This window comes from Lethenteron reissneri, chromosome 56, assembly GCF_015708825.2.
Source record: "Lethenteron reissneri isolate LAM-NWPU_2019-01 chromosome 56, ASM1570882v1, whole genome shotgun sequence".
Classification (NCBI taxonomy): domain Eukaryota; kingdom Metazoa; phylum Chordata; class Hyperoartia; order Petromyzontiformes; family Petromyzontidae; genus Lethenteron; species Lethenteron reissneri.
Genome location: NC_083834.1, coordinates 1,013,362 through 1,157,540, shown reverse-complemented (window position 1 = coordinate 1,157,540; position 144,179 = coordinate 1,013,362). Strand labels below are relative to the sequence as shown.

At 56.1% G+C, this 144,179-nt stretch overlaps 2 protein-coding genes across 5 annotated transcripts; both read right to left on the bottom strand.

The window, feature by feature from the left end:
• Positions 1-43,496: 43,496 nt before the first annotated feature.
• On the bottom strand, positions 43,497-85,944 carry INPP5B (inositol polyphosphate-5-phosphatase B). Its single transcript, XM_061574590.1, has 18 exons — positions 85,807-85,944; positions 78,639-78,709; positions 77,170-77,358; positions 76,711-76,812; positions 72,073-72,187; positions 70,500-70,616; positions 69,285-69,472; positions 67,288-67,399; positions 66,755-66,864; positions 65,807-65,942; positions 64,984-65,094; positions 63,779-63,944; positions 63,310-63,545; positions 49,034-49,156; positions 48,601-48,685; positions 47,329-47,456; positions 46,237-46,348; positions 43,497-44,843 (listed from the first exon to the last, which is right to left on the bottom strand). Exons 2-18 carry the CDS (start codon positions 78,689-78,691, stop codon positions 44,725-44,727), a joined length of 2,202 nt encoding a protein of 733 aa, XP_061430574.1. The 5' UTR covers positions 78,692-78,709; positions 85,807-85,944; the 3' UTR covers positions 43,497-44,724.
• A 21,115-nt stretch (positions 85,945-107,059) lies between these two features.
• LOC133356909 (four and a half LIM domains protein 2-like) lies at positions 107,060-131,937 on the bottom strand. 4 transcript variants are annotated; one of them, XM_061574597.1, is made up of 6 exons: positions 131,805-131,937; positions 115,582-115,819; positions 113,929-114,103; positions 113,524-113,693; positions 113,058-113,227; positions 107,060-111,466 (listed from the first exon to the last, which is right to left on the bottom strand). In XM_061574597.1, exons 2-6 carry the CDS (start codon positions 115,762-115,764, stop codon positions 111,289-111,291), a joined length of 876 nt encoding a protein of 291 aa, XP_061430581.1. In that variant the 5' UTR covers positions 115,765-115,819; positions 131,805-131,937; the 3' UTR covers positions 107,060-111,288. The 4 variants fall into 4 exon arrangements, with proteins under 4 accessions (XP_061430581.1, XP_061430577.1, XP_061430578.1 ...); XM_061574593.1 differs by having other exon boundaries at positions 113,029-113,227; positions 131,805-131,932; XM_061574594.1 differs by lacking the exon at positions 131,805-131,937 and adding an exon at positions 131,312-131,434 and having other exon boundaries at positions 113,029-113,227.
• Between the last annotated feature and the right edge of the window lie 12,242 nt (positions 131,938-144,179).

The following is a 144,179-nucleotide window of genomic DNA, read 5'->3' as shown; positions in this document are numbered from 1 at the left end:
GGGTGCTAAGAATCTCCGAGCTTGTGTCAAAGAACCCTTTCAAAGTAGCAACTTGGAACGTTAGAAGTTTACTTCAAGCAGGAAAACTAGCCAATGTCATACAAGAAATGGATCGACTTAAAATCAACATAATCGGTCTAAGCGAAACTAAATGGCCTGGAACAAAATAGTTTATATCGAGCGAACACCACATCTTCTGCTCCGGAGGAGAAGAAAACACCAAACAAACATACGGTGTCGCCTTTATAGTACACAAGAAATTAGCGAATAAAGTCAACAACTTGACCCCAGTATCAGAACGAATAGCACTCCTACAATTAGCAGGCAACAAAGTCAACGTGAACATTCTACAGGTTTATGCCCCAACAGCAGATAAACAAGATCATGAAATCGAATCGTTCTATGAGCAACTAACCAACACGCTGAAGCCGCTGAAGAAGCAAGACATCACTATAATCCTCGGCGATTTCAATGCCAAGGTTGGTCACGGTCGAATGCAGAACATTGTCGGAGAACACGGACTAGGAACAAGGAATGAACGAGGCGACAGACTGGTTCAATTCTGCCAAGAAGAACGTTTCAGTATTGCTAACACGTGGTTCCAATTACCACCTCGACGACTGTACACGTGGACCTCGCCGCAAGACTCCGACAACAACATCGTCAGGAACCAAATCGATTATATCCTAATTAACATCAGGTTTAAGTCCAGTGTGATTACAGCAAAAACCTACCCTGGAGCCGATATATCGTCAGATCATAACCCAGTAACAGCTACAATAAGACTCAAATTGCGATCAATACAATGTACAAAGACGAGACGAGCAGACCTGGAGAAACTGAAGAACAGCGCCGATAAAAGACAAGTACAGCAACATCTCAACGATAGCATCCGCTCAATAACAACAGAAACAGCAGATGTTCAGGAGTACTGGCGCTCGTTCAAACAATGCATCACAGAAACAACAGAAGTCATGCTGGGACATCAGCCACCGAAAAAGAAACAACGATGGATGACATATTGTATTCTCGATCTAATGAGCCAACGAAGAATATACAAAAACAACAACTTGGAGAAGTACAAACAAATGCAACAGAAGATCAGAGAAGCAATCCGACAGGCAAAAGAAAAGTGGATGGAAGAACAATGCGCCGAGATGGAAGAACTAATTAAAAAACATGACAATTTTACTCTGCACAATAAGCTCAAAGAAGCTGGTAACATCTACAGACCAGCCCCAACAGCTACCTTGTATGCGGACAACAACCAACCAATCCTAAATAAACAAGAAAAAATGGACACCTGGACAAACTATATACACAAGCTCTATGGCGCCACGAGAACACCTGCAGAAAAAGACCAACAGATGTCGAAAGACGCTCTACACATTTTAACATCAGAAGTAGAACATGCAATCAAAACAGCTAAGTCAGGCAAAGCGTGCGGGCCCGACACAATCCATGTAGAATTGCTCAAACTATTAGACAGTAACAACATACGACAACTGACTAATTGGTACAATCAAATATACATTGGCAATAAAATTCCATCCGACTGGCTACAATCCATCTTTGTGGCCATACCAAAGAAAGCAACAAGCCGGAAATGCGAAGACTACAGACTGATAAGCTTGATGAGCCACGTGCTGAAAGTCTTCCTGAAGGTGATCCAACAGCGCATACGCTCCACATGCGAAAATGCATTGAAGAACACACAGTTTGGCTTCTGCAAAGGACTAGGCACAAGAGAAGCAATCTTCTGTCTACAGATACTACTACAGCGATGCTACGAACATCAGAAAGAAGTGTACATCTGCTTCATAGATTACGAGAAAGCCTTTGACTCAGTCGACCACGACCGACTAGCAGCTCTATTAAAACAACTGGGACTAGATAAAAACGACATCAACTTCATCATTGCTCTTTATTGGAAGCAAACAGCCCAACTCCGATATGACAACGAATTGACAGACCCAACACCAATACAAAAAGGTGTACGACAAGGCTGCCCACTTTCACCCAGTCTTTTCAACATCTACTCGGAGCAGATTTTTGATCGAACACTAGCAGATAAAAACATTGGTATTAAAGTCAATGGACAATACATCAACAACATCAGGTATGCCGACGACACTGCACTGCTGGCCGATTCGGAACAAGACCTACAACAAATCTTGGACGAGGTTGCCACAGAGAGTCAAATATGGGGCTTACGAATTAATAAAAGAAAACAAAGGTTATGAAGGTCAGCCGAACTACAAGCAAAATAACAATCAAGCTTGGCAGCGAAAAATTGGAACAAGTACACCGATTTAAATACCTTGGTGTAATCATTGACGATCAGTTGAACCATGAAGTCGAAATCAAGAGCAGAATTGAACAAGCAAGGCAAGCATTTATTAAATGGAAAACACTCCTTGCAGACCGCAACTTGAGTACATCACTGAAACTGCGCACACTGAAATGCTACATCTGGTCAATTTTGCTGTACGGAGTAGAGACGTGGACATTGACAACAACAGCAACAAAAAGGCTCGAAGCTTTCGAGATGTGGCTGTATCGAAGAATGCTGAAAATCCCATGGACAGCCAAAACCACCAATACACAAGTTCTGCAAGATATGGGCACTGACAGGCAACTGCTGAAGACCATCATTAGCAGGAAGTGTTACTACCTAGGCCACATTGCCCGAAACGACCACAAATACCAGCTATTAAAGCAAATCCTGGAAGGAAAAATCGAAGGGAAAAAACGACCAGGACGGCCAAAAACGACATGGCTCAGTAACATCAAAACATGGCTACAATTAACAACAGCACAAACTCTACACGCCGTGCTAGACCGGGACCAATATCATCGTGAAGTCGCACACGCCGTTAGGCAGCACTAAAGAAGAAGAAGGAAGAATTACCCGGTAGGGTAAAGGTAGCGCAAAGTATTACCCGGTAAATACGGTGCCTTGTTTACCGCTAGAAGCTCCGTGGCGCAGTCCGTGGCCTCCATTTAATAAGTAAAAACTGTTTTTTAAACACGCTTTTATGAAATGTACTAGTAATGGCAGAACTCCAAAACTCCAGGAAGTGGCCCCGAAGTTTGCCATCATGTAAGGGACCGTGGCCAAATACAGCCAACGTCAGTTGAGCGTGGACAATTAGACCCAAGCCGAAACATAACATATAAAAAAGAATGTTTAAAAATATATCTTTTTTTTATAGAATATAGTATTGTCATCAGTATGACGTAAGTATACCAAGTTTGCAGTCGATACCACATTAGGAAGTGGGTTAAAATTGAGTTATAAGATTTGAGGATACGACAACGACGACGACAACAACGACAACAATGACAACAACGACAAGAACAAGCGTGTAAAATTGGAATCGAGAGTATTCTATATGAAGAATGCGATCAACCTCACAGCATTTACCGTTATAAACCTTGTTCATGTGTAGTAGTACCCCAGTAATTACCCTGTAATCGGGTAATTTGCATGGGGTAAGGGTAAAAGGTGGGGTCAAGGTAGGCTCGTCGTTTTTACCTCTTAACTTTGACCTTACCTTGCCGAGGCCTACACACCGGGTAACGCGATCCCGCTGTAGGCCGCTCGCCGCGGCGGTCTCGCGGTTGGTGCTCGGCAGGCCGCCCCTGGTAAACGCTGCCGTCTCGCGTGCACGCAGTGACCACGACACGGGTACCACGGCCATTTGGTGCGCCGGCGTCATGGTCAAACATTTATTAAAATTATTCGAAGGGCTAAGAACCACGCAGCGGCGGCGGCGGTGGTGGCGGTTGTGGTGGCGGCGGTGGTGGCGGCGGTGGCGGCGGTTGTGGTTGCGGTGGTGGCAGCGGTGGTGGCGGTTGTGGTGGCGGTTGTGGTGGCGGCGGTGGTGGCAGTGGTGGTGGTGGTGGTGGCAGCGGTGGTGGCAGCGGTGGTGGTGGTGGCGCCTCCCAGCGTGGCACGACGAGCGCCCTGCAGCGCCATGACAACCGTAGCAGTCAACTCTGAGAGAGAGAGAGAGAGGGTGAGTGAGTGAGGGAGAAGTGGGTGGGTGGGTTGGTGAGCGGGTGGGTAAGTGGGTTGGTGAGCGGGTGGGTGAGTGGTTTGCTGAGACCCTAGCACGGCACGGTCTCCACGCACGGCGTTGGGGTCGAGGTGGAGTCGTCACGCTAGGGGTCGGGGTCGAGCTGGAGTCGTCCCGGGAGGGGGACCGGCGGAGGGGACAGCGCCAGGGGGGAGACCGGTGGATGGGGTCGCCCCTCGCCGTGGGGGGCTCCGTCGGGAGAGGCGACGGGGAGCGACGGCGCGGGGAGCGGCGCTGCGAACGGCAGAAGCACAGAGAGTGGGGGGTCAGCATCTGCTTGGCGAGATTCACGCTTCACGTTGAGATTTTGTGTAGCGAGGCGAGGGCCCGAGAGAGCGCCAGAGGAGATTCTCATTGGCGAGAGGGAGGCCGGGGCCTGCCACAATGACCACAGCAATCGCTGACAACAACCAGACAGCAAAGACGCAGAGAGAAGTCAGAGCAGAGACAGACAGATAGAGACCAGAGCAGAGACAGACAAACAGAGATCAGAGCAGAGACAGTCAGAGATCAGAGTAGAGACAGACAGACAGAGATCAGAGTAGAGACAGACAGATAGAGATCAGAACAGAGACAGACAGAGATCAGAGCAGAGACAGACAAATAGAGATCAGAGCAGAGACAGTCAGAGATCAGAGCAGAGACAGACAGATAGAGATCAGAGCAGAGACAGACAGACAGACAGAGATCAGAGCAGAGACAGACAGACAGAGATCAGAGCAAAGACAGACAGACAGAGATCAGAGCAGAGACAGACAGATAGAGATCAGAGCAGAGACAGACAGAGATCAGAGCAGAGACAGACAGATAGAGATCAGAGCAGAGACAGACAGACAGAGATCAGAGCAGAGACAGACAGACAGAGATCAGAGCAAAGACAGACAGACAGAGATCAGAGCAGAGACAGACAGATAGAGATCAGAGCAGAGACAGACAGAAAGAGAACAGAGTAGAGACAGACAGACAGAGATCAGAGTAGAGACAGACAGAGATCAGAGCAGAGACAGAGAGACAGAGATCAGAGACAGACAGAGAGAGAACAGAGCAGAGACAGACAGAGATCAGAGCAGAGACAGACAAACAGAGATCAGAGCAGAGACAACAGACAGAGACCAGAGCAGAGACATTCAGAGATCAGAACAGAGACAGACAGACAGAGATCAGAGCAGAGACAGACAGAGACCAGAGTAGAGACAGACAGACAGAGATCAGAGTAGAGACAGACAGATAGAGATCAGAACAGAGAAAGACAGAGATCAGGGTAGAGACAGTCAGATATCAGAGCAGAGATAGACAGACAGAGATCAGAGCAGAGACAGACAGATAGAGATCAGAGCAGAGACAGACAGAGATCAGAGCAGAGACAGACAGACAGAGATCAGAGCAGAGACAGACAGACAGAGATCAGAGCAGAGACAGACAGATAGAGATCAGAGCAGAGACAGACAGACAGAGATCAGAGTAGAGACAGACAGACAGAGATCAGAGTAGAGACAACCAGATAGAGATCAGAACAGAGACAGACAGAGATCAGAGCAGAGACAGACAGACAGAGATCATAGTAGAGACAGACAGACAGAGATCAGAGCAGAGACAGACAGACAGAGATCAGAGTAGAGACAACCAGATAGAGATCAGATCAGAGACAGACAGACAGAGACCAGAGCAGAGACAGACAGACAGAGATCAGAGCAGAGACAGACAGAGATTAGAGCAGAAATAGACAGACAGAGATCAAAGTAGAGACAGACAGAGATCAGAGCAGAGACAGAGAGACAGAGATCAGAGCAGAGACAGACAGATAGAGATCAGAGCAGAGACAGACAGAGACCAGATCAGCGACAGACAGACAGAGATCAGAGCAGAGACAGACAGACAGAGATCAGAGCAGAGACAGACAGACAGAGATCAGAGTAGAGACAGACAGACAGAGATCAGAGCAGAGCCAGACAGACAGAGATCAGAGCAGAGACAGACAGACAGAGATCAGAGCAGAGACAGACAGACAGAGATCAGAGCAGAGACAGACAGACAGAGATCAGAGCAGAGACAGACAGACAGAGACCAGAGCAGAGACAGACAGACAGAGATCAGAGTAGAGACAGGACAGACAGAGATCAGAGCAGAGCCAGACAGACAGAGATCAGAGCAAAGACAGACAGAGATCAGAGCAGAGACAGACAGACAGAGATCAGAGCAGAGACAGACAGATAGAGACCAGAGCAGAGACAGACAAACAGAGATCAGAGCAGAGACAGTCAGAGATCAGAGTAGAGACAGACAGACAGAGATCAGAGTAGAGACAGACAGATAGAGATCAGAACAGAGACAGACAGAGATCAGAGCAGAGACAGACAAATAGAGATCAGAGCAGAGACAGTCAGAGATCAGAGCAGAGACAGACAGATAGAGATCAGAGCAGAGACAGACAGAGATCAGAGCAGAGACAGACAGACAGAGATCAGAGCAAAGACAGACAGACAGAGATCAGAGCAGAGACAGACAGATAGAGATCAGAGCAGAGACAGACAGAGATCAGAGCAGAGACAGACAGATAGAGATCAGAGCAGAGACAGACAGACAGAGATCAGAGCAGAGACAGACAGACAGAGATCAGAGCAAAGACAGACAGACAGAGATCAGAGCAGAGACAGACAGATAGAGATCAGAGCAGAGACAGACAGACAGAGATCAGAGTAGAGACAGACAGACAGAGATCAGAGTAGAGACAGACAGAGATCAGAGCAGAGACAGAGAGACAGAGATCAGAGACAGACAGACAGAGATCAGAGCAGAGACAGACAGAGATCAGAGCAGAGACAGACAGACAGAGATCAGAGCAGAGACAACAGACAGAGACCAGAGCAGAGACAGACAGACAGAGATCAGAGCAGAGACAGACAGATAGAGATCAGAGCAGAGACAGACAGAGATCAGAGCAGAGACAGACAGACAGAGATCAGAGCAGAGCAGACAGACAGATCAGAGCAGAGACAGACAGATAGAGATCAGAGCAGAGACAGACAGACAGAGATCAGAGCAGAGACAGACAGATAGAGATCAGAACAGAGACAGACAGACAGAGATCAGAGTAGAGACAGACAGACAGAGATCAGAGCAGAGACAGACAGACAGAGATCAGAGCAGAGACAGACAGATAGAGATCAGAGCAGAGACAGACAGACAGAGATCAGAGCAGAGACAGACAGACAGAGATCAGAGTAGAGACAGACAGACAGAGATCAGAGTAGAGACAACCAGAGAGAGATCAGAACAGAGACAACCAGATAGAGATCAGAACAGAGACAGACAGAGATCAGAGCAGAGACAGACAGACAGAGATCAGAGTAGAGACAACCAGATAGAGATCAGAACAGAGACAGACAGATAGAGATCAGAACAGAGACAGACAGAGATCAGAGCAGAGACAACCAGATAGAGATCAGATCAGAGACAGACAGACAGAGATCAGAGTAGAGACAGACAGAGATCAGAGCAGAGACAGAGAGACAGAGATCAGAGCAGAGACAGACAGATAGAGATCAGAGCAGAGACAGACAGACAGAGATCAGAGTAGAGACAGACAGAGATCAGAGCAGAGACAGAGAGACAGAGACCAGAGCAGAGACAGACAGACAGAGATCAGAGCAGAGACAGACAGACAGACAGAGACCAGAGCAGAGACAGACAGACAGAGATCAGAGCAGAGACAGACAGACAGACAGAGATCAGAGCAGAGACAGGCAGACAGAGACCAGAGCAGAGACAGACAGAGATCAGAGCAGAGACAGACAGACAGAGATCAGAGCAGAGACAGACAGACAGAGATCAGAGCAGAGACAGACAGACAGAAACCAGAGCAGAGACAGACAGACAGAGATCAGAGTAGAGACAGACAGAGATCAGAGCAGAGACAGACAGAGATCAGAGCAGAGACAGAGAGACAGAGACCAGAGCAGAGACAGACAGACAGAGATCAGAGCAGAGACAGACAGACAGACAGAGACCAGAGCAGAGACAGACAGAGATCAGAGCAGAGACAGACAGACAGAGATCAGAGCAGAGACAGACAGACAGAGATCAGAGCAGAGACAGACAGACAGAGATCAGAGCAGAGACAGACAGACAGAGATCAGAGCAGAGACAGACAGACAAATATCAGAGCAGAGACAGACAGACAGAGATCAGAGCAGAGACAGACAGACAGAGATCAGAGCAGAGACAGACAGAGATCAGAGCAGAGACAGCCACGATACTGAAGAAATCTAAATTACTTCACTCACGGACAAAATGTCACTTTAAATACATTTCCGGAAAAAAATGATCTCTGTTACGGCCAAAGTGACCCCCTCTCACCCCCTGTGCCCCCCGCCGCACCCCCCGTTACCTGGCAGGCCCCCCACGAGGGGGATCCTGCACTCTGAGTACACCTCGGGGTCCCGGCTCGAGGCCCAGGCCATCCCGGCCCACCCGGGGTCCGCGATGGGGGGGGGCCGGAACCCCCGGGACGACGCGGGGGAGCGCGAGGGGGGGCGGCGGGGGGCGACCGCGGCTCAGGAAGGTCCCCTTGGCCGGGGTCCCCTTGGCCGGGGTCCCCTTCGCCGGGGCCCTGGAGCCCGGCCTCGCAGTCCGGGCCGCCCTGGTCCAGCACCAGTCGGGCGGCACCCCCGGGGGAGGCGCCGCCGCCGCTGCTGCTGCCGCGGTGCCAGCGCCGCCGCTCGTGGCTCAGCTCGCACCCCGCACCTCGCAGCGCGCTGGGGGGGGGGGGGGGTGAGACAGGGGCAGGGGGAGAGACAGGGGCAGGGGGAGAGACAGGGGCAGGGTGAGAGACAGGGGCAGGATGAGAGACAGGGGCAGGGTGAGAGACAGGGGCAGGGTGAGAGACAGGGGCAGGGTGAGAGACAGGGGCAGGGGGAGAGACGGGGGCAGAGGGAGAGACAGGGGCAGGGTGAGAGACAGGGGCAGGGGGAGAGACAGGGGCAGGGGAAGGAGAGACAGGGGCAGGGGGAGAGACAGGGGCAGGGTGAGAGACAGGGGCAGGGGGAGAGACAGAGGCAGGGGAAGGAGAGACAGGGGCAGGGGGAGAGACAGGGGCAGGGGGAGAGACATGGGCAGGGGGAGAGACAGGCGCAGGGTGAGAGACAGGGGCAGGGGGAGAGACAGGGGCAGGGAAGGAGAGACAGGGGCAGGAGGAGAGACAGGGGCAGGGGGAGAGACAGTGGCAGGGTTAGAGACAGGGGCAGAGGGAGAGACAGGGGCAGGGGGAGAGACAGGGGCAGGGGGAGAGACAGGGGCAGGGGGAGAGACAGTGGCAGGGGTAGAGACAGGGGCAGGGGGAGAGACAGGGGCAGGGTTAGAGACAGGGGCAGGGGGAGAGACAGGGGCAGGGTGAGAGACAGGGGCAGGGTTAGAGACAGGGGCAGGGGGAGCGACAGGGGCAGGGTTAGAGACAGGGGCAGGGGGAGAGACAGGGGCAGGGGGAGAGACAGTGGCAGGGGGAGAGACAGGGGCAGGGGGAGAGACAGGGGCAGGGGGAGAGACAGGGGCAGGGTGAGAGACAGGGGCAGTGTGAGAGACGGGGGCAGGGTTAGAGACAGGGGCAGGGGGAGAGACAGGGGCAGGGGGAGAGACAGTGGCAGGGGGAGAGACAGGGGCAGGGGGAGAGACAGGGGCAGGGGGATAGACAGGGGCAGGTGGGAGAGACAGGGGCAGGGGGAGAGACAGGGGCAGGGGGAGAGACAGGGGCAGGGTGAGAGACAGGGGCAGGGGGAGAGACAGGGGCAGGGGGAGAGACAGGGGCAGGGTGAGAGACAGGGGCAGGGGGAGAGACAGGGGCAGGGTGAGAGACAGGGGCAGGGGGAGAGACAGGGGCAGGGTGAGAGACAGGGGCAGGGTGAGAGACGGGGGCAGGGGGAAAGACAGGGGCAGGGTGAGAGACAGGGGCAGGGTGAGAGACAGGGGCAGGATGAGAGACAGGGGCAGGGGGAAAGACAGGGGCAGGGGGAGAGACAGGAGCAGGGGGAGAGACAGGGGCAGAAGGAGAGAGAGGGGCAGGGTGAGAGTGGAGAGACGCGGCCAGGAATAGAGACGTCAGCCATTATTCGTGTCTAATGCCGTGCCGTTTTTCTTTGCTTGGCTTGTTTCTCAAAACAGTCACCAAGGTTTCATGTTTCCGCAGCAGCCGTCACTTTCACGTTTAACGACTGCGCGCGTGATCCTACAGTCTGTTAAGGATACTATTGCCTTTACACACGGAGCTGGCGCTATATTTTATTGGGTGGGTCTTCTTTTTCTTATAACCAGAACTGCAGCATTTTTTATTTTCCCAGGTAAGGCCTACTGAGCTATACAGCTCACATTCAGAAGCGACCTGGCCATCAAACGTTATAGCTCAACCAAAGTGGATTATCACCATCATAAGGGAATGTATTAGCAGTAGGCGAATAATCTCTAAACGCGTGAAGTTGATTCTAAACGTGGAGGGGAAAAAACGGAGGACTCGGAGAAAAATCCACGCGACCACGGGGAGAGAGACACTCAAACTCCAAATATACAGCAGCAGGCGTCAGGGTCGGGATCGAACCCACGACCTCCTGTAGACCACGCGAGGTAGTTAACATCTCCTAGCCACCGTGATGATGAGAGAGAGAGAGAGACCGCAACCTCCAAATATACAGCAGCAGGCGTCAGGGTCGGGATCGAATCCACGACATCCTGCATACCAGGCGAGGTAGTTAACATCTCCTAGCCACCGTGATGATGATGAGAGAGATACACGCAGACTCCAAATATACAGCAGCAGCAGGCGTCAGGGTCGGGATCGAACCCACGACCTGTATACCAGGCGAGGAAGTTAACATCTCCTAGCCACTGTGATGATGATGAAAGAGAGACACGCAAACTCCAAATATACAGCAGCAGGCGTCAGGGTTCGAACGGGGTCGAACTGGTACTCTAGGAGGGGAAACAGGAAGTCACGGGAGGTCACGGGGTCATCGGAAATCGTGAGTAATCTTGGGAACTCGTGAGGGGTCACGCGGGGTCACGGGGGGGGGGGGGGAGTCACCTCCTGTTGGTCATGTTGACCATGAGCGCCAGCGCGGTGAAGAGGAAGACGATGAACGCGGCCAGGCCGATCCAGAAGCCAATCACGATGGAGTCTTGGGCAGGGGGGGGGGGGGGGCACGAGAGGTCATGGGGTCACACTCCCCCACCTGTGTACTCCATTTCAATCGCCTCTTACTCCCTTCTCATCCCTCTCAGACTTTTACGCCGCTCTCCACCCTCTCTCGACTCCCCCCTCTCTCCATCCTCTCTACACGCTCTAGTCTCTCCAAGCGCCCCCACTCTCCACCCTCCCCCCGCTCTACACTCTCCCCCCCTCTCTCTCTCCCCTCTTGTGCCGCCGATTCACACCTCCGCACTCACAGACATTTTAATTTACGGGGGGGGGGGGGGGGGTGTGTGGAAGGGGCGGGGGGTGACAGGTTGGGGGGGGGCTGGGACCCTCTGGGGATCGTGCGAGGGTCGTGGGTCGAGCCCCCCCCTCCCCGCACACTGATTGGGGTCCCGTCCCCGTCTCTACTGTGCTAGTGACCTCCGACCCCGAGTTCTGAGCCGTCAATTCACTCGGGCGGTTGTCACTGTTAGTGTGACCGCCTCCTGACCCCGTACACTCACTTACGCCCGCTCGGGTCCCCTACACACAAGTCGCACCGCCGCAGTGGAGGAATGGCGGGCGCGTCACACAGACGATGGTCAGCGGGCAGATCAGCTCCGCCGTCGAGGACATGGGCCGGCATTCGGTGAATCGGTCACTCTGCCGATGTTCTCGCTTGGACCCGGCGTACTGGTCATCATGGGCGGCCGGCGGGTCACACAGAAGTCTGGCAGCCTGGGACCACTACTGTTGGGTTACAATGGGGCCGGCGCGCTCCAATCACTGCGGCTCTCTGTCTCTGTCTCTCTCTCTGTCTCTCTCTCTCTCTCTCTGTGTCTCTCGTTGGGTGCGGCCGCACACACCTGTTGCTCCCGCTCCAACGTGGGTGTGAATGGAGGCCTGGGCTCAGGTGAAAGCCTGAGCCCGGCCTAAAGAGAGTTTTCCTAGGGAGAAACGCTAGGTTATTTCTGCGTTTCTCCCCGTGTATCGGCCTGCTGTAGTTAGTTTTTTATTACTACTGTCGTTTGTGGGTTGTCTGTGTTGTGCGTTTGTCTGTGTGTGTGTTTTGTTTGTTTGTCTGCTTGGTTGGTCGTTCGTGTGTTTGCCTGGTGGTTTTTACCTGGCCTACCACCGCGTGTGTTTGGCCTGGTTGTTCGTTTGGTGAGTGTCTGGTCGTGTGTTTGTGTGTTTGTGTGTCTGCTTGTGCGCGTGTTTGTTCGTTTGTTTGTCGTTTTGTTCGCGTGTTTGTTTTATTTGTTCGGTTTTTCGTTGTCTGCTTGTGGGTTTGGTGGTGCGTGTGTTTGTTTGTGTGGTGGTCTGTGCACGTGTGTGTGTTTGGCTGTCTGTCTGGCGGTTGGGGTTTGTTGTGTGTTGTGTGTTTGTGTGGTGGTTTATTATTTTGTTATTTTGGTTTTTATTTTGTTAGTTTAGGTTATTTTATTTTATTTTTTTGGCGAATATTTTTGTTGCTGCTGATGCTGCCATGCGGGCGATGTGGTTCAGCCCAGCAGCATGGAGGCTCTCACCGACGATCACGGCTTCCGCTGTTTCCCATCGCCGGGGACAACAGCTGAGGAAGTCGCCACAGCAGTGGCAATGCACACCCGGCTGCCTGCTGTCCGGGTGGTGCAGCGGGAAAACCGTGGCTATGACGTGTACGTAGCCACGGTGGAGGCGGCGGCACGGGTGGTGGAGAAAGGACTCGCAGTCGGAGGTGAGGGGGGGCAGCTGGTGCAGTGCACCCCGCTCACAGCACCGACGGCGAGGATTACCATCACGGGCGCTCCACCATATATGATTGACGCAGAGCTGATCGGAGAGCTGCAACGCTTCGGCACGGTGGCCTCAAACATCAGCCTGCTGCCTATAAGGACGCGGAACCCTGCCATGCGACACATTTTGTCTGGGCAACGGCAGGTGCTCCTCATCCTGAAAGGTGGACGCACCGTGTTGGACGTGGCCATCAAGCGCACCACTGGTGGCCGCGTCCACACGGTGTACCTGGCTCTGACCGCACCGCGCTGCTACGGATGTGGCGGCGTGGGGCACGTGAGAAAGAACTGCTCCACCAAGGTGGGGTCGGGTGGAGCCGTGACAGAGACGACGCCGACGCTGCAGCCGCAACGGCGGCAGCAGCGGGAGCATCGTGAGCGGCAGCAGCAGCAGCTGCTGAACCAGCAGCAGCAACAGCCGCAGCAGCAGCAGCAGCGGGTGAGGGAGCACCCCCCGCCGCCGCAGCAGGATGTGCAGCAGCAGCCGCCGCATCAACACCGGCAGCAGCAACAGCCGCGGCAAGATGGTGCCGGTTCCGTGCCGGAGCGCGGAGAGCCGGCACCGGAGGAGGAACCCGCTGACGATGACGGTGGAGCGTTCACCGTCGTCGGAGGGGCACGGAAGAGGAGGAAGATGGGCAGGCGCGGGAGCGCCCAGCCCATGGTAACAGCCAAACAGCTGGCGACGGTACCCAGCCAGCTGACCGCCCTGCGGGGGGGGGGGGGGGGGGGGGGGCGTGGGCGAAGCGCCCCGGGAGGAGACGACCGAGCCGGGAGCGCGACCTCCGGGCCCGACCTCACCCCCCTCCAATGCAGGGAGAGGAACGACTGACGACCGCCACCGGCGCCGTGGCTGCGCCGGGTGGCGTCGAAGCTCCGGGAAGCACCCCTTCGCCTGTCTCGGGGGAGGGGGAGGAGATGGGAATGGACCCGGGGGGGAGTGGGCTGCCTGCGAGCGGGACTGTGCCCAGCGCGGGCCCGGCCCCAGATGCGGCGGCGGGGATGGAAGAGGAGGCCTGCGCCGACGTGGGAGGTGGCGTTACCCTCACCGACATCGGGGGGTGGCCCGACACCGATGATAACGGCGTGCCGGGGGGTTTCGTGCCGGTGAAGGGCGACCCTCCGCCCACCCCAAGGTGGCACGACGAAGGAGCGAAAGAGGGAATGAGGAGGAAAAAAAGGCCAAAATTGGGCTCGAGCCTGGGGAGGCCCCCATCCCGGGAACGTCGGTGGGCACCGGAGGGTGGGCTCGTGCCGTCCGGAAAGCTGTAGCTGTAGCTAATAGTGATGACTCGGAAGACGATCTGGACAAGGAGGAGTACCCCCAGAAGCTTGGAGGTTGGAGGAATGAGGCTAGGCCGGGGGAGTGCACGCCCAGAGCCCTCCTCTTGTGGTTGAAGGAGATGGAAAGGAAGAAAAAGGGGAATGCGGTGAAGGAGCTGATGAAGGCTTTCCCCGATAAGCGCTCCCTTGCGGATGTGGTAATGGACGTGCACTGGGATCCACACATTTACGGTTTCAGTGCTTGGGAGGCCAACCGGGTGTTGGATTTATTGGCCGAAACGGGGCCGATCCTGCCGGAGGACGAGCAGCCAGACCCAGCCTCGCCCAGCCCGTCGTCGCAAGGGAGCAGGGTGGGCGGCGTCAGCGGCGGCACCCCAAAGGGACAGGCGGAAAGGCCGATGAGCTGGCCTCCGATGCCCGAGATGGAGTGCTCCCCCGAATACCTCCTTGGTTTCCTGAAATGGTCGTATGGGAAACGAAACATCCGCGTGCAGGACAGTTTCCCCAACAGGGGGAACTTTATGAGCACAGCCCGGCGTGTGGTCCAGGACCCGAGCACGTTCGGATATAGTCGCCAGGAAATCTTCCGGGTAAAGGCCTTGATGAACAAGGTCCGAAAACAGCCACCATCCCCCCCCATCACCCCCTTTTCCCCCGAGGCGTTGAAGAGGACACCACTACCGCCGCCGCCAGCCGGGGAGGAGGGTGAGGAGGTGGGAGCGGAAGAGCTACTCTGCTAGGCAAAGGGGTGTGAGAGCCCGGATGACGAGCACACCGGACACTGGCTGTGAGCGGTGGCGACGTGGTGTGTGATGACGATCAGTGTTTATTGCCATAAAGGCAGGTACACTGAATGCTTTGAAAAGCAAAAGCACACCAGACACTGGCTGTGGGGCGGTGGCGATGTGGTGCGGGATGATGTTGCAAAATTATTGTTGCCATAAAGGCAGGTATACTGAATGAACCGGAATATTCCAGCGCAATTTGCGCTGGTGAAATAAAATTATAAAAAGTCAAAAGTCTCTCTCTCTGTCTCTCTCTCTGTCTCTCTCTCTGTCTCTCTCTCTGTCTCTCTCTGTCTCTGTCTCTCTCTGTCTCTCTCTCTGTCTCTTTCTCTCTGTCTCTCTCTCTCTCTGTCTCTCTCTCTCTCTCGGCCGCAGTGCTCTTGTCGTGGCCAGCAGCAGACCCCGACATCGGCGTCGAGCTCCTGGAACTCATGGCTGCTGCTGCTGCTGCTGCCGGCATCATCACGGCAGCAAGAGTAGAACAACTGTGGCCCAAGAGGTCGCGTCGAGACCAACGGTGAGCGTCGGGACCCCCCCCCCCCAGCTGAGCCACGTTAATTTGGGGGGGGGGGTGGGGGAGTACCACGTGCTCCTCTCCATGGAGGTGGAGGGGGTACTCACATTTGTTAGCGGAGAGTCCCTCGAAGGAGACATTGTACTCGTACTCGTACTCCTCGTACAGCTCGGCGTGGGGGGAGTTCGGGGACCCCTCCTGGGGCCCTGGGGTCTGCGGCCCCCCCACCGCACTGTCATTGCCGCGCCCCTCCGACATCCCTACCACCACCACAGCAACAACAACAACAGCAGCAACAACAGCTACAGCAGCAACAACATAAACATCAGCAGCAACAACGCAGCCTTGCCTGCCGGAGGAGCTCACTGATGGGACTGTGTCCAGATCTTTCAAGGATTTGTGAGGTCCTCACACTGCGATTCAGTCTGCAGGTTAAACCCAGGATGGATCGTAGGCAGGCCAGCATGAATGTTTTTAACCGGCGCAGAAGTTCCGTTAGTGGGGGGGTCAACATTTCGCATCCAAAGAGAATAAAGGGCATGACTGCAGCCAAGAAGACTGGACAATTCGTGTGGACAGACACAACAGGTAACTTCCACACAGCAGCGTTATTCAGCCGATGAAAAAATGAAATTCTCACTTGCAACCTTCATCAGCTAGCTGAGACCAGGCCACTGTAGGTTTGGATGGGGTCCTAGATGGACACTCACCACAGGAGTGGAAGAATGGCAGGCGCATCTTACAGATGGCAAGCTGATGGTCAGTGGGCACATCAGCTCCACAGTAGGTGCTGGTGTCAAGGATATGGGCTGTTCCATCACTATATCATCCAGCAGATGTTTTTGCTTGTACCCGGCATGCATTCATGATGTTGTGTGGATGCACCGATGCCGGAACAGCGTATTGGTAATTTCAACCCATGGGATGCACAGAAGTCTAGCAGTCTCCTACCGTTGTTGTTGAGCTGATCTGGCCCATGCCTTCCAATCACTCCAGTCCCACTCGGGCATTCAAGTCACCCAAAAGGATGACTCTATCCTGAGGGGCCACTTTAGCTAGCACCTCTGACAGGAAGTCATAGGAGGCATCTGACTCATCGGCCTTGCCTCCATCCATCCACCGATGTTCATCTTCAGTAAACAACCACCACCAATTCTTGCCTCCCGTTGGTGGAGAGGTGAACCCACAGTAGCCTGGGGATAACAGCTTCCCACACCTCCCATGCCCCCTTTTGTCTCAGAGGAAGAGCCACTCTCTGCTGTGTGGAGGACTGTCTATCTCTCATGGTGACTGGACCAAGAGCCAGTCCACCGGACCTCCTGAATGCCAGAGATCCAGGCGGTTCTGGTCCAGCTTCCGACAGAGAAGTGACAGCCTCTCCTCGTCAGTGAGCATTTGAACATTTCACGTGGTCACTCGCAGTGGCTTTTTACCATTTCTGGAGGAACCCCGAGGGTGGCGGTTCAGCTTCGCGGATCCGCCAGATGGGGTTTGGCCAGGAGACCGTTGATAGACGCCTATTTAACATGCAGTTTTGTGATCATTTTAAATGAAAATAATGGGGCAATCAGCCCCTCACACTCGCCCAGAGCCCCAGTTAGCCGCAATGGGGGCTAAAATGCCATGAAGGGAAAGAGTCGATTGGGTTCAGCCATGACAACATTTCATAGAGGTGGGGGTTGTTTTTGGTGGACCACACAATGACAAAGATTCCGCGTATAGCCTTGAACAGACTGTTGGGGCAAGTTATGTTATCGAGCAAACACCTATGAAGGCTGGCACGGCACAGAAGGGGGTTTGTGGCGAACACGACGCCCGGCCACCTTTGTCTCCATAGTGGTGATGTTTGCACACCGCACCGGGTACCCATTAGAGGCTCAGTCGACCTAGAGGAGGCCCAGGACCGGGTCAGATAATCGTAACCGGTGTTGGCCACGAGCGGGAATGGAACTCGGGTCGCCGGGTTCGTAGCGCGGCGCGTTAAACGCTACACCCACACAGACAGACACACCAATATACGCACAAACACCCACCCAGACACACAAACACCCACCCAGACACACACCAACATACGCACAAACACCCCCCCACATACAGACACACCAACATACGCACAAACACCCACACATACAGACACACCAACATATGCACAAACACCCACACATAGAGACACGCCAACATACGCACAAACACCCACCCAGACAGACACACCAACATACGCACAAACACCCACACATACAGACACACCAACATACGCACAAACACCCACACATACAGACACACCAACATACGCACAAACACCCACACATACAGACACACCAACATATGCACAAACACCCACACAGACAGACACACCAACATATACAAAAACACCCACACATACAGACACACCAACATCCGCACAAACACTCACACATACAGACACACCAACATATGCACAAACACCCACACAGACAGACACACCAACATACGCACAAACACCCACACAGACAGACACACCAACATACGCACAAACACTCACACATACAGACACAACAACATATGCACAAACACCTACACAGACAGACACACCAACATACGCACAAACACCGACACAGACAGACACACCAACATACGCACAAACACTCACACATACAGACACACCAACATATACAAAAACACCCACACATACAGACACACCAACATCCGCACAAACACTCACACATACAGACACACCAACATATGCACAAACACCCACACAGACAGACACACCAACATACGCACAAACACCCACACAGACAGACACACCAACATACGCACAAACACTCACACATACAGACACAACAACATATGCACAAACACCCACACAGACAGACACACCAACATACGCACAAACGCCCACACAGACAGACACACCAACATACGCACAAACACCCACACATACAGACACACCAACATACGCACAAACACCCACACATACAGACACACCAACATACGCACAAACACCGACACAGACAGACACACCAACATACGCACAAACACTCACACATACAGACACACCAACATATACAAAAACACCCACACATACAGACACACCAACATCCGCACAAACACTCACACATACAGACACACCAACATCCGCACAAACACTCACACATACAGACACAACAACATATGCACAAACACCCACACAGACAGACACACCAACATATACAAAAACACTCACACAGACAGACACACCAACATCCGCACAAACACTCACACATACAGACACACACCAACATACGCACAAACACCCACACAGACAGACACACCAACATACGCACAAACACCCACACAGACAGACACACCAACATACGCACAAACACCCACACATACAGACACGCCAACATACGCACAAACACTCACACACACAAGTGCACCCCTTAATAACCGCACCAACTCCCTACCCCCGCCTCGCTGCTCCCACGCAGCCCCCTCGCCCCCCTGCCAGACCCCTGCCCCGTGTCCCGCGACGTCCCGGCCTTCATCGGCGTTCACTAACAGCACTTACTCCCAACAGCCTGTACAGGGCTACACGCGGGGGGGGGGGGGGGGCATTTGCCCGTATCATGCACACAAGAGGTTGTGGGGCGAGGGAGAGACGTGGGACAAGGATTGAGAGAGATGCAGGAGGGAGATCTGGCAGGGAGATACAGGAGGGAGCAGGAGGAGGGGGAGGAAGAGGAGGGGGAGTAGGAGTGGGGGAGGAGGCGATGTCTCCGTGGCTGGACGCGCGCGATACGAACCGTGAGCGATCACGGTGCCAGGCGCGTGCACAACAACAACAAGAATCATTTACATTTATTTGTGAAGCGCCTTCCACTAACGTCTCAAGGCGTCTTCCACGAACGTCTCAAGGCGCCTCATACAAATAAGCAAATGCCAAGAGAGAAGCAAGAGCTACATAGACTAAACGGACTGAAGAAGATGTGTTTTTTAAAGAAGATACTTAAATGTGTCCACATTATCGGATAAACGAATTTCCAACGGGAGGGAATTCCACAACCGAGGCGCAGACGCAGCGAGTGGTCGCTCACCCCCCGGGATTGAGAAACGCAGAGAAGGGCGGAGCCTGCAGATCTTCACGGCCTTGAGGGGATGAATGGATGAATTAACTCATATTGTGGTGGTGCCAGCCCATGCAAGGCTTTAAAAAACTAGTCGAAGGCTCTTAAACTCTACTCGTGTCAAGACCGGTAGCCAGTTTAATGAGAAAAGCAAAGAACAATTGCCACGTAATGGGGTTCGGGTTAGCACCCTAGCGGCCGCATTCTAAACAATTTGTCGTCTACCAAGGAGCTTGTTTGAAGCAGCAACCAGCGAGGCATTGCAGTCATCGATTAGCGAGGGAACGAGTGAATGGACCGGCCTCTCAGAATCAGCCAGCGTAATGGTGTTGTGCAGTCAAGCAATGTTTGGGAGGTGGAAAAAACGAGATTTTCACGACCTTATTAACTTGAGCTTCGAAGGAAAGGGAACGCATCAAATATCACCCCAAGATTAATAACCTCACGCTCCCAGTTTTTCCAACTGTTGGGGAGAGGCGACTGAGAGGACTTCGGTCCTATTTCCATTTAGACGGAGAAAATTGTTCTGTATCCATGATTTTACAGCCGTTGAAGACGATGAAAGCAAAGACATTGCCGACGTAGCATCTGGTGCTAGCTGGAGGTGGATGTCCGTGTCGTCTGCAGTGGTAGCGCAGCCCGAGAAATTGCAGCAGTCCTCCAAATTGGGCCATGTTAAATGCTAAACAGAATGGGACCAAGCACCGATACTTGAGGAACTCCAGACGACACAGAGCATGACCGAAGACTTAACGCCGCCCATACAAACACACTGCTTGCGGTTTTGCAGGTAAGACGGAACGACTCCAGAGCAAAACCTGTTACCAGCCCATAATATTTTCAAGTCGTTCAATTAAAATGTCACGGCCGATTGTATCGAAAGCTGCGGTCTAGAAGAACCAGAGCACTCGTCGTCCCGTGCTCTGCAGCGATTAACAGATCATTTACCATCCTGACCAGAGCCGCCTCCGTGCCGTGTTGTGCTCTAAACCCCGATTGAAATCGGTCGAGCAATTCATTTAAAGACAGATGCTGCCAGAGACGATTTGCCACAGCACGCGCAAGGGCCTTGGAAATGAAAGGAAGATTGGAAATATGCCGGTAATTAATGAAGCACCGCGGATCTAGGCCAGGCGTAATAAGCAGATGCGTGACAGCGACCACCTTGACGGCGGAAGGAACAATCACCTCGTTAAGAGACCTATTGAATAGATCCCATGCAAATGGTTCCAATGGGGCAAAGCTTTCTTCCACGTACGAAAGGGGTCCAGTGGACAACGGCACGGAGGGGCGGGGGGGGGGGGGAATTCGCGATCAGGGCAGAAAGCTCAGTGGAAGGAATGACACGGAGCAGAGCGAGAGCTGTACCATGGAAACGAGGCTGGAAATGCGGAGCAAAAGTTAGCTGGAGATGAACGCATCTAGGAGCGAACGGCAGTTATTTTAATCAGTGAAATGATTTGCCAAACATTGACACCCGTCAGTGTGTCTTGAGTAGTTAATTGGTGGTGGCATGAAGAGTCCCGGTTTTATTTTTATTTTGGCTGCAAAAAACCGCCAGCGAGACATTCTGATGTTTAAGGGCCCAAAAGCGCCGCGTGGCTGATATTACCGGGACATAAGAGGAGCCATGGCACCGAGAACATCAGAGAGTCGATTATGTTCACACAGCAGCACAGCCTCATCCACAGGGAGTAGACTGATACAACGGAGAGAGATAAAGGATCAGTAAGTGAATTGGGACGATGGGATTTCAAATTACAAAAAAGGAGATCCGACTACACGAGCGAGCAGCGCGAAATAAGGACGTGTCAAAGAACACTGTCCACGTCAAGCGGACAGTGTCCACGTCAAGCGGACACTGTCCACGTCAAGCGGACACTGTCCACGTCAAGCGGACAGTGTCCACGTCAAGCGGACAGTGTCCACGTCAAGCGGACACTGTCCACGTCAAGCGGACACTGTCCACGTCAAGCGGACACTGTCCACGTCAAGCGGACAGTGTCCACGTCAAGCGGACAGTGTCCACGTCAAGCGGACAGTGTCCACGTCAAGCGGACACTGTCCACGTCAAGCGGACAGTGTCCACGTCTAGCGGACAGTGTCCACGTCAAGCGGACAGTGTCCACGTCAAGCGGACACTGTCCACGTCAAGCGGACAGTGTCCACGTCTAGCGGACAGTGTCCACGTCTAGCGGACAGTGTCCACGTCAAGCGGACACTGTCCACGTCAAGCGGACAGTGTCCACGTCAAGCGGACAGTGTCCACGTCAAGCGGACACTGTCCACGTCAAGCGGACACTGTCCACGTCAAGCGGACAGTGTCCACGTCAAGCGGACAGTGTCCACGTCAAGCGGACAGTGTCCACGTCAAGCGGACACTGTCCACGTCAAGCGGACACTGTCAACGTCAAGCGGACACTGTCCACGTCAAGCGGACAGTGTCCACGTCAAGCGGACAGTGTCCACGTCAAGCGGACAGTGTCCACGTCAAGCGGACAGTGTCCACGTCAAGCGGACACTGTCCACGTCAAGCGGACAGTGTCCACGTCAAGCGGACAGTGTCCACGTCAAGCGGACAGTGTCTACGACAAGCGGACATGAAGACAAAGATCCCCCGTGTAGCCCACATCTCAGATTCGCACAGTTGGCTACGTACGATGCGAAAGAAGCTCCATATATACCGACTGTTGCGGGGGGGGGGGGGTGTTAGCGAGCCTCTATGAAGGCCGGCACGGTGCACGATGGTTTGGGTGGCCAGCGCCGATCCCGACCACCTTTGTCTCCCCAATGCTGATGTTTAATACACCCCGCAGCATGTACCCCTTTGAGGCTGAGCCAATCTGGAGGAGGCCTAGGACGGGTTCGGATAACCGCCACTGATGTTGGTTGTGATCGGGAATGAAACTTGGATGGCCGGGTTCACTCACTCACCCAGACACACACAAAACGAAGACAAAGATCCCCCATATAGCATGCACAGACTGTTGGGGCAAGTGCTGAATGCCAGCACGGCACACGAGGGGTGGGTGGCCAGTACCACGCCCGTCCACCTTTGTCTCCCTAGTGGCGACCTTTACACACCGCACCAGGTACTCATTTGAGGCTGAGTCGACCTAGGGGGGACCCAGGACCGGTTCAGATAATCGTCACTGGTGTTGGCCACAAGCGGGAATTGAACTCGGGCCGCCGGATTTGTAGCGCAGCGTAGCGCTAACCGCTCCCCTCAGACTCACACTCACACCCATACACTCACACCCATACACTCACACCCATACACTCACACCCATACACTCACACCCATACACTCACACACACTCACACCCATACACTCACACCCATACACTCACACCCATACACTCACACCCATACACTCAGACACACTCACACACACACTCACACCCATACACTCACACACACACTCACACCCATACACTCACACCCATACACTCACACACACACACTCACACCCATACACTCACACACACACACTCACACACACACTCACACCCACTCACACCCATACACTCACACCCATACACTCACACACACACTCACACCCATACACTCACACACACACTCACACCCATACACTCACACACACACTCACACCCATACACTCTCACACACACTCACACCCATACACTCACACCCATACACTCACACCCATACACTCACAGACACACTCACACCCATACACTCACACCCATACACTCAGACACACTCACACCCATACACTCACACACACACTCACACCCATACACGCAGTCACACACTCACACCCATACACTCATTTACACACACACTCACATCCATACACTCAGACACACCCTCACACCCACACTCAGACACACACTCACACACTAAGACACACACTCACACCCATACACTCAGACACACACTCACACACACTCACACCTATACACTCACACACACACACTCAGACACACTCACACGCACACACTCAGACACACACACTCAGATACACACTCACACGCACACACTCATACACAGACTCACACCCATACACAATGACACACACCCACGCACTCAGACACACACTCACCCCCACACACTCAGACACTCACTCACACACCCATACACTCAGACACACACTCACACCCACACACTCAGACACACACTCACACACACACTCACACCCATACACTCAGACACACACTCACACACACTTACACCCACACTTACACCCACACAGTCAGACACACACTCACACCCACACACTCAGACACACACTCACACCCACACACTCAGACACACACACACACACTCAGACATACACTCACACGCACACACTCAGACACACACACTCAGACACTCACACACTCATACACAGACTCACACCCATACACTCAGACACACACCCACGCACTCAGACACACACTCACCCCCACACACTCAGACACACACTCACACCCACACACTCAGACACACACTTACACCCACACACTCAGACACACACTCACACCCACACACTCAGACACACACTCACACCCACACACTCAGTCATACACCCACCACACTCAGACACACACTCACACCCACCACACTCAGACACACACTCACACCCATACACTCAGACACACACTCACACCCATACACTCAGACACACACTCACACACACACTTACACCCACACAGTCAGACACACACTCACACCCACACACTCAGACACACACTCACACCCACACACTCAGACACACACTCACACACACACACACTCAGACACACACTCAGACACACACACTCAGACACTCACACACTCATACACAGACTCACACCCATTCACTCAGACACACACCCACGCACTCAGACACACACTCACCCCCACACACTCAGACACACACTCACACCCACACACTCAGTCATACACCCATACACTCAGACACACACTCACACCCACCACACTCAGACACACACTCACACCCATACACTCAAACACACACTCACACCCATACACTCAGACACACACTCACACACACACTTACACCCACACAGTCAGACACACACTCAGACACACACTCACACCCACACTCAGACACACACTCACACACACACTTACACCCACACTTACACCCACACAGTCAGACACACACTCACACCCACACACTCAGACACACACTCACACCCACACACTCAGACACACACTCACACACACACACTCAGACACACACACTCAGACACTCACACACCCATACACTCAGACACACACCCACGCACTCAGACACACACTAACCCCCACACACTCAGACACACACTCACCCCCACACACTCAGACACACACTCACCCCCACACACTCAGACACACACTCACACACACACACTCAGACACACACTCAGACACACACACTCAGACACTCACACACTCATACACAGACTCGCACCCATACACTCAGACTCACACCCATACACTCAGACTCACACCCATACACTCAGACACACCCCCACGCACTCAGACACACACTCACACCCACACACTCAGACACACACTCACCCCCACACACTCAGACACACACTCACACACACACACTCAGACACACACTCAGACACACACACACTCATACACAGACTCACACCCATACACTCAGACACACACTCACCCCCACACACTCAGACACACACTCACACCCACACACTCAGTCATACACCCATACACTGAGACACACACTCACACCCACCACACTCAGACACACACTCACACCCATACACTCAGACACACACTCACACCCACACACTCAGACACACACTCACACGCAATACCAATACTCGGCATTCGCCACTAAGTGACGGTGACGTCACCACGGTGCCTGTGCCAGGCCAGGTCCACTTTGAGGCCACGTGCGTCGAAGGCTCGCTGACAGCAGGTGTCGGGACAGACCCAGCAGGTGCCAGTGGTTGGCTGACTAAGATTACCGGGAGATGCACACCAGCCGTACCCCCTCATGTACCAACTTGCTCCATTGTATCTGCCCGGTGCTCAGCTCGTTGTTGTGAGCGTTGCTCCTCTGCCCTCCATTGTTTCTGGAGGGCGACTGCCTGCAACCGCCCAGTAGTAGCGTCCTTCACGAGCCTCCTCCACTGAGACCGATCTTGACACCGCTGATACAGGTCTTCGGCAAGTCCATTCAGCTCCATATCCGCTCCTACCGCATCAGTTAATCTCTTCTCCAGCCCGTGTCGTGCCCTTTTAGCCCCCTCTGTGCGACCAACAGAAGCTGCTTGGGAATGCGGTGGCTGGGCATGCGGCCTACATGGCATTGCCAACGTAGCCTTGCCTTGAAGAAGGAGCTCACCGATGGGAATGTGTCCAGATCTTTCAAGGATTTGTGCTCCTCACAATCCAGCCTGGTTAAAGCCAGGATGGATCACAGACATGCCAGTCTGAATGTTTCTAAGCGGCGCAGATGTTCCATTACAGAGGTCCACGTTTCACAAGCATAGAGAAGACCGGACACTTCGTGCGGAGCGACAGACCAGGTAGCTTCCACACAGCGTTGCGCAGCCGATGAAAAGATAATGAGACCCTCTGCTGTCAAACCGGAGCTGATCATCAGCACACCCGTACACACACACACCCTCACACCCACGCACACACACTCAGGCCCATACACACACACCCAATCACACCCACACACACTAACACCCATACAAACTCATACACACAATCACACCCACAGACACTCACACCCACACGCACTCACACCACACCGTCAACTCACGTAAGCCGACCACGGCTGAAAGTGATGTAAACTCTCACGATGTACTAGACGCGCGAGAGAGCTGAATGTGGCACACAGGCAGCGTCATTACAATGATCATTATGTATCCGGTATATCAATCAATATTATTTTATCAATTACTGACTTCCTCAAGAAACTCTTTGAGCACGGGCGCTCCAAGCCTCGCGCGAATCCCATCATCACCACCATCACCACCTGCGAACCGAGTACTTCGCCCCCTTCGGCAGACCCCAGAACCCTGGGGATTCGGGATAAGGGGGTACCCCCCCCCCCCTCTCTCCCAGCCTCCCACCCCCCCAGCGGTGCCTCTCACCTCCGAGTGCTCGCCCCGGGGCGCCGCGTTCACTCGCCCCCCCTGCAGCCCCTCCCCCTTCCCCCAGCCGGGACCCCTGCAGCAGGAGATGGACCCCCCCCCCGCCACCACCAGGGGCTGGGTCCCCTCGATGGAGCCCCCCCCCTCCCGCCCACTGCCCTGTAGAGGACCCCGGTGCTGAGAGGCGCCGATGTCGCTGCTGCCACCCCGTGAATCCGGCACCCACGCGCCACGAGGCGATTTTATGAACGGGGCACGAGGGGGGCGGGGCGAGGAGCAGGGGGGGTCGCAGGGGGGCGGGGCGGGGGGGTGCAGGGGGGGGCGAGGGGAGGAGCAGGGGGGGCGAGGCCCCCCCCGCCCGCGTGGCTGTTATCTCGGGGCGGCGTCGCTGATTGTCGTGTTGTATTTATCTCTCCCGTGGCATTTCAAGAGCGCCGGGGAAAGACATTTTTAGGGGGGGGGGGGGGGTGCGGCATCGTTTGGTGTGGGGGGAGGGCCGGGGGCGTCGTGAGGTGACGGACAGCAGAGTCCACGTGGGACACACACACACACACAGGCACACACACACACACAGGCACACACACACACACAGGCACACACACACACACAGGCACACACACACACACAGGCACACACACACACACAGGCACACACACACACACAGGCACACACACACACAGGCACACAGGCACACACACACACAGGCACACACACACACAGGCACACACACACACAGGCACATACACACATAGGCACACACACACACAGACACACACAGGCACATACACACACAGGCACACACACACACACAGGCACATACACACACAGGCACACACACACACAGGCACACACACTCGCACTCGCACGTCGTCCATAATAAAGTGGTGGTGGTGTGTTAACCACGAATTTATATAAACGCGATCCAACCCAACGACCTTCGTTGTGAATATTGGGCGCGATATCCTACCACGTGTTCAACTCGTAATAGCATCGCCCCACAGTCTCCACGGCGTCGTGGATCAGCCAGCAGCGGGCATTCGGTTCAACACGAGCAAAAACTCCGGGCCGGTTTCGACATTCACCGTCTCATCAACAGCAGCAGCAGAGCCAGGCTCGCCTGAGCCAATGGCGGCGACGTGCCACGTGTCGACAGGCAAGGGTCCTCCTCCTCCTCAATCTCGCCGTCTCTCGAAGACGCGGGTCCCAGTTCGACACAAAACCTCCACCACACGGGGCGGAACGATCACTCCCGTGGGCGTGGGGGACACCACAGAAATAGTCGAGCGGTCGAATCGCCCCCCCTCCTCCTCCCCCCTCCCCCTCCTGAACACAGGTGGGCGCGGGGGGGGTCAGCGTGCACCTCGTCATGAGGCCGAGTGCCACTCCACTGCTGGATGGAGCCCCATTGTCCACAGGCCACTGGCGTGGCGCTCACGGCGCCAGGCTGTCGGACCGCACTCCGCCACCGCCGGCTGTCTTGTTGTTGTTTGTGTCGTTGTTGTGTTGTTGTTGCTGTCTTGTTGTTGTGGTGGTGGTGGTTTTGGCGGTGGTGTTTACGATCCACGTCTCCCCCTCTGTATCTCTCTCGCGTGGAGGCGACTCGAGCTAATGGAATGGAGCTGCTGATAATTCATCTCGGGCGGAAGCAATTAAGGGAGCGGATTCCCCCTCCCCTCTGGGGATTCCCCCAGGAGATGAGGGGGGCGGGGCGGGTGGGGTGGGGTGAGCTAATTAGGATCCATATCTCAGGAGGTCGCCTCTCACCACTCCCCAGCGCCCCGCACTTTCACGCCTCCCAGTTGCCGCCCCGAGCCAGCCTGCTGCCGCTGCTGCTCGTGGAGAGTGGGGTGGGGGGAGCGTGGGGTGGGGGGTGGGTTGGGGTGGGGGGGTCCTGGCCATTAGGGAGGCGTTAATTGGAGAGCGAAGCGAGCGAGCCGCGGGTCTCGTGACCCCCCCCGCCCGCCGCCTCCACCCCGGGCCGACGGGCCGACGGGAAATGAATTTGCGGGCCACGCGCCACGCGGCCTCGGCCATTTAATAATGGAGCGATTAACGTTCCCTAACGAGACAATCACCCACGCCGACCCCCCCCCCCCCCCCCGTGGCTCGAGCCGTCTTGGCGCCGTGATGGATGGGGAGGCTTTCCGCGCCGCACGTGTCGATCGCTCGGCTTGGGGCTGCGAGGTAGCAAGCACAGCAATGGACCACCGTAGCATCCGTCTGTGCGGATCTCGGAGAGTCACCCCCCTCCCCACTCCTCACCGCTGCCGTGAGGAGCCTTTGAGCCTCGCGCGCGCGACTCTGAATTCGAACCCTGCCCCGAACCCGGGACGAAGTCCCCCCCCGTGGGGGCTGGTGAGAGACCGTGTGACGTGGCGGCTCACTGAATACCATCACGGGCAGCGAGTGACGCGATCTCCATATGAATTATGCACAATGAGAATATTCATATCGGCCGTGCGCGATTACATGAATAAGGCATCATGTTTGTGGTGTGTGTATAATGTTAGAGTGCGGTTACTACATCCCGTACATATGCAGGGCTCCGCGAGACCACGAAATCACGTAACAAACGCCGTTCGCCACTTCGTGGTAGTGTCACCACGGTGCTTGTACCAGGCTATGTACCCCAAGAGGCTATCAATTGAGCACACTGCCCAGGTATGTTCCATTGGGGAAGAGGGGGGAGGGAGTCCCCGTTTCGCAAGCATAGAGAAGGGACGGCGTGGCCGCGGCAGATTCATATGGAGCGACAGACCAGGAAGCTTCCACACAGAAGCGTTACGCAGCCGATGAAACGATAATGTCGCTCGACTGATTCGGAGCGAGACCTCTGCTATCAAACCGGAGCTGGTCATAAACACACTGCCCAGGTATGGAAACGTTTCCACTCTCTCCACAGCTACCCCCACCAATGGAAGGAGAGGAGTGGAGGGAGAGCGTCATTTGAGGACATTAAATACCCAGGCAGGTGCATTGTTTTCTGGGGCTGATGGTAAGGCCCCACCTCAGCACGTTCCAGGTTCAGCAGCAGTCTACAAATCCTTCTCAGTGGGCAGCAATTAACAGATCATCTGCATACATATCATGGTTGGCTAAGCGGGAACCATCCCTTGACTGCACCCGGGCATCGTTCAGCCTCTCATTGTAACCGTACCAGATGGAAATTCCACTGGTACATCCGTGGAAAGCTTATTGAGCTTCGTGGTCAAAGATTATGTTCAATAGTGTGCGGGGGGGGGGGGGCAAAGAATATCCCTGTCGCACTCCAGGGTAAACAGAAAATGGATCCGACTCCCGGCCACGCAGCTTTGCCCAGGCCTGCCCACCATCGTGAGGGTCCTTAATGATTATGAGCAGAAGGTCAGGGACTAGAAAAGCACAAAGACGAACCCACAGCCCTGGCCTAGTTATGGTATTGTAGGACTCGATCAGGCCAATAAATCCAAAATGAAGTAGATCCAGTAAATGGTTTGTACGTGAAGGATAAACAAAAATAATCGGGACCACCAGGGCATGCTTACAATCCTGCGGAACCCATCCTGTGGTCCGAATGGTTGTTATGGTCACCTAGGCAGTCTGCACAAAAAATGCCACTCTCCCTCAGCTGTTCGCTTGAGGTCATGTCACGTCGATGGTTATTTTACCTGATCTCGGGGCCTCTGGATCACCCTTTACACTTCCAAAAATGGTTGACACATTCGCGAACCGCTCACAGAGTGGCTACTTTCTCCAATATTTGAGGCATGGCGGCACCGGCGAGGTCAACCCCCACAATGCCTCGCGATATTTGAACTGAGGGGGTTTCCCCTCCTCCAAGATCTCACAGAGATGCTCAACAAAACCAGCGAGCCAGTTCTTGGGGGTTGGATGGTGATGGGTGTGGCACTGCAAGTTACCTCCCAGCGCAGGCTGCGGTATAGGCCTCCTCAATCTTGGACGTGAGATGTTGTAGACGGTGGGAGGGGGCCTGCTGCATTCTTTCATCGAGCTGGAACGCCTCCTCCATCAGCGAGGGTCTTTGTTGAAGGCTGCACCATGTAACCAATGCAGCCAACCCCAGCTGCAAGTGATGATGAACCATCTCACTTGTAACCTTCGTCAGCGATACCAGGCTACTGTGTTCAAGCGGGTCTCTAGATGAACGCTTACCACCAGTGAAATAGTGGTAGGCACAACTTACACATGACACACCGATGGTCAGTGGGCAGATCAGCTCCATGGTAGGCCCTGGTGCGAAGTACATGGGCCTACATTTGCTCTGCCATCACGTGGTCCAGCAGATGTTCTTGCTTGGACTTGGCATGCATCCATGATGTTGTGTGTGTAGAGATGTAAATAGCTTCTATGGCATCTAGGTTCACGACTGCTTAGGTCACGTGCTTCTCTCTGGCACCGGCGAAAATATGGCAGGGAAGCGGGCCCTAGAGGGCATGGTCCTGTTGAACGGAGAGAGGGCACGTGAACGACACGGGGTAGCAAGGGGGTCCGAAAAGGGGGCTTGAGGGACACGTGACGCTGGCCCCGGTTCCTTCGGGAGAGATCGAGTAGGGGGCGTGGCTGGAGACGAAGCGAGGTGACGCTCGAGAGGAGAAGAGGGATGGGAGCGGAGCGACCGTGGTTGTTTGGAAGAGTGGACTCACCGTGTTACGTCTCTCCGCTCTTTGGTCGCCGGTTTAGATTGTAGTTCAGGTTACGTGGGTCAGGAAGAGTTACCGTCCTGACCCAGTTACGTAGTGACCCGGTTGGGGTCTAGTTAAACTGCTGTAACGTTAAAGTAGTAGCCCCGCTGGGCTGTATAATAAATGTGGTGCCTCCAGATTACAGTATGCGTCTCCGTGGGACCCACTACATATGGATGCGCCAATGCCAGAACAGCATGTTGGTAATTACAAACCCATGGGCTGCACACAAGTCTAGCAGCCTCCTACTGTTGTTATTGAGCTGATCTGGCCTTTGCCTTCCAATCCCTCTGGCCCAGGTTCCTGCATCATGACTCACTCGGGTTTTAAAAGTCACCGACAAGATAACTATCCCATAGGGCCACTTTAGCAAACATCTGGGACAGGTCATAGAAGACATCCGGACTCATCAGCCTTGTCTGCATCCCTCCACCGATGTTCAGCTCCTGTTGGTGCGTAAGCCACCACCACCATTCCTGGCATCCCGTTGATGAGGAAGCAAGCCCACAACAGCCTGGGCCTTACAGCTTCCCACATCTTGCCTCAATCTTGTTATGTTTGTTCAGAAGACGTGCCACTGTTGTTTAGCAATTTCCTATCCCGAGTGGAGAATTGCCCACCCCTCATCATAGTAATTGGAACCAAACCAGTCCACCGGGCCTCTTGTATGCCACAGAGGGGTCCAAGTGGTACCGGTCCAGCTCCCAACAGAGGAATGGCAGCCTCTCCTCTGCAGTGAGCATTTGGACATCCCACGTGGCCAACCTCAGTAATTTCCTGCTTCAATTCTAGATTAATCCACCTTTACGGAGAGGTTGTCCTTACAATTGTCCAAAACATATTTCCCTGTGTTGCCTTCTCTATGTATCTCTGCTTGTTGTCATTTTGCTTCGTTTTCGTTTACCGTGATTGGTGTCTCAGTTTTCGTTTTGCCAGTTTCCCACGATTTGTTGCCTGTGTAGGGGTGTCAGGGGAAGGATCCCCACCAATAGGTGGGTTAGTGGGAGGGGTGATCGAGGAGATATAAGGAGAGAACGGGCGGGAAGAGGGGGCCTTTGGCGGGAACGATATTGGGACGGCTGGGGACAGGTGTGGATGGAAGAAAAGGAATAAAGGACAAGACCCCTGCAATCTGGTGTCGGCCCCCCCTTTACATCTGGTGGCAGCGGTGGGATTACAATGGCTACAAAAAAGAATCCCCGCGGAAAAGAGCCAAGGGAAGAGGAAGCAGGGGCCGGGGATCCTTCCCATCCCGGGCAACAAGGGGGCCTGCTATCAGAAGCAGCAGCAGGGGGCCCGGATCGCCTGGAGGACCCCATGGAGGACCGCATGGCCCGCGTGGAGAGGGCACTCCAGGAGCTACTGCAGAGGCTCCCTATAGGGGGCCCGCCAGCACCGGGACCCCCACGCGTACTACGGGAGGAGAGGCCACGGGACCCGGAGGCCGACCAGCCGGCCAGGCAGGAGCCGCAACCAACCTCGTCACGCCAGCCGCCGCCGCTCCCGCCAAAACCCCCAGGGCTAAACACCCAACACGGAGAGCAGGTGGCCGGACGGCCGCGTCGGCTGGGGCCCGTCGACAAGTTCGTGGCTGAGGAAGAAGACTGGGAGGAGTTTGTCCGCCGATTCGAGGCTGCCTTCCACGCTCTCGAGTGGACAGACGAAGAGGCACTACGAGCGCTGCCATCCGTTCTGGGCAAGGAAGCACTCTCCTCTTACACCTCCCTTCCCTCGCTTAGCAAGTCCATGCTACAGGCGGCCTACGAGGCTTTGGGGGAGCCTTTAAACGGTTCCAGGATCGCCAGCGAGGGGCTAAAGAATCCCCTTTAGCCTACAGGGGTGCGCTGCTCGTGTTGGCGAGGAGAGCTTTCCCTTGCCTGGCGGAAGAAGCGCTCGAGGACCTCGTGGTCGAGCACCTCATCGCCTACGCTTGCCGCGCCGGCGTTGTAATGCCCGTGGTGACGCCGGGGGAACACACCTCGCTGTGGGCTGCCCGGACCATCCAAGCCCACGAGCAGGTCATGGACCGGGCGCCACCCGTGGGCCCGGTGGCTGGCGCGGCGGGGGGGAACAGCCGAGCCGTTGTCGCGGCGCTACTGGGTCCAGCGACACCAACCGCCGAACTTGCACCGTCACCACAGGCTGCCTGTGGGGCAGCTGGGAACGGACCCCCGACGTCTGAGATGGAGCCATCGCTGCGGGAGGTGTACGCGGCGATCCGGGGACTGGCGGAGCAGAGGGACCATGGGCGCGACCAGCCGCCGCGTCGCTGGCAGCCGCCTCTACAACATCGCGCTGAGCCCCCCGACGGAACGCCCCGTGGGTCTGCCACCGTTGTGGTCGAGAGGGGGAGCCGGAGGCCGCCAACGTCACCTGGAACCCGCCGGGGCCGAACGCCGACAGGATCCAGGCGAGTGATGCCGTCCCGCCCGGCCTCTCGGTCGGGTCGAGCAATTACAATTCCGACGCCGCGAACTTACCGGGAGTCTCCTCGGAGTGGGCGCCGTCGGTGTCGTTCCCCGGTCCCCATTGTCCGGGTTGGGGGAAGGGGATCGCGCCGGGGATAGCACCGGGGCCTGTGATTGCGTCGCGACCCGGAGTGGCGTCGCGAACGGACGTGACGTTGCATCCGGAAGTGACGTCACGGCCGAAAGTGGTGTCGCGGATCACGCCGGGAATTGCGCCGGGGCCGGGGACCGCGTCGGGGATTGCGCCGAGGCCGGGGACCGTGCCGGGAGTCGCGCCGAGGCCGGGAGTCGCGCCGAGGCCGGGAGGGACGTCGCGGGGGGAGGTGACGTCGCGGGCGGACGTGACGTCGCGGGCGGACGTGACGTCGCGGCCGGGGGTGGCGTCGATACCGGGCGTGGTTTCGCGGGCGGGCGTGACTTCGCGGGCGGGCGTGACGTCACCAGTTTACCGCGACGCCGGCGAGTTGCCAGGGGCAACGGCCCGTGTGCTGAGACGGCACACAAAATTGACATTGCGCCCTGGAGCAGTTCCACGGCCCGCCTCACCACCGCTTTGCGGCGGAGCGAGACGGAACCAGGGGGACCACGCCCCCGTGACAAAGGAAAGGGAGGGTAGAAGGGAGGGGCTCACGGGAAGGCCCACCCCCCAGTCCCCACCGCCCCCTACAATGGCCCCCCCCCCCCCCACACCACAAGGGGGGCCCACCCTACGTCACCAAGGGGGGGCAATTTGCACCACATAGAGAGCCTAGCCCGCAACCCAGGGGGAAGCCCACACTATGTAACAAGGGCGCGCTCACCCTGCTGCGACGCACTCCAAAGGGAGGAACCCCATCTTCGGTCCATTCACATCCATCCCCCATCATCTCACCATGCACCACAGGATAACGAGACGCCGCCTGGTCAGTGGCCGGACTCAGCCACACAATGGAGGAAGCTGGCAAGGCCGGTGGTAGCGGCCACGTCAGGAACCTCGGTCCTGGTTGGTGAAATCGCGGGAGTGTCGGCACGTATCTTGGTGGATACGGGGGCATCAGCCACGATCATCTCGAGCACCATGCATGAGATGCTGCCGGATAAAATCCGACCTTTAGTCCCCATCAAGACAACGTTCATTGCAGCAAATGGAGGCAGCATGGGCTTCCTGGGCCAGGTTGAAGCCCCGATATAGATTGGGCAGCTTTCGGTAGCAGGACCCATCCTTGTCTCCGCAACGTTGCCCGTACCCTGCCTGTTAGGGACGGACTTTTTAAAGCGGATGCCAATGAAAATCGATCTGGCCAATGGGCGGGTCGAAGTCCAGGGAACGCATCTCCATTTCCTAAAGGCTGAGGGGGCCAGCCGGGGTGTACCCTATGTGCAGGCTCTGGTTAGTAAGTCTGTCTCCATTCCCCCGGCTGCCCAGATGCTGATTCCGCTGCAATATCGGTCCCCCCTCGTGACAGCCCGACCAGACTCACCCATCCTGGTGTCTCCGGCGTCAGCTGCCATGGATCGCCATGCGCTGGTGGGAGCCGAAACTATTGTACAGAGGAACCAGCATCTGTTCATTCAGGTGCTGAACACCTCCGATAGAACAGCGATGGTGCAGGAGGGAACAGTTCTGGCCCACGTTAGTCCCTTGTCACTAGGAGCCCCAGGGACAAAGCCCGAGCTCGTAGGCAGCATTAGCCAGTCCGAGGACAGAGGGGCCGAATCGTGGATGGACCAGCTGGCGGGGCCTGAGCCGGGATTGCCGCCCGACCAGAAACAGCAGCCGCACTCGTTATTGCATGAGTTCTCGGACGTGTTCAGCCGGGGACTGTTTGACCTAGGGCGCACAAATGTGTCGCAGCACCACATTAACACGGGAGATGCCGCACCCCTGCGCCAAAACACATATAGAATGAGCCCAATGGAAAAAGAGCACATTCAACAAGCAGTGCAGGAGATGCTGCGGGCCGACATAATTTCTCCATCCTCGAGTCCCTGGGGGGCACCGGTGGTCCTAGTCAAGAAGTCAGACGGGTCACTGAGATTCTGTGTGGACTTCCGACGCCTCAATGACTCATTGGATGCACTGGCGGGAGCAAAATTTTTCAGTACGCTGGATTTATTGTCCGGGTTCTGGCAGGTCCCACTAGACGCAGACTCCCGGCCTAAAACAGCGTTCCGGACACCACAGGGCCTGTTCGAGTTCAACTGCCTGCCTATGGGCCTCCAGACTGCGCCGGCGACGTTCCAACGCATAATGGAGTTGGCCTTAGCAGGCCTCCAATGGGAAACGTGCCTCATCTACCTGGATGACGTCATTGTTTTCAGCCGATCATTCGAGGAACACATTGACCGATTACGTCAGGTATTCCTGCGGTTCCGGAACGTGAACTTGAAGCTCAAGCCGTCGAAGTGCCACCTTATGCAGTCGTCGGTACGCTACTTGGGCCACGTCGTGAGTCTGGAGTGGCTACAGACCCGGAAAAGACGGCCTGCGTGAGGGCCTGGGCTGTTCCCACAACGGTTCCAGAGGTACGCCGGTTTGTGGGTTTCGTTTCTTACTACCGCCGCTTTGTGCCCAACTTCGCAACCATTGCCAAGCCCTTGCACGTGTTGACGGCGAAGAACCAGAGGTTTTATTGGGGCCCTCTGGAGGAAGAGGCATTCCAGCAGCTGCGCTCACGTCTGACAGATGCACGACCATTGGCCTTTCCGGATTTTGGCCTCCCCTTTATCCTGTACACGGACGCCAGCGATGTGGGCATCGGCAGTGTTTTGTCACAAGTCCAGCAGGGTCGGGAGGTGGTTATCGTCTATCGTAGTCGCGTGCTTTCATCAGCGGAGCAGTGCTACTGCATCACACGTAGGGAACTCCTGGCAGTCGTTCACTTCGTGCCGCAATTCCGACCCTACCTGTATGGTCGCAAATTTATGGTCCGCACTGACCACGCGGCCTTGCAGTATTCGCTCCGCATCGACCAGCCTTCGGGCCAGCTGGCCAGATGGATAGAGCGCCTGCAGGAGTACAGGTACCAAGTAGTGCATCGCAAAGGGACCAGACATGCCAACGCAGACGCATTGTCCCAACTGGCGCCCCAGGGCCCTTGTGCATGCACCACAGGCGGGGCACGCTGCAAGGAGGCGAGGCCGGAGGGGACGGTCATCGCTCCCGTATGCACGGCGGAGGGCGCACAGGGTGAGGTCCAGCTGACCGACCACGACCTGGGGCTGACCTTGGACGATTGGAGATGGCTACAGCTGGAGGAAGCCCCACTGCGAACGCTACGCGCCTCAGCAGAGGCAGGGGGGGAGGAGTACATCGCATGGGAGGACCTCCTCATGCGATGGGACCCGACAGGGCGCCGGCGATGCCTGGTAGTTCCGGAGTCGCTGCGTCAACAATTGGTTATGGACGTACACGGCCGCCAGCTGCTGCACCTGGCGGGGCGAAAAACACTGTACACATTACAGGGTCGGTACTTTTGGCCAGGTATGACCGCTGACGTGCATCGATGGGTCGCTACCTGCGTCGAATGTGCGCGGCGAAAGCCGCCACCCCGGGTAAGCCGGGCGCCCCTACAGCCCATCACGGTGACCAGGGTCAACGAATTGGTTGCGTTGGACATCCTGGGACCACTGCCGGTCACGCCACGGGGGAATAAATACCTGTTGGTCGGAGTCGAGTACTGCACGAGGTGGCAGATGGCGTGGGCCCTCCCGGACCAAACGGCACAGACCATCGCCGATGCCTTCGTGGGAGGCTATGTCCTTGATAAGGGGGCACCAGAGCAGTTGCTCACGGATCAGGGCAGGAATTTCTCCTCACAGCTATTGAAGGACGTCTGCTCTATCCTGGGCACTAAAAGGTCTGAACATCTCCGTATCATCCCCAGACCGATGAGATGGTAGAGCGGCTTAACCGCACCATAGCGGCCATGCTGTCCCAAGTGGTGGACGAAAACCATTCCGACTGGGACCTCCACATTCCATCGGTCTTAGCGGCGTACAGGGTGGCCCCACACGCGGCGACGGGGTTCTCGCCGTTTTTCCTGATGTACGGACGGGATCCCGTTCCGCCTATTGAGGTGCAGCTGACGGACATTCCCGCAAGAGCCGACGCATGGCCGAAGGCACTAAAGACCTCCCTCATTTATTTGAGAGGCCCGCCAAGCAGCCGAGGCCGCATCGGCCACGAGCCAAGAGAGTAATGTACGGATACGGGAGAGGACAGTGACAGCCAAGCCCTTTAAAGTCGGGGACCAGGCATGGCTACACTGTCCTCAGGTGCCGGTTGGCCTCTCACCAAAGCTGCACCGACCCTGGAAAGGGCCGGTCGAGGTCATTAAAGCACTCCGACCGCAGTGCGTCCAGGTCCAACTGGGTAAGCGACAATTGTTTGTACACCCCACCCGCCTTAAGCCATACATCTCTCCACCATCATCTTCACCAACATCACCACCAACATCACTGCCAACATCATCATCATCCCTACTCAGGCCAAGGTCTCCGACCACCACGCGCCGACCGGCAGGGGGTTCGGTGCCCTGTGTTCCCTTGTCACCTACAGCACCCCATGTGAGGCCTGACGGAGCGGCGGCACGAGCGGGGGCCGGAGAGACAGCGGCGCCAGGCAAGGCGACACCGGCACCACCGAACCAGGGACCGCGACGAGAGGGCCTTTGAAGGAGGGGGCCGCCACGGTCATCTGCTGCCTGTGGATGTCCGGGCTGTTACGGGATGCTGGCTGGAGACCTGGGCAGGCCGTGCAATTGATTTCGTTGTGTTATATTGCATTGCATGGTTGTGGGGGGGGGGGGGGTAAGGGTTGTTGTCACTGTCAGTGGTGGGAGGCATGGGGAGACTTAAATGGTCCATGGGGGAGGCAGAACCGAGGACGGTTATTTTTTCTCCGGGGGGGGGGGGGGGGGGGTGATGTAGGGGTGTCTGGGGAAGGATTCCCACCAATAGGTGGGTTAGTGGGAGGGGTGATCGAGGAGATATAAGGAGAGAACGGGCGGGAAGAGGGGGCCTTTGGCGGGAACAATATTGGGACGGCTGGGGACAGGTGTGGATGGAAGAAAAGGAATAAAGGACGAGACCCCTGCAATCTGGTGTCGGCTCCCCCTTTACACCTGTGTAGGGGTTATTACGGGAGAAACGGCGGACAACAAACACAGGGCTGTCGGCACTCACATACACGGGGGGTCACACCGACGTCCGCATCAGTTATTGCCCACGCCCCCAGCCCTCGGAGGCGATCCCTATAAAAGGTGGAACCCAAAGAGCTCGAGGCAGTTCGACACGAAGCTGACCAGTGAAGATCCAAGACTCGGAGATTAGGCCCTGGGACTCCCCGGTCTCGCCGTCCTTATAAGGGCCGAGCCGGGTAAGCCAGTGGCGCGGCCCAAGAGCTTCCAGACCGCTGCCCTTATCAGGGCAAGGCTGGTTAGCTGGTGCCGAGATCTGTGCTTGCCAGGGCCAGATCAGTCAGCCTCCCGTAGCCCAGTAGAGGAGGACTGGGGGACAGGACAGAGGGCTTAGTACTAGGGTGGGTTGCCCATAGTACGGGTGAAGGGGCCGATACCCCTTCAACTATTGTATCTGTCCCGGAGTTAATAAACAGTGTGTCTCAACTTCCTCATCGTCTCCTCATCAACTTACTACACCTGCATTGGTCCTTCTCTCCGCCCCTTCCCCCGCCTCTACAGCCGAAATAAGTCCCTGTACGTTATCCTTCCGGACGTCTTTCTATGTGCCTCTCCATGCGTATCCGTCTCTTGTTGTGGTGTTCTGGTTGTTCCTCTGTGCTGCCCAAAACATCTTTCGCCGTGTCTTCTCTGTGTATCTCTGCTATCTTGTACCTCGTGTCTGTTCACGAGTCCTTGTCCATCCGTTTACGTTGGTGTGTTCAGCCCAGAAGATGAACACAAAATTTAGCAGTCTTTTGATATACGTGGTTAACCAAGTTAGTGTCTAACTGTGCTGTTGGCCAACTGGTTTGCATCGCATTGTTTCTAAGGTTTGTTGAGTTCGTGTCTCTCCATCTTCTTGCTGTATTTGCCTCCGTGCAGTTTGCCGTTCTGTGTGCTGTGTGTGAGATGTCCCTCTGTGTGCTCCATCGCTGTGTTTTGCCCCATTTTCACCTGATGATGAGCGCTTGTGTTTCTTTCGAAACGTCGTGATTTATTTCATATTTAAATTATATTTTATTTCTACATCCGTGACTTTACCGAAAGAACCAATGAGTAGAGTGGTACAGTCTGGATCTGCAAATTGTGGTAGGCCAGCAAACGGTCATGAACACAACTGTACCCCCGGTGAGCCTCTAGCGCAAGCTGAGTTAGTTGGTTATTTCCACCATGGAACTTGGTTTAGAAAAAGAGGTGTGCGAAGGTTGAGGGGTTACCAGCCCCCCACTAATCTAACTACACACACAAGCAGGCTTGCACACCCCCTACTCACTCACGTCAGCCTCAACAACAACCACCATTCCCCACTAAGTGGCGGTGACGTCACCACGGTGCTTGTGCCAGGCTATGTGCACGTTGAGGCCATGTGAAGTGTCGGACGCCCGCTGGCAGGTCACGGGACAGACCGAGGTGCCATGGGTTGACCGGCTGAGATGACTGAGATGACTGGCTAATGTACCACCTGTGCCCCCTACTGTGCTCACTTGCTGCGTTTAGCCACCCGGCGCTCCGCTCGTTGTTGTGAGCGTCGCTCCTCTGCCCTCCGTTGTTGTTGGAAGGCGACTGCCTCCAACTGCCCAGAAGCGTCCTTCACGAGCCTCCTCCACAAAGGCCGATCTTGACACAGCTGGTACCAGTCATTGGCAAGTTCACTCAGCTCAACAACCTCTTGTACCATTTCACTCAGCCTCAACATACACCCCTACTCACACACACATTAAACCTCACATCCACCCTCGCACCACACCTTACACACTATCCTCACGACGTTACACCATGAAGCACAATAGTTCGCACAACACAATCACACATTAAACGCGGAGACACACACACACATACGTGCGGCATCGGCAGGTTGGATGGATAGACACGTATGAGACCTTTATCATAGAGTGACACACACACACACGTACACACATATAATATAATATAGACTGACTTCATTTCGGGCTAGGCCATAATCATTAAAACAACACCGCTGTCATTGTTATTATTGCAGTGTGCACGGGGAAGGGGGGGGTTACAGCCCAGTCCACACAAACCCGTCGCATGCAACTGCATCCCTTCCACGTGGTCGTCTTCGCAAACAGGTTGCTCACAGCAGAGACGTGGACTCGAATGAGCCTCGATCCTCGGTCTCTCGAGTTCTCGCCTGGTTACACAAACACAACTCCGACACGTGGTTCGCTCAGCCACACGGCTGTGACCGCTCGCCTGTGGTGGGACCCCCAACCTGTCCACGTGAACGTCTCCACAACCAGTTTCAACCCAGTTGAACAGTCGGTTGCAGGCAACCGACTGTTCAGGACAGACTCGACTTTCACGCAGCGGTCGATCTGCCCGGCGGTTTCGAGCGGGTCGCACGCTACACGCGGCACACGATTGACGAGCTGCGATCGGCCGTTACGATCCCGAACGTGCCGTGCAAGAATGTCCTCGCGCACGCAACTGGTTGTTCGGATGCGGACAAAGCGGTCGCGAGCCGGCAATGACGATGAAAGCCACGGCGCGATTAGCGCCACTGCGGGGCGGCTCGCGACGCACGGCCGGAGCTCCACCACCACCACCACCTCGCCTCTCTCGCTTTCTTTGGTGACGACGACCAACGGCTCTCGCCGCGGAGCTGTAGCCGGCAAAATAGGACAACGGGCGATAGACACGAGTTACGGCCGACAGGAGAGGAGGCTTCGTCTCTCCATGCGGAGGAGCTGTGGGTCACGGGGTAGGACGGGAGGACGTCTAGTTTATCCGCGTGAAGCTCTAGCCGAGAGGAAGGGACGGGAGCTGTAGCCGAGGCGGTAGGGACCTTAGTTGAAGTGCGTGGAAGAGCTGTGGCCGAGGGGAGGGGGTTATAATCCTCGCCCCAGCTCACAGGGGGTCACAACGTGCTTTTCAATCACCCCCTCGGATATATCGTCCATCCAACGAGCCGCGTCGTCTCAAACGCACCCCCGTGTCTTGCTCCGAGAGCCTCCCGCAGGACTACGCTGCTGAACGATCGGCGCCGGTGACGCCGGGTCCATGATTACGAATCATTCTCCTCGAGGATCGCCCTGGAAAATACCCAAACGCGCGAGACCGCGGCGGCGACGGTGGCGGCGTGGGAATCACCGTGACCCCAACCATAACCCTAGCCACCCCCCAACCCCAAACCCCATTAGTTTATGCAGCTGGATAAAAACCACGTCCATGTTAAAAACACGCGGAGGCACGGGGAGAAGTGGAGAGATGCGCGGAGACACGGGCGGATAAACAGAGAAACGCAGCGAGACGCGCGGGGGGAGACGGGGAGGAGTGAGGACACACGTGGGAGATGTGGTGTGGTGCAGGGAGATGTGGCGATGTGCACCGAGACACGGGGAGACGCAGGAAAACACGGAGAGACGCTGGAAGATACGTGGAGACGTGGATAGAGAAGGAGAGACATGGGGAGACATTTGGAGACATTTGGAGACATGGGAAGACGCCGGAAGACGCGCGGAGACACGTGGTGATAAGTGGACATGGTGGGGGGGGGGGGAGACACAGGAAACACGCGGAGATGCAACCGCCCACTGAACTGTCACTCCTGCAGCCCTCCTCGCACGACCCATGGAGACCCCATCAACTCCGCAGTGAGGCGAAATGTGAGCAACGAACAGAGTAACGAGCGCAGGTGATTGACGGCCACCACGTCCCACCGAGAGCACGTCACTCAGACGCCCCCCAGTCCATTCGTGCGATCAACTAGAAGCTCACCCGACTCGCCATTCTCGAGACACTCCATGGACCTGCACCTTCCACAACCCCCTCCTCCCTCCTCCACACTCTCTCTCTCTCCCCTTTCATCTCGCTCCCCTCCTCCTCCACACTCTCTCTCTCTCCAACCTCTCTCCCCTTTCATCTCGCTCCCCTCCTCCTCCACACTCTCTCTCTCTCCAACCTCTCTCCCCTTTCATCTCGCTCCCCTCCTCCTCCACACTCTCTCTCTCTCCAACCTCTCTCCCCTTTCATCTCGCTCCCCTCCTCCTCCACACTCTCTCTCTCTCCAACCTCTCTCCCCTTTCATCTCGCTCCCCTCCTCCTCCACACTCTCTCTCTCTCCAACCTCTCTCCCCTTTCATCTCGCTCCCCTCCTCCTCCACACTCTCTCTCTCTCCAACCTCTCTCCCCTTTCATCTCGCTCCCCTCCTCCTCCACACTCTCTCTCTCTCCAACCTCTCTCCCCTTTCATCTCGCTCCCCTCCTCCTCCACACTCTCTCTCTCTCCAACCTCTCTCCCCTTTCATCTCGCTCCCCTCCTCCTCCACACTCTCTCTCTCTCCAACCTCTCTCCCCTTTCATCTCGCTCCCCTCCTCCTCCACACTCTCTCTCTCTCCAACCTCTCTCCCCTTTCATCTCGCTCCCCTCCTCCTCCACACTCTCTCTCTCTCCAACCTCTCTCCCCTTTCATCTCGCTCCCCTCCTCCTCCACACTCTCTCTATCTCCAACCTCTCTCCCCTTTCATCTCGCTCCCCTTCCCGGCCCTAACCCACACATCGGCCCTTTCCCTTTATCCTATAACAGTGGCTGGTACGAGTGTGTGTCCTCAAAACACCGGGTTCACTCGAGGGTGGCGCTGCCCTGCTTTGTTCGTTATTTACCAAAACCCCGCTACCCCCATGAAGGTTAAATGAATGTTACTGACACTGATTTTAACATCACCGCTGTGGATGCTCCATCCACTGCTACACTAGCTACCGTGATAATCCACTGCTACACTGGTCACTGTACTTATCTGGCTTAGCGGTAGAGCAAGTGGCTCGCAAGAGGAACGTTGCAAGTTCAAACCCAGGTTGTCGACTTGATCGCGCCTATCTCTCTGGGGGTCAATATAAATGAGAACCGATTTTTTCGTGAAAGATCAACAGCGGCTGTCCCGTGGATAGACTCGCCCCCGCTGCCACAGCAATGGCTCTGTAGGGCTGCAAACGGGTGATGAGCACCGATGACTCGATGCAGCGAAATGACTCGGACCGGGGCTACAACTGGGAGCGCGTGGCGTGGGAGAGCGTCCCAACGCAGCTCCGCCGAAAAACCCAGCGTCGCTCTGCGCGATGTGCAGTTGTAAAACGTGGCCAAGTGAGAGACCTGCAATTTGCTAAATTCAAAAAAATCACCTCTTAGATTGAGCACACAGCAGCAATCATGCCCCCCCACCTCTACCGGCAGACTAACGCCTAATTTAGCACGCCGCGTGCCGATGTCACATTTGTCTCCCACGGGGAACAGCTGATGCTTTGAAAGTGACAAAGGAGCTGCGATGCAAGGTGCTTGGAGTTGCCGAAGCACCGACGTACTTGCCATGTAAATGCAGAGATCATTGTCACGCGATACCCACACACGTCATTTCGAGGACACAAATTTACCACGACTTCGAGCACTGATGCTAACCACTGCTCCCCCACTCCCTTACCAGCCCCCACCTCCCCCCCCCCCCGTCCACCGCCAGCATTCACAAACCCAATCTCGTTATAATTTAACCTCTTCCTGAACCCTGACCTCGCACCTCGCACCACCAACCATCAACCACCAACCACCAACCACCAACCCCGCCCCGCAAGGTCGGACACCGGTGCGAAGTGGGGGGGGGCAGCAACATGGCCGCCGGAGTCACGTGACCCGCGGCGGCGGCCAATCAGCTGCTGTCGTCGTGCAAGAGGAAGTGCTGCATGAAGGCGATGTGCTTCCTGCGGTCGTCCGGGAGGCGGCGCCGGTTGGGCGGCGGGCGGAGCAGCACCGAACCAAACACCGAGGCTGGGCGGGGGGGGGGGGGGTAATGGGGAATCACCGTGGGGGGCACAGGGGGGACCGCGAGGGTGAGAGGGGCGGAAAGCAATCGGTCCTCCGCGAGGCGCGGCATAACGTCGCCGGCACTCCGGGAGTCTGAGCGAGTGGTGAGTGGTGAGCGTGTGGTGAGTGGTGAGCGTGTGGTGAGCAGTGTGTGTGGAGCGTGTGGTGAACGGTGAGCGTGTGGTGAGCGTGTGGAGCGTGTGGCGAGTGGTGAGCGTGTGGTGAGCGTGTGGTGAGTGGTGAGCGTGTGGTGAGTGGTGAGCGTGTGGTGAGCGTGTGGTGAGTGGTGAGCGTGTGGTGAGTGGTGAGCGTGTGGTGAGTGGTGAGCGTGTGGAGCGTGTGGCGAGTGGTGAGCGTGTGGTGAGCGTGTGGTGAGTGGTGTGAGTCGAGCGTGTGATGAGTGGAGCGTGTGGAGCGTGTGGTGAGTGGTGAGCGTGTGGAGCGTGTGGCGAGTGGTGAGTGGTGAGCGTGTGGTGAGTAGTGTGTGGTGAGCGTGTGGTGAGTGGTGTGTGTGGAGCGTGTGGTGAGCGTGTGGTGAGTGGTGAGCGTGTGGTGAGTAGTGTGTGGTGAGCGTGTGGTGAGTGGTGTGTGTGGAGCGTGTGGTGAGCGTATGGTGAGTAGTGTGTGGTGAGCGTGTGGTGAGTGGTGTGTGTGGAGCGTGTGGTGAGTGGTGTGTGTGGAGCGTGTGGTGAGTAGTGTGTGTGGTGCATGTGGTGAGTGGTGTGTGTGGAGCGTGTGGTGAGCGTGTGGTGAGTGGTGAGCGTGTGGCGAGTGGTGAGCGTGTGGTGAGTGGTGTGTGTGGAGCGTGTGGTGAGTGGTTTGTGTGGAGCGTGTGGTGAGTGGTGTGTGTGGTGAGTGGTGTGTGTGGAGTGTGTGGCGAGTGGTTTGTGTGGAGCGTGTGGTGAGCGTGTGGTGAGTGGTGTGTGTGGAGCGTGTGGTGAGCGTGTGGTAAGTGGTGAGCGTGTGGTGAGCGGTGTGTGTGGAGCATGTGGTGAGCGTGTGGCGAGTAGTGTGTGGTGAGCGTGTGGTGAGTGGTGTGTGTGGGGCGTGTGGTGAGTGGTGTGTGTGGAGCGTGTGGTGAGCGTGTGGCGAGTAGTGTGTGGTGAGCGTGTGGTGAGCGTACGGTGTGTGGTGAGCGTGTGGTGAGCGTGTGGTGAGCGTGTGGTGAGCGTGTGGTGAGTGGTGTGTGGTGAGCGTGTGGTGAGTGGTGTGTGTGGAGCGTGTGGTGAGCGTGTGGCGAGTAGTGTGTGGTGAGCGTGTGGTGAGCGTGTGGTGTGTGGTGAGCGTGTGGTGAGCGTGTGGTGAGCGTGTGGTGAGTGGTGAGCGTGTGGTGAGCGTGTGGTGAGCGACCCCTCACCCAGCATGCGAGCGTCCGTGTGGTTGGCGTCCGAGTGCTTGAGCAGCTCGCGAAGGAACGCGGCCAGGTAGTGGAACGCACCGCCATGGCACCCGGGCAGGCGCGAGAGCTCCTGCCAGAGAGGGGCACGGGTGGGTCAAGGTGGGTCAAGGTGAGTCAAGGTGAGTCAGAGTGAGTCAAGGTGGGTCAAGGTGAGTCAAGGTGAGTCAAGGTGAGTCAGAGTGAGTGAGCCAGGGGCGAGTTAGGTTGAGGAGCCAGGAGGTTCAGGTGAGCCACGCGAGTGAGCCAGAGCCAAATCCGTCGGGCAAACTTGACCGTCCCCGAGCGGGGAGCGGCACGGCGGCCACCATGGACGCTGGTGGGGAAGCCTGCGGTAGGCCTGAGTGAAGCGTCTCGCAGCGTCTGGAGAGGCACACTCACGTCCACGCTTCATATCCATGGACATTGGAGAGGGCCCCCCTCCCTCCTCCCCTTACGGTGCCTTGAGGTCAGAGACTCTGCAATGAGCCCGGGGGTTCCCATCCGAAGTTCATCGGCCGCCCAGCCACGGCGATCGCACCGGGTTCCAGACCCACAGTCTCCGAGACCCAACGGCTTCCATGAGACCCAACGGCTTCCATGAAACGCCCACCGGGACGGCATTTGAAACAAATGGTCGGCCATCGCGTGCAAACTTCACGAATCAAAATTTTCCACATTTGAAAAATGACACTGCAAATGACTCGGTCTGGAATCATAGACACACGGACACAGCAGCAACAATCAATGCCCGCTCGCAGGCCAGGCGCCGAGTCCCCTTGGAGGTGCCCCTAGAGGCCTAGCCCACCATGACCACGCCGCGGCAATCGTCGCCTCCCCACTGTCAAACGATCACAACGGGGGCCTCCCGAGTGGCGATTGCCCCGCAAGTGCCACGAGAACCACAGCGGCCACAGCGCTCCGTGATGAACGTTCGCGATGGTAACTCATGGGGGGGGTGCGGGGGGGGGTGCGGGGGGGGGTGCGGGGGGGGTGCGGGGGGGGTGCGGGGGGGGTGACCCCCCCCCCCACCCTGCTCCACCCCCAACCCGGCCCCCCTCGCGCCCAGCGAACCTGCTTGCTCTGCGCGTAGCTGGCGGAGGCGTCGAGGCAGCGCGAGTAGAGCTCGTAGCAGACCACCGGCTCGGGCAGCGCCTCCAGGAAGATGAGCAGCGCCTCGGCCACCGAGTGGTTGCTGCCGGCTGGGAGCGACGGGGACGTCAAGGTTGGGGTGGTCAAGGTTGGGGTGGTCAAGGTTGGGGTGGTCAAGGTTGGGGCGGTCAAGGTTGGGGTGGTCAAGGTTGGGGTGGTCAAGGTTGGGGCGGTCAAGGTTGGGGCGGTCAAGGTTGGCGTGGTCAAGGTTGGCGTGGTCAAGGTTGGGGTGGTCAAGGTTGGGGCGCTCAAGGTTGGGGCGCTCAAGGTTGGGGCGCTCAAGGTTGGGGCGGTCAAGGTTGGGGCGGTCAAGGTTGGGGCGGTCAAGGTTGGGGCGCTCAAGGTTGGGGCGGTCAAGGTTGGGGCGGTCAAGGTTGGGGCGGTCAAGGTTGGGGCGGTCAAGGTTGGGGCGGTCAAGGTTGGGGCGGTCAAGGTTGGGGCGGTCAAAGTTGGGGTGGTCAAGGTTGGGGCGGTCAGGGTTGGGGCGCCGGCGGGGCGGTGTGGGGGAGTTCCGGGGCCTGCGGCGTTCTACTGTGGATCGCGGTGCCTGCGTAGCCGCGTGTAAGAGTGCGAGTGTGTGTCAGTGTGTGCGTGTCAGCGTGTGCGTGTCAGTGTGTGCGTGTCGGTGTGTGCGTGTCAGTGTGTGTAGGGGAGCGGTAGTTTAGCGGTTAGCGCGCTGCGCTATGAACCTGGCGAACCGGGTTCGATTCCCGCTCACGGCCAACACCAGTGACGATTATCTGAACCGGTCTTGAGCATCCCCTAGGTCGACTCAGCCTCAAATGGGTACCCAGTGTGGTGTGTAAACATCGCCACTGGGGAGACAAAGGCGGTCGGGCGTGATGCTGGCCACCCACCCCCTCGTGTACCGTTCCGGCCTTCATAGATGCTTGCTAACATCACTTGCCCCTACAGTCTGTTACAGGCTATACAGGGGAACTTTGTCTTTGTGTAGCGGTGTGGGTGTAGCTGTGTGGGTGTAGCTGTGTGGGTGTAGCTGTGTGGGTGTAGCTGTGTGGGTGTAGCTGTGTGGGTGTAGCTGTGTGGGTGTAGCTGTGTGGGTGTAGCTGTGTGGGTGTAGCTGTGCGGGTGCAGCTGTGTGGGTGTAGCTGTGTGGGTGTAGCTGTGTGGGTGTAGCTGTGCGGGTGTAGCTGTGCGGGTGCAGCTGTGTGGGTGTAGCTGTAGAGAGGATACGAAGTTTCTCCGGGAACCCCGTGTCCAGGGCGTCTCGGATCTCCTCCATCTCCGCATGCAGCCCTGGCTGCTGAAATAGGTCCTCCTGCCACCACAACCACCACCACAACCATTACCACAACCATCACCATGTGACATAGACCACAACCAATAACATCACAACCACAATGTTACAGACACAACCACCACCACAACCATCACCATGTTACGTACACCACCACCAATGCCAACAACAACAGCGACGTTTGCCACTAAGTGGCGGCGATGTCACCAAGACGCTTGTGCCAGGCTAGGAGCACTTTCAGGCTCGCTGCTGGCAGGAGGTCATGGTAACCACCATCACCACCACCAACACCACCACCACAACCATCCCCACCACCACCACTACCATCCCCATCATCACCACCACCATCACTACCACAAGGTGGACCACCTGCTGGCAGCCGTGCTGGTAGAGGTGGTCGACCATCATCCAGAGCTCCTTGGGGACGTGAAGCGGCTTCTCAAAGAACGCGCACTGAGCCAGGCGCTCATCCACGCACGGGGGCAGCTGCGCCTGCGGAACACCGCGTCACACCGCGTCACACCGCATCACACCACGGGACCCATCACACACCACGTCACACCACGTGACCCATCGCACACCGCGTCACACCACGTGACCCATCTAACACCATCTCACCCATCACACACCGCGTCACACCACATCACACCACGTCACCCATCACACACCGCGTCACACCACGTGACCCATCGCACGCCGCGTCACACCACGTGACCCATCTAACACCATCTCACCCATCACACACCGCGTCACACCACGTGACCCATCACACACCGTGACCCATCACACACCGTGACCCATCACACACCGCGTCACACCACGTGACCCATCACACACCGCATCACACCACGTGACCCATCACACACCACGTCACACCACGTGACCCATCTAGCACCATCTCACCCATCACACACCGCGTCACACCACGTGACCCATCACACACCACGTCACACCACGTGACCCATCACACACCACGTCACACCACGTGACCCATCACACATCGCGTTACCCATCAACGCAGCTCACTGATTATGGGGATATTTTCAAGGCTCTCGGAGCTCCTCACCCGATACAGCCCAGATTAAACCCAGGATGGATCATGGGCAGACCATCCTAAATGTTTCAAACCGGCAGAGATGTACCATTAGGGGGGTCCACATTTCACAAGCGTAGAGAAGGGAGGGCATGAAATGTGGCCGGGAAGACCCGGAGCTTCGTGTGGAGGGACAGGCAGGGCAGCTTACACGAAGCTTGACGCAGCTGATGTAGTAAAAATGCCACTCGACTGATTCGGAGACCTTTGGTGCCAAACTGTACACGCTCAATAACAATACTCGCACGTATACACACAACCATTCTGTTTCACACACGTACAAAATAACACGAAACATCCCTCATAAAGCCACGGGACAGGCTGCTGGGGCAGGTGCCGTTATCATGCTCCCATTGTCATGGACGTACCCTTATAAAACATTTCATGTTCAGATGGATTGCATCCTAATTGTCTAAATTGCATTGTCTTTACATACTAAACACAATGACAACGAGGATAATTATAATTGATCAGTTAATGGGCGTTTGAGTATGTCGAGAATATGATTTTGTGAAGGAAACTTGGCACCACTGGTCGAAGTCAAACTTGACTTGAGAGCAATGGAAAAATGCCAACCCCGTAGGAAACAAAAAACTAAACTATTTTTTATTTCACCAGGTAAAGCCCACAGAGCTATGCAGGCTCTTTTTCAGAAGCGACCTGGCCACAGATGATAGCTGAACGAGGTGGCTCATCACGTGGAAATTCATAGCAGCCAAAAACTCTAACCGTGTTCATATAAATGTGGAGAGAAAAACTTGACGACCCAGAGAAAAATCCACGCGACCACTGGGAGAGAGACACGCAAACTCCAAATAAACAGCAGCAGGCGTCAGGGTCGGGATCCAAGCCACAGCCTCCTGCATACCAGGCGAGGTACTTAACATCTCCTAGCCACCGTGATGATGATGAAAGAGAGAGACACGCAGACTCCAAATATACAGCAGCAGGCGGTCAGGGTCGGGATCGAACCCACGACCTCCTGTACACCAGACGAGGTAGTTAACATCTCGCCGTCTGGAGGTTGTTGGCTCATAATGTGTCGAAAACAACCCCCCCCTGCCAACTCCGAAGCGCTCCATGAGAATGATGGCCAGGCCGTGGAGGGCCCAGATCACGTTTACGAGGTTTGGAACTCGAGGACAGACGCACATAAACTATCGCCTTATCTCCCAAATAAAAGGAGCATGGGGTTTACGGCCAAGCTGCGGAGGTCCGATAAGATCTGGAAGATCTCGACTGTCTCACACAAGAGAGAGAACATAAATTTGATGAGAAATAAACTAATTCTCATACACCGGTCCATTCACGCAATGAGTATTCAATTAAATTATTTCGTGATTTTATATCCGTTGTACCCAATGCCAAGTGTCGTGCCACTCTCCCAGCGACTGCTCGCGATGTGGCAACGCCGTGGAGGGGAACTCGTGCAGTGGTGGACCGCGGGGACCACGCTCCCCAAAGACAAAGGTCCCCCGTGTAGCCTTAACAGGCTGTTGGGGCAAGTTCTTTCAGCGAGTAGCACCTATGAAGGCCGGCATGGCACACGAAGGGGTGGGTGGCCAACACCACGCCCGGCCGCCTTTGTCTCCCCATCAGTGCTGTTTACACACCATACCAGGTACTCATTTAAGGCTGAGTCGACCTAGGAGAGGCACAGGATCGGTTCAGATAATCGCCACTGGTGTTGGCCACGAGCGGGAATCAAACTCTGGTTGCCGGGTTCGTAGCGCAGCGCTAACCGCTACACAAACACACGCACACACACAGAACACACACACACAGAACACACGCACACACACACACAGAACACACGCACACACAGAACACACGCACACACACTCACACAGAACACACAGAACACACGCACACACAGAACACACACACACAGAACACACGCACACACAGAACACACACACACACAGAACACGCACACACAGAACACACGCACACAGAACTGTGGTGCCACAGCGACGGGGCCGCTCTGCCGAGCCAGGGAGCCGCCCGGCTTCCCCCACCGCACTGCCCCCCATCAACCCCCCCACATAAGCACACACCCGCACGCATTCCCCCCCCCCCCCCCCCCCCATAGAGCTGGAAGGGAAGGTTACCTGATCGACCGGTTTTTATCCGAGAGACCCTTATCGGGATTAATTCTCACGGTTTCCGGCGATCAGGGAATTGGATGACCTCCCCCGTGCTACGTGGCACCGCGGCGCTGCGGCCGGCCGTAATATGGTGTGGTCGCGGCGTGGGGCATTCGGCCACCGCGGTTGAGGCGCATTTCCCCCCACACACGCGAGTATCGACGGGGCAGGCAGAGGGAATAAGCATTGTGATGGAGGAGCTTCATTAGAAAACACGCAGGCACCATTATTAGGGGAGTTAAAGGAGAAGGCTATTAGTATGAATAACCTGGAGAGCGGGGTCACGCGGGCAGCCGTGCACAAATTCCCACGGCGCGCCTTTGTGATGGACACCGCCGCATGAACCTCGATGATGGGGGCCTGCGTGAGAAAAGGATTGATTGGAATTTGCGCCGTGCAGGTCGCTCATTGATTAGCGGAACAAAGGCACCGCGGAGCTGCCTGGCCCGGGCGAGGGGGGCGCGTGCCATTGTTTGGAGTTCACGCCGCGCGGACAAAGGATTAATTAGCATAGCGAAGGCGCACGATGCGTGGGAAGGGGGTAGGGGTCTGGGAATCAGGATAAATGGGGAGGGCAAAGGGGAAATCGCTCTCTTACTCCAGCGCCAGGCGACCAGACGCAGCTCGAGCCAGCGACCCGGACGTCCGTGCGACGCACCGAGGCACGCGGTTAACACAAGGATCAGCGGACCGCCGTGGACACTTAACAGTGAGTAAGAAGGTGAATTAGAATCATAGCCGATAAATAGGGAATAGGTGCCGGTTTAGTGGAATAGGCCAGCCTCGTCGACTCACTGATTTAACATCTAGTTCCAGGTAGCGGATAATAAATCATTAATAGCGAAGCGTGGTCTCGCGTGATCTCGCGTGATCTTGTCGTGCAGCGTGAGCGTGTGGGTGCGCGGGTGCACACAGTGGTTCGCCACGTGAGTGAGCGCTGCGCAGAGCTGAGCGCGTGGGTGAGCGTGTGTACGCAGTGGTTCTGTAGTGCTGCGGCTCGCCTCGGGGGAGCGCTGCGCAGAGCGGTGCGAGAGTGGGTGTCGCGTGTGTTCACTCCGTGTGTGACACAGGTGTACGATCATAACGCGAGTAGTCAGTGTGGAGTTGGAGTGCACGGCGCGGTGTGTGTGTGCGTGCATACGTTCGTTACGTGTCGGATACGGATGCGCATTGGTAACGTGCCGCACAGGGCTATACTGCGAGCACGGCGTTTGATTGACGATGATGTGCGCACGTATGCTCGCAGCGTGGGAGCGCGGCGCGAGGCTGTAACAGTAGGGGCGTCGCGTTCGAATGCCGGCGAAACCGTAGCGGGTAATAGGGAGGTGGGGCAACGTAAACGGAATAGGGGATGCAGGCGGAAGGGACCCCGGGGGCCAACGGCCCCCACAGAACACACGCACACAGAACACACACACATAGAACACACACACACAGAACACGCACACACAGAACACACACACACAGAACACGCACACACAGAACACACACACACAGAACACGCACACATAGAACACACGCACACAGAACACACACACATAGAACACACACACACAGAACACGCACACACAGAACACACACACACAGAACACGCACACACAGAACACACGCACACACAGAACACACGCACACAGAACACACACACACAGAACACGCACACACAGAACACACACACACAGAACACGCACACACAGAACACACGCACACAGAACACACACACATAGAACACACACACACAGAACACGCACACACAGAACACACGCACACACAGAACACACGCACATACAGAACACACGCACACACACACACACAGAACACACGCACACAGAACACACACACACAGAACACACGCACACAGAACAAACGCACACAGAACACACACACACAGAACACGCACACACAGAACACGCACACACAGAACACACGCACACAGAATACGCGCACACAGAACACACACACAGAACACACGCACACAGAACACACACACACAGAACACACACACACAGAACACGCACACACAGAACACACGCACACAGAATACGCGCACACAGAACACACACACAGAACACACGCACACAGAATACGCGCACACAGAACACACACACAGAACAAACGCACACAGAACACACACACACAGAACACACACACACAGAACACGCACACACAGAACACACGCACACAATACGCGCACACAGAACACACACACAGAACACACGCACACAGAACACACACACACAGAACACGCACACACAGAACACACGCACACAGAATACGCACACACAGAACACACGCACACAGAACACACACACACACAGAACACACGCACACAGAACACACACACACAGAACACACACACACAGAACACACACACACACAGAGCACGCACAACAACAACAACGGGAGACACTCTCACCTCCCGTCTAAATTGCTGCCAGAAAACTGAAGAGAGAATGAGGTAAACTGCGCGGCTATTTATAGATGCAGTGGCGGTGGGCGACGGTGGGTCCCTAATTGAGCCGGCGCAGATCGACGTGAGTCACGACGGCACCCCCCGCTCGGCCGCTGGCCCCAACTAGCGAGTGAGCCACTGAGCCGGTGAGCTGGCCAGTGAAGCGTCAAGTCAACACGCGGCTTGGCAAACAAGTGGATTGAGTGATGAGCCAACCATAGGCCCACACAGAGACCCATAGACTCACACAGAGACCCATAGACTCACACTGTAACCCATAAGCTCACACAGAGACCCATAGACCCACACAGAGAGCCATAGACTCGCACAGAGACCCATAGACTCACACAGAGACCCATAGACTCACACAGAGACCCATAGACTCACACAGAGACCCATAGACTCGCACAGAGACCCATAGACTCGCACAGAGACCCATAGACTCGCACAGAGACCCATAGACTCACACAGAGACCCATAGACTCGCACAGAGACCCATAGACTCACACAGAGACCCATAGACTCGCACAGAGACCCATAGACTCGCACAGAGACCCATAGACTCACACAGAGACCCATAGACTCACACAGAGAGCAATAGACTCACAGAGACCCAGACTCACACAGAGACCCATAGTCTCAACAGACCCATAGACTCACAGAGACCCATAGACTCACTCAGAGACCCATAGTCTCACACAGAGACCCATAGACTAACACAGAGACCCATAGACTCACACAGAGACCTATAGACTCACACAGAGACCCATAGACTCACACAGAGACCCATAGACTCACACAGAGACCCAAAGACTCACACAGAGACCCATAGACTCACACAGAGACCCATAGACTCACACAGAGACCCATAGACTCGCACAGAGACCCATAGACTCACACAGAGACCCATAGACTCGCACAGAGACCCATAGACTCACACAGAGACCCATAGACTCACACAGAGACCCATAGACTCACACAGAGACCCATAGACTCATACAGAGACCCATAGACTCGCACAGAGACCCATAGACTCACACAGAGACCCATAGACTCGCACAGAGACCCATAGACTCACACAGAGACCCATAGACTCGCACAGAGACCCATAGACTCACACAGAGACCCATAGACTCAACACAGAGACCCATAGACTCGCACAGAGACCCATAGACTCACACAGAGACCCATAGACTCGCACAGAGACCCATAGACTCACACAGAGACCCATAGACTCACACAGAGACCCATAGACTCACACAGAGACCCATAGACTCATACAGAGACCCATAGACTCGCACAGAGACCCATAGACTCACACAGAGACCCATAGACTCACACAGAGACACTGTTGCAGCTTTAACTCACTACGTGCTCCTCTGACAGCGCTGTACATCGGTGTCGGCGCTGTCCCCGTCTGTCAGAATCTGTCTCTCTCCAATAAATTTTCCTGTGCCTCGGAATTTCATTTTAAGTCCAATTTGTGCGCATTACAATTCCTATTCATGAATGAGCCAGTGAACCGGCGAGAGGGCCGGCGCATTAGCGAGCTGTTAAGCTAATTAATAACTCGGCATGCCCCCCACCAACCCGGCCACTGCGTGTGCGGGGATGGGGGGCGGGGAGTTGGGCACCATCGGCTGGTGTCTGTGGCCCCCACCATGCCTCCCCTGGGACCCCACAAGCTCCCGTCCCCCCGCCCACCACCCTGCGGGGGAGTCTCCTAAATCAGATAAGAGCTGCCGGGGATCGGGCGCTCAATTGAATTGAATTGAAATGCAATGAAATGGAATGCGCAGAGAGCGTGGGGGGAAGATGGGGGGGGGGGGGGTGAGCGAGGTCTCACCCCCCCCACTCCCCACGATGTCCCAATGGGTCTTGTGGGTAATTTATCCGCCCGGGTGGCCGCCACGCGGTGCAGCGGCTCCTCACAACGAGAAGGTTGCGAGATTCAAATATTTGCTCGGGGCGAGTCGACCCACGCCAGCGCCTCTCCCCCATCCGAGGTCTATCAACAAAGCGCCGCTCTTGTGGGGGCGGGGTCAACGGTGGCCGTCTTACGTCAAGATTTCCCTGCCATAGGAACGTGGAACTTCCACCACTGGCTCCTCCTCCTCCCCCGTACACACGGGACGGAGCACCAGGGCGCCTTAATGCTCACCCCCCCCCCCCCCCCCCCCCCCCCAGTCAATCCTGGAGCCCTCCCCCCCAAACAGGAGGCCGACTCGGTGTTAATTGAGTACCTGGCGTGGTGTAGAAACACCGGCACTGTGCCGTACTTGAGGCTATGCTGGCCTAATTTGCATGGCTGTGTCTGTCTGTCTGGCTGTCTGTGCGTGTGTCTTTGTTGTGCGAGGCTGTGCATTAGTGGGGAGTGGCGGCATAGCGGTTAGCGCGCCGCCCTACGGAACCGGGCGACCAGAGAACTGGGCCTCCCCTCGGTCGACTCAGCCTCAAATGAGTACCTGGTGCAGTGTGTAAATATCGCCACTGGGGACACAAAGGCGGCCGGGCGTCGTGCTGGCCACCCACCCCCTCACTAGGGCCTTCATAGGTGCTCGCTAATAGCACTTTCCCCGACAGCCCGTGAAGGCTACAAGGGGGATCTTTGTCTTTGGTTATGCATGAGACTGTGGTGGTTCAAGTGCACGGCGGTGTGTGAAGGTGCGTGCGGGTGTGCGGCTCTCAGTGTGTGCGTAAGGCTACATGTGACATTGAGTCACGGATTTAATTCATTTCATGTTCCATGTGGCCGAAACGCAAAAAAAATCACGAATATTAAAACACGCAATGCATTCGTGTTGTCGGAAGGGAACACATCCAATCCCAACATCAAATGGGACCGAAGGTGATGGAAATTCATCAACTCCCTCCCTCCATCAGAGATCACCGGCCCCACCGCTCACCTCCGCTGCACGGCACACGTTTACTAACGCAGGTGGCAGTAAGCAGTCATTTCACCATCCCCCCAACGTTCAAATAATCATGGACGAAGGGGTGGGGGGGGCAGCCCCCCGAAAGGACTTAAGGCAGCGGCGAGCCGTGAGCGCACGCACGCCTGGCAGGCGACTTAACCCATGTATGTGCGAGTTCATGACACTAGCCAGCCATACACTGACCCCACCCCTAACCACACCAGCGACACACTGACCCTAACCACACCAGCCAGACCCTGACCCTAACCACACTAGCCACACACTGACCCTGACCCTGACCATAACCACACCAGCCAGACACTGACCCCACCCCTAACCACACCAGCCAGACCCTGACCCTGACCCTAACCACACCAGCTAGACCCTGACCCCACCCCTAACCACACCAGCCAGACCCTGACCCTAACCACACCAGCTAGACCCTGACCCCACCCCTAACTACACCAGTCAGACACTGACCCTGACCCTAATCACACCAGCCAGACCCTGACCCTGACACTAACCACACCAGCCAGACCCTGACCCTGACCCTAACCACACCAGCCAGACCCTGACCCTGACCCTAACCACACCAGCTAGACCCTGACCCCACCCCTAACTACACCAGTCAGACACTGACCCTGACCCTAATCACACCAGCCAGACCCTGACCCTGACCCTAACCACACCAGCCAGACTCTGATCCTGACCCTAACCACACCAGCCACACACTGACCCCACCCCTAACCACACCAGCCACACACTGACCCTGACCCTAACCACAACCAGCCAGACACTGACCCTAACCACACCAGTCAGATTCTGACCCCACCCCTGACCACTCTAGCCAGACAGTCACTGGCAACCGCCGCAGTGGGGGGAGGTGTGGTTAGCGTGCGGCGGGGACGTCACCACATCTTCGGTGCGGTTGGTGTGGTTATTCAGCTAGCGGTGTGGTTGGTGTGATTAGCGAGGTGGTTAGCGGTGTGGTTAGTGGTGCATTTAGGTGTTTAGTGTGGTTATCAGCCTGGATAGGGGTGTGCGGGGCGTGGTTAGCGGGCATGGGTGTGGTTAGTGGGTGTGGTTAGGTACCTGCTCTGTTTTGGGAAACCCTTCATCACCCTGCAGACAGACAGACCGGAGTGGGTTAGGACAGGCAGTGTGTGCGTGTGTGATGTTCAGTGTGTGTGTGTGATGTTCAGTGTGTGTGTGAAGGTTAGTGTGTGTGTGAAGGTTAGTGTGTGTGTGTGATGTTCAGTGTGTGTGTGTGATGTTCAGTGTGTGTGTGTGTGATGTTCAGTGTGTGTGTGATGCTCAGTGTGTGTGTTTGTGAAGGTTAGTGTGTGTGTGTGATGTTCAGTTCAGTGTGTGTGTGTGATGTTCAGTGTGTGTGTGTGATGTTCAGTGTGTGTGTGTGATGTTCAGTGTGTGTGTGTGAAGGTTAGTGTGTGTGTGTGATGTTCAGTGTGTGTGTGTGATGTTCAGTGTGTGTGTGTGTGATGTTCAGTGTGTGTGTGTGTGATGTTCAGTGTGTGTGTGTGTGTGATGTTCAGTGTGTGTGTGTGTGTGTGATGTTCAGTGTGTGTGTGTGTGTGAAGGTTAGTGTGTGTGTGTGTGATGTTCAGTGTGTGTGTGTGATGTTCAGTGTGTGTGTGTGTGATGTTCAGTGTGTGTGTGATGCTCAGTGTGTGTGTTTGTGAAGGTTAGTGTGTGTGTGTGATGTTCAGTTCAGTGTGTGTGTGTGATGTTCAGTGTGTGTGTGTGATGTTCAGTGTGTGTGTGTGATGTTCAGTGTGTGTGTGTGAAGGTTACTGTGTGTGTGTGATGTTCAGTGTGTGTGTGTGATGTTCAGTGTGTGTGTGTGTGATGTTCAGTGTGTGTGTGTGTGATGTTCAGTGTGTGTGTGTGTGTGATGTTCAGTGTGTGTGTGTGTGTGATGTTCAGTGTGTGTGTGTGTGAAGGTTAGTGTGTGTGTGTGTGATGTTCAGTGTGTGTGTGTGATGTTCAGTGTGTGTGTGATGTTCAGTGTGTGTGTGTGATGTTCAGTGTGTGTGTGATGTTCAGTGTGTGTGTGATGTTCAGTGTGTGTGTGATGTTCAGTGTGTGTGTATGTGATGTTCAGTGTGTGTGTGTGATGTTCAGTGTGTGTGTGTGATGTTCAGTGTGTGTGTGTGTGATGTTCAGTGTGTGTGTATGTGATGTTCAGTGTGTGTGTGTGATGTTCAGTGTGTGTGTGTGATGTTCAGTGTGTGTGTGTGTGATGTTCAGTGTGTGTGTGTGTGATGTTCAGTGTGTGTGTGTGTGATGTTCAGTGTGTGTGTGTGTGATGTTCAGTGTGTGTGTGTGTGATGTTCAGTGTGTGTGTGTGTGATGTTCAGTGTGTGTGTGTGTGATGTTCAGTGTGTGCGTGTGTGATGTTCAGTGTGTGCGTGTGTGATGTTCAGTGTGTGCGTGTGTGATGTTCAGTGTGTGTGTGTGATGTTCAGTGTGTGTGTGTGATGTTCAGTGTGTGTGTGATGTTCAGTGTGTGTGTGTGTGATGTTCAGTGTGTGTGTGTGTGTGATGTTCAGTGTGTGTGTGTGTGAAGGTTAGTGTGTGTGTGTGTGATGGTCAGTGTGTGTGTGTGAAGGTTAGTGTGTGTGTGTGATGTTCAGTGTGTGTGTGTGATGTTCAGTGTGTGTCTGTGTGATGTTCAGTGTGTGTCTGTGTGATGTTCAGTGTGTGTGTGTGATGTTCAGTGTGTGTGTGTGAAGGTTAGTGTGTGTGTGATGTTCAGTGTGTGTGTGTGTGAAGGTTAGTGTGTGTGTGATGTTCAGTGTGTGTGTGTGATGTTCAGTGTGTGTGTGTGATGGTCAGTGTGTGTGTGATGGTCAGTGTGTGTGATGGTCAGTGTGTGTGTTGGTCAGTGTGTATGTGTGATGGTGAGTGTGTGTTGGTCAAACAACCCGCTACCTCCTTGTGGTGCCGGTCGGACAACGCTGTTGTGGCCAGTGCCGTGGGGGGAGAGCCAATTCCGACTGGACGGGTGCAAGGGGGTGGTAACCCCTCCACCTTCAATAAATTACCACTAAACCACGTCTAAAATATCTAACTAATAAGCTTGTGCCGGAGGCCCCGGGGGGACAGGCGTCTATGACGTCTCCTGGCCAAACCCCATTTGGCGGAGCCAGGAGATTGAATCTTCAACCTCGGGGCTCCTCCAGAAACAACAAAAAGCCACTACGTGTGGCCACGTGGAATGTCGGGAGCTGGACCGGTACTGCCTGGATCTCTGTGGTATTTAGGAGGTCCGGTGGACCGGCTCTGGCTCCTACCACCATGAGGGGTGGACAGTCCTCTACTTGGGGCAGGAGACTGCCAAACAACAGGGTGTGGCTCTTCTTCTGAACAAAATAATGAAGGGGGTGTGGGAGCGTGGCGGTGAGGTGTGAGAAGCTGCAAGCCCAGGCTACTTTGAGCTCGCCTTCCCATTAACCAGAGGCGAGGAGTGGTGGTCGTGGTTACTTATGCCCCCACCGAAGACGAACATCCGTGGAGGGATGCAGGCAAGGCCGATGAGTCAGATCCCTTCTATGACCTCCTGTCACAGGTGCTGGCTAAAGTGGCTCCTCGGGATAGAGTCATCTTGTTGGGTGACTTCAATGCCCGAGTTGGTCATGATGCTGGCACCTTGTCTGGAGTGATTGGAAGGCATGGGCCAGATCAGCTCAATAACAATGGTAGGAGGCTGCTAGATTTTTGTGCAGCCCATGGGCTTATAATTACAGACACGCTGGTCCGGCATCGGCGCATCCACACAACATCATGGATGCATGCCAGGTCCAAACAAGAACATTTGCTAGACTACATAGTGACGGGACAATGTCCTTAACACCAGAACCTACCGTGAAGCTGATCTGCCCTCTGACCATCGACTTGTCATCTGTAAGATGCGCCTGCCATTCTTCCACTCCAACCTGTGACCAGGTGGCCTGGTCTCAGCTAGCTGATGAAAGTTGCAAGCGAGAATTTCATCATCGCTTGCGGCTGGGATTGGCATCGTCCCCCTCTCCTCCTGATGTCAAGGGTAAATGGGCGAGGTTTAGGACTGACTCATGCAGCTGCAATGGCTGCATTGGGTACACGGTCCAGACCTCCCCAGAGACCCTGACAGTGGAGGTGTTCAGGATGGTTGAGGCACAGGTGGTGCATCAACCAGTCATCTCGGTCATCTCAGTCAGTCGACCCGTGGCACCTGGGTCTGCCCCGTGACCTCCTGCCAGCGGGCGTTCGACACTTCACGTGGCCTCAAGGGGCACATAGCCTGGCACAAGCGTCGTGGTGACGTCACCGTCACTTAGTAGCGAATGCCGGTTGTTGTTTTTGTTGTGTGTGTGATGGTCAGTGTTCGTGTGATATAGCTTGTGTGTGTGTCCTTCACACTGTTGCACGCACAGGTGTTGTGGGAGTTGCATGCTACGAGCCGTTACGTTAATATCAACACATGCAATGCGCGTGCAACGGCAGACACCGCATGCAGCTCACAGCCGCAGACGGGAGTCGGCCGACTCGCAGCTTCAGTGCCACGGGTTGGCTGACAAGGAGCCGCCTTCCACAGGCGCTTCCGAGTCAAGTCAGGTCTCTGTGTGAGTCTGTGGGTCTCTGTGTGAGCCTGTGGGTCTCTGTGCGAGTCTGTGGGTCTCTGTGCGAGTCTGTGGGTCTCTGTGTGAGTATGTGGGTCTCTGTGTGAGTCTGTGGGTCTCTGTGTGAGTCTGTGGGTCTCTGTGTGAGTCTGTGGGTCTCTGTGTGAGTCTGTGGGTCTCTGTGTGAGTCTGTGGGTCTCTGTGTGAGTATGTGGGTCTCTGTGTGAGCCTGTGGGTCTCTGTGCGAGTCTGTGGGTCTCTGTGCGAGTCTGTGGGTCTCTGTGTGAGTCTGTGGGTCTCTGTGTGAGTATGTGGGTCTCTGTGTGAGTCTGTGGGTCTCTGTGTGAGTATGTGGGTCTCTGTGTGAGTCTGTGGGTCTCTGTGTGAGTCTGTGGGTCTCTGTGTGAGTCTGTGGGTCTCTGTGTGAGTATGTGGGTCTCTGTGTGAGTCTGTGGGTCTCTGTGTGAGTCTGTGGGTCTCTGTGTGAGTCTGTGGGTCTCTGTGTGAGTATGTGGGTCTCTGTGTGAGCCTGTGGGTCTCTGTGCGAGTCTGTGGGTCTCTGTGCGAGTCTGTGGGTCTCTGTGTGAGTCTGTGGGTCTCTGTGTGAGTCTGTGGGTCTCTGTGTGAGTCTGTGGGTCTCTGTGTGAGTCTGTGGGTCTCTGTGTGAGTCTGTGGGTCTCTGTGTGAGTCTGTGGGTCTCTGTGTGAGTATGTGGGTCTCTGTGTGAGCCTGTGGGTCTCTGTGCGAGTCTGTGGGTCTCTGTGCGAGTCTGTGGGTCTCTGTGCGAGTCTGTGGGTCTCTGTGCGAGTCTGTGGGTCTCTGTGCGAGTCTGTGGGTCTCTGTGCGAGTCTGTGGGTCTCTGTGTGAGTCTGTGGGTTTCTGTGTGAGTCTGTGGGTCTCTGTGTGAGTCTGTGGGTCTCTGTGTGAGTCTGTGGGTCTCTGTGTGAGTCTGTTTGTCTCTGTGTGAGCCTGTGGGTCTCTGTGTGGGTCTGTGTGTCTGTGTGGGTCTCTGTGTGAGTCTGTGGATCTCTGTGTGAGTCTGTGGGTCTCTGTGCGAGCCTGTGGGTCTCTGTGTGAGCCTGTGTGTCTCTGTGTGAGTCTGTGTGTCTCTGTGAGTCTGTGGGTCTCTGTGCGAGTCTGTGGGTCTCTGTGCGAGTCTGTGGGTCTCTGTGTGAGTCTGTGGGTCTCTGTGTGAGTCTGTGTGTCTCTGTGTGAGGCTGTGGGTCTCTATGGGATGGTGGCTGCTCTTCTAACTACACTACAAGTGTATGGTGCTGGTACTGCTACTGCTGAAACTGCTGCTGCTGCTGAAACTGCTGCTGGTGGCGGTGGAGTGACTTGGTGTAGGTGGTGGTGGCGGTGGAGTGACTTGGTGTAGGTGGTGGTGGCGGCGTTGCCGTTGCCGCCGTGTGGCCTCACCAGCGCGAGCAGCACGCCGGGCCGCACCTCTCGCACCGGCTCGCGCATGCGGCACAGTGCCTGCAGCGAGGAGCCGAAGCAGCTGGGCAGGTAGGAGCCGCTCACGGTAACAAAGTAGTCCTTGCCACCCGCCAGGTGCAACACCAGGATGTCCTCCACGCGGTCGTCGCCTGAGTTGAGGCGGGGGGCGGTCGACTTGTTCACGTAGACCTCCAGCTCCACCTCCATAGTGCCTCCTGAGAGGGGGGAGGGGGGAGGGTGGAGCGGGGCGGTGCAGGAGAGAAGTCGGGGACCGTGTCCCCAGAGTCCCGCACGAGGAGGAGCCGCGTCGATACGGAAACTCACGGGACACCACGAGATCTCACCGGGATCTTAGCCGACACCACGAGAACTCACCGGGATCTTAGCCAACACCACAAGAACTCACCGGAAACTCACTGGGCACCGCTCGACGTCACCGGGAACTCACCGGGCTTGATGATGGCTTTGCTGGGCGAGGCGCTGAGCCACTCCTTGCAGTAGGAGGTCTCGTCGAGTTTGCAGATGAACTCGAACTGGCACGGGCCCTGCCCGTCGTTGGTGATGAACAGCGACTGCACCTGCAGCTGCAGGAACTTCACCTCCGGGAACACAAACTGGGGCACACACGCGGCACACACACACACACGCACACACATTCATGAAACTCCGCAAACGCACGTTACACCCCGGCACACACGCACACAGTATCACAGTATCACACTCGGTACAACAACCCCCACACATACACGGCACACACACATGGTATACAGCTACGCTGAGGTTTACAAAAAGATCCCCTGTGTAGCCTTAACTGACTGATGCTGTCAGCGAGCACACCTATGAAGGCCGGCACGGCACACGGCGGCCAGTACAACGCCCGCCTTTGTTTCCCTAGTGGCGATGTTTACACACCGCACCAGGTACTCATTTGAGGCTGAGTCGACCTAGGGGAGGCCCAGGACCGGTTCAGATAATCGTCACACTTGTACACGCACACACACGCGTGTACACGCACGCACACACACTCACACACGCACGTACACACACACGTACACACACACACGCACGTACACACACACACGTGTTCACGCACGTACACACACACGCACGTACACACACACACGCACACGCGTTCACGCACGTACACACACACGCGCGTACACGCACGTACACACACACGCGCGTACACGCACACACACACACGCGCGTACACGCACACACACACACGCGCGTACACGCACGCACACACACGCGCGTACACGCACGCACACACACACGCGCGTACACGCACGCACACACACACACGCGCGTACACGCACGCACGCACACACACACGCGCGTACACGCGCACACACGTACACACACGCGCGTACACGCACGTACACACACACGCGCGCACATGCACACACGCGTACACGCACACACACGCGTGTACACGCACGTACACACACGTACACACACACACGCGTGTACACGCACGTACACACACACACGCGCGTACACGTACACACACACGCGCGTACACGTGTACACGCACACACACACGCGTGTGTACACGCACACACACACGCGTGTGTACACGCACACACACACGCGTGTGTACACGCACACACACACGCGTGTACACGCACACGCACTCGTACGTGCCGTCACCTCGCGCTGGCTGAGCGTCACCGAGGGAAGGCACTCGTTCTCCATCTTGTCCATGGTCTTGACGACGTCCTCAAAGACGCGCTTGTAGAGCCCCGTGTCGAGCACGCTCACCTGCGTCCACCACCACCACCATGTCCACCACCACGTCAACCACCACGTCAACCACAATGTACACCACCACGTTCACCACCACGTCCACAACCACAGTGTACACCACCACGTCCACCACCACGTCAACCACAGTGTACACCACCACGTCCATCACAAAGCCCATCAACACGTCCACCACGTCGTACATCACCATGCCCAACCGCTACGTCCACCACGTTAACCGCGTCCACCACCACGTCCATCACCAACATGTCAACCACCACCATGTCAACCACCACCACGTCCATCACCACCATGTCAACCATCACTGAGTGCACTACCACCATGTTAACCACCATGTCAACCACCACCATGTCCACCACCACCACGTCAACCACCACCACGTCAACCACCACCACGTCAACCACCACCACGTCAACCACCACCACGTACATCACCACCATGTCAATCATCACTGCGTGCACCACCACCATGTCCACCACCATGTCGACCACCACCGCGTCCACCACCATGTCAACCAACACCAGGTCAAACACCACCATCACCAACATGTCCACCACCTTGTCAACCACCACCATGTCCACCACCACCTCCACCACAACCACGTCCACCAGGTGCCTGCCCCCCTTTCCCCTAACCCACTTTGCCCCTCCCCCACCTTACCCCCCCTCCCCCCCTTGCCCCCCCCTCCCCCCCTTGCCCCCCCGCGCACCGCGATGTCGAAGACGGCGCTGACGGGCTTGTGGTCGCTCACGCACAGCTCCATGTGGCTGCCGTAGCGCCGCAGCTGCACGCCGGGGCCCTTCCACAGCACGCGGTCGCACCACGCCGGCACCCGGCACTTCTCGCTGGCAACGCACGGGGGGCACAGCGGCAATCACCACGTCATCACCATCGTCACTACCAACGTCATCACCATCGTCATCACCATCGTCACTACCAACGTCATCACCATCGTCATCACCATCGTCAGAGGCAGCGAGTGACGTCATCAGCATCGTCAGAGGCAGCGAGTGACGTCATCAGCATCGTCATCAGCATCGTCAGAGGCAGTGAGTGACGTCATCACCATCGTCATCACCATCGTCAGAGGCAGTGAGTGACATCGTCAGCATCGTCAGAGGCAGTGAATGACGTCATCACCATTCTCAACAGCAGTGAGTGACGTCATCACCATTGTCAGCGGCAGTGAGTGACGTCATCACCATTGTCAGCAGCAGTGAGTGACGTCATCACCATTGTCAGCGGCAGTGAGTGACATCATCACCATCGTCAGAGACAGTGAGTGACGTCATCACCATCGTCAGAGGCAGCGAGTGACGTCATCACCATCGTCAGCGGCAGTGAGTGACGTCATCACCATCGTCAGAGGCAGTGAGTGACGTCATCACCATCGTCAGAGGCAGTGAGTGACGTCATCACCATTGTCAGCAGCAGTGAGTGACGTCATCACCATTGTCAGCGGCAGTGAGTGACGTCATCACCATCGTCAGAGGCAGCGAGTGACGTCATCACCATCGTCAGAGGCAGTGAGTGACGTCATCACCATCGTCAGCGGCAGTGAGTGACGTCATCAGCATAGTCAGCGACAGCAATGGACAGTGTTGTGCAGCGACTGCACGGCGAGTGTGCAGAGTGCCTCGCGCTCCCCCTCCCGCACCTCGTGTCCCACTTGCTGGAGCCCGTGTCGTACTTGTACGTGGGCTGGAAGGTGACGGCTCCCTCCGAGTAGCCCGAGAACGCCGCCTTCTTCCCCCTCTGCTGGCTCAGCTGGCACGCCGCACCAGACAAAGGTTGCCCCTCCGTCGCACACACACGCACACACACGCACACGCGCGCACACACACGCACGGCCAGCCACATACACGCACACACACGCACACGCACACACACACGCACTGCCAGCCACATACACACACACAGGCACGGCCACAGACACACGCACACACACGCACGGCCAGCCACATACACACAAACACGCACACACACACACGCACACAGACGCACACACACACACGCACGCGCACACACACACACACGCATGGCCAGCCACACACACTCACACACGTACGGCCACAGACACACTCACACCCGAGTTGCGTAACCGGCGTGGACTCGGCTGAGGCTCGACACACAATGGCCGGCTCTGGGCGACCCCCCTCCCCACCCCCCCCACCCCCCCTGCCCCCCAACCTGGTCATGCTGCTGCAGCGTCTGGAAGTCCTGGTCCTCGATGAGCAGCTTCACCTTCTCCACGTCCACCTCAGTCAGCCGGTAGTTGAGGTCGCCCAGCCACAGGATGATGCTGCCCAGGAGACAAAGGCCAAGTGACACTTGCTACCGCCCCCCCTCCCCCGCGGAGGCCACACAGGAGCCCACACAGGAGCCCACACAGGAGGCCACACAGGAGCCCACACAGAAGCCCACACAGGAGCCCACTCAGGAGCTCACACAGGAGCCCACTCAGGAGCCCACACGGGAGCCCACTCAGGAGCTCACACGGGAGCCCACTCAGGAGCCCACACGGGAGCCCACTCAGGAGCCCACACGGGAGCCCACACAGGAGCCCACACAGGAGCCCACACAGGAGCCCACACAGGAGCCCACACAGGAGCTCACACAGAAGCCCACACAGAAGCCCACACAGGAGCCCACTCAGGAGCTCACACAGGAGCCCACTCAGGAGCCCACACGGGAGCCCACTCAGGAGCTCACACGGGAGCCCACTCAGGAGCCCACACGGGAGCCCACTCAGGAGCCCACACGGGAGCCCACACAGGAGCCCACACAGGAGCCCACACAGGAGCCCACACAGGAGGCCACACAGGAGCCCACACAGAAGCCCACACAGGAGCCCACTCAGGAGCTCACACAGGAGCCCACTCAGGAGCCCACACGGGAGCCCACTCAGGAGCTCACACGGGAGCCCACTCAGGAGCCCACACGGGAGCCCACTCAGGAGCCCACACGGGAGCCCACACAGGAGCCCACACAGGAGCCCACACAGGAGCCCACACAGGAGCCCACACAGGAGCTCACACAGGAGCCCACACAGAAGCCCACACAGGAGCCCACACAGGTGCCCACACAGGAGCTCAAACAGGAGCCCACACAGGAGCCCACTCAGGAGCCCACTCAGGAGCTCACACAGGAGCCCACACAGGAGGCCACACAGGAGCCCACTCAGGAGCTCACACAGGAGCCCACACAGGAGCCCACACAGGAGGCCACACAGGAGCCCACACAGGAGCCCACACAGGAGCCCACACAGGAGCCCACACAGGAGGCCACACAGGAGCCCACACGGGAGCCCACACAGGAGCCCACACAGGAGCCCACTCAGGAGCCCACTCGGGAGCCCACACAGGAGCCCACACAGGAGCCCACACAGGAGCCCACACAGGAGCCCACACAGGAGCCCACACAGGAGCCCACACAGGAGCCCACACAGGAGCCCACTCAGGAGCCCACACAGGAGCCCACACGGGAGCCCACACAGGAGCCCACACGGGAGCCCACACAGGAGCCCACACAGGAGCCCACTCAGGAGCCCACACAGGAGCCCACACGGGAGCCCACACAGGAGCCCACTCAGGAGCCCACACAGGAGCCCACACGGGAGCCCCCGCAGGATGCCGGGGACAATTGCCGTTCGCGACCGCCGCGTGTGGAGGTCGGCTCGGCGCTGCGGTCACAATAAAACTGGACTGCGACGGAATCACCGATCTCACCAATATTAGGCAATCAAAGGATGGGGGGCGTGTCACATCATCACTCGATCCACGGATCAATCGGCAATGAATCGGCACGGTGATTAACCCGCAAATTACGATTAACCCACTCTTTTTGATGTTTGTTTACTATGGAGCGGAATCGATACAATTAATCGCGTTTAACGATCCACAAAGACACGCCCCTTCAGCCAACGCCACGCCCACTTTCTTCCATAAATGGGCAAATCTCTGATCTGTTAGGCGGCCGCCCACGCCGGGCCACCGGGAGCGAAGCTGCCAAGGTGAGCGGGAGTCATTCGCGGTCGATACGCAACGCAGCGTTAACCAGGGCGGCGTGCCGGAATTCGAACCGCCCACTTCTGCAACGAGAGGTAAACAACTCCCCCTGCCGCTGGGCCGTGCCGGGGCAGCTCGTCACGCGTGGCCGGGGCGGACCCCGCAGGGCGGCCCACTCACTCGTGGTTGGGGATGGAGAGGCGCGGCAGGGTGGCGTCGATCTGCGGGAAGGAGAGGCGCGAGACGATGTCGCGGTAGTCCTGGTTGCGGCGCTCCACCTCCTCGGTGTGGGCGGCGAGGTGAGCGTTCACCACGCACAGCGCCGAGCTGTGCAGCAGGAAGCGCACCGCCACGCCGCCCTTGTTTCCCTGGCGCACGCACAGCGACGCGCACGCCAAGACAGAGATCCCCCACACACAGCGGTGAGAGTGGAGAGCGAGGTGAGCGTGAGCGTGGCGAGCGTGGTGAGCGTGGCGAACGTGAGTGTGGCGAGCGTGACAGTGGTGAGCGTGGCGAGTGTGGCGAACGTGAGCGAGTGTGGTGACGTCACCATCACTTAGTGGCGGACGGCGGGTGTTGGTGAGCGTGAGCGTGCCGAGTGTCGAGTGCGGTGAATGAGCATGGTGAACGTGGTGAGTGCGAGTTTGGTGAGTGTTTTAGGCGATTGAGTGCGAGTGTGGTGAGTGTGGTGAGTGTGGTGAGTGTGGTGAGCAAGGTGAGTGTGGTGAGTGTGGCGAGTGTGGTGAGCGTGGTGAGTGTGGTGAGTGTGGTGAGCGTGGTGAGCGTGGTGAGCGTGGTGAGTGTAGGGAGTGTGGTGAGCGTGGTGAGTGTGGTGAGTGTGGTGAGTGTGGTGAGTATGGTGAGCGTGGTGAGTGTGGTGAGTGTGGTGAGCGTGGTGAGCGTGGTGAGTGTAGGGAGTGTGGTGAGCGTGGTGAGTGTGGTAAGTGTGGTGAGCGTGGTGAGTATAGGGAGTGTGGTGAGCGAGGTGAGTGTGGTGAGCAAGGTGAGTGTGGTGAGTGTGGTGAGTGTGGTGAGCGTGGTGAGCGTGGTGAGTGTGGTGAGCGTGGTGAGTGTGGTGAGTGTGGTGAGTGTGGTGAGTGTGGTGAGCGTGGTGAGAGTGGTGAGTGTGGTGAGCGTGGTGAGCGTGGTGAGCATGGTGAGCGTGGTGAGTGTGGTGAGCGTGGTGAGTGTGGTGAGCGTGGTGAGCGTGGTGAGCGTGGTGAGCGTAGGGAGTGTGGTGAGTGTGGTGAGTGTGGTGAGCGTGGTGAGTGTGGTGAGTGTAGGGAGTGTGGTGAGTGTGGTGAGTGTGGTGAGCGTGGTGAGTGTGGTGAGTGTAGGGAGTGTGGTGAGCATGGTGAGCGTGGTGAGCGTGGCGAGCGTGGTGAGCGCCCTCACCATCTTGCCCATGATTCCGGTCCCCACGGTCTCCGCCTCCACCTCGGAGATGAACGGGGCGTGCTCCTCCCGAGCGAACACCAGCAGCATCATCCCCACCAGCCTCACCAGCTTCACCTACGTCACACCGGCGTCATACCACACACGGCATCACACCGACCAGTTTCACGGCTCACCTACTCCTGCCATGAAACCATCAGAATCGTCACACCAGCCGCACCAGCCTCGCCTTACACACAGCATCATACCAGCGTCATCCCCCACCAACGTCGACTGCACGCAGCAGTACACGAGCACCATACCCAAAACACAGAATCATACCCAGCAGCATCTCAGCGGCGCCGTCTGAGTACAGATGTTGCTAACGAATTTTCAATTCCCCCTACGATGTCCATGAGAGAGAGAGAGAGAGATGGTGAGTGGGGGAGCTGGGGGTGACGGCTAGGCCATGAGAGAGAGGGAGGGAGATGGTGAGTGGGAGGGGAGCTGGGGCTGACTACCAGGTCACATGAATGAGCGTTTCATGGGGACCATCAACTCCGTAAACGCATTTTCACGCTCAGCGTGGCCAGCACACGCACAAAGAAGATGCCCACACACAAAGACAAAGATCCCCTGTATAGCCTGTAACAGAATGTTGGGGCAAGTGATGTTAGCGAGCACCTATGAAGACTGTCACGGCGCACACAGGCAGGCAGTAATAATAAGTCACATGCACACAGCGCCTTTCGAAAAGCTACTTGATGCGCTGTGCACCACAAGATGGATAAGCAGATGAACCGCTCGCCAAGGGGAGCCGAAGCAAAGCAGAGAAGCGGAATGAGAGCCGAGAGAAGCGAGGGCGGGCACAGCGGAGGTCCCGGCGAGCTGAGGGTGAGCAGCTGAGCAAGTGGCTGGGCAAGTGGGTGAGCGGGTGAGTGATTGGCTGAGCGGGTGAGTGAGTGAGTGAGTGGGTGAGCGGGTGAGCGGGTGAGTGTGTGGGCGAGCGGGTGAGTGATTGGCTGAGCAGGTGAGTAAGTGGGTGAGCGGGTGAGTGAGTGGGCGAGCGGGTGAGTGAGTGGGCGAGCGGGTGAGTGAGTGGGCGAGCGGGTGAGTGTGTGGGCGAGCGGGTGAGTGATTGGCTGAGCGGGTGAGTGAGTGTGTGGGTGAGCGGGTGAGTGGGTGAGCGGGTGAGTGTGTGGGCGAGCGGGTGAGTGAGTGGGCGAGTGAGCGGGTGAGTGAGTGGGCGAGCGGGTGAGCGAGTGGGTGAGCGGGTGAGCGAGTGGGCGAGCGGGTGAGTGAGTGGGTGAGCGGCTGAGTGAGTGGCTGAGCGGGTGAGCGAGTGGGTGAGCGGCTGGGTGAGTGGCTGAGCGGATGAGTGAGTGGGCGAGCGGGTGAGCGAGTGGGTGAGCGGGTGAGCGAGTGGGCGAGCGGGTGAGTGAGTGGGTGAGTGGGTGAGCGGCTGAGTGAGTGGCTGAGCGGGTGAGCGAGTGGGCGAGCGGGTGAGCGAGTGGGCGAGCGGGTGAGCGAGTGGGCGAGCGGGTGAGCGAGTGGGCGAGCGGGTGAGCGAGTGGGCGAGCGGCTGGGCGAGCACCTTAACGTATCGCGCCCCAGGGTGCAGGCTCTCGGTGACGGCGCGGAGCCACTCGTCCTCCTTGGGGGAGTCGCTGAACACAAACGCCTCCTTGCTGAGGTCCAGCTCCTGGAACCTGCGGCACCACGCGCAGAGGTCGCGCACATCGGGTCAACGGGTCGTCGGCTCACCGCGACTTCCAATGACGTCTGCGCCACCACCACCACCACCACCTTCCCTCGGCCAGATCCTGCTGCTGCTGCTGCTGCTGAATCCCAGATCACCTGCTCTACCAGCAAGAAAGTTTCATCTCATCCACCACACTTACACGTTACAACCCTCACCCAAGAGTTCACTCACACACCCACTTATAATAATTCGTAATTATAACTTAAAATCATAAATTGCGCTATGCATGGCAAGGCAAAAATAGTTAAACATTAACTGAGAAAAAAAGAAGTGAGAGAGAGAGAGGTTTGAAAATAACTGAAGAGAGAGACAAAGCCATTTCAAAGAGGCGTTTTTCGTGGAGAAGTGAAGATGTGTAGCCGCCTCGGAGGTCTCCTTGCCTCGAAGGGCCAACGAGCCCCAGAGTTGAGGTGTCGCACTTGGAAAGGCGCTGGTCACTTTCCCACCCATCAACTCGCTCACGCTAACACACTCACACTAACACACACACACACTCAAGCTAACACACTCACACTAACACACACACACACCACACACACACACTCACACTAACACACACACTCACGCTAACACACTCACACAACAACAACAACAACAACCGCCATTCGCCACTAAGTGGCGGTGACATCACCACGACGCTTGTGCCAGGCCAAGTGCACCTTGAGGCCACGCGAAGTGTCGAACGCTCGCTGGCAGACCCAGCAGGTGCCACGGGTCGACTGACCGAGATGACCGAGATGACTGGCTGATGCACCACCTGTGCCCCCTACTGTACCAACTTGCTGTGCTTTAGCCACCCGGCGCTCCGCTCGTTGTTGTGAGCGTCGCTCCTCCGCCCTCTGTTATTGTTGGAGGGCGACTGCCTCCAACTGCCCAGTAGCGTCCTTCACGAGCCTCCTCCACTGAGGCCGATCTTGACACCGCTGGTACCAGTCATCGGCAAGTCCACTCAGCTCCACGTCCTCCTGTACGACATCACTCCATCTCTTCTCTAGCCCATGCCGCGCCCGCTTAGCCCCCTCGATCCGGCCGAACAAAAGCTGTTTAGGCATGCGGTGGCTGGGCATGCGAGCTACATGACCCAGCCAACGCAGCCTTGCCTGCCGGAGGAGCTCACCGATGGGACTTTGCCCAGATCTTTCAAGGATTTGTGAGCTCCTCACACAATCCAGCCTGGTTAAACCCAGGATGGATCGTAGGCAGGCCAGCTCCCACTAACACACACACTCACGCTAACACAGTCACTCTCCCACTAACGCACACACACACTGACTCACGCTAACACACTCATTCTCTCAGTAACGCACACACACACTGACTCATGCTAACACTCACTCTCCCACTAACACACACACACTGACTCACGCTAACACACTCACTCTCCCACTAACACACACACACACTGACTCACGCTAACACACCCACACTCCCACTAACACACACTGACTCACGCTAACACACTCACTCTCCCACTAACACACACACACACTGACTCACGCTAACACACTCACTCTCCCACTAACACACACACACACACACAGACTCACGCTAACACACTCACTCTCACACTAACACACACAGACACAGACTCACGCTAACACACTCACTCTCACACTAACACACACACTCCCACTAACACAACAACAACAACAACCGCCATTCGCCACTAAGTGGCGGTGACGTCACCACGACGCTTGTGCCAGGCCAAGTGCACCTTGAGGCCACGTGAAGTGTCGAACGCTCGCCGGCAGGAGGTCACGGGGCAGACCCAGGTGCCACGGGTCGACCGGCCGAGATGACCGAGATGACTAGCTGATGCACCACCTGTGCCCCCTACTGTACCAACTTGCTGTGCTTTAGCCACCCGGCGCTCTGCTCGTTGTTGTGAGCGTCGCTCCACCGCCATCCGTTGTTGTTGGAGGGCGACTGCCTCCAACTGCCCAGTAGCGTCCTTCACGAGCCTCCTTCACGGAGGCCGATCTTGACACCGCTGGTACCAGTCATCGGCAAGTCCACTCAGCTCCACGTCCTCCTGTACGACATCACTCCATCTTTTCGATTTAAAGCTTTCGTGACTGCAGGGATTCATCTTCTTGGTTCTTTCGGTAAAGTCACGTAGAAGGGAAGTAATAAAATAATAAAAATAAAACATAATAAAATAAAATAATTCTCACGACGTTTCAGCTACAACGCAAGCAGCCGTCTTCACCTTGCGTTGTAGCCGAAACGTCGTGAGAATTATTTTATTTTATTATGTTTTAATATTTTATTACTTCCCTTCTACGTGACTTTACCGAAAGAACCAAGAAGATCACTCCATCTCTTCTCTAGCCCGTGCCGCGCCCGCCTAGCCCCCTCGATCCGGCCGAACAAAAGCTGTTTAGGCATGCGGTGGCTGGGCATGCGGGCTACATGACCCAGCCAACGCAGCCTTGCCTGCCGGAGGAGCTCACTGTTGGGACTTTGCCCAGATCTTTCAAGGATTTGTGAGCTCCTCACACAATCCAGCCTGGTTAAACCCAGGATGGATCGTAGGCAGGCCAGCCTAAATGTTTTCAACCGGCGAAGATGCTCCATTAGGGGGGTCCACGTTTCGCAAGCGTAGAGAAGGGAGGGAATGACCGTGGCCGAGAAGACCTGAAGCTTCGTGCGGAGCGACAGACCAGGTAGCTTCCACACAGCATTACGCAACCAATGAAAAGATATTGCCGCTTGACTGATTCGGAGTGAGACCTCTGCTGATAAACTGGAGCCGGTCATAAGCACACTGCCCAGGTATGGGAAACTCTCCACAACTGCCCCATCACCGATTGGGAGTTGTGGGGGTGGAGTGTCCGATGGTACAAAATACCCAGGCAGGTGCTTAGTTTTGGTGGGGCTGATGGTAAGGCCCCACCTCTTAGTGGCACACTCCAGTCTCAGCAGCAGCGTCTCCAACTCCTCTTCTGAATGAGCAGCTATTACCAAATCATTGGCATACATAACGTGGTTGACCAATAGGGAGCCAACCCTTGATCGCACCCGGGCGTCGATCAGCCTCCCATTATATCTGTACCAAATGGAAATTCCACCGGTACATCTATTGAAGGCTTTACGAACTACGTGGTCGAAATAGATGTTAAATAATGTGGGAGCCAGAGGACATCCCTGTCGCACCCCAAGGTGTACAGGGAAAGGCTCCGACTCCCGGCCACGTAGTTTTACCCGGGCCCGCTCACCATCATGAAGGTCCTTAATGATCGTGAGCAGAGGGTCAGGGACTCCGAAAGCACGAAGAACAACCCAGAGCCCAGTCCTACTGATGGTATCTAGGCCTTGACTAGGTCAATAAAGCAGAGATGTAGGTCTTTTTGGAATTCCCTACACCTCTGCTGTAGCAGATGGACAGAAAATATGGCATCTGTGCAGGACCGCCCTTTCCTGAAACCACATTGAGGCTCCGCAAGCCTCTCCTCAGCGTGCCTAGCAAGGCGATGTTGAATAATCCTTGCCAGGACCTTACCCGGCACACTCAGGAGTGAGATGCCCCTGTAGTTGTTACAGTCGATACGGTCCCCCTTCTTAAAGAGGGGGACCACCAGGGCATCCTTCAAGTCCTGCGGAACCCGTCCAGTGGTCCAGACTGTTGTTATGATGTCATATAGGGCAGTCTGTGCACAAACGCCACCCTCCCTCAGCATTTCGCTTGGGAAATCATCTCTGCCCGGTGCCTTTCCTGGTCTCAGACTCCGGATCGCCCTCAGTACTTCCTCAACAGCTGGCACCTCAGCCAACCACTCACAGGGGGTGACCTCTTCCAATATTTGAGGCACCGCAGCCTCAGCAGGGTCATCCCCACTTTGTGCCATGATGTTTTCCTGGCTGAGAGATTTTCCCTCCCCCAGGACCTCACAGAAATGCTCAGCAAATCTGCAAACCTGTTCCTGGGGGTCGGAGATTGGATCACCGTTTTTTCCCCTAATGATGGTAATAGGTGTGGTGCTGCAGGTTACTTTTTTGATGGAGTTGAATAGTGATTTGTGATCGCGGGCCACTGAGGCAGACTCCATCTCCTCAGCAACCCGCGACCACCACCCATCCTAACACACATACACACTGACTCACGCAATTGCCGACACACACACACACACGAGCCAAAACACTCACTCGAACACTCATTCACAGAGCCCTGGCCTATTGATGGTATCACAGTGCTTGAAAACCCACTCGGCTCACGTTGAGACCTATGGCAGAGACACGGGGACGTAGGCACATGGGGAGGAGACACGAGGAGATGCGGGTCAAGGCAAACAGCGAGGAGATCCAGCTATGAGACACAGCGGAGACACCGCGGGGAGACGGGGGAGACACGGGAAAACACGGGGACAGTGGAGACATGGGGACACGGGATGCGGAGACACTGGGGGGAGCCTCACGGAACTAAGCGCACACGCGTGGAGCCGCACGGATGGATTGCGAGGCTGCCTTTACCCCACGCAGTAGACGTCAGGCGGCTCGGGGTCGCCTGCGAGCCACGGGCCGAGCGCCTCGCCCGGGGACTGCCCGTTCACGTTGTACGTGCCCACGTGGAACCTGCACGGGGTGGGGGGGGGGTCACGGGGGCACATGAGGAAGCGGGGGCATTAAGGCGAGGAAACGCGGTGGCGCGGGGGAGATATGGGGGCAAGAGGGGACACGGGGTCACGGGGGTTCACGGGGGGTCACGGGGTGACATGGAGAAGCGGGGACGTAGTGACGCAGGGGGGACACGGGGATCTGTCAGAACAGTCGCAAGAAAGTGAAACAGTCAAGACGCACAGATTCACGGTCAAGAGTTCGAAGTTCACACATCAAGGGTCAGGGTTCAACGTTCAGGAGTCGGGGTACACGTGCGTGACTCCCCGTAACTCCCCGTGCCCCCCCCTCCACCCCCGTGCGTGGCCCGCTCACCGGAAGTCTCGGGGGGTGGTGTACTCCCTCTCGCGGCTCAGCAGGAGGCACTTGACGAGGTTGTCGCGGGCCCCAAACTGCTGGATGGAGAAGAGCTGCGAGCGCACGGGGGGCTCCATGTGGGGGGGCGGCGCGCCCCCCGCGGCAGACGCCTTCAACGCCCCCCCCTCGCCTGGCACGGGCGGGGGGCTGCGCTCAATGCACACGCACACACGCACACGTGTACATACAAGATAGAAAGACAGATCTCCTGTATAGCCTTGACAGACTGTTGAGGCAAGTGCTGTTAGTGAGCACCTACGAAAGTCGGCACGGCACACGAGGAAGTGGGTGGCCAGCATCACGCCCGGCCACCTTTGTCTCGCCAGTGGCGATGTTTTACAGACCGCACCAGGAACTCATTTAAGGCCACCTAGGGGAGGCCCAGGACTGGTTCAAATAATCTTCCTTGGTGTTGGCCATGAGCGGGGAGTCGAACTCGGGTTGCCGGGTTTGTAGCGCAGCGTGCTAACCGCTGTACTATTGCTCACCATATATACACGATCACACATACACACACGCACCACACACACGCACACGCGCACACACACAGGTGTACAACAATAATAACAGAAGCACCATTTGCCAATGAGTGACGGTGACGTCACCACGGCGCTTGTGCCAGGGCTAGTTGCATCTCGAGGCCACGTCAAGTGCGGCGAGCTCACTGACAGCTCACGGGCGAGACCCAGGTGCCATGGGTTGACCGAGACCGAGGAACCACCCGTGCTCCCCACTGTGCCACTTCGCAGCGTTTTATTGCCGCCCGGTGACTACGTTCGTTGTTGCGAGCGTCGCTCCTCTCCCCTCTGCTGTTGTTGGAGGGCGACTGCGTCCTTCACGAGCCTCCTCATTCACAGAGGCTGATCTTGACACCGCCGGTACCGGTCATCGGCAAGTCCACTCAGCTCCATATCTTCCCGTACCACATCAGCCAATATCTTCTCCAGCCCGTGCCGTGCCCATTTAGCTCCCTCGATCCGGCCAAACTGCTTGAGCAAACTGCTTGGGCACATGGTGGCTGGGCATGCAGGCTACATGACCGAGCCAGCACTGCCACACCTGCAAAAGGAGGTCACTTATGGCGCCGTGTCTACATCTGTGAGCGCCTTACAAAATGCCAGCCTGGTTAAACCCAGGATGGATATTAGGGAGGCCCGCCTGAATGTGTTGAACCTTTAAAAGGGCTGCACACGCTTCACAAGCACAGAAAAGGGAAGGCATTTCCTGTTGTCAAAAAAAGCCCGGAGCTTCGTGTGGAGCAACACACCAGGTAGCTTCCGCACAGCAGGACTACGCAGCCAATGAAAAGATAATGCCGCTGGACTAATCCGGAGTGAGACCTCCGCTGTCAAACCGGAGCTGGCCATAAGCACTCAGGGTAGGCGAACTCCCTCCACAACTGGCCCATCGCCACGACTCACTCTCACCGTCTGTGCGTCCTGCGCTGTCCACGCACGTCCCCGTTGCTCTTCCCGTCCATCTCACCGGCTGGCCATGCCTGAAGGTGCGGGACACACGGGACGCAGAGACACGTGGGGACATTGTAGCATTGGTAACACTTCGCCTCTCTACAGCCCTGAGCCAGTGGTGGAAATTCCACATTCTTGTGGTAGGGTCTACGAGTCTCTCCGTCTCGGACAACCCCACAAAGCACTAGCGATTTTATTGACCTCGCAGTCCCTAACCCCCCCACCCCCGCAAACAGGAACTGAACCCACGACCTTTCCGATTGCAAGCCACTCGCTCCAGCGCTGACCAGCCACCCGGCATTTACACTACATTCAGTGAGCCACGCAAACCGAATCGTACCAAACACGACTTAAAACCAGGTAATGGACAATCCGGGTGCCGGTCTGCCACGCGAGGACACGCGGTCTCGGAGGAGGTGACGACTCAAAGCCCCAGACCAGGTTCCGTTGTCCCCTCGAGCGACTCCGTCTGCCCAACGTCGTCAGCAGCGATAGCCGAGGAGCGCGCGGCCGCTGTGGCTGCTGTTGCCGCTGTGGCTCCCATGGGGCTGCAGGGCGATCGCCACGCAGGAGGGCGCCGCTACTGCTGCTGCTGCAGCAGCAGGCCGGTCGTTTTGCAGTGCATGGCGATGACCGCTGCTGCAACTGCTGCTGCCGCTGCTGCTGCATGACCTCAACGGACGACTTTGCGGCATAATTTTTCTTAAAAGTTGGATTTGTGACGCCGGCAGACAAGGGCTTCCTACTCGCTCGGAATGTCGTCGCGGGATCTCTATTGCGAGTAAAGCAGACGGCGCGTAGTAAGCAGTCGGCAGTATTTCGTGGTCGACACACACTGCAGTATTAACCAGGGCAGCCTGCTAGATTCGAACTGCGAAGCCCCTTCAACAAGCAGCGGACACGCTAACGCTGAGTCGCATCTCCCACTAAAAAACTACACATTTCTTTGTTTTACCAGGTCAGGCCCACTGAGCTATGTAGCTCTTTTTCAGAAGCGACCTGGCAACAAAGGACAGCTCAACTAAGTGGCTTACCATGTGGAAATTCATAGCAACCAAGTACGCTAAACGCAGGTTGATTCTAAATGAGGAGGGAAAAACCGGAGGACCTGGAGAAAAATCCACGCCACCACGAGGAGTACGTGCAAACTCCAAATATTCAGGCGTTGAGGTCGGGATCAAGACCCCACGACCTCCTGCATACCAGGCGAGGTAGTTAACATCTCCTAGCCACCGTGGTACTAATCCCCCACCCCAGCAGCATGGCGCCTAACATCCGAGCTCTCACGAGCAACACGATTACACCACCGCCACTGCACGCGCAGAGAGCGGCGTGAGGATTTACAAAACCAGCCCCCACCTCTTCATCCCCCTGCAGTGGGAGACGGAATCGGACCGGCGACCCCCTGGATTCCAAAGTCTCAACACCAGCGGGGCAGCTCATAAATACACGCGAAAACCACTCAGACTAACCCAGCCCGGTCACGTTGTCACACAACCAACTTTGTGTAGTTATTTATAGAGGCAATGGGTCTGTTGCCTCCAAAACACTCTTCCATCGCCGTGACTGCCACCACCATCACGGGGGCCGTTCCCGTGAACTTCACCCCTTGTCTGTACCCCACGCTGTGTTCAACAGCCACCACCGTACTGCAGGTCGCAACAACACTCACCAACTCAACAAAACTCGCAACCACTCAATTACCACACTGCAAGGTCACCTCTCCGTGCGAGTCTCTGTGCAAGTCTACGAGTCTCTGTTTGTCTATGGGTCTCTTTTGGAGTCCAAGGATTCTACGTGCAAGTCTATGAATTTTCTGTGTGAGTCTATGGGTCTCTGTACGAGCCTGTGGGTTCCTATGCAAGTCTATGGGTCCTGATCAGCAGAGTCAGGCTTGCCTATATTGGTTCAACGCAGGTTCAAAGCAAGCAAACTCTGGACTGATTTCAAGCCTTGCATATATTGATTCAGCACAAGCAAACGCTGGACCGGTTTCAACATTCAGTGTCTCACCAGCAGAGCCAGGCTCGCTCGAACCAATGCTGATCGACTGCCAGATGTGTATAGTTAAGGGCCCTGTCAGATATGGGTCTCGAATACACAACAAAGAATATAATCACACCGAGTGGACCGAGACAAACCCCGCGGATCGCCGCTACAGCCGCAAAGCGTCCCTCTGCGACCCGGCCCGGTGGCCTCTCGGGACCACGTCAAAACATCCCTCCGCTAATTAAACTCTCGCCGCCACCTCGGTGCGAACGGTAAACGAGCCGCGTGAACTCCTCCCTGGCGTGGATTTTCCAAGCCTGTGCCAACTTGCGGCGGCAGAGGCCGGATCGGGGTCTACACTAGGGCCAGCGGAGGGTTGGGGGGGGGAGATTGGAACGGACCCGAGCGTAGAAGCTCCACATTCCACATGCAGAGACCCACGCGCCCCACCAAAACCCCACGCGTCTCACCAAACTCCATGCGTCCCACCAAATCCCATGGGTCTTACGTAACTTCACACATTACACCAAATGCCACGGGTCTTACCAAATGCCAAGGGTTCCACCAAATCCCACGGATCATACCTAATGCCACGCATCACACCAAATCGCACGGGTCTCACCCAAACCTCTGTGCGCCGGCGATCTCGGGATCACAAGTCCAGTGCGACACTTGACCACTACACTGTTGCAGCACCGAATGCAAAAACGAGAATGATTTTAGCCACCCTCGTGTCATACGGCGTTAACCTCGCGAACCGAGAATCACAAGACAGCAGCTGCCACAGTGCTGGTGGTCGGCGTTGCACTGGGCTTGCGATCCAGAGGTCGCCGGTTCCATTACATCTGTCGGCGTGGCATTTGAAACAAGTTTCTCAAAACTACCTCCCCCCACTTCCCCCCCCCCCACTTTCCCACTCTCTCTGCCGCCTCTGTGAGAGAGGCAGTTTGCATAACAGACATTAAACACGGAACAAAGAGACAGGAGTTAAAAGGTGAGCCATAGCAGCTCGGAGCACATCGATAATCTGATGCTGGATAGCAACATCGCAGCGCGTCTAACGGAGCGAGTTTCCAATCAGTATGTGCTTTCCTGTTGTGAAGTGACGGGTCGGATGCAACGGAAACCCACAAAGAAAACGGAACGCAAACCAAAAAATTTGCAGCGGAAATTCATGGCGGTCGACGTGTAATTGGTCTCACGCTGACGATGCGACAAAAAGCGGAACAATGCAGATTATAGAACCAATGCAGATGACAGACCCAATGCAGATTACAGACCCAATACAGATTACGGAACCAATGCAGATGACAGACCCAATGCAGATTACAGACCCAATGCGAGCTTGTGTTGACTGGTTTGGAACAGAAACATTTGGGCTTTGCTACGGCCGGACGCATGACGCGCGAGAAGGGACGGACGATGGCCGAGAACGATCGAGGAGCGGCAGCCGAGGAAACGGAACGCGTCCAGGCGTAAGAGATGGAGCGATGACGTGAGCTCGTGTGTCATGGAGCAGGTGCCCGGTAGATCGTTATTGCATCGCAGGATTGTGAGAGGTGGCTTGGGAGGTCCTTCATCCAACAGGGAATAGATCACGGCTGATGACGATGATAAAAGAGTGAAATTGGTGCGCATTTCCTGCTAAGACAAACTCATCGGACAAATGGTCAGCAGCCAAGAAAACGGACAAAAACAACTGAGAAGTTCCGCACAGAAAGCGTCGAGAGAGAGAGATGCCACGCAGGGACTGACACCCAGAGACTGGGAGAGGAACACCTGCATCGGAGAACACGAGATAACTCACACCGCTTCGACCATGAAGGTAACGTCAGTGGGGCGCGATAATTATGCAGGAAGACGTCACGGGAAGGGACATGACCCAAGAGGGAAACAAACCCCTGCGGATATGGAGCAACGCCGCTATCAGGCCGTGTGCAGCGGTGGGAGGGATTGTGACAACGCAGGACGTGACTGGCCCTTCAGCAAAAGTTTACATTTATTTAGTTTTAACCACTCAAGTGTTAACCACTCAAGATAGCAGGGTCTCAGTTAGATCGCGTAAATATAAATGTGTCGTTAGACCCACCACCACCTGACACAGCAAATTAGTAAGGTTTGTCACGTAAACAGAACGTGCCAGTTAGTTACTAGTGCAATACACCACTGTGTTGGAGAGTAAACCCACTGCAACATTTACAATTCAAGTAGCGTGATGTTTCGCCTGGAATTACAACCAGCATCACCAGGCGATCGCCAGAGTTGTCGACAGCCAGAGTTGTCACCTGATGATGCTGGTTGTAATTACTGGCAAAACGTCGTAGTCGAATTGTAAATGTTGTGGGTTTACTCTCCAACACACCGGTGTGCTGAACTAGTAACGAATTGGCATGTTTTGTTTACGTCACAAACCTTACAAATTGGCCGTGTCGGGTGGTGGCGGGTTTATATTTACGCGATCTAACCCAAAAACAACTATTATGGACAGCATGGTCTCGTTTGCAAGAGGGAGCTGAGACAGACAGACAGAGATCAGAGCAGAGACAGACAGACAGACAGAGATCAGAGCAGAGACAAATAGAGATCAGAGCAGAGACATGCAGAGATCAGAGCAGAGACAGACAGAGATCAGAGTAGAGAGAGACAGAGATCAGAGCAGAAACAGACAGACATAGATCAGAGCAGAGACAGACAGACAGAGACCAGAGCATAGACAGACAGACAGAGATCAGAGCAGAGACAAATAGAGATCAGAGCAAAGACAGACAGACATCAGAGCAGAGACAGACAGACAAAGATCTGAGCAGAGACAGACAGACATAGATCAGAGCAGAGACAGACAGACAGAGATCTGAGCAGAGACAGACAGACATAGATCAGAGCAGAGACAGACAGACATAGATCAGAGCAGAAACAGACAGACAGAGATCTGAGCAGAGACAGACAAATAGAAATAATCACCAAAATAATTGCGTTACCTGTATTCACGAAAGGCAAACGCTAACCTCCTAAATAAATATACATCAGCCATAAAAATGTATATAAATTCTGTACATTTTTTTACTGTGTTCTTTTGTACATTTTTTTTTCAAGAAATCGAACAAATTGGTTCCTAAAACCCATCGGTGGTAACATAACGTGAGGAGAAACGTCGCGAGGGACCCCGAGTGAGCGCTGCACGCGATTGTGACAGACGTGGGACACGCGTTACAAAGTGATGGGCACGGCCGCATCTGGGAAGCCAAAGCGAGTTAGTGGATGGGTGACCACCTGCACCACCAGGGCTTGCCAAAGTGTTGTGGCCAAGAGGTGTCCAAGAGGTGGCAGTGCTGAGATTTCTCTGGCGAGATGTTAGGTCCATCGTCTGGTATACAGGAGGTCGTGGGTTCGATCCCGACCCTGACGATGCATGGTTGGAGTTGGCGTGTCTCTTCTCCTCGTGGCCGCGTGGATGTTTCTCCAGATCCTCCGATTTACCTCCACATTTAGAATCGTGCGTTTAGAGTATTTGACTGCGACACATTTCGACACGATAAGTCACTTTATTTGTGCCATCATTTGTGGCCAGATCGCTTCTGGAAAGAAAAAAAGAACTATATAGCTCAATGGGCCTTACCTGGTAAAACAAAAAAATGTGTTTAATAGTTTCCTCCAACACGAAGCCAAATCCTCTCTGTGTGGCAGGACCCTCTTGAGAGCGAGTCCTGAGTCTCGTTGAGGTTTCTGACTTCAGAGACTCGAAAACTCATATACAGACGCATGGCCTTGCACAGAAACCCACGGGTTTACAGAGACCCATGGACTCACACCGAGCCTCAAAGCCTCACACGGAAGAGCCCGTGGACTCAAGTGACCCAGTACTCACACAGAGATCAAACAGATTGAGGGACCCGAAGTCTCACATCGAGACACACAGAGACTCGCACATAAACCCAGGGACTCATACGAAGACCCGTGGATTCACAGAGACCCACACTCACACAGAGACCCATAGACTAACACGGATACCCAGAGACTCGCACATAAACCCAGGGACTCATACGAAGACCCGTGGATTCACAGAGACCCACACTCACACAGAGACCCATAGACTAACACGGATACCCGCAGACTTGCACGGAAGACCCATAGTATCACACAGAGACCCAAAGTCTCACACAGAGACCCACACTCACACAGTGACCCACACTCACACTGAGACCCATTGACTAAGACGGATACCCAGAGACTCGCACATAAACCCATGGACTCATACGAAGACTTGTAGATTCTCAGACACCCATGGATTCAGAGACCCACACCGACACAGTGACCCATTGACTCACACGGAGACCCACAGCCTCCCCCCGCGAGCGAGGAGCCCGAGCCGGGCCGCGCTGGGTGTGTGGGGTGGTGTGGGGTGTGTGGGGTGTGTGGGGTGGTGTGGTGTGGGGTGTGTGGGGTGTGTGGGGTGGTGTGGGGTGGTGTGGTGTGGGGTGTGTGGGGTGGTGTGGGGTGTGTGGGGTGTGTGGGGTGGTGTGGTGTGGGGTGGTGTGGGGTGTGTGGGGTGTGTGGGGTGGTGTGGGGTGGTGTGGTGTGGGGTGTGTGGGGTGTGTGGGGTGGTGTGGGGTGGTGTGGTGTGGGGTGTGTGGGGTGTGTGGGGTGGTGTGGGGTGGTGTGGGGTGGTGTGGGGTGTGTGGGGTGTGTGGGGTGTGTGGGGTGGTGTGGGTGGGTGGTGTGGGGTGTGTGGGGTGTGTGGGGTGATGTGGTGTGGGGTGTGTGGGGTGGTGTGGGGTGGTGTGGGGTGTGTGTGTGGGGTGGTGTGGTGTGGGGTGGTGTGGTGTGGAGTGTGTGGGGTGTGTGTGGGGTGGTGTGGTGTGGTGTGTGTGGTGTGGTGTGGGGTGGTGTGGGGTGTTTGGGGTGGTGTGGGGTGGTGTTGTGTGGGGTGGTGTGGGGTGGTGTGGGGTGGTGTGTGTGGTGTGGGGTGGTGTGGGGTGTTTGGGGTGGTGTGGGGTGGTGTTGTGTGGGGTGTTTGGGGTGGTGGGGTGTTTGGGGTGGTGTGGTGTGGGGTGGTGTGGGGTGGTGTGGGGTGGTGTGGGGTGGTGTGTTGTGGTGTGTGTGGGGTGGTGTGGGGTGGTGTGTCGAGTGCTCGGGGTACCCTGCGACTCCTGGTCACCGGTGGCCGCTGTCTCTCAGGCTGGCGGCATCGCGCGGACAGGCCACGGCGTCCCCTGCTGCTGCTGTTGTTGTTGCTGCCGCTGCTGCTGCTGTTGTTGTTACTGCTGTTGTTGTTGCTGCTGCTGCCGCTGCTGTTGTTGCTGTTGTTGTTGTTGCTGCTGTTGCCGCTGCTGCTGCTGCCGCTGGCGGGTGGCCGCGAACCCGGCGGCGGTGACGGTCGCGGCTTTGCGGAGTGCCCCGGGCTCCTGTCTCTCTCTGGGCCCGACGCCCGCTTCGGATTCCCCAGCTCGGACAGGCGCGTCCGGCCGCCCGGGCACCGCTCCCATTGGTCGGCGCCGAGAGCTCTGCCTACTCGTGACCAATCAGCGTGCGAGCTTACACCCCCCCACCCCCCCCACCCCCACCGCCGCCGCGATGCTGCGCGTGTGTGCGCTGCGGAATGTTAAAGCTGCCCTGTGACGTCACTGGCCCTGTTGGGGGGGGGGGGTTGGGTGACGTCACAGCGGAATTGCTCGCCGCCATCTTTCCTCGGGGAAGCGTGCTGCCATGTTACTCAGGGGGGAAGATGGCGGAAATTTGTCGCCTGAGAATTGCAGGGTGTTTCAAAAATATGTTAACATTTACATGGAACTATCGTTTTTAATGGAAAAAGAATGGATAATATACTGTAACTTGAAAACAAATGTATTTTAGTAGCTTCAACACGTGCCTGGAATCTTTTCCAGGTGGTCTCCAGAGCCAGGAGGCACATTTTTTGTGGTATTATTGCAAATTCTCGGAAGTGTTAAAACATGTTTTTTAAGCACCCTGTAATAGCGTCCTTCCTCTGGGTAAACAAGCAACTCGTTATTTGGGGATGCTGTTGCTGCGTTGGCAGTGGCTGTACAGGCACAATGGACAAACAAAAGCTCAACACATTTGTCAATCACCATCATGATGCCTCCTTTGCCAGTATCAAAATATAATAATATGATTTTTACCCCTTTTTCTGGCGACAAAATTGAAACCTTTTGCAAGGGAATCATGTTTACATTAACCACAATACTTGCAGTCAAAATGCAAACAAAAAACAACACTCTGATAATTAATGCATTGTGTGGACCAATCAGTTTCGAGGACAATGCATTAATTATCAGTGTTGTTTTTTGTTTGCATTTTCACTGCAAGTTTTGTGGTGAATGTAAACATGATTCTTTGCAAAAGTTTTCAGTTTTGTCGCCAAAAAAAAGGGGGAAACCCCTATTATTACATTTGTCAATAACACGTATAAACCACTCGTTCATTGGATGAATATATGTTAATAAATAGAGGTCTGCAGAGCTTAGGCAAACGTTGGTAGCTTTGGTGCTGCTGCTGCTGCATTCCCGCTCGCCTCGGGTTCTTCCTCCCGGTGCCTCTGAGTCGTCCTCGTCGAGAACGAGCGGAGACAGAGCGGCGGTCCCTTCTAAGTTGACATTGTTGCTGTTGTACGATACAGTGATGACAACAGTTCTCAGAATCCGAATATTTATTATATTGGGATAATCCGATGAGCTATGAAGCTCTTTTTGACAGATGTGCGGTAGGGACACGGGGTAAGGACGTCACAACAACAGACACGAGACACAAACACGATAGGGGTGCAACGTCCAAGAAAGGTCAACAAATCACCCAACACACAAACAAATACAACACGAAACCAACCACATCCTACCAGGCAAAGCCCACTAAAGCATTAAGGAGCCGTCCATAAATGACGTCACGCACCTAGGGGTTAGACATTTGTGACGATGTGTGACGAGGGGTGGGGTGAGAAATGTGACGTCACATCAAAATGCGCAATTTTAAATAAATATAAACAACACGTTCTACTTAATTAAATAGACTTTTAAATAAATGTTTTCTCCTACAACATCAGAGTGCAGCGCCACATTAAATACGCACTACAATGGCAATAGTTTAAAGCGATTTGAAGCATTTTTTATTTGGGGGGAAGGAGGCAGAGCTTTGTGACGTCATATTTGAGGGGTGGTCTGACATTTTGTGACGCCGAGTGACGAGGGGGGGAGGTCAAAAATCGTCAAAAAACGCGTGACGTCATTTATGGACGGCCCCTAACTCATTTCTCAGAAGCGACCTGGCCACAAATGACCGCTCAATAAAGTGGATTATCATTTCGAAATTTATAGCAGCATATATTCTAAATAGTCTAAACGCATGTTTCTAAATGTGTCCTGTGCCTACTTCGCTTTCGCCGAGCTCTGTAAGTTCAATTCTGCCGTGAATTGTCGCGGCAGTTAAATATGTCGCAGTCGATGTCCGTCACGTGGTGTTGGCCAATTGTCTTTGTTTTCTCTAATCCCAAAGTGTGTTCACAACAACACTCACTCATCCGGTCACTCACAACACCTATCCACTCTCACACCTTACCCATACACTCACACACCTTTCCACCCACTCACCTTGACACCGACTCACTCAAACGCCACTGCAGGTCGTACTCGTTCACTAATTCAGCCACTCTCACTGACATCTACATGCACTCACTCACCCGCTCACACACCCACTCCCCGACACACTCAGCCATTCACCCAACTACTCACCCACGTATTCACTCATCTAACTCGCCTTTCTACCCGCTCAGCCACCACACTGCAGGTCACACCGACACATTCACAAACACATATTTACATGGAGATCCATAGAGTTACATAGAGACACACAGAGTTACATGGAGGCACGTAGGGTTAAATATGAATTCAGACTTTATTATTTCAGCTGGGAGGGCCGCCATTGAGTTGAGCAGCCATTTCACAAGGATACAAGACCGTGACGGCAGTCACAGGACATTGCAGTTGCACAAATCTACGCAGATATCCATAGAGTTAGACTCATGGAGATCCACAGAGTTACACAGAGATCCATAGAGTTCATATTCTTAGGTGTTTTCGGTAAAGTCACGTAGGTAAAACATTAAAATTAATAAAAGTAAAATAAAATAAAAAAATTACGACGTTTCGGAGGCAACACAAGTCTCCGTCATCAGGTGGAACCGTCACAGCCAGATTTGCTGCATCAAGTGAGGCAATGATTCAAGATGTAATCCCTTAAAAGCAAGTTGAGGGGGGAGGAGAGGGGGGGGGGGACTCATCAGAATGTGGTAGCCAATGAATGGAACGTATCGGAAGGGAGGGTGGCGGGGCTCAAAGACGGCACGAAGTGCCACGTAGAACGCTCCGGGAGGGGGAGGGGGCCAAAAAAGTGTAATTAAGTCTTTTTTGAGTGGTTGATAACATCTTTCCAATGATTACTAAGTTTGTACCCATCATCACGGTTGAAATAATGTCTGTGTTTGTATATTTGTATGGCCTCGTGTACAAACCTTTGATGGTAGCCAGGAGGTTTGCAGAGAACCTTGGTCTCGGAAAAATTGTCTTTTCCGAGACCAAGGTTAATTACACATTTTTGGACCATCTTATCTGACAGGCACTATTTTACTTCACTTTACCGAGTGTTAACATCCCCAGTGTTTAACAGTACTCTCTTCATTGTTCAGCCAGCACTGGTATAAACATGGGCATTTTCGTTCTTTTCTATCATGTGTATCAACAGGTGCTTGTACACACACAGGTCCACGTACACTTGCACCCCACACTCTCTTTTGGCCTCCCCCTCTCTGTCCAATGCGTTGGCGTGTGCAGCAGTAGTTGCTTGCGCACAACCACGTCCACGCCGCCGCTCTCTTGCACCACGTCGTGCATTCTTTTGCACCCCCCCTCCCCCTCCCGATGCGTTCTACGTGGCACTCTGTGCCGTCTTTGAGCCCCGCCCCCCTCCCTCCCGATACGTTCCATTCATTGGCTACCACATTCTGATGAGCTCCCCCCCCCTCTCCTCCCCCTCAACTCGCTTTTAAGGGATTACATCTTGAATCATTGCCTCACTTGATGCAGCAAATCTGGCTGTGACGGTCCCACCTGATGACGGAGACTTGTGTTGCCTCCGAAACGTCGTGATTTTTTATTTTATTTTACTTTTATTAATTTTAATGTTTTACCTACGTGACTTTACCGAAAACACCTAAGAATATGAATCCTTGCAGTCACGAAAGCTTCAAATCTAGAATCCATAGAGTTACACAGAGATCCATAGAGTTACACCGAGACGCACAGAGTTAGACTCATGGAGATCCATAGAGTTACAAAGAGACTCACAGAGTTACACAGAGATCCATAGAGTTACTCAGAGATCTATAGAGTTACAAAGAGACTCACAGAGTTACCCAGAGATCCATAGAGTTACAAAGAGACTCACAGTTACACAGAGATCCATATAGTTACACAGAGATTCACAGAGTTACACAGAGATCTATAGAGTTACTCAGAGATCTATAGAGTTACAAAGAGACTCACAGAGTTACCCAGAGATCCATAGAGTTACAAAGAGACTCACAGTTACACAGAGATCCATAGAGTTACACAGAGATCTATAAAGTTACAAAGAGACTCACAGAGTTACCCAGAGATCCATAGAGTTACACAGAGATCCATAGAGTTAGACTCACGGAGATCCATAGAGTTACAAAGAGACTCACAGAGTTACACAGGGATCCATCGAGTTCCACAGAGACGCATAGAGTTACATAGAGATCCATCGAGATACACAGAGATCCATAGAGTTACACAGAGATCCATCGAGTTACACAGAGACCCGTAGAGTTACACAGAGATCCATAGAGTTCCACAGAGACGCACAGACCACAGGCCAAGACCGTCGCAGGGTGGATGGAATGTGTAGTCGACCCGCGAGCAGAAAAAACAACAACAAGTGACGACCAAACCCACGCATGGTTTGGTGTACGAATCAAAAACAGTTGTTCAGAACCACAACCACAACTCTTCACATTCTTCACCGACACGCTGCCCTCCCCAACAGAGAAATACAACGACGATGTCACTCGTTGGAGAGTTGGTGGTGCAGCGGTTGGCGCACTGAACGCTGAAGTTGATCCGCGTCCTCCGGGTTTCCCCTCCACATTTAGAAAGATGTGTGTTAGACAAAAGTTGGCTGCTATACATTTCGACTCGATAAGCCACTTCGTTGAGCCATCATTTGTGGACCAGGCCGCTTCTGACAAAGAGCCGCATAGCTCAGTGGGGACTTTACCTGGTCAAATAAAAAAAACATTGTTTCAATTGTTTGATATGTTGAACTTCTTTCGCACCGTACGTAGCCAAATGCGGTGGAAGGACGACAATCATCCCCCCTACTGGAAAAAAAAACTTGACAGGACCATCCTCAAACAGCCAGAGCCTCACATTTTTACTTAAAACTTTCGTGACTGCAGGTATTAATATTCTTGGTTCTTTCGGTAAAGTCACGTAGATAGAAAATAAAAATAAAATAATAAATAAAAATAAAAGCTAAAAACCACGACGTTTCGATCACAACACAAGCGCCTGATGAAGACCGCTATTTAATTTTTATTTTATATTTACGTGACTTTACCGAAAGAACCAAGACTATGGAAGTGACACTTTCCTGGGTAACAGTGAAACCAAATACCGCTCCTCGTCCTCCAACACAGCTTCGCCCACCGTGATGATAATGAGAGAGAGACACACAAACTTCAAATATTCATCAGCAGGCATCAGGGTTGGGATCGAACCCACGACCTCCTGTAAACCAGGCGAGGTAGTTAACATCTCCTAGCCACCGTGGTGATGATGATGACAGAGACACGCAGACTCCAAATATACAGCAGCAGGCGTCAGGGATGTGATCGAACTCACGACTTCCTATAGACCAGGCGAGGTAGTTAGCATCTCCTAGCCACCGTGATGATGAAGAGAGAGACACGCAAACTCCAAATATACAGCAGCAGGCGTCAGGGTTGTGATCGAACTCACGACCTCCTGTAGGCCAGGCGAGGTAGTAAACATCTCCTAGCCACCAACCCGCCCGATTCTGCTCCTCTAGTGCCTCAGCCATCATCGCCATCCCTCACTGGAAGCTATTGTTGCTATTTTACTTAATCGATAGAGATCGTCCGACGAGCCGATTAGTGCAACGGTGATTAACTACTGGGGGATCTCTAACGGTACTCAATTAGAACAATCGATTTGTACTATGTTAGACTTCTTTCGCACCGTACGTAGCCTACCGTGCTAATCGGAGGTTGCGGTGGGGGGACAGCAAAGTAAACACAACAACAACAAGCAGCAGCAGCAGTTCTCAAGCTGTGTGTTACATTCTCGGTGATGTCAAAGTGCATAGCTCCCGAGTGGCGTCCTAATATGGGTAGGAAGAGAGCGCTCCAGACGGCCGCGGAAGCGCATCTGGAAGCGCCGCGCGATGATGATGCGGTCACCACCGCCGTCTTTGCTCGATAGGCAGCCGCCAGAAGCCGACGGAAGATGCCGCTACTGCTGCTGCTGCCGCTACTACCGCTGCTACTTCCGCTATTACTACTGCTGCTACTATTGCCGCTGTTACTGATGCTACTGCCGCTGTTACTGATGCTACTGCTGCTACTGCCGCTACTGCCGCTGCTACCGCTACTACCGCTACTACCGCTGCTACTACTGCTGCTGCTACTGCTGCTACTACTACTGCTGCTGCTACTACTGTTGCTACTGCTGCTGCTACCGCTGCTACTACTGCTGCTGCTACTACTGCTGCTGCTGCTACTACTGCTACTACTACTGCTGCTGCTACTGCTGCTACTGCTGCTGCTACTACTGTTGCTACTGCTGCTGCTACCGCTGCTGCTACCGCTGCTGCTACTACTGCTACTACTGCTGCTGCTACTGCTGCTGCTACTACTGCTGCTGCTACTGCTGCTGCTACTACTGCTGCTACTACTACTGCTGTTACTGCTGCTGCTACTGCTGCTACTGCTGCTACTACTGCTGCTGCTGCTACTACTGCTGCTGCTGCTACTACTGCTACTACTACTGCTGCTGCTACTACTGCTGCTACTACTGCTGCTGTTACTGCTACTGCTGCTACTGCTGCTACTGCTGCTGCTACTACTGCTGCTGCTGCTACTACTGCTACTACTACTGCTGCTGCTACTACTGCTACTACTGCTGCTGCTACTGCTGCGAGGGTGACTTGACGAGGCACCGTGATTCAGTTGTGATCAAGCACTTGGTGGCGCGATCGATTACCGAGGGCGATTCATTCAAGTGGTCCATCGCGATAATCGATTAGAACAATCGATTGCGCCCACCCTTGACCGAGCGGCTATTGGTGTGGGACGCGGACAGCAGAGGGCGGCCGTGAGGCGGGCGGCGCGCGAGAGGAAACAGAGGAGCGGTGGCGCAGCGGTTAGCGCACCGGCCTCGCCGAGTTCCATTTCGTGTTTTATTTTTGTATTTTAGCAGCCAAGGGACCACTGAGCCGCACAGCTCAGAAGCGGCCTGGCTGCCACAGACGACAGCTCCACAGGCGACAGCTCCACAAAGTGCCTTGTCGTGTGGAAATGCGTAGCAGCAGCCGAATACTCTCTAAACGCGTGGCGTTGATGATTCTAAATGTGGAGGGTAAAACAGGAGGACCCGGAGAAAATCCACGCGACCACGGGGAGAGAGACACGCAAACTCCAAATATACAGCAGCAGGCGTCAGGGTCGGGATCGAACCCACGACCTCGTGTAGACCAGGCGAGGTAGTTAACATCTCCTAGCCACCCTGATGATGAGAGAGAGACACACAAACTCCAAATATACAGTAGCAGGCGTCAGGGTCGGGATCGAACCCACAACCTCCTGTATACCAGGCGAGGTAGTTAACATCTCGCCAAACGTGGCAGTGGTGCACAAGCACAATTAACAAAGACAATAGGCGACGTTTCGGGCATTGGCCCTTCACATATAATGCCACGTTCACACCTCGCGTGTGCGATGAAGAAGGACCCGGGAAGAGACCGACAAGCTCGCGGAGATAGAACTCCTCGAGTTGTCGATGATTGAGCTACTCGAGTTGTCGATGTCTGCGTGATGGCTGAGTGATGGCTGAGTGATGTCTGCGTGATGGACGCGTGATGGCCGCGTGATGGCCGCGTGATGTCTGAGTGATGGCTGCGTGATGTCTGCGTGATGGCTGAGTGATGTCTGCGTGATGGCCGCGTGATGTCCGCGTGATGGCCGCGTGATGTCTGAGTGATGGCTGCGTGATGTCTGCGTGATGGCTGAGTGATGGCTGAGTGATGTCTGAGTGATGGCTGAGTGATGTCTGCGTGATGGCTGAGTGATGTCTGCGTGATGGCTGTGTGATGGCTGAGTGATGGCTGAGTGATGGCTGAGTGATGTCTGCGTGATGGCTGAGTGATGTCTGCGTGATGGCTGTGTGATGGCTGAGTGATGGCTGCGTGATGGCTGCGTGATGGCTGAGTGATGGCTGAGTGATGTCTGAGTGATGGCTGTGTGATGGCTGAGTGATGGCTGTGTGATGGCTGAGTGATGGCTGTGTGATGGCTGAGTGATGGCTGAGTGATGGCTGTGTGATGGCTGCGTGATGGCTGCGTGACGTCTGAGTGATGGCTGCGTGATGTCTGAGTGATGTCTGTGTGATGGCTGAGTGATGGCTGAGTGATGGCTGCGTGATGGCTGAGTGATGTCTGAGTGATGGCTGCGTGATGGCTGAGTGATGTCTGAGTGATGGCTGAGTGATGGCTGAGTGATGGCTGCGTGATGGCTGAGTGATGGCTGTGTGATGGCTGAGTGATGGCTGTGTGATGGCTGCGTGATGTCTGAGTGATGGCTGAGTGATGGCTGTGTGATGGCTGAGTGATGGCTGTGTGATGGCTGAGTGATGGCTGTGTGATGGCTGAGTGATGGCTGTGTGATGGCTGTGTGATGGCTGAGTGATGGCTGTGTGATGGCTGAGTGATGGCTGTGTGATGGCTGAGTGATGGCTGAGTGATGGCTGAGTGATGCTGTGTGATGGCTGCGTGATGGCTGAGTGATGGCTGAGTGATGGCTGAGTGATGGCTGAGTGATGGCTGTGTGATGGCTGCGTGATGGCTGAGTGATGGCTGAGTGATGGCTGTGTGATGGCTGTGTGATGGCTGAGTGATGGCTGAGTGATGGCTGTGTGATGGCTGCGTGATGGCTGAGTGATGGCTGAGTGATGGCTGTGTGATGGCTGTGTGATGGCTGAGTGATGGCTGTGTGATGGCTGTGTGATGGCTGAGTGATGGCTGAGTGATGGCTGAGTGATGGCTGTGTGATGGCTGTGTGATGGCTGAGTGATGGCTGAGTGATGGCTGTGTGATGGCTGTGTGATGGCTGAGTGATGGCTGAGTGATGGCTGTGTGATGGCTGTGTGATGGCTGAGTGATGTCTGAGTGATGGCTGTGTGATGGCTGTGTGATGGCTGTGTGATGGCTGTGTGATGGCTGTGTGATGGCTGAGTGATGTCTGAGTGATGGCTGTGTTGCCTTTGAGCTGTTCGCGTTTTGACGTTGTTCTCGTTTAACACCGGTGGTGAGGACAAGGTGGTGAGGACGAGGTGGTGAGGACAAGGTGGTGAGGACAAGGTGGTGAGGACGAGGTGGTGAGGGCAAGGTGGTGAGGGCGAGGTGGTGAGGACGAGGTGGTGAGGACAAGGCGGTGAGGGCAAGGTGGTGAGGGCGAGGTGGTGAGGACAAGGTGGTGAGGACGAGGTGGTGAGTGCATGGTGGTGAGGACATGGTGGTGAGGACAAGGCGGTGAGGGCAAGGTGGTGAGGGCAAGGTGGTGAGACAAGGTGGTGAGGACATGGTGGTGAGGACAAGGCGGTGAGGGCAAGGTGGTGAGGGCAAGGTGGTGAGACAAGGTGGTGAGGACAAGGTGGTGAGGGCGAGGTGGTGAGGACAAGGTGGTGAGGACGAGGTGGTGAGGGCAAGGTGGTGAGGGCGAGGTGGTGAGGACGAGGTGGTGAGGACAAGGCGGTGAGGGCAAGGTGGTGAGGGCGAGGTGGTGAGGACAAGGTGGTGAGGACGAGGTGGTGAGTGCATGGTGGTGAGGACATGGTGGTGAGGACAAGGCGGTGAGGGCAAGGTGGTGAGGGCAAGGTGGTGAGACAAGGTGGTGAGGACATGGTGGTGAGGACAAGGCGGTGAGGGCAAGGTGGTGAGGGCAAGGTGGTGAGACAAGGTGGTGAGGACAAGGTGGTGAGGGCGAGGTGGTGAGGGCAAGGTGGTGAGACAAGGTGGTGAGGGCAAGGTGGTGAGGGCGAGGTGGTGAGGGCAAGGTGGTGAGACAAGGTGGTGAGGACAAGGTGGTGAGGGCGAGGTGGTGAGGGCAAGGTGGTGAGACAAGGTGGTGAGGACAAGGTGGTGAGGACGAGGTGGTGAGGGCGAGGTGGTGAGGACAAGGTGGTGAGGACAAGGTGGTGAGGACGAGGTGGTGAGGACGAGGTGGTGAGGACATGGTGGTGAGGACAAGGTGGTGAGGACATGGTGGTGAGGGCAAGGTGGGGAGGACAAGGTGGTGAGGGCGAGGTGGTGAGGACAAGGCGGTGAGGACAAGGCGGTGAGGGCAAGGTGGTGAGGACAAGGTGGTGAGGGCGAGGTGGTGAGGACAAGGTGGTGAGCACTCCTGTAATCTATTATCTATTGTATGATCGATGATCTACTGTAATCTATTATCTATTGTATGATCGATGATCTACTGTAATCTATTATCTATTGTATGATCGATGATCTACTGTAATCTATTATCTATTGTATGATCGATGATCTACTGTAATCTATTATCTATTGTATGATCGATGATCTACTGTAATCTATTATCTATTGTATGATCGATGATCTACTGTAATCTATTATCTATTGTATGATCGATGATCTGCTGTATTGCCGGATATGATGAAGCCGAATCTCTCGCCATTGTGTTGAGACCGCCACAACATGAGGATGTCGTCGTAGATCCGCGTTGCTCATCCCAATGTAGCTGCAGCTGCAGCAGCAGCAACAGCGAGTGAGTGAGTGAGGCCGCCGCTCCACGGGGTACGAGCGCACGTGTCGCCCACGCGGCGCATACCACGTGGGTCGTGAATCGCCACTTCGTTTTCATTCGTCTTGGGGTTGTGCTTCCCTCCCCCTGTGGACCAGGTCCGGATTCACGGTTCTCGTCGGCCCCGTCAGTTGTAACTCGCTATGGAACGCTCTTCCACAACACGTGAGTCTGTGGGGCCGTCCATGAATGACGTCACGCACCTGGGGGGGGGGGCGGGTCAGACATTTGCGACGATGTGTGACGATGCGGGGGGGGGGGGGGGTGAGAAATGTGACGTCACATAAAAATGCGCAACTTTAAATAAATATGGACAACACGTTCTACTTAATTAAATATACTTTTTAATAAATGATTTCTCCTACAACATCAGAGTGCAGCGCCACAATAAAAACGCACTACAATGACAATAGTTTAAAGCGATTTTAAGCAAGTTTTATTTGGGGGGGGGGGCAGAGCTTTGTGACGTCATATTTAAGGGGAGGTCTGACTTTTTGTGACGCCGTGTGACGTCATTTATGGACGGACCCTGTGGACATTTTAAGATTGTGCCTGGAAACCCTTTCATATGCTTCCGCTTATTACATTTTTAGTTAATTTACTAAATTATTTTCTATAATGTATTCATAATGTTACGTCTCTGCCGAGTGTCTGCTGCTGCTGCTGTCCTGTGCAGCGCTTTGAGATCCTTGATGAACAGCGCTCTGTAAATGTATTAATAATAATTATTGATTGTTAAAGCTGATTTTAAACACCGCCACTCTCCACTGAGAACGAGGTTGTGCGGGACGCACCACGTGGGGAGATGTTCGTCTCCTCCGCTCTTCATTTCTCTCTGGACTCGTGAAAAAAAACGAGTGAGATGAATCGTCGAAAACACCAAGGCCGTGGCCATGGAGTCAACATCGCGGGGGGACCAAATCTTTCAGGGGGTCTGGGACCCCCCCCCCCCCCAGAAAAAAATATAAATTTAAAAGAATTTCCTGCCTAAAATATAAAAAAAAATTCACTAACACATGGGATGGACTTTTTATTTAACTTTTTTTACAATAATGTATAAGAGTGTATTGTATTACATCGCTCTGTTTTTCTTTTTTACCTTTTCTTGTTTCATTGTATGTAATGACAGAGATTAGGGATGCATAAAGTACAACCAAAACCACAATCATATACACAGAAATCTACGCATTATATGTTGACAAGTCCAGATATTGTGGCCATGGTTTAGCAAATTGTTGTTTTTATTTACATAGTATAGCAATTTTTTTAAAACTATTTTTGATAGCAATATAAATGGGGGAGGGGACATTTTTAGCATATTTTATATTACAATTACGGCCTTGGTATACACTGTGCCTATGCTTGCTATATAAATATATGTATTCAAGAAGATATCTTTGTGATTGTTTTTGTTTATCATACAAACACACAAAATGTTAAAACATTGTTCTAGGCCCTTTAGTTCCTGTAAGCCCTCGGCACTGCCGACTGTGTCCTGTTGGATAATACGGCCCTGGATACGATGTACGGTGCGAAAGAGGCTTAAAACAGACATTATCAAAGCGTATTTGTTTTGATCTACCACCACGCATATGTGATCAATGCAGACTCGATGGCTTGTAAAAGAAAGTTGATATTTCTTCAACTATATATTTATTTTGTGTCATATCGGCCCTGGCCGTAAACACGGCGGGCTGCCCAAAGGCCCCCACAAGCATCAGCAGTAGCACTGCCAGGCCCGCAATAAGCCGCGGTCGCTGGCAACAAAGTCCCATCAACACGGCACAACAGAGCCACGCGACCTGGCCGTGTCACTCACTCACTCACACCCAGACACACGCACACAGACACGCGCAGACACACACACAGACACACACACAGACACACGCACACAGACACGCGCAGACACACACACAGATACACGCAGACACACACAGACACACGCAGATACACACACAGACACGTAGCCACCACACCCGTCGCTTGGCAACGACGGCCAAACACCCAGCCAGAGAGCGCGAGAGAGGAGAGAGCCCTCGATATGGCAGCGCCTCCATGATCGCGTCTCGGCCCGGCCAGCGAGATGCGTCCCATAGAGGAACCCCGCCGCCACCCACGGAGACGACTTGTCGTCCTGTCACTCCCCCTCGGCACTTCTGGTGGCTCTTCAGTGATAATTAGTTGTGAAGCTGCTGTCCGTGTCACCCCACACCCCGCGTGTCACCCCGCGCGTCACCCACGTGTCACCCTACACCCCACGTGCCACCACCCGCGTCACTCCGCGTGTCACCCCGCGTGTCACCCTGCCCATCACCCGCGTGTCACCCCACGTGTCACCCCACGTGTCACCCCACGTGTCACCCACGCGTCACCTGCGCGTCACCCGCGTGTCACCCACGTGTCACCCGCGTGTCACCCCACGTGTCACCCCACGTGTCACCCCGCGTGCCCACCGCTGTGGGCACCTCCGCGCTGTCGTGGGTGTCCGCGTTCGACTTAAAGATTTCGTGCCGGCAGGAGTCCACGTTCTACGGGTCTTTCGGTAAAGCCACGTAGACAGAAAAATAAGAAAAAAATCGCGACGTTTCGATCGCAACACGAGCCATCGTCTACAGGTCTTCATCTCCGTGGCTTTACCGAACGACCCGTAGAATATTGACGCGACTCTGCCTCTTTGTATGCCACACTGCGCCTGTCGTCGCTGTATGAATGTGTCCATTCAAGAAGATGTCTTGGTTGGACACAAACAAAAATGTATCGTACAAACCACAAATAAGCATGGGACACATTTTCGGAGTCCCTTTTAGTTTCCGTTGAGAATAAATACGGCCCTGGTATCCGTCCCATCCCACCCCCCCTAGCCCCACCCCCCGAGCCCCACCCCCCTAGCCCCACCCCCCTAGCCCCACCCCTAGCCCCACCCCCTAGCCCCACCCCCCTAGCCCCACCCCCCCAGCCCCACCCCCCTAGCCCCACCCCCCTAGCCCCACCCCCTAGCCCCACCCCAGCCATCTTTGTATCCCATTCCAAGCGCCCCTCCTCCCTCTGCCGCCCCACGCCGGCAGCTCTCCCCGAGGCGGCGGGCTCCATGTCACAGACGCCGCTACCGAAGTCTCCAAATGTCAGCACCAGAATAATCCTGCCGCCCTCCTCGGGCGCAGTGGCGACTCGGATAAGCTGCGGGGAGGGGGGTGGGCGGGGGGGGGGGCACCCTTCTCGCAATGAAATGTCAGCGCTTGTCCTCCCAGGGCGAGATTCGCGATGTCCTTTCCATGCCCGGGACAGTGCCTCCGTTAGACGGGAACGAGCCGTGTGGGGAGCGCTGTTCCAGTAAATCATCTTGGCACGCCCGCCAGATTCTCCGCTCTCCTGGCAACCGGCCATCAACAAGAAGAGCTGGACCTGGACAATGTCACCTCCTCGCCGCCGACTCGGTCACGATCACAACAGCCTTCGGGAATTGCGCCGGTGTTGCTGCTACTGCTGTCACCATCCTAGAATCTCACTCGCGGATCGGGAAGAACCATGTAAAAACTACTGGACATCTGTGAATAAAGAGCTTTACAGATCACCGGATTCCTCCAGTGTAAACACATATTTTGATTATGTTATTCCGAACAGCGTGGAACAACGCGGACGCCCAAAATAAGAATAATAATTATTATTATGATGATGATGATACACAACCGCGGCTTTAATCAGGGCGGCCCACCAGATTCGAGCTGCGAATCTGCATTCACAAGCGGCGAACTACGCTTCCTGTGTGCCGCGTCGCCACTCCGAGCCACTTTCCCTTCAGGAGGTTCAACAACAACAACAACACAACAACAACAACTCGCGAGCCAGGCCGACCCACCCCAAGGAGGGAGGGATGCCATGGGGCTGCTACTCGTAAACCGCGAAGCGATTTCACAATCTATCACCACCGAAAGTCCGGGACTGGTTGGTGAACGCTTCCGGTTGGGTTGTGAGCCCCGCAGTGAACACGTTTGGTTGGCGTGGCGACTTACACTCCGTTGTGTAAATGGGTGAAGGCGCAGCCCTGCAACTGCTCGCCCACGCCACTGCTGAGCGGGAGGGGCCACCACGAGAGCGCCCCCCCCGCCCCCGAGAAGACGTAAAGTTTGCACGCAGAATCAGAATCTGTGTTGGTACTGCAAAGGGCAAGAAAGGTACACGAATCACCCATTAACACAAACAAATACAAACTGAACCATGCCCCCATCCTACCACGCAAAGCCCACTGAGGCATTAACTTCTACTGGTAGGAACCTCCTGGTTACACCAGCCCACAGGGGATTATTGTGTCCGTCCGTCGTGCAGGGTGGGGCTGGGTGGGGAGGGAGGGGCTGGGTGGGGAGGGGAGGGTGGGGAGGGGCTGGGTGGGGAGGGGCTGGGTGGGGAGGGTGGGGCTGGGTGGAGTGTGGGAGGGGTGGGGCTGGGTGGGGAGGGGCTGGTCACCCCGTGGTGCCCTTATAAAACTTAACGTTTGATCTACTCACGCCGGCTTGTGTCCGCCCTCACAGTCGGCCATATTTTCGGAATACACCACGCCGCCGTTGACCCTGGCCACTCACCGAGCAACCCAACGTGCCTACCAGCTCCCTCCGCAGGAGGAATGTGTTTTGTCAGAAGCGGCCTGGCTACCAAAAATGATAGCTCAACAAAGTGGCCCATCGTTTGGACATTTATCGCAGCAAAATTATATAAATAATCTCAAGGTATGTTAATTAATGTGGAGGGAAAACCCGGAGGACCTGGAGAAATGTCCACGCGACCACGGGGAGAGAGTCACGTAAACTTCAAATATACAGCAGCAGCAGGAGTCAGGGTCGGGATTGAACCCACGACCTCCTGCACACCAAGCGAGGTAGTTAACATCTCCTAGCCACCGTGATGATGATGAGAGAGAGACACGCAAACTCCAAGTATACAGCAGCAGGCGTCAGGGTCGCGATCGAACCCACGACCTCCTGCACACCAGGCGAGGTAGTTAACATCTCCTAGCCACCGTGATGATGATGAGAGAGAGACACGCAAACTCCAAGTATACAGCAGCAGGCGTCAGGGTCGCGATCGAACCCACGACCTCCTGCACACCAGGCGAGGTAGTTAACATCTCATAGCCACCGCGGTGCCCTGTGCTGTGTAGACGGTATGTGCGGCAAACCGGTAACCGCTTTTTGCCCAGGAGTTTTGTGTCACCCCATTTGGTTTCGAGGTAATGTGAACAAACTCACGACTTGTTTTTTCTTCCCACAAGCAAAGCCACAACGCGTGCGCAGTGGCAATGTCCCCGGAGCAGCGCGGTCATATTCTGAATTCTCGGCAAGAACCTCCCGGTTTGGGAAGCCAGGAGATAGACGGACACTCTCGCCCATGCCGTTCAATGGCCGATCCCAGCCGCACGCTCACCAGACCAACCCGCACGCTCACCAGACCCCGCCCACTCACCCACGCCCACCAATCCACTCGGGCCGTGAGAGAGCGCGTGTGTGGTTTGTGTGGTGTGTGTGGCGTGTGTGTGGTGTGTGTGTGTGGTGTGTGTGGCGTGTGTGTGGCGTGTGTGGCGTGTGTGTGGTGTGTGTGGTGTGTGTGTGGCGTGTGTGGTGTGTGTGGCGTGTGTGGTGTGTGTGGCGTGTGTGTGGCGTGTGTGGCGTGTGTGTGGTGTGTGTAGTGTGTGTGTGGTGTGTGTGGTGTGTGTGTGGCGTGTGTGGTGTGTGTGGCGTGTGTGTGGCGTGTGTGGCGTGTGTGTGGTGTGTGTGGCGTGTGTGTGGTGTGTGTGGGGTGTATGGTGGTGTGTGTGGTGTGTGTGTGATGTGTGTGTGGTGTGTGTGGTTTGTGTGGTGCGTGTGTGTGGTGTGTGTGGTGTGTGTGTGGTGTGTGTGGTGTGTGTGTGGTGTGTGTGGTTTGTGTGGTGCCTGTGTGTGTGGGTGTGTGGTGTGTGTGTGGTGTGTGTGTGGTGTGTGTGGTGTGTGTGGTGTGTGTGTGGTGTGTGTGTGTGGTGTGTGGTGTATGTGGTGTGTGTGTGTGTGGGGTGTATGGTGGTGTGTGTGGTGTGTGTGGTGGTGTATGTGGTGTGTGTGTGTTTGGTGTGTGTGGTGGTGTGTGGTGTGTGTGGTGTGTGTGTGTGTGGTGTGTGTGTGGTGTGTGGTGTGTGTGGTGTGTGTGGTGGTGTGTGGTGTGTGTGGTGTGTGTGTAGTGTGTGTGGTGTGTGTGGTGTATATGGTGGTGTGTGTGGTGTATGTGGTGTGTGTGGTGGGGTGTGTGGTGTGTGTGTGGTATGTGTGGCGTGTGTGTGGCGTGTGTGTGTGTGGTGTGTGTGGTTTGTGGTGTGTGTGGTTTGTGTGTGTGGTGTGTGTGTGGTGTGTGTGGTTTGTGTGGTGCCTGTGTGTGTGGTGTGTGTGGTGTGTGTGTGGTGTGTGTGTGGTGTGTGTGGTGTGTGTGTGTGGTGTGTGGTGTATGTGGTGTGTGTGGTGTGTGTGGGGTGTATGGTGGTGTGTGTGGTGTGTGTGGTGGTGTATGTGGTGTGTGTGTGTGTTTGGTGTGTGTGGTGTGTTTGGTGGTGTGTGGTGTGTGTGTGTGTGGTGTGTGTGTGGTGTGTGTGTGTGTGTGGTGTGTGGTGTGTGTGTGGTGTGTGTGGTGTGTGTGGTGGTGTGTGGTGTGTGTGGTGTGTGTGTGGTGTGTGTGGTGTGTGTGGTGTGTGTGGTGCATATGGTGGTGTGTGTGGTGTATGTGGTGTGTGTGGTGGGGTGTGTGGTGTGTGTGTGGTATGTGTGGCGTGTGTGTGTGTGTGGTGTGTGTGGTTTGTGGTGTGTGTGGTTTGTGTGTGTGGTGTGTGTGTGGTGTGTGGTGTGTGTGTGTGGTGTGTGTGGTGTGTGTGTGGTGGTGTGTGTGTGGTGGTGTGTGTAGTGTGTGTGGTGTGCGTGTGTGGTGTGTGTGTGGTGTGTGTGTGGTGGTGTGTGTGGTGGTGTGTGTGGTGTGTGTGTGGTGTGTGGTGTGTGTGTGTGGTGTGTGTGGTGTGTGTGTGGTGGTGTGTGTGTGGTGGTGTGTGTGGTGTGTGTGGTGTGCGTGTGTGGTGTGTTTGTGGTGTGTGTGTGGTGGTGTGTGTGTGGTGGTGTCTGTGGTGTGTGTGGTGTGTGTGCCGTGGGTAGCTCAGCGGTCAGCGCGCCCCATCACCGCAGGAGATGGGCCTTGGCGCTCGGAGTTTGTCTTTGAAGAAGTTCCCATCGATATTCATCTCTCACGAAAACACATCTCGTGTTACACTACACAACCCCACTTTTCGCGCAGCATTCTGGGAGAATCAATCCGTTCAGCAGCACGAGAAATGGACCTCCCCTTACGGCTTCGACAATCGGGGGTCTCATCAACATTCTCCACAACGGCGCTCTGTGTTGCATATTTACCAAGTTTCCAGTCCAACTCGGACCCACGGGTCTAACGGAGGGGCAGGTGTACTTGCCTAAACACATCCGGCAGTTGACCATCATTGGTGCAAGCGAGGCGGACTGCTGATGAGACGCCAACTGTCGAAACCGCTTGAAGGGTAAACCTGGATTCAACCAATGCTGCTGCTCACGATAACGAGACGCACTCCCATCGGCCACACACAGCAAGAAGCAGCGTGCGTGTGTGCGTGTGTCTGACCGTGGAGAGAGACAAACACGGCAAGGAGGCGTTGTTCATGGTGTTTATAGCTACGCACGTTTGTTTTGGCATCGCCTTTCCACCGGTGCCAAATTGTTCCAGCAAACAACGGCGCAGCAACCGAGAAGGGTGATGCTGGTGGGGGGTGGGGGGTGAGATGGGGGGGTGGGGGTGGGAGTTGTGGGTCGGTGCCCCTGAGCCTAATTTTAGACTTGGGGGCTGTGGCTGAGCGTCAGCCACTCTGAGCGAGATGATGCCCCCACTGCCCGCCCCCACCCCACGGGAGCTGCCCGGCTGATGGAGCGAGTGCACTGATGGAGGAGGAGGTGTGGGGAGGGTGGCGCGGTGGGGGGGTGGACACTGCATCACCACTGCCCTGTTGTATATTTAGCAGCGGTCAGTGGCAGGTGGCCCAAGTTGACTCTGCCGGCTCCTTCGCGCCTCCAATCAACGGGAGTCTGGCCACCTGGTGCCCCGCTGCCCGTCAGCGCTCGGGGTCCGTATTTTTAAACCCGGTAGACCTTCTAGAGGTGAACCTTCTAGACTCTAGAGGTAGACCTTCTAGAGGTGGACCTTCTAGAGGTGGACCTTCTAGAGGTAGACCTTCTAGAGGTAGACCTTCTAGAGGTAGACCTTCTAGAGGCGATGCTTGTGATTGACGAGCGAGTCGAGTATTTTTCGTTTTTCGTCAGATCGCCGCGTGAGTCAAACGTGTTGTCGTACAGTCTCCGCCACCCGACACAGCCAATCGATTAAACAAAAAAAACTGTAACGTGCACAAACGTGTACCGGTCCAAGACGACCTTCTGTGAGCATTCCTCCACAATCGAGAAAGGGTGGACACATTGACTCCTCTCTCCGATTACAGGCGTCCTAAAGCAGCTGACATACCATCACCAGCCATGGTCAATCCACTGCTGGATGAGGCCCCCCAAGCTACACCAAGCCATTGTCATCTCTGCACTGGTCACTCGATGGAACGATCCGTCTCGAGCGCTCTGCTCCACATGGGAGGAGCTCATCTCATCGTCGCTCCGTCTCCCCGGTGGCCGTCCCTCTCTCCCTGGCCCCTTCCATGCCTCTGGCACGCGATGTCCAAGTGGAGGAGTCGGAGTCGCGATGGATCCCAGCGGTGCATCGTTGACGCCGCTTCAAACCCGCCGGTTGGAACTCCCTCATCACAGCGTCCATCTACCTCCCTCTCTCCCTCCTCCCCCTGGAGTTCAAGACACGCAGCCCGCTCTTATCAGCTGCACGCTCGTCGCAGTGCCGTGACCGTCTCCGCCCAGCGCCTCCGATGGTCTCAAAGTTCATTCCCCGTGACCTCGTTGGGGAATGTCACCACCAACACCGTCACCACCACCACCGTCACCACCACCACCACCGTCACCACAACTACCACCAACGTCACCAAAACCACCACCACCGCCACCACAACCAACAGCACCGTTACCACAACCACCACCACCGCCACCACAACCACCACCACCGCCACCACAACCACCAACACCGCCACCACAACCACCAACGCCGCCACCACAACTACCACCAACGTCACCACCACCACCGTCACCACAACCACCACCACCGTCACCACAACCACCACCACCGTCACCACAACCACCACCACCGCCACCACAACCACCAACACCGCCACCACAACCACCAACACCGCCACCACAACCACAAACACCGCCACCACAACCACCAACACCGCCACCACAACCACCAACACCGCCACCACAACCACAAACACCGCCAACACTACCACCACCAAAGACAAAGATCCCCCCAATAAACTAACAGGCTGTTGGGGCAAGTGCTGTTAGCGAGCACCTCTGAAGGCGGCACGACACACGAGGGGGTGGGTGGCGAGCACCACGCCCGGCCGCCTTTGTCTCCCCATTGGCGATGTTTACACACCGCACAAGCTATTCATTTGAGGCTGAGTCGACCTAGGGGAGGCCCAGGACCAGTTCAGCTATTTGTCACTGGTGTTGGCCGTGAGTGGGAATCAAACTCGGCTCGCTCCGCCACCACCACGACCACCACCACCACCACCACCACGACCACCACCACCACCACGACCACCACCACGACCACCACCACGACCACCACCACGACCACCACCACGACCACCACCACGACCACCACCACGACCACCACCACCACCACGACCACGACCACGACCACCACCACCACGAGCACGACCACCACCACCACCACGACCACCACCACGACCACGACCACCACCACCACCACGACCACCACCACGACCACGACCACCACCACGACCACCACCACCACCACCACGACCACCACGACCACCACCACCACGACCACCACGACCACCACCACCACCACGACCACCACCACCACCACCACGACCACAACCACCACCACCACCACCACTACCACGACCACCACCACGACCACCACCACGACCACCACCACCACCGCTGCCACAGCAGCATTGGCGCAGGCCGCGCGCACACACCGAGTTCACAGCGAACCACAAGAGCGCAATATTGCGTGTCGAGTATGGGAGCTCTGAGCTTCTGCAGACCACCAACCCCACAGCGCAGAATGACGCCACCGCCGCTCAAGTTGCAAACAAAACTTTTATTGTCCAAGAGCAGAGTTCGCACACAGAAAGCGGTGTGCGTCACCATAGGCGCACACGCACATGCGCACACAGCGTTGCTTTGACATTATGAACGCAACAAGAGAGAGAGAGATATATCTTTTTTGGCAATAAAATGTAAATAATAAAAAAGTCAACTGAGAAAGTGCCGCGGTGCGTGCATGCGTGCGTGGGAGCGTGCGTGTGAGCGTGCGTGCCGAGGACTCGGGGCCAAGAGAGCCTCTTGCCGAGCCACGCCGATTGCCAAATCTCACCAAATGTCACCGATTCTCACCGGACTCGCCGAGCTTCGCCGAATTTAGCCCGTCGCAAATTCCAAATCTCACCAAAAAAAATCTCACCGAATTTCAATGAACCTTCACCAAATCTCAAATAGACGAGGCATCTCGCAGAATGTCACCCACGATCACCTACTGCACGCCAAATCTCTCAACCCCCAAAATATTACCGGAAACCCTCACCAAAATCCCACCGAATCTCACCAAACGTCCTCTGCATGTCGGCGAACGCCAACCGAATGTCACGGCCGGCATTGGCACGCACGCACGCACCACGCGGCACAGGCACCACACGGCACAGGCACCACGCACGCACCACGCAGCACAGGCACCACACGGCACAGGCACCACACGGCACAGGCACCACACGGCACAGGCACCACACGTAGCCCCCCCCCACTGCCCCCCACCACCAGCCTCATGCCTCAGCCTGGCGGTGGGGGAGGCAGGGTGGGCGGGGGTGTTAATGAGCTGGCAGGTTAATGAGATGACGAGCAGCTAATGAGCGCCACCACCACCACCACCACCCGGAGCCCAGCCAAACAAGCGGCACCACAAACGGGGTCACACCGCAGCAGCCAAGCGGGGGGAGTCATCGGCACCGGCAGTGATGGGGTCACGTGGAGGGGGGGGGGGATCACCAGGATCCAGCCTGGATAGCAGTGATGGGTGACCGAGGGTCACGGTGGGGTCGCGCCCATGACACGAGGTGGACTTCCTCCCGTGGTGGACGCTGCTCCGGGTAAGTCGGCACGAGCGACCGACGGGACACGAACCGACCACAACGCGATCTCCCGTCTCGGCGGGTCGACCGGTACCACGTGACCACCGTGGGCCACGCCCAGCAGCGTGGGCGCTTGTGAGAGAGCGTGATGGCCGTCAAGAATACTCCGTGGGGGGGGGGGGGCACTTCTTGGGCAAGGGCGGGAGGCCAGAGCAGTGCGGGAGGCACGTCCACCTCGAAGACGGAGCGACGACATCCGTGCAAGCGCTGCGCGGATCGTTCCATCCACATCGCAAGACCGCGACGCGTGGCAAGGGTCGTGGTGGGGGCCCTCATCCAGCAGTGGGTGGACCATGGCTGATCGACGACGTGGACGATGGCCGTGAGCTCGGGAGACGCCGGATCGAGGGTCACCGTGGGCCGCGCCGCGTGACCCCCCCCCCTCTCTCTTAAAGCATCACCGCTGCCACCACGCCAGCGGCAGGGTTTTGGCGATCGGCCAAAACCCTGCCGCTGACGAGCCGTGGCCAGGGGGAGGAAGCGCGCTCTGCGGCGGCTGTCTTACCGCGGTCAAACATTCAGGAGGATTTTATTTTTGGTTACAAATCATCTTTGGCAACAGCAAAAATATCGCGAGAAAGCATGGGGGGGGGGGGGGGAGCGGGTGGGGGGAGATCAGCAATAACCGCCGGCGCTTCGCGGGGCGCGCGACCTCGCGGCGAGGCCGTCGCTCGCTCGCCAAGGAACGCGCGGCTCCCGTCTCCACGAGTCCCCGCCGCCACGCGGTCCGCTGCCGCAGCCCGCACTGCGCGCACGCTCGCTCACTCGCTCGCTCGCTCACTCGCTCGCACAGTCGCTCGCATGCTCACTCGCTCGCTCACTCGCTCGCACAGTCGCTCGCTCACTCGCTCGCACAGTCGCTCGCTCACTCGCTCGCACAGTCGCTCGCTCACTCGCTCGCACAGTCGCTCGCATGCTCACTCGCTCGCTCGTCGCGTCGTCGTCCACGACTGCTCTGTCCGTGTTCTAGAGGCGGCTGCTGCTGCCGCTGCATCGCAGGGTTCCCCACGTGCACCGAGGATGACTCACAGGGAGGTCACGTGACGACACGGGGAGGTCACGTGATGACACGGGGAGAGCAGGCTGCGCGCGAGCGAGGGGCGAGCGTTGCGGGCGGCTGTTGAAGCGACGCGTGTTCTGTTTGGACGTAGATCATCGTTGTCATGATCACGATGGTAGCAGCAGTCGGAGTTTTTGCAAGAGCGGGAGGTGCGCGCACGCGAGCTCGGCGGGGGGTGCGGGCGCCAGCCTCTCCGGGGTTCAACACCGGACGGTCCGGGGATCGACATCGTCCGTGTGCGGGCGGCGGAGGGGGATTCGTTACCGAGATCCGGTACCGGCGCTGCCGTGGGGACTTCACTGCGGTGTACGGTCGTGGTGGTGGTGGTGGTCGTGGTGGTGGTGGTGGTCGTGGTGGTCGTGGTGGTGGTGGTCGTGGTGGTGGTCGTGGTGGTGGTCGTGGTGGTGGTCGTGGTGGTGGAGGTGGTCGTGGTGGTGGTCGTGGTGGTGGTCGTGGTGGTGGTGGTGGTCGTGGTGGTGGTCGTGGTGGTGGTCGTGGTGGCGGTCGTGGTGGTGGCGGTCGTGGTGGTGGTCGTGGTGGTGGTCGTGGTGGTTGGCCGAGTGGCGACCGAGCCACCCGCCCGGTCTGCGGTGGAGAAGGAGGCGACGCTGCGACTCGCGAGGGCGAGCGCACGCGTGTGGGTGAGCGTGCACACTCACACGTGTGCACGCTCACTCACACGTACACACTCACACGTGCACACTCACACGTACACTCACGTGTGTGGGTGAGCGTGCACACTCACTCACACGTACACACTCACACGTGCACACTCACTCACACGTACACTCACGTGTGTGGGTGAGCGTGCACACTCACACGTACACTCACGAGAGTGGGTGAGTGTGCACATTCACCCACACTCACGAGAGTGGGTGAGCGTGCACACTCACTCACACGCAAACTCACGCGTGCGTGTGCACACTCACACGTACACTCACGCGTGTGGGTGAGCGTGCACATTCACTTGTGCACGCAGCTCAAGTTGCATCCTCAGAGTCAAATCTCTCGACCACGTGTCCCCCACGCTGTTCCAGCAGCGGCAAGGCGAGCGTGAGTGTGTGTGCACCTAGCCTGGCACAAGCTATGTTGCGACGTCACCACGGCTTGGTGGCGAATGGCGGCTGTTGTTGTACAAGCGAGAGAGTGCGTGTAGTAGCCGCACCCATAGCGAGGAGCATCGAGGATGTGGTGAGCCGCGTGTTGGACAACAAACTGTACAGTAGAAGCCCTCTTCACGACCACCCCCCTGTTCGTGACTAATCGCTTCACGACCGGGCCTCCACTGAGCCCGCTGCGTTCGCTTACCGACCATTCCCCTGTTTAACGACGGGCTGTTGTAGGTACGGTCAATATGAATGAATGCGTCGATTAACCATGTTTCTTTTAAAAGTATGTGTTGACATTGTTGTTAGTATCGTATTCATAACCATTGTTTAAATATGGTGAAGTACGTTGTTTGGGTGACAAATTGTAACTTTCGGTTCTATCGGAACGATTAAATCTTTAACAGAAATTTCCAAATCACTTGACGAACGGTTTCGTGAAACCAATTACCGAGGGGTTCTACTGTACTTAAACTAAGCCCTGGGTACACAGCCTCAGGTGCGTAGGTGCATGTGTGCGCGTGTGCGCGCGTGTGCGCGTGTGCGCGTGTGTGTCCTTGTGCGTTGTGAGGAGCGGTGGTTTAGTGCGTTGCGCTACAAACTCGGTGTCCCGAGTTCGATTCCCGCTCAGTGGCTAAAATCGGTGGTGAGAATTCGAACCGGACATTGGCCTCCCTTAGGTTGACTTGGCCTTAAATGAGTCACTTGCTGTGGCGTGCGTGTAAAGCGTCTGGCAAAGGGCCTGGTGCGAGCCACGTCGTGCCGGCCTTCGTCGGCGCTCGCGAACGGCACTTCCCCAAAATTTTGTAACAAAAATGAAGTTCTCCCACCTCGATTGTCCAATAAGATTGTCCAATTACAACTGTCTGACGTGTTTGTGTGTGCGCGCACATGTTCGTGCATGTGCACACGTGCGCGTTCCCACGTATGCGCGCACACCCGTGTGAGCGTGTGTGCGTTTAACCGTGCGTGCGTGAGCACTGCTCTAGCTGTCGTGGGCACAGGCGGCACACACGATGTCGTCGCCCTGGACGATGAAGCCCTTGCCGGCGAGGGAAGCATTGCAGCCCTTGCAGGCGAAGCACTCGTGGTGCCAGTGCCGCTCCTCGAACGAGATGAACTTGGCTCCCCCGGCGCCTAATCGCGCACGCACAAAGACAGAGGTCCCCGCGTGGTCTTAACAGAATGTTGTTGTTCAGGAGGGGAGCTGCGTTCCCTGTTGCTTGGCAGATTCCTGCCCCTGAATGCGGGACAGTTACCCTACGTAGTGATCCGAGCCAGAATCAGTCCACGGGACCTCCAGTATTCTACAGATGTCCAGGCAGTACCGGTCTAACTCCTGATGGAGGAATGGCAGCCTCTCATCCCCCCGCAGTGAGCGTCTGGACGTTCCACGTGTCCTACCGCAGTGGTTTCCTGCTCTTGTTGGAGGAACCCCGAGGGCTGGAGGTTTGGCTATGGCCGGGAATCACCGTAGATGCCGGTCACCCTGGGACTTGATCTGATTTGTTTCCCCTCCGTGGCTTGTCGGTGGTTGAGTTGAGGATGGACAGGTCACCAGTCCCTCGGACCCGTCCAGAGCCCCCGTTGACCGCATCAGCGGCAAAGCCGATTATTGTCACCCACCCCCCCACCCCCAGTGGCACTGCTCACGGTCGCCACGACGTGACCGACCGCCAATGACCGGGGAGCTGGGGGTTGTTTTGCCAATTCTCAAATATACCGGGTGTTTAAGAAACATCTACCCGATTTGAAATTGCAATATCTCTGCAACCACGAACCGCCCTTGAATGAAACTCTTACCACTTGAAAGGGCGGGGCATAGAGAGGGCGGGGCATATAGAGGGCGGGGCATAGAGAGGGAGGGGCATAGAGAGGGCGGGGCATAGAGTTTCAAATGATTACCACTAGATGCCTATCCCAGCGCACAAACAGCCCCTAGCCTCAGTCATTCGCAAGACACACACTGCCTCAACGTTGGATAGGTTGCACGGGACCCCAAGACTTGGCGCTACACTCTTGGCCCCCAAGATCCCCAGACATCATCACACCCTGCGACTTTTTCTTGTGGGGATACGTCAAAGACCGTGTTTTTGTGCCACCGTTAGCGACTAATCTGGATGACCTCAAAACAGAATCACGGCAGCGGTGACTTCAGTGGAAGAAGACACTTTGAGAGGCGTTTGGGACGAATTAAACTATCGTCTCGATGTTGTCCATACAGCAGGTGGAGGGTACATAGAGCATTTATAAAATGGTTAGAAAAACTGTATAATTCATTAAACCGTTTGTTACTTTTCGTGTAATTGTAACATGTTGCCATCGGGAAATATACTGCTTTCAAATTCGATCCATCTTTTTAAAACACCCTGTATACTTATGTGCAAAGACAAAGATCCCCCGTATAGCCCTTAACAGACTGTTTGGGCAAGTGCTGTTCGCGAATGCTTATGAAGGTCGGAAAGGCACACGTACACATGGGAGGGGGAGCTGTCATCACCACTTCCCCCCCTCACCCACACCCCTGGGATTCCCGTGGGCTCAGCTTTCGTTTAAACCGGGGACACGGTGCCACTCACGGGCCCCGCGTCCCCGCGTCCTCATCCCCACCCCTGCACGTCTCCCCGTGCGACCGCGTATCAAGTCCCCGCGTCCCCACGTCCCCCCGCTTCACCCCCGCCCCCCCCCCGTGCCGTCACCGGTGATGGGCGAGCCGCAGGCGGCGCACTTGTGGGCGTAGAGGCCGGCGTGGCAGTCCAGGCAGAGCGGCTCGGCGCCGTCGCCGTCCCCGCGGCTCGTGAAGCGCTGCCCCGCCAGCTGCGCGCCGCACGCCCCGCACACGAAGCACTCGCGGTGCCACGGCCGCCCCTCGTAGCGCACCCCCCCCTCCTTCATCACCTGGGGTGGGGGGGGGCGGGGTGGGGGGCGAGGCACGTCGGAGAGTCACCGGAGGGGAGGGGGTTTATCAACGAGCCGGCGCGCCGCCGCTACGTCTCGTCGCCGGCGGTGGGCGACCCCAGAGGACGAGGCGGCGGGCCCCCCTCCACCGCCCGGCGGGCAGCACGCTCGGCATCGCGAGACGCCGAGACCGCCGGCGGGGGCCCCGCGGGACGCGGGTTGCCCACCGCACGCCCCCCTCGTGGCCCCCCCCCGCGCCCTTCCCCCCCACGCCCTTCCACCGCCGCGCCCCCCACCTCGTTGCAGTGCGTGCAGCGGAGGGCCACGTGGCTCTCGTAGCACGCGGTGCAGAAGTTGCCGTCCTCCCTGGGCACGAAGCTCCCGGAGCCGATGGGCTTGTCGCAGCGCGAGCACACGAAGCAGCCCTCGTGCCAGCTGGCGTCGTTGTACTCCATGCGGCGAGAGCCTGCGCGTGGTGGGGGTGGGGGGGTGGGGGTGGTGGGGGTGAGGGTGGTGGTGGGGGTGAGGGTGGTGGGGGGGGTGAGGGTGGGGAGGGTGAGGGTGGGGAGCAGTCAGCGCTCGTTCACAAGCAGCGGCACCAGCACCGCCTGCGCATGGTTGCGTTGCGGTTGCGAGTAGTTGCGTCACAGTTGCGAGCGATTGCGTCGTAGTTGCGCCGCGGTTGCGCCGCCGCGTGGCACCTGGCGCGATGGGCTTGCTGCAGCCACTGCAGCGCTCGGCCACCTCGCTGCAGTAGCAGTCCCCGCACAGCAGCTGCTCGCCCTGGCACAGGAACGGCTGCGCGCACAGCGACGCGGAGCAGCGCGCACAGCGGAAGCACTCCTCGTGCCAGTGCCGCTCCTGGTACGACAGCTCCTGCGGGGGGAGGGGGGGGCACAGACGAGGACGAGGGGATTATGGGGGTAGTGGTGGAGGAAGCGATGGATCAGGAGGAGGAGAGTGGCGTTTGAGGGAGGGGAGGAGACAGGAGGACAGAGAAAGGGGGGGAAAGGTGGGGAGGGGAGGCAACATAGAACGGGGATGGGGTGGAGGAGGAGGAGGAGGAGGGAAGGGCGGGGAGCAGAGGGGGGAGAGGGGAGGAGGGAGGGGTGGTGAGGCGTGGGGAGACGCGAGAGAAATGGGGGGAATGGAGACGCAGAGAGACACGGGGGGGGGGGGGGCACACGGGGAGGTGGGGGGGAGACGGGGGTGGCCGTCAGCATGCGGCTCGCTCGGGGTGCCGAGTGAGTAATCTGCGGCAGGCGGGAACTTGCAGACAGGCACACCCACGTCTCGCGCGGCCAGGCGAGCACAGCCGAGCACAGGTGGGACCAGGTGGGACCAGGTGAGACCAGGTGAAACCAGGCGGGACCAGGTGGAACCAGGTGCGACCAAGTGTGTCTGAGCAGGGCACAGGTGGGACCAGGTGGGACCAGGTGAGACCAGGCGGGACCAGGTGGGACCAGGTGGGACCAGGTGAGACCAGGTGGGACCAGGTGGGACCAGGTGGGACCAGGTATGTCTGAGCAGGGCACAGGTGGGACCAGGTGGGACCAGGTGAGACCAGGTGGGACCAGGTGAGACCAGGTGGGACCAGGTGAGACCAGGTGGGACCAGGTGAGACCAGGTGGGACTAGGTGGGACCAGGTGGGACCAGGTGTGTCTGAGCAGGGCACAGGGACATGCAGGAGTGTGATTGTGAGCGCCGTTGAGGCAAGGTGAGGCCAGGTGAGGCCAGGTGAGGGTAGCGGACTTGAGGTGAGACCCGGGGAGTGAGGTGAGCTCTGGCGAGGCAGAGGAGCTATCGTCAGTGCAGACTCACGAAGAGGGGCGGGGGGGGTGGGTACGGGGAGGAGAAGGAACCAAGTGAGTGTCCATAGAGCGAGTGGCAGTGAGTTCCCGGCGAGTTCCAGGCGAGTGTCGATGAGTTCCCGGTGAGTTCCCGGTGAGTGTCGGTGAGTTCCCGGTGAGTTGTCGGTGAGTGTTGGTAAGTTCCTGGTGAGTTCCCGGTGAGTGTCGGTGGGTTATCGGTGAGTTGTCGGTGAGTTATCGGTGAGTTGTCGGTGAGTGTCGGTGAGTTCCCGGTGAGTTCCCGGTGAGTGTCGGTGAGTTCCCGGTGAGTTCCCGGTGCGTTCCCGGTGCGTTGTCGGTGAGTTCCCGGCGAGTTCCCAGTAAGTGTCGGTGAGTTCCCGGTGAGTATCGGTGAGTTTCCGGTGAGTTCCCGGTGAATTCCTGGCGAGTTCCTGGCGAGTGTTGATGGGTTCCCGGCGAGTTCCCGGTAAGTGTCGATGAGTTCCCGGCGAGTGTCGCGGCGAGTTCCCGTTGAGTGTCGCGGCGAGTGTCGTGGCGCTCACCTTGGAGCCGCAGCCGATGGGTTTGCTGCAGCGCTCGCAGGAGCTGGCGAGGTGCGAGTCGTAGCAGGGCAGGCAGTGCGGTGCGCCCTGCGGGCCCAGCGCATAGCGGCCCCCCAGCAGCGAGCGGCCGCAGCGGCCGCAGTCCAGGGCCTCCGACATCTCACTCACCCGCGCCTCACTCATCGCCTCGCTCGCCAACTCGCCGGCTCGCTAGCCGTTCTGTTCACCGCTCGGCGACCTGCGCACCCAGGGGCATCGGAGCGAAGTCAGGGCACGGAGGGGGCACGAGAGGGGCAACACTCACCACAACACTCACCATAGCTCCCTATACACCCCCACCCGAGCTCACCACTCGCTTCAACGCTCACCATAACTCACCACTCGCCCTCACACTCACCGCGCACAACTCGCTACGAGATCAGGATGACAGGGCGAGAGGGGAGCCCGCGGCTTAACGTGATGATACAGCGCAGAGATGGTGAGCGGTGGTGGGTGGGTGGCTGTCGAGGATGCGAGGCGAAGGGGTGAATGACTCACTTCCTCTCCACTCGCTCGAGTTCTCTCCCCACGCTCTCCAACCTCTACCCTGCAGCACTGCCCGCCCGCTCCCCGCACTCCCCACTCTCTCGCCACTCTCCTCCGCTGACTCTCCCCACACTCCCAAACTCCCACAAGCACCTCTCTCCCCGCTCTCTCAACCGTCCCGAAGTCCCCCCTCCTACTCCTCCTACTCCCCCTACTCCCCCTACTCCCCCTACTCCCGCTACTCCACCTACTCCCCCTACTCCCCCCTCTCTCCGTTTCTCGACTCCGCACTCTCGCATCCTGCGCGCTCTCTCTCCCGCCCCCGCCCTCCCCGCACTCTCCACTCCCCACGACCGCTCTCCCCGCACTCCCCACTCCCCTCCACACCACTCGCTCCGAGCACTGCGACGATCTCCGTGCGCTCACGCCGAGCGCGCAGTCCCACTCACCGCCACTCGCCCTCTCCCCACTCACATCCTGTCCGCTCCCCCCCTCGCTCGCTCCCCCCACTCACATCCTGCGCGCCCTCCCTCTCCTCCTCCCTCTCCACCCCTCCTCTCCTCCCCCTCTCCTCCTCTCCTCCTCCCCCTCTCTTCCTCCTCCTCTCCTCCTCCTCCTCTCCCTCTCCACCCCCTCCTCTCCTCCTCCCTCTCCTCCTCCCTCCTCCTCCCTCTCTCCACCCCCTCCTCTCCACCCCCTCCTCTCCTTCTCCTCCTCTCCACCCCCTCCTCTCCTTCTCCTCCTCTCTTCCTCCCCCTCTCTTCCTCCCCCTCTCCACCCCCTCCTCTCCTCCTCCTCGCGTTACGCGGAGGAGGCTGGCCATCACTCACCGCGACTACTGTCATGCTTACCGGAAAGTAAGACGCACCCTCCACTCCCCCCCAGATTGTGCCCAGTGTCAATAAAGTTCTCCCACGCACACAGAGGCAAAGGTGTCCCGTGTAGCCTACGCAGGCTGTAAGGGCAAGTGCCGTCACGGCAAATGAGTGGGTGGCCAACTCACCCACGCCCGGCCACCTTTGTCTCTCCATTGGCGATGTTTACACATCGCAGCGAGTAATCATTGGAGGCTGAGTCGGCGTGTGTGCGCGCACACACACACAGGTACACACACACACAGGTACCCACACACAGGTACCCACACGCACAGGTACCGACACTCCCCCACAGGCACACACACAGGTACACGCACACACACGGACACACACACAGGTACACACACTCACAGATACACACACTCCCCCACAGGCACACACAGGTCCACACACACACAGGTACACACTCCCCCATGCCACACTCCGATAATAACCGCATGGCCCAGCATGACCCGAGGCGATAGCGGAAATGACACAATCACACCTACACACATCTACATACACACACCTACACACACACCTACACACACATACCTACACACACACAGACACACAAACCACACGCAGACACACAAACCACACGCAGACACAACATCACTCACACACAGACACACAAACCACACGCAGACATCACATCACTCACACACACACAGACATCCATGAAGGCCGGAAAGGTACACGTACCTACACACACACGTACCTACACACACGTACCGACACACACAATCACGCATACCTATACACAAAGATCCCCCGTATAGCCATAACAGACTGTTGGGGCAAGTGCTGTTAGCGAGCACCTATGGGGGCCGGCACGGCACACGAAGGGGTGGGTGGCCAGCCCCACGCCCGGCCGCCTTTGTCTCCCCAGTGGCGTTGTTTACACACCGCACAAGGTACTCATGTGAGGCCGAGTCGACCTAGGGGAAGCCCAGGACCGGTTCAGATAATCGTCAGCGGCAATCGAACTCGGGTTGCCAGGTTCGTAGCGCAGCGTGTTAACCGCTACATGACCGCTCCCCACACACAATCATACACACACGTGCATACACAATCACACACACAATCACACACAAAACACATACACAACACACAATCACACACATGCACACACAATCACACACACGCGCACACACAATCACACACACGCGCACACACAATCACACACACACGTGTACACACAATCACACACACGTGCACACACAATCACACACACGTGCACACACAATCACACACACGTGCACACACAATCACACACACACGCGCACACACAATCACACACACGCGCACACACAATCACACACACACGTGCACACACAATCACACACACACAATCACACACACAACACAACACACCCAACACACACACAACACAGCAGCAATACACACAACAGCAACACAACACAGGCACAGCTACAAAGATCACCCGTACCACCTCTAACAGACTGCTCGAGCAAGTGCTGTCAAGAGAGCAACTATGGCGCTGGCACGGTGCACGAGGCGGTGTGTCTGGCCAGCACCACGCCCGACCGCCTTTGTCTCCCCAGTCAAGACGTGTTGTTTGTTTGTTTCACACATCGCACCAGCCAATCGCTGGAGGCCCAGTCGATCTCGAGCCGGCCCAGGACAGGTTCAGATCATCGCTGCTGGCGCTGGCGGCCCCGGGCAGGAATCGAACTCGGTTTGTCGCGCAGCGCGCTAACCGCTGTCCCACCGCTCCCCACACACACGGAAGGGACAGTGCATCCCTCTCGGGGGGGGGGGGGGGCTCAGACCACATCCCCTCGATCTCCACCCCTCGACCCCCCCCCCTCGATCCCCACCCCTCGATCCCCACCCCTCCCCTCGATCCCCACCCCCTCGATCCCCCCCTCGGACCCCCCCCCCGATCCCCCCTCAACTCCCCACAGCCCCGACCCCCCCTCGCCGCCGTTTCCCAATTTCCTGGAGGGAGGAACGCGACTTGGCCCGAAGACAGCCGAGGGGAGGGGTGGAGGGGCGGGGTGGAGGGGCGGGGTGAGTGGGGGGTGGACGAGGTGAGGAGTGAGGTGAGTGGTGAGGGGGCCGGATAAGGGGTGGGAGAGTGAGGTGGGGGGGGGGGTGAGGTGAGGACAGGGGTGGGGTGAGGAGAGGGGTGAGGGGTGGAGGTGAGGAGAGGGGTGTGGTTAGGGGTGGGGTGAGGTGAGGGGTGAGGTGAGGGGTGAGGTGAGGGGTGGAGGTGAGGAGAGGGGTGAGGTGAGGGGTGAGTCAAGGGGGACGCGGGGGGGGGGCAGTCACGAGGAGGCGGTGAAGCGATGGGGACTGCCACGTGACCACCATGTCAACACGCCGCGTGCACACGGGGAGCGGTGGGGCAGTGGTTAGCGATCCTCGCTCACGCCCAACACCGGTGACAGATTATCTCAATCGATCCTGCGCCTCCTCCCCTAGGTCGACTCAGCCCCAAATGAGTCCCTGATGCGTGTGGTGTGTAAATATCGCCTCTGGGGATGGGGGGAGGTGTGAGACAAAGGCGGCCGGGCGTGTGCCGTGACGCCCTTCACAGAAGTTGCTCGCTAACAACCCTTGCCCCAACAGGCTGTTAAGGCTATACATGGCATCTTTGTCTTGTGCGTTTCATCAGCTGTGTGACGCTGCGTGGAGCCTAACCGAGTCTTGGCTACCATGTAGCCCTCCCTCCTCGACGATTTGCGAAACGTCCGGCCCTTTAAAGGAAGCATTCAGGCCGGTTTAAGAAGTTAAAAAAATCAAAACGGGCTGGCCTGCCTCCGATCCACCCTGGGTTGAACTTGATGGGATTGTGTGGGTAACTCGGAGATCTTTGAAAGATCTGGACAAGGTCCCATCGGTGAGCTCCTCGGGCAGGCGAGGAGGCTGCGTTGGCTGGGTCGTGCAGCCCGCGCGGCTCCACGGGCTGGAGGAGAGGTGCCGATGACTGCTAGCGGCGGTGTCAATGTCGGCCTCCGTGGAGGAGTTTTGTGAAGGACGCTCCTGGTGTGTTGGAGGCAGTCGCCCTCCGGCAACAACGGAGGGCGGAGGAGCAACGCTCACAACAATGAGCAGAGCGCCGGGCGGGTAAAACGTGGCAAGTTGGCACAACGGGAATCACAGGTGGTGCATCTTGCCAGACATCTCAGTCAGTCAACGCATGGTGAACGCCTGCCAGCAGAGAGAGCTTTCCTCGCTTAATATGACGGCCTCTAAATGTATCTAGCCTGGCACGGACGTCGCGGTCACCTCGGAGTATATGCCTCATTGTGTTGTGTGTGCGCGTGTGTCAAGAGTGTAATGAGCGGTGGCGCAGTGATTAGCGCACTGCGTTACCAAACCGCGCTCGCGGTTAACATCACTGACGAATATCGGAGCCGGGTTCACCTGAGCCTCCCTCCTAGGTCAACTCAGCCTTAAATAAGAACTGTGTGTTTTTCAGCCGAGCGTGGTGTTAGCCCCCCTCCCCCTCTCGCTCGTGCTCGCTAACAGAACTTGCCCCAATGGTCTGTTCAGGCTATACGGGGTGGTGGTGGGGGGGGGGGTCTTTGTCTTTGTGAGTGCTTGCGAGTCAACATCTCTCAATAGGACGAGATGCCTCAATAGGCGCTCGCAAACACAACTCGCACGCAGAGGGGCCGGCTCTGTGTGTGAGATGGGGGTGTAGGAGGGGAGGGGACGTGGGGGGGGGGGTCTTGGTGTGAGTGAGCAGAGGAGGAGGGGGGGGTCCGCTGACATTTCGCGAGTCACAAGCGGGTGGGTGTCAGTGCCCACTGCGAGTGCCAGACTCCACAACTCAGACAGCGACACACGCAACTCGCGCAGACAAAGATCCCCCGTGTAGCCTGAACAGACTGTTGGGGCAAGTGCTGCTAGCGAGTAGCACCTGTGAAGGCCGGCGCGGCACACGAGGGGGTTGGTGGCCAATACCACGCCCGGCCGCCTTTGTCTCCCCAGTGGCGATGTTTACACACCACACCATGTACTCATTTGCGGCCGAGTCGACCTAGGGGAGGCCCAGGACCAATTCGGATAATCGTCACGAACACACACGTCCACACACAAACACTAATCCACACGCACTAACACACATCAACACACTAACACACATACACACACTGACACACATCCACACACTGACACACACACTAACACATCCACACACTGATACACACATCCACACACTGACACACACACCAACACATCAACATACGGACACACACTGACACACACACCAACACACATCCACACACTGACACACACTGACACACATCCACACACTGACACACACACCAACACACTGACACACAAACTAACACATCAACATACGGACACACACTGACACACACACCAACACACATCCACACACTGACACACACACCAACACACACAAACTAACACATCAACATACGGACACACACTGACATGTGGGATATAATAGGAGACGCGGAGTAAAGGCGAGGGGGAGACACGGGGAAGAGACCCGAGGAGACACAGAGAGACACAGAGAGACACACGGGAGACACGAGGAGACACAGAGAGACACGGGATGGAGGGGGAGACACAGAGAGACACGGGATGGAGGGGGAGACACAGAGAGACACAGAGAGACACACGGGAGACACGAGGAGACACAGAGAGACACAGAGAGACACGGGATGGAGGGGGAGACACGGCGCTGGGGTTGCGGTGCAGGACACGGGGACCGCTCCGCGTGTTGGTGGCTGGCGAGGGGTGGAGCGATCACTAATTAGCACCCACTCGCTCACACACGCGTACAAAAGACAAAGCTCCCCCGTATAATGACAGACTGGTGGGGCAAGTGCTGTTAGCGAGCAGCACCTATGAAGGGGGTGGGTGGCCCAGCACCACGCCCGACCGCCTTTGTCTCTCCCATACAAACACACACACACGCACACACACGCGCACACACAAACTCACACTGGCACCGCTCTGTAATTTTTAATCCAGACGTCGCCTCCAAAGGGGGGTAAGGTGGGGGGGGTGACGTCATACGGGGTGACGTCATCCCAAACTCCCCCTACCCCCACGTCTGGCACACACACCACGGCGTGAAGACTCACACTTACACAAAGACAAAGATCCCCCGTGTAGCCTTTAACAGACTGTTGGGGCAAGTGCTGTTAGCGAGCAGCTCCTATGAAGGCCGACACGGCACACGAGGGGGTGGGTGGCCAGCACCACGCCCGGCCGCCTTTGTCTCCCCAGTGGCGATGTTTACACACTGCACCAGGTACTCATTTGAGGCCGAGTCGACCGAGGGGAGGCCCATGACCGGTTCAGATAATCGTCACCGGTGTTGGCCGTGAGCGAGAATCGAACTCGGGTGGCCGGGTTCGTAGCGCAGCGCCTTCACCGCGGCTTCCCACGAACACTGCAATGCAACAAAGACAAAGATCCCCCCTATAGCCTCAACAGACTGTTGGGGCAAGTGCTGTTGACGAGTATCACCTATGAAGGCTGGCACAGGAACTCTGTCTCACACAAAACACACACCACATACACACCTACACACACCACACACACACACACCACGCATACACCACACACAACGCACACACCTACACACAGCACACAACACGCACCACACACACCTACAAACATAACACACATACCTACACACACACACCCACACACAACGCACACACCACACACACACGCACCACACACACCACACACACACCCACCCCACACACACACCCACACACACCACGCACACACCCACACACACCACGCACACACCACACACATTCACCACACATTCACCACACACACACCACACACGCACCACACACACCTACCTACACACACACACCTACACCTACAACACACACACCTACACACACCACGCACCACGCAGCAGGTACGATTGTGAAGCTGAATCGATATCGGGCTTCAGATATCAGCCGCTCACGTTCGCCGTGGCCGATCAGAATGGAACCGCGGTGGCTTGGGTTCGACGCGCAGTGCCACTAACCACTGTGCCACCGCTCCCCACGCAGACATCACTCACGCACAATCAGACACAAACCACACGCAGACACAACATCACTCTCACACACACACAGACACACAAACCACACGCAGACACAACATCACACAGACACACAGACACACAAACCACACGCAGACACAACATCACTCTCACACACACAGACACACAAACCACACGCAGACACAACATCACACAGACACAGACAGACACACAAACCACACGCAGACACAACATCACACAGACACAGACACAAAGGCAAAGAGGCCCCGTATAGTCTTTAACAGACTGTTGGGGCAAGCGAGCATCTATGAAGGCAGGAACACACACACACACGCATGCCATACACAGAGACAAATACACATAGATAAACACACACATACAGAGACACACAATACAAAGATCCCCCGTACAGCCTTACCAGATTGTAGGGGCAAGTGCTGTTAGCGAGCACCTATGGAAGGTAGTCACGGCACACGAGGGAGTTGGGTGGCAAGCACCGCGCCCGGCCGCCTTTATCTCCCCAATGGCGATGTTTACACATCGCACTAGGTAGTCATTTGAGGCTGAGTTGACCTAGGAGAGTCCCAGGACTGGTTAAAATTATCACTGGTGTTGACCGTGAGCGGGAATCGAACTCGGGTCGCCGGGTTCGTAGCGCAGTGCGCTGACCGCTACACGACCGCTCCCCGAAATACACACACACACTCAACAAACTCACACACACTCACACACACTCTTACACACACACAGGTACACAAAGACAAAAAACATAGAGACACACACACGCAGCGCCTCGCTCTCACACGCACACACGCACACACATTCCGGGGAGCCTGGCAGGAAGTGGCTACGCACACACTCACACACAGTCACACAGACACACTCACACACGGTCATACACTCATACATTCACAGAGAACGGACAAAGGTCCCCCGTATATTATTTGCAGAGTTTTGGGGGAAGTGCTGCTAGCAAGTAGCACCTATGAAGGCCGGCATGGCACACGAGGGACCACGTCCGGTCGCTTTTGGCTCCCTGTGCTGATGTTTACACGCCGCACCAGATGCGGTACTCATTTGAGGCTGAGTCGAACTACAGGAAGCCCAGGACCGGTCCAGATAATCGTGACTGGTGTAGGTGGCCGTGAGCGGGAATAGAACTCGGGAGTTGCCAGGTTCATAGCGCAGCGCGCTAACCGCTGCACCACCGCTCCCCATACGTTCACACACACAAATACAGACTGTTGGGGCAAGTGCTGTTAGTAGCACCTATGAAGGCCGGCACGGCACACGAGGGGATGGGTGACCAGCGGCACGCCCAGCCGTCTTTGTCTCCCCAGCGCTGATGTTTTACTAAACAAAACAAACTAAACTACTTTTATTTTACAAGGTAATGCCCCTCTTAACTAGATAACTCCTTTCCAGAGGCGACACGAGCCAAAAGTGGCCTGTGCGGAAATTTATGACAGCCAAAATCTCGAGACGCATGTTTCTAAACATGGAGAGAACATCCGGGGAACTCGGAGAACAATCCACACGACCGCGGGGAGAGCGTGCCCACAACTCCACGTGGTAAGGGAGATCAGCGTCGAAATCGAACCCACGACCTCTGAAAAACCACTCACCACTGTAGCGGCCACCCCGTACTGGATACTCACTTGAGGCTGAGTCTACCTAGGATCGGCCCAGGACCGGTTCAAATAATCGTCACTTATTGGCCGTGAGCGGGAATTGACCTCGGGTCGCGGGGTTCAAAGGGGAGTGCGCAAACCACTGCACTACCGCTCCCCATGTATACAGTAGATGCATATCACACCCTCACGAACACGTATCACCAAAACAACACACACAACACACACTCTCAGACTCGCACACACGCACATCAGAAACAAACATCAAACTCCCATACACATATCACATACATGCAGCAATAGACAAAGATCCCCCGTATAGCCTTCAACAGACATATCCATCAGTTTAGATTGTTTCCTTCCCCGCACCTCTGACTGGCACGGTGGGCTATGCACGGTGCGAAATAAGTTCAACATACAGCACATACACACAACAACAGGCGGCATTCGCCACTAAGTGGTGGTGACGTCATCACGGTGCTTGTGCCAGGCTAGGTGCACATTGAGGCCACGTTAATTGTCGAAGGCTCGCTGATAGGAGGTTACGGGATAGACCTGGCAGGTACCATGCGTTGGCTGACTGAGATGACTAACAGATGCCCCACCTGTGCCCTCTACTGTGCCAACTTGCAGCGTGTTATCCCCCCCAGCGCTCCGCTCGTTGTTGTGAGCGTTGTTCCTCTGCCCTCCGCTTTTTCTGGAGGGCGACTGCCTCCAACTGCCCAGTAGCGTCTTAATGCGCCTCTTCCAGAGAGGACGGTCTTGACATCGCTAGTACTAGTCTTCGGCAAGTCCACTCAGATCCACATTCTCCTGTACCACATCAGTCCATCTCTTTTCTAGCCAGGGCCGCGCCCGTTTAACCCCCTCTATGCGGCCAAACAGAAGCTGCTTGGGCATGTGGTGGCTGGGCCTGCGGGCTACATGACCCAGCCAACGCAGCCTCGCCTGGTGGAGGAGCTCACTGATGGGACGGTGTACAGATATTTCAAGGATCTGAGAACTCCTCACGCAATCCAGCCTGGTCAAATCCAGGATGGATTGTAAACAGGCCAGCCTGAATGTTTGAAACCGCGACAGACGTTCCTTTAGAGGGCTCCACGTTTCGCAAGCATAGAGAAGAGAGGGCATGGCCGTGGCCGAGAAGACCCGGAGCTTCGTGCGTGGCGACAGACCAGGTAGATTCTACGCAGCGTCACGCAGCCGAACATATCATGCTGTTCGACTGATTCGCAGTGAGAGATCTGCTGGCAAACCGGAGTTGATCATAAGCTCACTGCCCAAGTAAGGAAACCTCTCCACTCTCTCCACAACTGCTCCGTCACTCAAGGGGAGTTGAGGGTGGAGTAATTGATGACATGATACACCAAAGCACGTGCTTTGTGTTTTTGTGGGGCTGATAGGTAAGGCCCCACCTTTATACCAAATGAAAATTCCTATGGGTACAGCCATTGAAAGCTTCTCGAACTACGTGTTCAAAGAGATGTAAAAATTGTAACTATTAAACTAAACTATTCCTTATTTACCAGGTGAGGCCCACTGAGTTGAGTAGCTCCTTTTCACAAGTGACCTGGCTATCACAAATGATATCTCAACAAAGTGGCTTATTCGCACTACCACGGGGAGAACATGCAAACTCCGAATATATATTGTCGTCAGGGCTGGGATCGAACCCACGACCATCCTCTATACCAGGCGGGGAAGTTAACATCTCCTAGCCACGTAATGTGTGGAGCCCACTTACTGCGTGGAGCCAGTGGACAATCCCCGTGTCCGCACCACAAGGTAAAGAGAAAATGGCTCCGACACGCAGCTTTTACCCGGGTCCTGCCCACCATCATTGATGCCCTCGACGACTGGGAGCTGAGAGTAGAGCGAGAGCCCCTGAAGCACGGAGAACAACCCCGAGCCCTGGCATACAGATGGCATCAAGTGCCTTGGACGAGGTCGATAAAGCAGGAGATGCTGGCCAAACACGCACGCACGCACACACGCTTACACACACACACACACGCTTACACACACACACACGCTTACATACACGCTTACACACATATCACAGACATACATCACACACATCAAAGACCCTAGAATACAAAGACAAAGATCCTCCGTATAGCCTTATCTGATTTTTGGAGCGAGTGCTGTTGGCGAGTACCTTTTAAAGGTCAGCGCGGCACACGTTGGGGTGGGTGGCCAGCACCACTCCCGACCGCCTTTGTCTCCCCAGTGTCGGTGTTTTACACACCGCACCAGGTACTCGTTTGAGGCTGAGTCGTGCCAGGGGAGGCCCCGGACCGGTTCAGAAAGTCGTCACTGATGGTGTTGTTGGCCTTGGGAGGGAAATCGAACTCGGGTCGCCGCTCGCCACTACACTCGCTTACACACTTACACAACACCTACACACTCACACGCTTACACACACACATGCTTACACACTTACACACACGCTTACACACACGCTTACACACTTACACACACGCTTACGTGTGCACGGGTTCGACTCGGGTTTTTTTTTCTGAGTCAGCGAAAACATCGCCCCCCGGCCCCCCCCAATCCCCCAATCCCCCTTGGGCCCCGCTCCCCCTCCCTCCTTCCCTCCGGCTCCACACGAACCCGAAATCTGTTTCACATCCTACGGCTGGCGGGGTGTGGGCAGCGGAGGGCAGGAAAGGGCAGGGCTGGGTCAGGAAGGTAGGGGAGGGGGGTGGCGATAGGGGAGGGGTTGGTTTTGGGGGGCCCGTACCCCCCACAGGTTCAGCGTGACCCCCACCCACCCCACCCGTGATATGGGACCGGCACATCAGAGCTGGCAGAGGGATGTGCGTTGAGAAAAGGGCCAGCGCCCGAAACGTCGTCTATCATGTTACACGTCGTGTCCATTCAAGGTCACATCGCACAGGGGTTATGGGTTAATTAATTCGCTCGCCTATTGCCGCCGCTGCCGCCGCTGCCGCCGCTGCTGCTGCCGCTGTGTGATCTGTCACGGGAAGTGAGGAGTCCGGGGAGCGTTGGCAGAGGGAAGGAAGCGATGGCGGGGAGGGGCAGGCGGCAGCAGCGCGTGACGTGACGCGGTGCAAGAGACGCAGTCACGGGGGGGGGGTCACGGGGGGGGGGGGGGGAGTCACGGGGGGGGGGGCTCTGGACACATCCCGTCAGCGCGACTCCCCGCTCGCGTTTATTTTCATCTCACGAAGAGAATTTCCTTCCCTCGACTCTCCCCTGCCTCTCCGCTCTCCCCCCCCCCCTCTCCCCGCGCTTTCCTCTCTCTCTCCCCGTGCTTTCCTCTCTCTCTCTGTGCCTCTGCTCCCTCATGCTCTTCTCTATTCTCATCTCGCTCTGAGCGCTCTCTTTCCTCTCTCTCCCACTCTTCACCTTCCCGTCTCTGTTTGCTCTCCATCTGTATAACTCCCTCGCTGCTCTCCCTGTATCTCTCTCCCCTCTCCCTCCCTCTGATCTCTCCCCGCTCATTCTCTGCTCTCTCGTCTCTCCCCGCTCTCTCCCCGCTCGCCGTGACATTATAAACCCCGCAATGCGCCAAACCCGTGCAGAGGGTGAGTGAGAGGGTGAGTGAGTGAGAGGGTGAGGGAGATGGTGAGTGAGAGGGTGAGTGTGAGGGTGAGTGAGAGGGTGAGTGGGTGGGTGAGTGGGTGGGTGAGTGAGAGGGTGAGTGAGAGGGTGAGTGAGAGGGTGAGGGAGATGGTGAGTGAGAGGGTGAGTGAGAGGGTGAGTGAGAGGGTGAGTGAGAGGGTGAGTGTGATGGTGAGTGAGAGGGTGAGTGGGTGGGTGAGTGGGTGGGTGAGTGAGAGGGTGAGTGAGAGGGTGAGTGAGAGGGTGAGTGAGAGGGTGAGAGGGTGAGTGAGAAGGTGAGTGAGAACTCCGCAAATCCATGCCTTCACTGGGTACATGAGACGTCTTAGACAACACAGGCAAGAAGCCTCACGCTCAGTCACACTCTCCCACTGACAAATACACAGATCCCCCGTGTAGCCTTCAAAGACTGCTGGGGCAAGTGCTGCTTGTGAGTAGCACCTATGAAGGCCGGCACGGCACACGAGGGGTTGGGTGGCCAGCAGCACGCCCGGCCGCCTTTGTCTCCCTCGTGGCGATGTTTACACATTGCACCAGGTACCCATTTGAGGCCGAGTCTACCCAGGACCGGTTTAGAGAATCGTCACCGGTGTTGGTGAACGGCGACTCGACCACTCACACTCTCGGTCTCACACACAACATCTCCCGTGTTAAACATTAAACACAAGCTCGTGACTCACACGGAGTGAGAAGAGACGGAGTCAGAGAGAGACAGGGAGAGCGAGGGGCTAGGGAGAGAGCGAGGGGGGAGCGAGAGATGGAGGGAGCGAGAGATGGAGAGAGCGAGGGGAGAGCGAGGGGCTATGGAGGGAGAGAGGTGGAGAGCGAGGGAGTGAAGAGTCAAAGTGGGGAGCGGTGGTGCAGTGGTTAGCGTACCCTGCGCTACGAACCCGACCACCCAGATTCGATTCCCGGCCACGGCCTAACACCAGTAACGATTATCTGAATCGGTCTTGGGCCTCCCTCTGGGTCGACTCAGCCTCAAAATGCGTGGTGCGCCGTGCCTACCTCCAAAGGTGGTCACGAATAGCACGTGGCCCAGCAGTTGATCGAACGCTCCACGAAGGATCTGTACATTTGTTCTGCGTTGTCTGTGCGCGCGCGTGTCTATAATTGTATCCGTGTCCCCATCAGAGACAGGCACCCAGACGGACAAAGATCCCCCGCGCTAACCACGACACTACCGCTCCCGACATGCATCACACACACACAGACACACACACACAGAGACCCACACAGACACCCACACAGACCCACACAGACACACACAGACACACACACACACAAACCCACACAGACACACACACAGACCCACACACAGACACACACACACACACACAAACCCACACACACAGATACACACACACACAAACCCACACACACAGATACACACACACACAAACCCACACACACAGATACACACACACACACCTACACAGACCCACACACACACCTACACAGACCCACACACACACACAGATACACACACAGACACACACACACACAAACCCACACACACACACACAAACCCACACACACAGATACACACACACACACCTACACAGACCCACACACACACACACCCACACAGACACACACACACCCACACAGACCCACACACACAGACCCACACACACAGACCCACACACAGATACACACACACCCACACAGACACACACACAGACACACACACAGACACACACACAGACCCACACACAGACACACACACAGACCCACACACAGACACACACACAGACACACACACACACACAGATACACACACAGACACACACACACACACAGACACACACACACACAGACACACACACACACACGTGTACATAGAGATAGAAAGACAAGAATCCCCCCTGTAGCCTTCAGACCGCAAGTGCTGTCAGCGAGTAGCAGCACCTGTGAAGGCCGGCACGACACAGGAGGGGGTGGGTGGCCAGCACCACGCCCAACCGCCTTTGTCTCCCCAGTGACGATGTTTACACACCGCACCAGGGACTCATTTGAGGCTAAGTCGATCTAGGTGAGGTCCTAGCATCGGCTCAGCGATTCGTCACTAGCGGGAATCGAGCTGGGCGAGTCTGATTGACAACTCCCCTCTCACAACAACAACAACAACACACTCACAACTTTTACAACTATATAGTGTAGTGTATAGTAGTGTAGTGTATAGTGTAGTGTATAGTAGTGTAGTGTATAGTAGTGTAGTGTATAGTAGTGTATAGTGTAGTGTATAGTGTAGTGTATAGTGTAGTGTATAGTGTAGTTTACTAGTTCAGCACGCAACCGGTTGCTGTGTGTTAGAGAGTGAACCCCACTACAACATTTACAACTATATAGTGTATAGTGTTGTGTATAGTGTAGAGTATAATGTAGTGTATAGTAGTGTATAGTGTAGTGTATAGTGTAGTGTATAGTGTAGTTTACTAGTTCAGCATGCAACCGGTTGCTGTGTGTTAGAGAGTGAACCCCACTACAACATTTACAACTATATAGTGTAGTGTATAGTGTAGTGTATAGTGTAGTGTAGTGTATAGTGTAGTGTATATTGCAGTGTAGTGTATAGTGCAGTGTATAGTGTAGTGTATAGTGCAGTGTATAGTGCAGTGTATAGTGCAGTGTATAGTGCAGTGTATAGTGTAGTTTACTAGTTCAGCACACAACCGGTTGCTGTGTGTTCGAGAGTGAAACCCACAACAACATTTTATAATTCGAGTACCTGGTGAGGTTTCCGCCGATAATGACAACAACAACCACCACCATCACCACCACCACCACCATCACCACCATCACCATCACCACCATCACCATCCCCACCATCACCACCATCACCACCATCCCCACCATCACCACCACCATCACCACCATCACCACCATCCCCACCATCACCACCACCATCACCACCATCACCACCATCACCACCATCCCCACCACCATCACCACCATCCCCACCATCACCACCATCCCCACCATCACCACCATCACCACCATCACCACCATCCCCACCATCCCCACCATCACCACCACCACCATCACCACCATCCCCACCATCCCCACCATCCCCACCGCTACCAGCAGCCTCACTCACTCACCCCCTCGTCCTCCTCGCCTCTCCCCGCGGCTTCCTCTCTGCGCCCGCCGCTGCTGCCACTGCAGCGGTCGCGGCTGCTGCTGGCGGTATAAGGGAGGGGGGGGGGCTCCTGGGGGGCGGCGCTCACGCCCATACATGGAGACAAGAGCGAGGAGAGGGGGAGGGGAGGAGGGGGGAGGAGGGGGGAGGAGGGGGGAGGAGGGGGGAGGAGGGGGGAGGGGGGGTAACCCTCACCTCGTGGAGGCGATGGTGGGGGCTGCACACAGCCACAGATCCCCAGTGTCGCCCCTAATATGCTGTTGGGGCAAGTCTTTATTTATTTATTTCACAGTCCGCTTGTTTACCCACAGAAAGACTCCCCGAGTCTCGAGACTCTGTTTCCAGGAGGGTCCTGCCAAAGTTATTTTTGACGCAGTCGGGATGGCGATGCTGCCGCTGCTGCTGCTGCGTGTGATCCCACGAGATCGGCGGATCGGCGTGCCGGGTAGACTTGCCGGTGGCGTGTGGGCGTGCGTGGCTTCAGCGGAGAGCCAGGAGCGAGCCCGGGCAGTGCAGGGGCAGGGCAGGCAGACTCAGCCAGACGAAGATCTCCCCGAGTCGCCTGTCGCAGGCTGTTTGGGCGAGCGCTGCGAGCGAGTCGGGACACACGAGGGAGGAGGGTTGGCCAGCATCACGCTCGGCTGCCTTTGTATCCCGCAGTGCTGATATTTACAGAATCGGGTACTCATTTAAGAAGCCGAGACACACACAGACACACACCCTGAGACATACACAGACGCACACTCTGAGACACACACTGACACACCCTGAGACACACACAGACACACACCCTGAGACACACACAGACACACACCCTGAGACACACACAGACACACCTTGAGACACACACAGACACACCCTGAGACACACACAGACACACACCCTGAGACATACACAGACGCACACTCTGAGACACACACTGACACACCCTGAGACACACACAGACACACACCCTGAGACACACAGACACACACCCTGAGACACACACAGACGCACACAGACACACCCTGAGACACACACAGGCACACCCTGAGACACACACAGACACACACCCTGAGACACACACAGACACACACCCTGAGACGCACACAGACGCACACCCTGAGACACACACAGACACACCCTGAGACACACACAGACACACACCCTGAGACAAACACAGACACACACCCTGAGACGCACACAGACACACACCCTGAGACACACACAGACACACCCTGAGACACAAACAGACACACACCCTGAGACACACAGACGCACACACTGAGACACACAGACACACACCCTGAGACACACACAGACGCACACCCTGAGACACACACAGACACACCCTGAGACACACACAGACACACCCTGAGACACACACAGACACACACCCTGAGACACACACCCTGAGACACACACAGACGCACACCCTGAGACACACACAGGCACACCCTGAGACACACACAGACACACACCCTGAGACACACACAGACGCACACAGACACACCCTGAGACACACACAGACGCACACAGACACACACCCTGAGACACACACAGACGCACACAGACACACCCTGAGACACACACAGACGCACACAGACACACACCCTGAGACACACACAGACGCACACAGACACACCCTGAGACACACACAGACGCACACAGACGCACACAGACACACACCCTGAGACACACACAGACGCACACAGACGCACACAGACACACACCCTGAGACACACACAGACGCACACAGACACACACCCTGAGACACACACAGACGCACACAGACACACACCCTGAGACACACACAGACGCACACAGACACACCCTGAGACACACACACAGATACACACAGACACACACAGACGCACACAGACGCACTCCGCGCGAGGGCTGTGAACCCGCGTAACGGACCGCTCAGCACTCTTGCCTCTCACCTCGCCTCACTCTACTCCTCCCCCCTCCACCACTCCCCCCGATGCTCTACCGCTCCCTGCCTCCATCTCCCCCGCTCTCCCTCATTCCTCGCTCCCTCACTCACTCCTCCCTCACTAATTCCTCACTCCCCCCTCCCCCTCTCCCTCACTCATTCCCCCCGCTCTCACTCCCCCCTCCCCCTCTCCCTCACTCATTCCTCCCCCTCTCCCTCACTCCCCCCTCTCCCTCACTCATTCCTCCCCCTCTCCCTCACTCCCCCCTCTCCCTCACTCATTCTCCACTCCTCACTCATTCCTCCCTCTCTCCCTCACTCATTCCTCCCCCTCTCCCTCACTCCCCCCTCTCCCTCACTCATTCCTCCCCCTCTCCCTCACTCATTCTTCACTCCTCACTCATTCCTCCCCCTCTCCCTCACTCCCCCCTCTCCCTCACTCATTCCTCCCCCTCTCCCTCACTCCCCCCTCTCCCTCACTCATTCCTCCCCCTCTCCCTCACTCATTCTTCACTCCTCACTCATTCCTCCCCCTCTCCCTCACTCCCCCCTCTCCCTCACTCATTCCTCCCCCTCTCCCTCACTCCCCCCTCTCCCTCACTCATTCCTCCCCCTCTCCCTCACTCATTCTTCACTCCTCACTCATTCCTCCCCCCCTCCCTCACTCCCCCCTCTCCCTCACTCATTCCTCCCCCTCTCCCTCACTCCCCCCTCTCCCTCACTCATTCTTCACTCCTCACTCATTCCTCCCTCTCTCCCTCACTCATTCCTCCCCCTCTCCCTCACTCCCCCCTCTCCCTCACTCATTCCTCCCCCTCTCCCTCACTCCCCCCTCTCCCTCACTCATTCTTCACTCCTCACTCATTCCTCCCTCTCTCCCTCACTCATTCCTCCCCCTCTCCCTCACTCCCCCCTCTCCCTCACTCATTCCTCCCCCTCTCCCTCACTCATTCCTCCCCCTCTCCCTCACTCATTCCTCACTCCCCACTCATTCTCCCCCCTCTCCCTCACTCATTCCTCCCCCTCTCCCTCACTCATTCCTCCCCCTCTCCCTCACTCCCCCCTCTCCCTCACTCATTCCTCACTCCTCACTCATTTTCCCCCCTCTCCCTCACTCATTCTCCCCCTCTCCCTCACTCATTCCTCCCCCCCTCCCTCACTCATTCTTCACTCCTCACTCATTCCTCCCCCTCTCCCTCACTCATTCTTCACTCCTCACTCATTCCTCCCCCTCTCCCTCACTCATTCTTCACTCCTCACTCATTCCTCCCCCTCTCCCTCACTCATTCTTCACTCCTCACTCATTCCTCCCCCTCTCCCTCACTCATTCTTCACTCCTCACTCATTCCTCCCCCTCTCCCTCACTCATTCTTCACTCCTCACTCATTCCTCCCCCTCTCCGTCACTCATTCTCCGCGCTCTCCCATCCATCCCCCTTTCCCCTCCCTCCTTCCATCCCTCCCAACTCAGCCCTGAGCCCATCGGCGGAGTGTGACGTCTGTATTGGAGGGGGGGGGGGGGTTCGCTGCGTCCCTCACGTCAGGAACTGCGGGTGCGTATTAAATAATTAATTATTAATATTGATTGTAAACTACTGAAAATAAATTAATAAATGTGCCCCGTTTGGGCGAGGCGTTGCCCCCCCCCCCCCTCGCAAACTCCGCCCATGCCTGAGCCCGTGGTGTGGGCTGACTCCACATTCCTACGGCAGGGATGGGGCTGGTTGGGCAATGCGTCTCGCTATAGGACAACCCACTGCGTTGATCTTCCCTCAAACAACGCGGGGTTCGCTTTATCGACCATCGGAGGCAGAGATGATTGGCTGAGTCAAACCGCCCCAGCCCAGCCAGGATTTCAACTCGCGACCTGCGCGCGTTGCAAGCCGCCCGCTCTGCCGGCAGGCAGACGGCTGGGAGCAGCCCTGCTTCAAGTCGACTTGGAGCAGCCCTGCTTCAAGTCGACATGGAGCAACCCTGCTTCAAGACGACTTGGAGCAGCCCTGCTTCAAGTCGACTTGGAGCAGCCCTGCTTCAAGACGACTTGGAGCAGCCCTGCTTCAAGACGACTTGGAGCAACCCTGCTTCAAGACGACTTGGAGCAACCCTGCTTCAAGTCGACTTGGAGCAGCCCTGCTTCAAGTCGACTTGGAGCAGCCCTGCTTCAAGACGACTTGGAGCAGCCCTGCTTCAAGTCGACTTGGAGCAGCCCTGCTTCAAGACGACTTGGAGCAGCCCTGCTTCAAGACGACTTGGAGCAGCCCTGCTTCAAGACGACTTGGAGCAACCCTGCTTCAAGTCGACTTGGAGCAGCCCTGCTTCAAGTCGACTTGGAGCAGCCCTGCTTCAAGACGACTTGGAGCAGCCCTGCTTCAAGTCGACTTGGAGCAGCCCTGCTTCAAGACGACTTGGAGCAGCCCTGCTTCAAGTCGACTTGGAGCAGCCCTGCTTCAAGTCGACTTGGAGCAGCCCTGCTTCAAGTCGACTTGGAGCAGCGCTGCTTCAAGACGACTTCGTCTTCTTCTTCTTCTGTTTCACCTGGGGGCGTGAGATGCCCTCTCTGGGGCGAGCGAGACACGGCAGACGGCTTGAAGCAGCGCTGCTTCCTGCCACTGGTGTGGACCAATCAGTGTCAAAGACAATACATATATTATCAGAGTATGTTTTTTGTTTGCATTCTGACCACAAGCATTGTGGTCAATGCAGACACGATTCCTTGTAAAAGGTTTCAGTTTGGTGTTTTAACATCTTAACACAACTGTTTTGTTGCCAGAAAAAAAGGGAGAACCCCTATTATCATATTGTGGTACTGGCAAAGGAGGTCACATGATGCTGCTTCGTCTTCTTATTCTTCACCTGGGGGCGTGTGAGATGCCCTTCCTGGGGGTGTGCGAGACACGGCCAGATTTAGTTTAGAAGGTAAACACAAATCTAGCAAGGGGGCACGTAGGTTACATCTTACTTTGTTTCTCAATCCCGATGTGTGCTCATTATTCACGTCGTACGTTTGTTAACGCTGCAGGAGTAAAGGTGAAGAACCACGAACTTAAACCTCCACTACTCGGCCCGTGTCCGTCACATCGCGTGTGTGGCCTCAGGAGAAATAGGCAACGTTTCGGGAAATGGCCCTTCTTCATGATAACTGGGAGAGAGAGAGAGGGGGGGGCAGTCACGCCTCTCTGCCCCTGAGTGGTAGATCGTGGTCGTGCTGAGCCGAGTGGTGCTGTCGCTGGCTGAGCACCGCCACCGCCCAGCGTAGCAGCAGGGACACGAGCAGGAGGAAGATGGTAAACAGATGCGAATTGTGCATCCTCGTCGATGTGCGTTCATTTTGTTTGTTTCGTAAACGGCAGTCTGGATGGAACACGTGCGCACTGCCTGGGGCTGCTGCTGCTGCTGCTGCTCCGAGTGGCATTCGTGAGCCGCCTTCCCAGCGCCTACGAACACGCCACAATGCCCATTGCCCGAGGACGCGTGGATGTTAGTGTGCAAAGTGTCGTGCGAAATGAGGATGGGAACTCCTCTACACTCTCTCTCTCTCTCTTCGCTGTGTTTAATGGCAGTGATCTGATGAGTCGCTGATGGCACAAATACCCAGGGAAGGGGCTTTTAGTTGTTTTCGTGTGTGTGGCTGATGGTAAGGTCCCATCTCTGAGTGGCGCGCTCCATGTTTAGCAGAAGCGTCTCCAACTCATACTCAGAATATGCAGCAAATCGCCGTTGCAGCACACGTGACGTGGTCTAGCAACAGGGAGCCATCCCTTGACCGCATGCGGGCATCGATCAGCCTCCCATCGTATCTGTACCAGAGGCACATTCCTCACACACAGACACGCACATGAAGACACAAAGACAAAGTTGCCCTGTATAGCCTTAATAGAATTGTGGGTCAAGTGCTGTTAGCGAGTTTGTAGCGCTGCAACCCTAACCACATCGCCACCGCTCCCCACATAAAGACACCACCACAACAACAACAGCCGTTCACCACTAAGTGGCGGTTACGTCACCACGGCGCTTGTGCCAGGCTAGGTGCACTTTGAGGCCACGTTAAGTGTCGGAAGGAAGACCCCGGGGCACGAGGTCACGGAACAGACCCAGGTGCCATGGGTCGGCTGACTGAGATGGCTGTCAGATGCACCACCTGTGCCCCCCACTGTGCTAATGTTCTCCGTTTTATCTGCCCAGAGCTCCGCTCGCTGTTGTGAGCGTCACTCCTCTGCCATTCGTTGTTGTTGTTGAAGGACTGCCTCCAACTGCCCAGTAGCGGTCATTCACGAAACTCCTCCACAGAAGCCGATCTTGACACACATACGCACAGACACACTCACAGACACACTCACAGACACACACACACACAGACACACACAGACAAACACAGACACACACACAGACACACACACACACACAGACACACACAGAGACACACACAGAGACACACAGACACACACAGACACACACACAGAGACACACACACACAGACACACACACACAGACAAACACAGACACACAGACACAGACACACACACCGACACACACACAGACACACCGACACGCACTCCGGTGGCGTGGCGCTACACAGCTCAGTTCAACGCTGCACGCTTCGTCGGAGGAAGAGGAGGATGATTTAAGTGGACTCGAGGGCGCGCGCGGTTAAACACGCAGATGGTGATCTTGTCCCCACGCCTCATTGCCGCTCCGTGTAAGATCACGCCGCAGATGCCCGCCCCTAATGACACTCGCGGTGCCACGGGGGGGATCCCCGCAGCGAGGGCGCTCATTGTGAGCGGTGACCACCTGTGGAGCTGGTCACGTGCGGCACTCCGCCACCACCTGTGGGTGCGAGAGTCAGTGGCGCGACACGGAGACTGCGGGGCAGCGGTGGCATCAGCGGTGGTCGTCTGATCCAGTTGTGGGCTTCCCCTAGGTCCGCTCAGTGGCATTGACCGCGCCGTCCTGTGTGTGCGTGTGTGTGTGTCTGTCTGTCTGTCTGTGTGTGTCTGTGTGTCTGTGTGTGTCTGTGTGTGTCTGTGTCTGTCTGTGTGTGTCTGTGTGTCTGGGTGCCACCGTGGTCGTGTTGTGGGTGGATTGCGTGCGAGCGGTGTGTGTGTCTGTGTGTCTGTCTGTCTGTGTGTGTGTGTCTGTGTGTGTCAGATATAGTCGGTGTGTGTGTGGGGTGTGTGTGTGGTGTGTGTGGGTGTGTGGGTGTGTGTATCTGTGGGTGTGTGTGGGTGTGTGTGTGTGGGTGTGTGTGAGTGTGTGGGTGTGCGTGGGGGGGGTGTGTGGGTGTGTGTGGGTGGGGGGGTGTATTTGGGTGTGTGTGTGTGGGTTGTGTGTGTGTTGGTGTGTGTGGGGGGTGTGTGTGGGGGTTTGTGGGTGTGTGTGTGGGTGGGTCTGTCTGGGTGTGTGTGGGTGGGTGTGTGTGTGGGTGAGTGTGTCTGGGTGTGTCTGGGTGTGTGTGGGTGGGTGTGTGTGTGGGTGGGTGTGTCTGGGTGTGCGTGGGTGGGTGTGTGTGTGGGTGAGTGTGTCTGGGTGTGTCTGGGTGTGTGTGTGTGGGTTTGTGTGGGCGTGTGTGTAGCGGTTCGCGCGCTGCGCTATTTACCCGGCCACCCGGGTTCGATTCCCGCTCACGGCCAATACCGGTGACGATTATCTGAAACGGTCCTGAGCCTCCTCTAGGTTGACTCAGCCTCAAATGAGTACCCGGTGCGGTGTGTGAACATCGCCACTGGGGAGACAAAAGCGGTCGGGCGTGGTGCTGGCCACTAACCCCTCGTGAATCGTTCCGGCCTTTATAGGTGCTAACAGCACTTGCCCCTACAGTCTGTTAAGACTGCACGGGGGATCTTTGTCTTTTTGTTTGTGGGCGCGTGGGCGAGTGAGCGGGGAGCGGTGGTGCAGTGATTAGGGCACTACGCCTACGGTCAACCCGAGTTTCATTTCCGCTCACGAATGATATCAGTGACAAAATTATTAGCGGGTCCTAATCTTGCCTTTAGGTCGACTCAGCCTTAAGTTAGTAGCTGACGCATTGTGTACACGTCGCCACTGTAAAGACAAAGGCGGCCGGGCGTGATGCTTGCCCCACCATCTCCTCGTGTGCTGAACGGGCCTTAATAGGTGCTCGCTAACAGCACTTTCCCAACAAGCTGTGTAGTCAACACGGGGGATCTTTATCTTTGTATGTGTGTGTGTGAAGGAGGCTCGTGAAGGACGCTACTGGGCAGCTGGAGGCAGTCGCCCTCCAACAACAATGGAGGGCAGAGGAGCGACCGCTCACAACAACGAGCGGCGCGCCGGGCCGCTAAAACGCAGCGAGTCGGCACTGCTGGTGCATCTGTGGAGTCATCCCATGGCGCCTGGGTCTCTTTGACCTCTTACCAGCAGCGAGACCTTTCACACTTCGCATTGCCACCGAGACGTCCACGCGGCGGACTGACATCAGTGGGCGCGTAGGGGGATGCTGGGCGAGGCCTTCATCCAGCGGTGGATAGATGGTGGTTAGTGATGATTAATTCTTGAACAAAGTGATGATTCAAACCAGGCGGCCGCGAGTTGAAATCTTCTGGGAGATGATGGAATGAAAAAAAAGAAACTCCTGACCCACGACCGCATACATCAAAAATTTTGACGCGTCAGCAGAAATCCACGCGCCGAAAAACGCCCGCGAATTATGCGAAAAAAACGGCCCCGATAATTCCAAACAGAACTCTTGGACAAACCCCACGCAAGAAGCGACGGCTCACCCAGAGGCCCTCCAAACGGCGTCAGCGGAAGGCATCGCAACCAATCGAAGGACACCAAAGTGACGGGACACGTGGTCACATCTCGAGAGACACGAGGCACCACAGCGCCCGCAGCTCGTTGCAGCAGTAGTCACGTGTTCGTCGGGTGGTGGTGAGCGGTGGGCTCACGACACATTTATATTGACGCCATCTCACCCAACGTGACCTCTATTGTGAATGATATTGGTCGCGAAAGCCGACCGCGTGTTTAACTTGTAGAATTCGCCAAACACAGAGGAAGGTGGGTGATCAATTCTGACCCAGGAACGCAACCCTATTCTCCCCATGAGGTTTATTATTTGTCGAACGCGGTTTTGCTCAACATACGGTATTTTCCAGGAACGTAACCCCCCCGCATTGGGCGAGGTCTGCCTGTATATATAGAGAGATTGTTCTTTGTCAATTCCCATGTGTCAACAGTGTGTGTGTGTACAGAGTGTGTGTTGTGAGTCAATAGCTGTGTGTGTGTTTGTGTGTGTACATGGCGTGTGTGTGTGTACAGAGTGAGTGTTGTGAGCCAATAGCTGTGTGTGTGTGTACAGAGTGAATGTTGTGAGTCAATATCTGTGTGTGTGTGTACATGGCGTGTGTGTGTGTGTACAGAGTGAGTATTGTGAGTCAATATCTGTGTGTGTGTGTGTGTGTACATGGCGTGTGTGTGTGTGTACATGGCGTGTGTGTGTACAGAGTGAGTCAGTGGCCCTGTGTGTGCACGGGGCATGCGAGGAGGTGGGGAGGGGGGGTCAGCGCCCCAGCCTCCCGTACAGCGGCAGGGCCTGCTGCTGCTGCTGCGGGCTGACCCCTGCGGAATGCGGGAATGTGGTCCCTAGGGGGGACCCGGGCTCGGAGAGAGAGAGAGCGAGAGAGCTGCCCGCCAAACTGCAGCACGCATCAAGGACAAAGAAAAAGACACAGATGCCCCGAATAGTCTTAACAAACTGTTGGGGCAAGTGCTGTTAGCGGGCACCTATTAAGGCCGGAACGGCGCACGAGGGGGTGGGTGGCCTGCACCACGCCCGACCGCCTTTGTCTCCCCAGTGGCGATGTTTACACACAACACCAGTTATGTATGTTGAACTTCTTTCGCACCGTACGTGCTAATCGGAGGTGCTCGCTTGAGACCGAGTCGACGTACGGAAAGTCCCAGGGTTGCTGTCGACAATCGCCACCGCTCTCGGTGGCCGCGGGCGACGGATCAAACTCGGGTCGCCGGGTTCGCAGGCGCGCTGCCAGAGATAGCGACGGACGCAAAGACGAAAGGGGGGGGGGGTGGAGGAAGTTTGCCGAGGGCTCCTCTGTTAGGTCTGTGCCCAGGGGGGGGGGGGTCACCCTGGCGAGAGCGATCGGCGTCAATCTCCCCACTCGCCGTGCTGAGCCGCGGTGTTGGCGCACCGGGCGCGCGTGGCACTCGTCCCGACTCACGGCGGAAAAGGCGAAGATCGCCCCGTGTCCATGAGAGACGTTTCCTGGGCTGGATCGCGTCAACAGAAATGCGTCGTCAAGCCCGACACCACCCGACGCAGCCAATGAGCGAAGTCGTGTCACGTCAACAGAACGTGCCAATTCGTTACGAGTTCGGCACACCGCGTGTGTGTTGGAGAGTAAAACGCACGTAATTTACAATTCGAGTGCGACGTTTCGCCGGTAATTACAACCAGCCTCATCAGGCGGACGGCCAGAGTTGTGTCGGGTGGTGGCGGGTTTAACGACACATTTAGATATTTATGCGATCTTGCCCAAAAACCTCGATCATGGATATTGGTCGCGACAGCCTACCACGTGTTGCATCCCATGGTCTACAGCCTGCAACAGACTGCAGGCAGGGGTCATTGCTGCTGCTAGCGAGCACTCGAGGTCGGCACACGGGGGGGGGGAGGTTAGCCAGCAACACGCACGGGAGGCCTTTGGGGTGCCACGGTGGCTAGGAGATGTTAGCTACCTCGCCTGGTCTACAGGAGGTTCGTGGGCTCGATCCCAACCCTGATGCCTGCTGCTGTATATTTGGAGTCTGCGTGTCTCTCTCATCATCATGACGGTGGCTAGGAGATGTCAACTACCTCGCCTGGTATACAGGAGGTCGTGGGTACGATCTCCACCCTGACCCCTGCTTCTGTATACTTGGAGTTTGCGTGTCTCTCTCATCATCATCACGGTGGCTAGGAGATGTTAACTACCTCGCCTGGTATACAGGAGGTCGTGGGTACGATCCCAACCCTGACGCCTGCTGCTGTATATTTGGAGTTTGCGTGTCTCTCTCATCATCATCACAGTGGCTAGGAGATGTTAACTACCTCGCCTGGTACACAGGAGGTCGTGGGTTCGATATCCACCTTAACGCCTGCTTCTGTACACTTGGAGTCTGCGTGTCTCTCTCCCTGTGGTCGCGTGGATATTTCTCCGGATCCTCCGTTTTTTCCCTCCGCATTTAGAATGAACAACACGTGTTTAGAGTATTTCACTGATATAAATTACCACGTGATAAGCCACTTTGTTGAGCTATCATTTGTGGCCAAGTCGCTTCGGAAAAGAGCTACATAGTTTAGTGGGCCTTTCCTTGTAAAATAAAAACAATATAGTTTAGTTTGCCTCCCCAGTGGCGATGCTTACACATCTCACCGGGTACCCATTTTTAGGCTAAGTAAACCGAGCGGAAGCCCAGGACCGGTTCAAATAATAGTCCCTGGTGTTGACCGTGAGCGGGACTTGAACCCGGCTCACCGGTTCGTAGTGATAGCACGCTCAGCGATGCGCTACCGCTCCCCACCCAACTAGCGATGCGCGCTAACTCACGTGCAATTGCGCAGAACTTTTTAACACGCAGGAGGCTTTCGCAAACAATACCACCCATAATAGAGGTTTTTTTTGGGTTAAATCGCGTAAAGATATAAATGTGTCGTTAAACCCGCCACCACCCGACACAGCCAACTAGTAAGGGTTGTCACGTAAACAGAACGTGCCAATTCGTCACTAGTACAGCACTAGTGTATAGTGTAGTGTATAGTGCAGTGTATAGTGTAGTATACTAGTGTAATAAAGGACTCCTTCACAATATGTCGCTCTCCGTTGATCCTTTATTGGGTTCTTTCCTCGCACCCGCTGGTCCTCGCTCCGACCCTCGCCGTGCGCCCTGCGCACGCTCCGTGTGGCTCTCGCCACGCCGTCTCCTCCTGGCCCCCCCGTGTGCTCTTTCCTCACCCGCCCGGGCCACACCGCCCTTCGGGTACCCCGCACACGCTGCTGGCTCTCTCTATCTCCGTGCGGTCCCGCACGCTCCGCTGCCCGTGCACGCTGGACCCCAGTGCGCCTATCGGCCCCAACCACGTGGCAATGGCGCCACTTCTCCCTCCACCGCCAGCGTGGCTCCCTCCGTCGTTCACTCTCCTCTCCCCCTCTCTCACGTGACCCCAAACTCCACCTTCTCATCCTGCCCCTGTCTCCGCCCCCACTCACCCCGACGACCAGGCTCCGCCTCTCCAATACACCGGCCCGTGTGAGTGGTGCGGAGGCAGCCCCCACCCTGTCCTTGCTCACATTACACTACCCCCCCCCCCCCCGATGAAAAAGCCAGCCGTCCTCGGCTGCAACAGAACAACAGTAATGCGAGCAACACATGACACACCGGCATAAGAAGACAACGGAGAGAAGAACAATAACAATTAACGAAAGGGAAGGGATTTCGAACGCGTGCGAGTCGCCGGGCCGACCTGCACGGGGGTGCCCCCCCGTGCGGACCGTGGCCTTGACGGGGTTTTAGGAGCGGCGGGACTGGAACCGCCCACCGCTGTTGGAGGCCCGTCACTCCCAGCGTCCCGTTCCCCAAAGAGGCCCGTCATCGATCCCTCCCGCAACTGCGCCCGAGGTGGGGTTGTAGGGGCAGCGGGGTCAAGTGTCCCCATCGCCGTGGTAGGCCCACCCGGAGCAGGAATCACCATTACCGGCAGGATCACCGCCGGTCCGTCTACAGGAGGCACGACAGGCGCGCTTGCAGGTTGAACAGGCAAAGTCAATGGCGCGTCGGTCGCGACAGACACCGGCAAGGCAACATTAGGAGATGACGCATCTGTCCGCGGGGCCACATAGGGTTTCAATCGGGACGTATGCACGTACCAACGCCGCGATCCGAACCGAACACGCGCA

What these genes read in the sequence shown, in the direction of transcription:
- INPP5B (XM_061574590.1), bottom strand. Translation starts at nt 78,691, where the DNA reads ATGGACGGGAAGAGCAACGGGGACGTGCGTGGACAGCGCAGGACGCAC. An exon ending in ACCAGCACGGCTGCCAGCAG is followed by an intron (nt 48,686 to 49,033) that starts GTGGTCCACCTT and finishes TTGTGGTGGCAG; the next exon opens with GAGGACCTATTTCAGCAGCC. An exon ending in GGGGTTCCCGGAGAAACTTC is followed by an intron (nt 47,457 to 48,600) that starts GTATCCTCTCTA and finishes CGTCGCTCCCAG; the next exon opens with CCGGCAGCAACCACTCGGTG.
- LOC133356909 (XM_061574593.1), bottom strand. Translation starts at nt 115,764, where the DNA reads ATGAGTGAGGCGCGGGTGAGTGAGATGTCGGAGGCCCTGGACTGCGGC. An exon ending in CAGCAAGCCCATCGCGCCAG is followed by an intron (nt 113,694 to 113,928) that starts GTGCCACGCGGC and finishes CACCACGCGCAG; the next exon opens with GCTCTCGCCGCATGGAGTAC. An exon ending in GCTGCACGCACTGCAACGAG is followed by an intron (nt 113,228 to 113,523) that starts GTGGGGGGCGCG and finishes CCCCCACCCCAG; the next exon opens with GTGATGAAGGAGGGGGGGGT.